The 144,179-nt window shown below is 41.6% G+C and overlaps 1 protein-coding gene across 1 annotated transcript; it reads left to right on the forward strand.

The window, feature by feature from the left end:
* The first annotated feature begins 5,489 nt into the window (after nucleotides 1–5,489).
* On the forward strand, nucleotides 5,490–115,293 carry ENTHD1 (ENTH domain containing 1). Its single transcript, XM_021687689.1, has 6 exons — nucleotides 5,490–5,838; nucleotides 23,396–23,638; nucleotides 43,040–43,158; nucleotides 57,095–57,218; nucleotides 102,940–103,335; nucleotides 114,692–115,293. The coding sequence occupies exons 1-6, from the start codon at nucleotides 5,490–5,492 to the stop codon at nucleotides 115,291–115,293; spliced, it is 1,833 nt and encodes a 610-aa protein (XP_021543364.1).
* Nucleotides 115,294–144,179: the final 28,886 nt, after the last annotated feature.

A 144,179-nucleotide genomic window follows, 5' to 3' on the forward strand; every position in this document is an offset into this window, starting at 1 on the left:
CAGATAAAATCACCTAGCAGCACGGACAAGGTCTTTCATGATCTGACTTTCCTCTGCCACTTCCTCTCCCTCTGCTGTTCCACTAATAGCCTTTGAGACAGCCATAGTAACTACAGTACTTGTAGTTTTACCAGGATAATAGGCTCTCTCAGTTTTCAAGCCTTTACACATGATGTGTCCTTTGCCTCTAATGGCCTCCTCCACTTTGTCTATCCACTGAACCCTGTCATCCTTTAAGATACAGATGGAAAGTCTTCTCTGAAACCTGCCCTTAAATACTCCTTGGCAGAATTAGATGCTCTCTCCTCTCTTATTACAAGATACATATCTTGTCACAATCTTCTGTGACGGTGCCTGTCAGCTCCACTAACCTGTAAACTCATGCAGCATCGGACTCATGCTTTATCTCCGGGTCCTTACAGCTTGGTGGGGGTGCCTGGCACATAGGGGGCGCTCACTGAAGATCAGTTGAATATTTCAACGATGACCTATCACTGGAGCCCGAGGCCCTCCCTGGAGGCACTCCATCACTGCCCATCACACACCCTACTCTTTTCATCCCGAGCAAACTACCATTACCTTCTTTGTCCTTTGAGGAGATCAGCTGCGGGTGCCGTTTCCAGTCAGTTAAAATACATTAGTAACACAAACTGTAAAATTTTTCTTTGAAAAGAGCATGAGAGCAGCACCACAGCCCCAAGGATTGTTAAATGAAGACATGTGCTTTCATTCCATTTGATATCCGCTACCCCCACGGCCCCCCCTTCCCCGGCCCCAAAGCTGGGTCATTTTAAGCCTAACGCCTCGCGTCCCTCTTGCTTGATGCCCTGGGATCAGCGGACACCGGGCCTCGGAGAGGCCGGAAGTGAGGGGCCGGAAGTGAGGAAGCGGAAGTGGGGAAGGGCGTGGGCGCTTGGGCCTGGCTGCAGGAGGCGATCAGACTAGGAACGAGGGTTTTGAATTTGAGCGGGAAAAGGTCCTGACGCTGTGGCTGGACTTTCCCCTCAGGTAGTAGATTCTTGTTTGTGGGTGCAGGAGGGCGTGGAGGGGCCTGCTCGCCGCCTCTTGTCCCAGGCTGGTGCCGTCGCCGACTGGGTGCGGGCGAGAGGGGGCCGAGGTCACTACGGTCTGCATGAGGGAAGGTCCCCATTGTGTGACGCCATCGTGTCACACTCCCTCCTTCTAGAAGCTTCTGTGTGGCCCAGCCTTGTGCTCCAAGTAAACTGCGTGCTTTCCGAGGGGAGTCGGTGGTCGGGCTTATCTGTGTGGCTCTGGGCCTGGCATGGGGACTGCCTTGTACACAGTGGTTGTTCTGAAGAAATGAGATGCTTAAGAATTTGGAACATGAAGGGTGAAGGCTGAAAGAATCAACTTCCTGTAGACAGCGTGTTTCCTAAGCATCCATTTCTTCCTCTCAGCTGTTCTTTCTATGTGGTGATTAGTCCTTATGCTGCAGATGAGGGAACTGAGGCTCAGCGAAGTTGTTGAGCCTTAATTAGGAAATGGCAGAGCAGGACCTCAAGTCCATGCCTTTGGAATCCTAATTAAAGTAATGAGATGAGGTAGGTGAATGCCTCGGTGTGAGCACATTGTGAGCATTCAAAAAAAGAGTAGCCCTTTATTCCAGAGAATGGGGACTGTGGCTTGTGCACCTGTTTCTCCATTTGGTAGAATGGAGTCTGCTGTGTAGTGAACTCTAGAGAACTAATAGTTGAATGAATTAATGAACACACAGGAGGGCTCCAAAAAGTTGATTTCTCGGCCTCTTGTAGTAATCTTCCCATCCAAATAGTAACACCTCCTAATGCCATGGTATTCTCTATAATCATTCTCCCACAACAATCTTGGCCAGAGAGCTTATTTTCTCCTGAGTAAACTTAAGTCTATAGGCAGAAACTGTGCAAAGAGGAAAGCTTCTCTCTACCCTAAATGCATCTTTCCAGATGCCTCTCACACTCAGCCTCTTAGGTGTTGCTGTTATTGTCCTAGGTCTTTGGGTAAAGTCAGTTCAGCTCCTCAATTCCTTATTCTCAGTTCTGATAGCCAAAGAATTTTGAAGACCAGTTTTCCCCCCAACTCATTTGGCAGCAAAACCTGCATTGAAATGAGGCATTTGTTTTTATATATTCCGAATATTTACGAGTTTTTTTTTTGCAGTCACGTTAATGTGTTTGCTTGTTCAGAGCGGCCCCACACCTTACTGTGGGTATCATGTAACATATGGTATAGGCACTGTGTTACCCTTGAGAAGTCTGAAAAAAAAACCCAAAAAACCTTGAGTTTGAATTCCACAATGTCACTTGATAACTTAAATGATTTCCTGTTATGATTAAGGTAAAGTTGGGGGGGAGGAAACAGCCTTTGCCAAAGTATTGTGGAAGTGAGTAAGCCTAAAAAGGAAACCAAGAGACCTTTTCTACCTCATTATGTGTTTATTTTGGAATTATTTAAGGGAGAAAGCTCCTTAATCAAACACTGGTTTTTGGCTCGTGAGGGAGGAGGCCCACCGGGCGCCACCACCAGCCCCCAAACACTGGTTTTTGAATGTCGGAATCATGTTTTATATTTCTTATGTCATCCACAAAGCGGTACAAATGGTAGATACTCAAGAAATATTGATTGATTGATTAATTTGAAAATAATTACTCCAAACTCTAGAATTTTACTTGACAGTTGCAAGGCTGGAATATGTTTTTAAAATGTCATGTTTATAATCCAAAGCTGTAGAATCAATGCAGGTGTATCCTAAGCAGATTCATTCAGTCATTTGGGCATTCACTGAACACCTGTTTCTTGAGTACCTACTATGTTCTAGGTACTTACTAGGCAATAAGATTATACTGCCTTGTAAATAAGATGGTCATGGTCCGTGCTGTCATGGAGTTTCTGGTCTGGTGGTGAAGAAAGCAAATGACAAATGAACAGGTACAGATCATGGTAAGTGCCATGAAGGAAATAAATCGGGGCAGAAAGAGTATGTTGGGAAAATCTAAGTAGCTAGTATGCTCTCTGAAGGCCTCTCAGAGGAGGTGACCCAGATTGGTGACATGGAATATCTTAACTTGCCTCCGTTTCTAAGTATTCTAGGGATTTGGGTAGCCAGACAACCAAGATTCAGGTGTGAAAATTTACTCACTTGGGCACCACTTTTGTTTCAGATGTCACATACTGTAATTACAATCTCAAGTTTCTGATGGTATGAGTAAACAACATTTGTATGTAGTCACATGTCTAAAACACAGAAAACCAACGTATAATTTACAACTAACACCAATCGAACTCCTTGTTAATCTGAAAAGATAACAATAGTAGAATGATGTCTTACATATTCTGTGGTCATGTCACAAAGTACTGTGTATTCGTAAATGGTATTAATTCAGTCATCCAGACTTTGTGCTTCATGGTTTTTCTAATGGTTGGGAATGTATTTAATTTCAGTATGATGTTAAGGACATCCATTTTAAACTACCCTAGTGGATTGAAGCCTATTATTTGATACTTTCCTGGGGTAGAAAATTCATTTAAGAAAACATTTTTTAAATACAAGATAGAGAATATAGGAAAACCTAAAAATTAGGATTTTGTCTCTCCAAATATAGATAGTTAGCTCACCAAAAAAGAAAAAAAAATAGCGTTTTGGTGACTGTTGTTTAATTCCAGCAGGTTATGATCCTAACAGGTTTTTTTTTTCCTAATATTTCCTAATAGACTTGTGAGGAAACAGATCAATATTTATTGCTCTAAGCCAATGTCACAGTGCATCTCTGCATTGCATGAGCTTGGTAGAAGGGAAAAAAGGACAATAGAAAAGGAAAACCCTCATGATTGAAAATTTTAATGGCTTATTGAAACACATGATAAATCTGGTTTTTGCTGCAGGAATGAGTCAGATAAAAATGCCTGTGTTTGAAGTGCAAACAAGAGAGAAAATCAGAAAATTGTAAAAACACACAACTTCTCTTTTTCTTCCTAGTGTTGATGATAGTCTCTTTCTGAAAAATGTTAATTAAACTGATACATTTTCCATCTTGCTCATTTGAGGATGTGTTGTACTTTTACAAAAAAAAAAGGTTAATTACCTCTTCTCTTATTTTTTGAAAAAGAAAGGATAGCTCATTTAGTTTGCTTCTGAAAATTTATGTCTTCCTTAAATACACACACAGAAATTAATCAAACTTGAGCTAGGAATTGCGAAGGTCAAAGAAGAGAAACAAAACTGAAAACAAGACAAATTTGTTATGGATTTTAATGTCTGTCTTTTTTGTGCGTGCAGTTTCTCTAGTAAAATCTGATTATAGATCGTCAAGGCTTCATTGGGCCTGGATGCTTGTCAGGGCTTGAAATCAATTTAGTGCACTCTCTTGGTGGCCATCAGGGGTGAATCACCAGGGAAATTGCAAACTAACTGACCCACCTTAATTCGAAGCAATGAAAAAGAAGGAAGGGAATGGTTTCATATGAACAATGAATTGATCATTCATAAGCATCATTTAAGGTTTGGGGGCTGCAGACCTCCTTTAGGTTTCAGTGTATTTTGTATCAACCTAAATGGGCCTCTCTTTGTGTACACTTGTTTTGGAATGTGACAGATAACATGCTGACTACTCCAGGTTTTAGGGAAATTGTTACCCAATTTGAATCCTGCTATTGACATTGTTTACTCCTTAAACGCATACTTTTCTAAGGCCCAGTAAAGAAAGTAATTTAACCTTTTCCTTGAACTTACTAACCTTACCAGGACTAAAATACTGGCCAAGGGTACCATGACTTAGATGTGGAGTCTGCTGTGGTGCAACTACTTGTGTTATAGTTGACAACCCTCCCTACTTTCAGATTAACAAGAAAGCAGAACGTATTTAGATCTGATTCTAGTGACTTGTAGTTCTAAGAATACAACCTTCGGGTCACTTGATGACTCCAAGACTCAGATGTCACCATCCTAATTACCTTCAGGACATGCTATTTTTATACATGACAACAAATCTTAAGCATGAGATGTCAGAGTACAAGTCCCATTTTCTTCTCCTAACTTGCCCACTGTCCTGTAATGCTTTAAAATTATTTTATTCCTGGCCAAAGAGGTTGAATGTTATTTTCTGCAGAAACTTTTAGGACTAGGAAGACCATCTATATTTATTTAAGTAATATAGGCCAATCCCTTACGAGAGATTTTCCCATACTGATGCTAGGAGAATTTAGATAGTGCCCTCAATTCTGGCTGATGTAAGTGAGGGGCTGAGTTATAAGTAAACCTAGATTTTTCAGACTGACTTGGTCTTCTATAGACATTTCGAAAAGTATTTAACTTACATATATTTTGTGCTTTGCTTTGCAGGAAATTGATGCCTTGTCAAAATGGAGATTAATCATTTGTGTTTGGGAGCAGCAGAACTGGGGATCAATTGCCTCTCAAGAGTTTTATAAACCAATTATATTAACTCCTATTCCATTGCTCTCATCCCCATCTCACCTTCAAACTTGTCTTACCTATGGCATTCAGGAGGCAAGTGAAAAACTTCGTGAAAAATTACTCAGATGCTGAAATAAAAGTCAGAGAAGCAACTTCTAATGACCCTTGGGGTCCTTCTAGTTCTCTGATGTTAGATATCAGTGACCTGACCTTCAACACAATTTCTCTGTCAGAGATTATGAATATGCTATGGCAGAGACTCAATGATCATGGGAAGAACTGGCGCCATGTGTATAAATCCCTTACACTAATGGATTATCTCATCAAGAATGGATCAAAGAAAGTTATTCACCATTGCAGAGAGGGGTTCTGTAACCTTCAAATGCTAAAAGATTTTCAACACATAGATGAAGCTGGAAAAGACCAAGGTAAAAGAAATGCATACAGTGTACCAATAAAGATTAGAGGTTTGGGAGGGGATCATTTTAAACCAGGAGCTGGGGAAAAGTTCTTCTTAAATGTGTTGGCCATCTTTCTTCTGGGACAGCTATAGTTTCCCTTTGTGTTGACTCCTGAGGGCCTTCGAGAACAACTTTTCCCCCCCAAAAGATGTGTAAAACTAACATACCAAGGTTCCTGATAAAATGATACCTCATAGAAAATGAACAAAGTGAATAAAACAGGAGGCATGGCGGCTTGGTATAATAATGTCACTGTAATTCGTAATTATAATTAGACTGGAATTCAGTCGTAAGTGTAAGGAAGTGTTTCCAAAGACTATAGAATCTTCAAAGACTACCTAGACAGAAGTACTTATACGAATACAAGAATTTAGGTCATAAAATAATCTTGTCGGGGGTGGAGGAGGAGGTGAAGTAGGGGAAGGGTGTGTGGAATACTGAACTGAGATGATTTGGTAGTGTCTGAGATCTACAATGCTAAAAGAATCAGTACTTCCTCCTCATCTAATGTAAAATTATAATCTGTGCTTAAAGTGAATAGTCTTATGAATCATGAGAAGAGGATAAAATTCAGTGCAGTCTTTGTGTTAAGTATACATTTTTAGAATAGACTTTTTAAAAAGCAGTTTTAGGTTTACAGAAAAATTACACAGAAAGAACAGAGGTCCCACATAACCCTTCTCTATCCACGCGTTGTTTCTCCTATTAACATCTTGCATTAGTGTGGTGCATTTGTTACAGTTGACAAACCAGTGTTAATACATTAAAATCCTTTGTTTCCCTTAAGGCTCACTCTTTGTGTTCTCCAGTTCTGTGGGTTTTGAAAAATGCTTGTCATGTAGGTACCATTCCAGTATCATACAGAATGGTTTCACTGCCTTGAGAATGCTCTGTGCTCCACCTGTTGGTTTTTTCTCCCCTGCCTAGGACCCTTGGCAACCACGGATCTTTTTATTGTCCTTATTGTTTTGCCTTTTCCAGAATGTTGTATAGTTGGAATCATACAATATGAAGCTTTTTCAGACTCGTTTCTTTCCTTGACAGTATGCATTTAAGATTCTCCCATGTCCTTTTATAGCCCCAGAGTGCCTTTCTTTTTTTTCTTCATGTTTTAAAAATCAAATTTATTGTGATACAATTCAACATACCATACAGTTCACCCATTTAAAGTATACGATCCTGTGGCTTTAGGTATATTATTAATTTTTTAAAATTGTAATAAAATGTAAATAACAAAATTTGTCATTTTAAGTGTGTAGTTCAGTGGCATTGATTCCATTCACAATGTTGCACAACTATCACCACTGTTTCCAAAACTTTTCATCACCCCAGACAGAAACTCCATAACCATTAAGCAATGACTCTCCTGCTAACCTCTTATCTACTTTATGTCTCTGTACATTTGCCTATTCTGGGTACCTCACATAAGTGGAATCATATAGTATTTGCCCTATTCTGTCTGGCTTATTTCACATACCATAATGTCCTCCAGTTCATGTGTTGTAGGATGTATCAAAACGTCATTCCTTTTATAGTTGTACAACATTCCATTGTATAAACATACCACATTTTGTTTATCTATTCATCAGTTGGTGGATTCTTGGGTTGTTTTCACCTTTTGGCTATTGTGAATATTGCTGCAATGAATGAAAACATCCAAGTGTCAGTTTGAGTCTCTGCTTTCAATTCCTTTGGGTGTATATTTAAGAGTGAAATTGCTGGATCAAATGGCAATTCTATGTTTGGGTTTTTGAGGGACCAGTAACTTGTTTTCCTTAGCAGCTGCACCATCTTACATTCTTACCAAGGATGCAAGAGGGTTCCTGTTTTTCCACATCCTTGTTAACACTTGTTATTGTCCATCTTTCTGATTATAGCCATTCTACTGAATGTGAAAAGTAGTATCTCATGTGGTTTCAATTCACATTTCCCTAAAGACTAATGATGTTGAGTATCTTTATATGCCCTTGTTGCCCATTTATAGGTCTTTGGAGAAATGTCTGTAGAAATCCTTTGTCCATTTTTAACTGTTGTTTTTTTTTTTTAATTGTTGAGTTTTAAGAGTTTATATATTCTGGATACAAGACCCCTACCAGATGGGTGATTTGTAAATATCTTCTCCCATTCTATAGGGTGTCTTTTTACTTTCTTATTAAATTTTCATGAAGTCCAATTTATCAATTTTTCCTTTGGTGCTTATGCTTTAAGTGTCATATGTAAGAAATCACTGCCTAATCTAAGTTCATGAAGATTCATACCTATGTTTTTTTTTTTCTTAAGAGTTTTATAGTTTTAGCTCTTCCATATAGATCTTAGATCCATTTTGAGTTAATTTTTGTGTATGGTGTGAAGTAGAGGTCCAACCTCATTCTTTTGCATGTGGATATCCAGTTGTCCCACAACTACTTGCTGAAAAGACTATTCTTTCCCTCATTGAATTATATTGGCAGCCTTATGAAAATCAGTTGACCATAGATGTAAGGGTTTATTTCTGTACTCCCATTTCTGTGCTACTGATCTCTGTGTCTATCCTTATGTTCCACACAATTTTGATTACTGTAGCTTTGTAGTAAATTTCAAAATAAAGTTGAGTCCTCCAGCTTTGTCCTTTTTCAATATTGTTGTGGCCTTTCTGGGTCTCATGCATTTCCATATCCAGTTTAGCATTAGCTTGTCAATTTCTGTAAAAAACACAACTAGAATTTTGATTGAGATTGCATTGAATCTGTAGATCAATTTTGAGAATATTGCCATCTTAACAACATCCGTTCCTCCAATCCAAGAACACAAGATGTCTTCCCTTTTATTTAGGGTCTTCTTTCATTTTTTTCATACATGTTTTGTAGTTTTCAGTGCACAAGTCTTAACATTTCTTTTGGTAAATTTATTTGTAAGTATTTTATTCTCTTTGATGCTATTGAAAGTGGAATTGTTTTCTTAATTCCATTTTCAGATTATTCATTGCTAATGTATAGAAATACAACTGACCAAGTTATTTTTGTATATTGGTCTTGTGTCCTACTACTTGCTGAACTCGTTTCTTTTTTTTAAGATTCCTTAGGATTTCCTACATGCAAGATCATGTCATCTGCAAATAGAGATAAGTTTTACTTTTCCTTTCCAATATGGATGTCTTTTATTTCTCTTTTTGCTTAATTTCCCTGCCTAAAACCTCCTGTACAATGTTGAATAGAAGTGGTGAGAGCAGACATTCTTGTCTTGTTCCTGATCTTAAGAAGAAAGCTTTCAGTCTTTCACCATTAGGTATGATGTTAGGTGTAGGTTTTTATAGATGTTTTTTATCATAAGGTTGTTGGAGTTCTATGCCTAGTTTGTTGAGTGTTTTTATGAGGAAAGGCTGTTGACTTTTGTCAAATGCTTTTTCTGCATCTATTGAGATGATTATGTGTTTCCCCCCTTTATTCTATTAATCTGGTGTATTACATTGATTGATTTCCATATGGGCACCAGCCTTGCATCCCTAGCATAAATCTCACTTGGTCATGATGTATAGCCTCTTTATTTTTGAACTGTTTACTTAAGGTCAGGTTTGAGGTTTAAAGATTTTTATTTTTTTTTTAGAGAGAGAGAGCGTGCATGCGTGAGAGAGCATGAGCAAGGGGGAGGGGCAGAGGGAGAGGCAGAGAATCTCAAGCAGACTCCACACTGAGCGTGGAGCCTGACACAGGGCTTGATATCATGACCCTGAGATCATGACCTGAGCTGAAATCAAGAATCAGTTGCTTAACCGACTGAGCCACCCAGGCGCCCCAGGTTTGAGGTTTAATGATGAAATTGGAGAAAATCTTCTTGGGTTTTGATCATGCTGTGCTTCTTAGTCTAGAAATTGTAAAGGCATCAACCTCCATGAGGATTAAATTTATTATTAAAAATTAAAATAAAATACTAATTAAGATTTTGCATCCCCAAGAATTAGGTTTTAAAAAAAAGGCATAATATTTTGGATGATAGTGAATGGAATATAATCATTTTTTTACTTTACAGAGCAGCTATTTTATCACTGTACTAAGTACTTTGATGATTTTTAAGTGGAAAGAGAGGATCAGCCCCTGCTCTAAAGAGTTTATGAGCTATTTTGAGAGATAAAATAGATAAGTATGAAATTATAAACAAACAAGCTTATTTATGCATTTATACCTTTTATATGTACAAAGTATGGTATATTTGGATATGCTTAAACTCACTATCATAACGGTCTTTCAGATTTCCTAACAGTTGAGCTTAGGATCAAAGAAGTAAGTGCAAGTACACTATCTTGGACTTTGTAAATACTCTTGATGATTTGGTAGCACCAAGAGGACAAGAATAATATTACTTATTTCATTTTTATCTTTTATGCATTTATCTTTTTGTGTTTGTTTTCTAATGAGTGTAACATATTAGAATAGTAGCTCTTGGCATAATTTAATTTATACATAAGCAAATTATATATATATTGGGGGTGGATGCATGCACAAAAATTTGTTACTGATTGGGTATGCGGTCAAAATAATTTGGGAACCACTGGCTTTCAGGTTAAAGTCAGGCTCTTTAGCATATTCCCAATTGTCCTTTCTACTCTTATTTCCTTAGTCTTCAATCTAATACATTACGTCTAGCATTACTAATGTATTATTTGCTTCCACCTCTCTGTGCTGATGCTTAAGATGTTTCTTCTTCCTTATAATAGTCGTTTCTTGCTATATGTTTGTTGAGTTCCTACTTAGTCATCAAATCCTAGCTCAGAGGTCTTTTCCTGTATATCTCCAACTATCTCTTCTTTTCCTCACTGGGCAGAATTAATTGCTGCAGCACTTCATTAATAATATCAGTGTGTGTTTTTTACAGTATATCCATTTGATGTATATGTGTATGTTATATATGTGTGCATGTGTGTGTATACATGTACATATATATGTACAGATATATTCTTGACTAGATTCTGAATGGTTTATGTCATATGATAATCATCTTTTTACCATCGGGCCTTGGTACATACTAGACATCGGTAAATTTTTATTGAGTAGAAGTCATAAAAAAAGCAGGAGGCTTGAGGTAAGAAATGTGATCATTGAAAAACTACTCAATGAGAATGATCTTATTGGATCAGAAGAGAAAAAAAGAGAGTGAAGTTTATACTGAGAAATTAATGAGAGAGAAATTGCAGTGATCCAAGTAATCTATAGCTGGATCCTACCTGAGATACAGGTTATCAAGAAGACACAAAGAAAAAAAAAAAAAGGAAGAAGAGGCAAAGAAAAAAGATAAAAGCATAAGAAATTATAGAAAAAAGATCTTTTTTTTGTTTCCTTGATTGGTTCTTACTCTGCCTAGAGTGCTCATCCCCAGATACCTGCACTGCTTTCTCACATACTTCAGCTCTCTGCTGGGAAAGTCATCTTATTAGTGAGGCCCTTTATATCTACCCTATTTATGAAAAATCAGCCTTACCCCTCTCTTTGCACTGATATACCCTAGCCACCTTCTGCTTTATTTTTCTTCATAGTTTTTCTTCTCTGACATAGGGCATATTTTATTTTATTATTTATTTGTTTTCTATCTCTTCCTACTAGAATGTAAGTTTCATGAGGGCAGGGCTATTTTATGTCTGCTTTGTCCATGTTCTATCTCCAACATTACAACAGTGCCTGCCCAGTAATTAATAGAAGTATTTTAGTAGTCTCCCCTTATCTGTGGTTTTGATTTCCACAATTTCAGTTACCTGTGGTCAACCGTGGTCCAGAAGCAGATGATCCACCTTCTGACATATTGTTCAGAAGGTTGGTAGGGCCTAGTGCCATATCACAATGCCTGCGCCATTCACTTCATTTCATCTCATCACATAGACATTGTATTATCTCACATCATCACATGAAGAAAGGTGAGAAGAGTACAATAAGATATTTTGAGAGAGAGACCCCATTCTATAATAACTTTTATTACGGTATATTGTGATAATTGTTCTATTTTATTGTTGTTAATCTGTTACTGTGCTTAATTCAGAAATTAAACTTCATTGTAGGTATGCGTGTGTAGGGAAAAAACACATATAGGGTTTGATACTATCCGCAGTTTCAGGTATCCACTAGGGGTCTTGGAAAGTATTCCTCACGGCTAAGGGGAGGCAACTGGACTATAGGGGGGAAAGGTTGAGAAAACAATTCGGAAAACTTAGAGAACAGGAGAAACTTGTTTTCAAATAGTTTGTTAGTTAACATTTCAAGTAAGGTTCTCAGTATGCTTTTCTTCAACCTCCAGCCAGCTTTTCAGATAAAGTAAATTTAAAGCAATGAGTCTAATTATTAAACTGAAAAAATTTACAATAAATACATGATTTTCATTGTGTTTCCAGATCTTGGGGACACTCTATTGTATTATAGTTTTGGGTTTTTTTAGGTTGACAATTGAACACATTGCTTTAAATTTAGAGGTACTTTACCTGAAACAGTGTCTAGAATCTATAGAAAAACATTGAACATATTAATTTAAAATGTAACCAACATACTGTTTAAGAATAAGTTTATTCTGTATTCCCCAACTTTTTGGACCCCCTATATTAGCAAACAAATTTATAGCATTTAACTACATGACGAAGACTCTTCTAAACACTTTGCATGTATTAACTCATTTAATCTTCATAATAACCCTTTGAGACAGGTTGCAGTATTGGCCCCATTTTACTGATGAGGAAAGTAAGATACAAAGAGGTTGAATAGCTAGTTCACACAGTTAGTTAGTGGCAGAGCCAAGATTATTAACTAGACGTTTTGACTCTAGAATCCATGTTCTTAATACTGTATTGTTGAATGAATGATTGAATGAATGAATGATGTTATCCCCATCCTGCTCATGCTGTTCTCTCTTCTGCACACTGTCAACGGAGCACATAGGAAGGACCTGAGAACTGAACTAGTTGTGTTCATTAATCTGGGACAGGAACTGAGAAGTTTATCCTTTTTTTCATCTGTTTCAGAGTTATTTTAGGCCAAAGATGGTACAAGAAATGTATACTTAATACTCTTCACTTGCAGCAATCATGGCTTAAAATACCCTTCACTCAAATCTAACTAATTTTGTGGTCTTGGACAAATAGCTAGATGCAGTTGGCATGGCTGGGCCCGTTTCTTTTATCTCAGTTTTAGGGCCCATTACAAATTAGACTCAAACTCATCAGAAAGGGTGCCATGTTCCTACAGGTGATTCAGGGTCTCCAACTGATAGTCCCGAATCTCTTTGACATTCTCTCCCTTATGTGCACAGCATCTGTCAGAACACATTCATATACATGCCTATATCTCTTGCAAAACTGAATTTCTAAAGGGCAAGAACATTATCCCTAGCGCTTACTACATTGCCTGGGAGTAGGATTACTCAATAGGTATTAGATGAATGGATGACTAATACCTTAATACTTTTATACTTTTAGTGGACTTATAGCAATTGACTTTCTTTTAGGAATATGAAAAATATAAATGTCAAAGTTGACTCCTTTAACCATAAAATTTCCATCTCTTTACTATAAATTACTTTTTAAAATAGATTTTTAATGTTAACAGTGCTTTATTGAGATATAGTTTATATACTATAAAATGCACAGATATTAAGTGTACAATTTGATGAATGTTGGTAAGTATAACCAATCACCCATATCAAGATAAAGAACATCTCCATCATCCCAGAAAGTTCCTTTATCCCCCTTTCTAGTCAATTCTCCCTCCTTCCCAGAGGCAACTGCTATTCTAATTTCTTCTGCTGCATAAATTAGTTGTGTTTGTTCTTGAAATTCACACAGATGGAAACATATGTATTCTTTTGCCTCTGGCTCCTTTATCTCCACTAATGAATGATTTTGAGACTCATGTATGTTGTTGCATATATCAGTAGTATCATTCCTATTTATTGGTGAGTCCTATTCCATTATATGAACATCTCACAGTTTGTTTGCCCATCTTCTGTTGATGGGCATTTGGTGTGTGTATAGTTCTTGGCTATATGAATAAAGCTGTTATGAACATTCTTATGTAAGTCTTTTTGTGGCCATACATAATTCAGTTCTGTTGGGCATACGCTTAGGAGTGGCATTTCTGGGTCATAGAGCAGGTGTATATTCATTCTTCTAAAGTGGTTTTTACCATTTTGTACTTCCACCAGCAGTGTTTGAGAGTTTGGTTGCTCCACATCCTTGTTAGTACTTAAATACTGTTATTCTTTTTTTATTTTACCAATCTGATGGGTATATAATGTTGTTTCAATCTCAATTTCCCTGAAGAGTTGTTGAGCATCTTTTTGTATTATTTGTGGACATATGAACATCTTTTCCCTATTCAAGTGTTTTGCCTATTATCAATTTTTTTTTGCTTATTTTTGATTTAATTCATAAGGTTTCTTTATACATTTTGGATATGAGTCCTTTGTCAGATATATGGATTACAAGTATTTTCTCCAAGTTTGTGGCTTGTCTTTCACTTTCTAAATGTCTTTTGATGAAGTGCAGTGTGTTTTTTCCCTTTATGGCTGAACCCTTTTGTATCTTGTCTGAGAAACTTGCCTACCCTGAGGCCGTGAAGGAATTCTCTTATGTTTTCTTCCAGACATCTTACAGTTTTAGCTAGGTCTATGATTGATTTGGAATTAACTTTTGTGTATATTGTGAGGTAGAAGTAAAGTTCATTCTTTTCCATGAGGTATCTAGTTGTTTGAGTTATTAGATTTTAATAATAGCATTTTCATGTTTGTTATCTCATTTGAGCCTTACAGCATCTTAGAGGAAGGAAGGATATGTGTTATCTCTCTTACAGAGATGAGGAGCTAACGCTCAGATAGATTAAATTATTTAGGTAAGGTTGCACAGCTAATTGATGACTGAACATGATTAAAGCTCATATATCTGAATACTGTTTAGTCCTATTCTATTATTATGCTACACAGCCTCTCCTAATTGAGTTTTTAAAAATATCCTAACAAAGTTTCACTGAACTACTAGAGTGAACTTAATTAAAATTGTCTGAAAAATACCCAGTTGAATGTTTCATACCATCAAATTATTTATTTATACAAATTATGGTATTCTTTTTATAAAACCAATTCAGGTTCTTGGAAATGTGTGCATTATAGATTTATGTACTACTTTATTCTCAATTAGGTAAGTCATGAGATTGCAGTTAATTTTGTTTAAATGGGCCATTTTATATGTACATACACTCATATTTAAATTAAAAGTAGATTTTTTTTTTAAAGGTACAAATTTTCAGGCGCCTGGGTGGCTCAGTTGGTTAAGTGACTGCCTTCGGCTCAGGTCATGATCCCAGGGTCATGGGATCGAGCCCCGCATCGGGCTCCCTGCTCAGCGGGAAGCCTGCTTCTCCCTCTCCCCCCTGCTCCTTCTCTCTCTCTTGCTCACGCTCTCTCTCTCAAATAAAGTAAATAAAATCTGTATTAAAAAAGGTTATGTCAAGCAGTTTTACTAGAAGTAACTTAGTACGCACTGGTGACATTACTGCCATTTTAGTTTTCCACCATCATTATCGGTCATCTAATTTGGGGAATTAGATGCTTCACACTTATATCCATGGCTGATTTTGCACAGCCTACCTCTCTGCCTCCAGGATTGGCCCTACCCATTTGCTCACTGAAGTCTGACTGTCTTAGAGTAGGAAGTAAGCCTTGTAAGCCAGAGTTAAGAGATATAAACCAAAATGTAAAAAGCAAAGACTCTGGAAGATGTGATTCATTTATATATTTATATATTTACATTTACAATATAATATACATTTATATATTTACATATATTTTGAGGAGCAGGAGGTTGTTTTTTGAGTGCAGGTTCTCACAGAAGGGGAGGAAACACCAGGAATTTGGGCCCTGAAAGGGTTTAGAGAAAGAGGGAAAGTGGGCAAGTAGGAGAAAAAGAGAATGATCGGAATTTCCCTTTCAAGGTGACTATAATAAATTAAACAGAGCCAAGATATCTGGAAAGAGTGAGTTCAAGAAAAAGAAAATATTTAAAAGTGTAAAAGAGTTGCTTTAGATTTTGGTTAGCTGTGTTAAGACACTAAAAGCTGAATAACTGAAATCTGAGGGTATTCCTTCTTGTACAGGAGGGACAGAATGTGGGGGGGCGGGGGGGCGGTGTGAGGCAGGCAGTTCCCAGGCGTGTGGGGTAGTGGCTAAGCACTGTGGGAAGAATCTAGCTTCCCAGTGCATCAGACTTGATTTTCTCTCTATGGCAGTAGTAGGAATTCTTTAACAGACCCCCCCCACCCCGATGGATGGTGGTGGGTGGATTCATTAGTGCGAGGTAGATGTGCTCATTTTCAGAGAGGTGGGTTAATTAACACAAGGCCACTGAACAAATGTCATCTCCTGTAACAAACATTCTTATAGTTTTGATGAACAAATGAATTTCCTTTAAACAAACACCCAGGCTTTGGGTCATCATAAGCCTGTTCTGTTATTGTTGAAAGTTACTTAAAAGTTATATTATTGTGAGTTCAAACAAAACCTTTATACCTAAAACAGTTGAGTATTTTGGATCACCTTTTGCTCCTTTGAACAAATATAGTCGTTGGTCATCACAACAGCAAGAAACAAACCATGAATCTATTTAAACTTAAATATGCTAGTCCAGCCAGTCTTCCCACGTTTCTCTTTACATATTGTACACACGTGGACAGCAAAGTACAGTAAACAAACAAGGGAGAATAACCAGTTTAGCACTTTGGTGCTGTGTCAACACAATCACTCTCTTCTCAAGGTTCTCATCAAATAAAAAAGCTTACATTTGTATGCTAAATTCAGTCAAAGAAATTAAAGTCTGTATTGTGGTCTTTCTATAGAGCTAGTCTCTACCTTCTAGCTTATTATTAACTTTATGACTTTGGGAAAGTTTTTTACTTCCCCTAAACTTACTTTTCTCTTCTGCAAAATGGACTTAGTGAGGACTGGAGATAATGTCTGAAAGTCAGACACCTAGTAAGTCATCAGTCAGTATTGACTAATACTATTAATCCTTGGCGTATTTTTACTTTTATTACTTTTATTTCCTGCAATGTATGTTCATGTCCAAATAACGCTCAGTGCAACCATTCACTAGGAAGGACTTTGCCCTGTTTCCACAGTTTCCGCTCATCCGATGCACCTTGCCCATGCATCTGTTGAAGCACGCTGCTGTATGACCCAAGTACATGTCAGTCTCCTTCACTGGACTGCAGGGTTTAGAGAGCTGAAGTTACTTTACTGGTATCTCTGTTTCTTCACCTGGTTTGGTGGAGATGCCGAATAAATGTTTGCTGACTGAACAGCTGATTAATGGGCTACTGTAGGTCTGAAGGTGGGCTTGGAAACTTTTTAATTTTTTTTTTCATTGGTAGGTTTTAAGAGCTTCTCATTATCCTAAATGTTCTTCTGTTTTTCTACAGTGTTTCTACATATAGGTTTATTTTTATTTGTCCTGTTTAGTCTTTGGAGATCATTTTTGATGTGAGGATTCATGTCTTTTCTGTAAAATTTCCAGCCCCTTTTGCTCTGAATATTGCTTTTTTGTTATTACCATAATTTTCTTCTTTTGAAACTTCTTCTAAGTGAATACTGGGCCTTGCAATCTGTCCTTTATGACTTTTAATTAATCTTTTTAATCTTGTTGCCTCTCTGTGTTGTATTTTGGAAGAATTCCTTAATACTATTCTTCAACTACCAACTATTCTTCGATTATCTCTCCAACTGTTAAATTCTGTAGTTTATCTTGGATGTGGAGGGTTTTTTTCTTTTTAATCCCACTGACTATAGTTTTCATTTCTAGGATTTTTAATTGGCTCTTTTCATATCCATCTATTTTTATTTCATTTCTGCCTATTTTTGTTTTGTTTCATAATCTCATATTTCTTGTGGATATGATTCCTATATTAATCTCTCTTAATCGCATTTACTTAAAAATCTTTGTTTAGGGAGTGGCTGGGTGGCTCAGGTGGTTAAGCGTATGACTCTTGATTTCAGCTCAGGTTATGATTTCAGGGTCCTGAGATCAAGCGCCACATCGGGCTCACGCTCGGCGTGGTGCCTGCTTGGGATTTTGTCTCTCCTTCTCCCTCTGCCCCCCCACCCCCCCACCCCCGCTTCATGCATGCGTGATCTTTCTCTCTCAAATAAATAAATAAATACACAAATAAATGTATAAATACATAAGAATAAAAATCTTCATTTACAATTTTAAAATCTAACAATATAGAATATTGATTTATAGAAGATCTTACAGAATCCTATAGAACATTGATTTCATTTAGAGTGAAGTAGTGTTTTGATTGCTGCTTTTATCAGCCATCTTTCTTAAGCATTAGATTTTAAAAAAAACTATTTTGGAATGTTAGTTTTCTATCTTGTTTTGACTGGGAGATTCTTCCTCCATCATCTATGTTCACCCTTTTATGTTGGTTTTCAGTTCTTGCCAGCCAGGTCCTTAGAGGCTCCCGTACAGCCCTTACAAAGGCATCTCAGGGCTCATGCCCTGTGATAGAACCAGAGTGTCTTAGATGCAGTCACTGAGGTGGGGGATGGCTCGGTTTAAGCCTGCACACCTGTCTTCTGGCTTCCGGACCCACAGCTACAAATATGTGACAGCCCAGGAAGCAATTAGCAGCTGGTTTTTTCCCTTCTTTTTCTTTTCTTTTCAGCCTTTTCTCACAAACATGGATACCCCCTAACATCAAAGAGTGAGACCAGCTCTGGTTCCCTAACACCTGAGGAGCTGAGCTCCTAGCTGCCAGATCAAGAGCCCAGCAGCCCTGGGGCTTCAGCCCTGCTCATCACCTTTTCATTTCTCATACATTTCTGGTTTGTGGAGGTTTTTATCTTGTTTTTGAGACTGGCAATGTCTATTATTGCTGTGTGTTTGGAGCAGAGCAGAGGGGTACTTTGAAGCATGAACTTACTGTGCCAGCTTGACGGAAGGTTTTTTTTTTAACTTGAAAATAACACTGTTGGGGATACTTCTCCCCTCCCTCCCTACGCCCACACTCACTCTCACCTTCAGAGACATTGTGGAGGATAGAGGGTAAGGGAGACTCGAGGTAAGTAAATAATTCAGAACTCCACAGGCAAGATATGAGCAGGGCCTGAACTAAGGGAGATGGAGAAGAGAGGATGTGTTAGAAGATACTTAGTTGGTACCATCAGTAGACATGGGGTACTGAGTGTGGGGAGGTGAATGTTCATATTTCGGGCTTAGAATGGAGATAAAATTCATTGAGAAAGGAATATAAGAAGAAGAAGAAATTTTGATTGGTTAGTGGGTCAGGTATGGAGGGAGGGGTGTTAGATATTTTATGACCACAGTTTCAAGCCTGATACATGTTTTTCTAGAAGTCTGGTGTGTGTCTTTGCTGCTGGCGCATCTCATTGCCCAACATTTTTGAATTTACCGTATTTCCAGATCCCTTTACATGATGCTCATTTGTGCATTTACAGACACTCCTCCCCTGCATTTGGGACATTTTTCCTCAGCATGTTCCTTCATTTATTTAACAGACATTTCTGAAGTAACTCTTAAGCAAACAGGTATAATTCTGGCCTTCATGGATGTTATGCTGTAATGGAGGAAAAAGACACTTATCAAAATCAATAAGCAATTACAAGCTGTGGAAGTTCTGTAAGAGACAAGTGCAGGTGCCTGAGTGTGGAAACCAGGCCTGAGCACGTATGTGCAGGCCGAGCTGGGAGGGGCTTGCTCTCTCTCAGCAGGAGGCTTCCTGAAGAAGTGAAGTCCAAGCTATTCCCTCTGCCTGGATGTCTGCAGGGCTGGCTTTTTCTTGCTGTTCAAGATGCAGGTGATACGACTTTTCTTCACTGCACCACAACTTGATGTTTAGCACCTCACTGTTCTTTATTTCCTTCAGAGCATTTATTTTTCTGAAATTATCTTGTCTTGGGAATCTCGTCTATTTTTTCCTCACTTGTGCTTCTAGAACAATTCCTGACTCACGTGTTCAAGAAGTGATCAAATGACTGCCTGAGTGAATAAGTGAGTATCTTGGGTATTGGTCTGGCACATAGTTGCTCTGGTGATTTGTATGTCCTTGTCCTTTGTCTGAGTTTGGGATGCCTCTGCAAGTTGGCTTTCTGTTCGTTCATTTTTTTATCCTGTTGACTCTCCCCTCCACTGGGCCTTTCTGATGGGGATTGCTGATGGAAGCATACCACCCTCAGGCCAAGGGGATGGGCATGTGACTTTCAAGCTGGGCCAAGCCAAGTCATTCTCCTGGATTTTTCCAATTTGAATGAAGGAAGAGGGAGGCTTCTCAGGTGGCAGAGTGTGAGGCATGAGCTGTCTGTGGCCATGTCCCCAGTCAGATGGAGGAAGCCAGTCTGCAGGAGGAGAAAATGAAGGTATTACACAAAGGAAAGAGGGCTGGGAGAGGGAAAAGGAGTCCTGGTAGTTCTCCAGTCTCTGCCTCTTTTGTACTTGAGGCCCAGTTTCACAACCCCTGGTTTTCCCATGGCCAGTTCCATTTGAGTTTCTGTCACTTAAAACCCAAAGATTCCTAATTAAAACAGAATATAGCTTTATTTTTACTTTACCCTTCACCTCAATGACAAACTTTACGTCTTGATATATCTTTGGGTATTGATCTGTTTCATAGTTGGATTTCTCATTTCAGAGAATCCATGTTTTCTCCCTCCCTTTGCCTGTCTTTCTCCCTCTCCCTCCCACTTTCTTCCCCCCCCCCTTTTTCTTTCTCTCTTCCAGACACAAAGGGTTACTTCCTACATGTGTTCTATTCCAGTACAATTCTGCTTTAGTAAGGAGGAGATGCCATCTTGTTAGTACTATTGTTATTATTTAACTCATCCTTGAAGCATGTTTATTGGGTTCTTGGATTTTTTTTTCACTTTCAACTTCGATGCTTTAGAACAGCCAGGTTTCTACTCTCCAGCATCTCGAGGGTGGTGGGGAGGTAGCCAGGGCTGTGCACAGCCTGGAGTGAGAAGTAAACCACTGTGGCTTGACCTTCCCCATCTGTCAACCTGCTCCCTCAGGGAGGAGCCGTGATGTTTCAGGGAGAAGTGCTTTGTCATTGTGGCTTTCTGCTTGATGTACCTGCTTGGACCTTTGGACTTTTGTAGCTGCTTTCAAGTCCCACCAATTCATGCAGACTCCAAGTGAAATAATCCACATCTGTCCCATAATTTCTAGTTCTGACCTTTTGTAATTAGGGTGTTGCAAGAAACTCTTTCAGGCCAGGCAACTTTCTCAGGCAGCTACATTGTAAATTGGTATTCAGTATCTTTCATCCATCTGGTTCCATTTGCACTATGTCAAGGAGAAAATGGAGACTTTTGGTAATTTACTCCTTTATCAATTCATTTACACAGTAAAGATTTATTGAGTATCTCCTATGTGCCAATCATTCTTCTGGACACTGGAGATACTGGGTGAATGAGGCTCTCTGCCCTCATGGAACTTGTAGGTGAGGAAATAAACAGTAAACAAATAAACAAATGTATATATAAAAATATTATCATATATTATTATGTATATATACAAGTAAATATACACAAAAATATACATTTATATATACACACACACATGTAGGTAAGAGAATAGAGAGTGATGGGAATGGGGCTATTTTAGAGAGAGTGGGCAGAAGGAAGGCTTCTCTGAGGAGGTGACATTTGAGTAGAGACTTGAATGAATTAGGGACCTAACCATGCAGAGTCCCTGGCGGAAGCAACAGCTAGCACACAGCTTGAAGGAGACACAGAGCCTGGTGTGATTACAGAAGAAGGCAGTCAGAGTGGCTAGGGTAGAGGGAGAGAGAGGAAGCAGAAGGAGATGAGTTTTTGTGAAGTTAGAAATGGAAAAATAAGTTTTTCACCCCTTCCCCAAACCAAGCTATGGCAGTTTTCCAGGGAAAAAGTCGTGTCTGGCATGTTGTCCCCAAGGGCTGACAGTCCCAGCAGGCTTCTATCAGGCGACACTGAGTGGTAACCCAAAACACTGCGGGATTTTTTGTTTATGGACTACAAATTAACTCATAGGAAATTGAGTGTATCAAGAATGATACAGTTCACAGCTGTTATAAAAGAAGTTTGGAAGGAGTAAGTGACTAAAAAATGAGATTAAGAGTAGATAAAATAATCTTGGGAAAGACGGCAACTTGAGCAAAGGTCTCTGCCACTGTCCATAGCAGTCCTTAATGAAATGACTGGCAGAGAACAGGTTGGCCTCTTTTGTCTAAATGCACCCTGCATTTGACCGTTTCTCATTACTTCCACTGCTAGTAAGTTATAGTTGGATGTGTTAACATTTCAATTCATCACGCTTAGAGCCCAAAATGAACATAGTAGTGGATCTTTAGGGACTTTTCATTTCACTTCTGCAAGAAGACTTGGGAAAACATGAGATGTTATAATATGAGTTGGTCCGAAGATGTGGAGAGGGAAGTGGTTTTCCTTTATCATTTTTCATGGGAGGGGATTGAGAATAGTAACAATAATACTATATATTGGAGTGAGTATACTTTTATATCTGTGAATTACACTGAACAGATACGCTTCTACTGGTTTTCACATAGAAAACTCAAGCACAGGGCGCCTGGGTGGCTCAGTTGGTTAAGCGACTGCCTTCGGCTCAGGTCATGATCCTGGAGTCCCGGGATCGAGTCCCGCATCGGGCTCCCCGCTCGGCAGGGAGTCTGCTTCTCCCTCTGACCCTCCTCCCTCTCATGCTCTCTGTCTCTCATTCTCTCTGTCTCAAATAAATAAATAAATAAATAAATCTTAAAAAAAAAAAAAAAAGAAAAGAAAACTCAAGCACAGACAGACCGCCTAACATATCAGAGTCACACAGATGGTTAAGGACGGCATTGTCGTAGGTCTGGTCTTAGACTGTGCTCTGGCACTCTATTAATGGCACCAAGTTGTTTTGATAAGATGTTATGTCAAAGAAAATCTAATCGCCCTCCCTACTCTTGCCCCACCCCAACTGTACTCCTTTAAGGTAGCAGATATTAACATGTGGGGACCCAGCTGGTCGTCTGCCTGCCCATCCATCCATCCATCCATCCACCCACCCATGTACTTCTCTATCAACTTCTCTCTCCTATACATACACAATGATTGATTTTCCTCTGTGCTTTACCAATTTGAATCATACCATGCATATTACTTTAAATCTTTAGCTATATGTCATGGTAATATATCTAGATCTAACTCATTTCTCTTTTATGCCTGTATTGTTTGATTTATTGCAGAGTATATATTGCTTTTAAAAGGAAATAGCATATTTAAAGTGAAAAATTTCATGTCAATATGTGATATGATTTCATCATACATTTATTTTCTTCTTAAAGTGTAAGAAACGGAGTACTTACTGACAATTCCAATGAAACTTAGTTTTCCCTGTACATTTGCTACAGATTTTTTTGCTTTGCTACATTGCTTACATTTTTTTCCCTAATTTTCTTTAGAATAAAAATTAATTGTAACCTCAATGAATATTTTCTTACCTATGCAAATTCAACGTATTTTTCAGGTTATTATATCCGGGAAAAGTCTAAGCAAGTCATAACATTGCTGATGGATGAACAGTTGCTGCATAGAGAGAGGGAAGTAGCATGTCGGACAAGACGGCGCACCTCCTACTCTATGACATTTCCTAAAAGATTACCTGGTACAGCTAACTCACCAACAGCATGTGCTTCTGCCCACACACCAGAAACTCCTGCTTCAGAGAAGAAACGTAAGCTTCTCAAGGTTGCAAGGCTACGTAATAAAAGTACGTATAATGAACACTGTCCTACAGTGTAGTAGGTATCATTTAAGAACAATTAAAAAATATAAAACGTTAGGTTTTAGTACTGAAATATTAATACTGTATGAGTACTCCTATTACTATGTTAGACATTGTACTGTATAAAACAAAGATGAAGAATAATAGTAGAGAATTTTATGACTATTTTCTGAATGCAGTTTATCTGGGTTTCAAATAAAATGGGATTTTTGAGCTTAAATGGTATTAAAGTAGTGACTACTTATTTGGCATCATGATTCATTTTAAGATTTTAATCATAACTGGAATGTGAGACTCAAGGTCTGGGTATCTGTGCATTTTGTGCTGTTTGATCCTACCAATCAAGAAATTAACATTTTCTTAAATGTGCCTCAGAATTCTGAAAGTCTCTAAAACTCCTACAGGACGACAGTGCCTCGTATTTTATAACTCTTTCCTTTGCCTAAAATTTTAAATATGAACTGAACGTTTTTTTAGAAAAGGGATTTTTTTGTAATGTTATAGAAGTCAGTAGGAAAATGCGATTATCTTTTCTACTAAATTTGCTGAAATATAAAAGAATGCCATTGTGCTCTATCTTCTCCAGTACAAACCCTGTTGATAAGTTTTGTATAAGGAATGGCCAGTTTGAGGAAGCAAAAAGCATTAAAGAAATGTGGACTTGACTCACTGTTCCTTGAAAGGAACTAAACTTCGGGTGCTGTAAGTGAGGGACACAGCAGGAGTAACATAGAGTTAAAAGTATTTTCAGAGGCTTGTCTCCTAGCTTTATCATGTAACTCTATTAAGCAAGATCCTGAAAGAACTGCAGGTATTCAGTATGAACAGATGTTCCAAATGTCAGTTAAGTATGGAAATTAAGAATGTTAATAGTAATACCAACATGGAGCAATCCTGCTAAAAATCACTGAAGTACTTCTCTGACTCAGTCAAGAGTTCTCAAATGTTCACTCAGTTTGTGCTTGTGTGGACTGGAGAGATGGAAAGACAGTAAAAGACAGCAAATGCCATCTACATGCTTCTAAAAGTAGTGAAACCTCTTTCTTTAGGGTAGCCATTTTATTTTGAAATAAATCTCCAGGAGTGGTAAGAGATCCATTCCGAAATTTTCTCATGGGAGCTTTCAGTTCAAACTAATACAGAAAAGGAGCTACGGAGTAAAATCACCAATTATAATTCACCCAGAGTTTCTTCACTCCTTTTGCTACTTCTCTGTTGCCTTTCTTGTTCTCCCTCCACTGCTTTTCTCTCTTCCTTTCTCTTTCATTGTAAACTTATATTTATGGAATTTATTTGAAATCTAGATATCGAGCAGAAATTTGGAGCTATAGCAGTGAGGAAAACATAGTCCCTTTCATCATGGAGCAAATATCCTAGTGACAGAGACGGCTACTAACCACACATAAACAAAATAGATATAAAATATTATGTTAGGAACAAGTTCTATAAATAAAAGGAAAGCAGTATTAGGGGACAGAGAGTGACAAGGATGGCTTTACTTTAGGTCAGGGAGTGAGGGAAGGCCTTTTGGAGGAGGTAGAAATTTAGACAGAGACCCAAATGAAGTGAGGGGACAATCCATGTATATCTGGGATGTTCCAGGCAAAGGGAACTCCAGGTGCAAACTGGAGGGAGCTTGGCTTACTTACCTGTAAGCTTAGGAAATGAATCTTTAAATGGCCAAAGAAGTAGCCCAGCCCGGAGCCATTTTTATGATTCATATAAGGAAATCAAGTTTATTGCTTTATAGTCACTGCTTTTTTTTTTTTTTTAACCCCAAATGATATTTGCTAGCTTTATGACACATCTTATTCACTAAACTGAGCTTGGAATGACTTTTAACTATTTTTAAAAAGTCAGTCTACCTTCAAATGAAGTTTTGCTACAATTTTTTTTTCATATCACTAAACATGTATTGACTACTTACTAAATGCCAGACACTGTTCCAGGACTGGTAACCAAATTGGGTGTATTTCTGCTCTCTTGGAAGTTATAGCTAGTGATGGCTTTCAGCCTGTTTAAAAAAAAAGATGTTCAAAAGGAGTTTTGGTGAATGATGGAGTCATCAAAATGAATTTGTAGTAAGAGTACTATTTAAAAGTGAATAGTGAATGTTTGGGTGTAAAAACTTAGTAAATTTGTTAAAAATCTGTTAAATTATTAAAAAACTTCGACTGGAGAGGGAGACAAACCGTAAGAAACTCTTAATCTTAGGAAACAAACTGAGGGTTGCTGGAGTGGTGGGGGGGTGGCAGAGATGGGGGGTTGCTGAGTGATGGACACTGAGGAGGATATGTGCTATGGTGAGCGCTGTGAATTGTGTAAGACTGATGAATCACAGACCTGTACCTCTGAAACAAATAATACATTATGTGTTAAAAAAAAGAAGAAGAAGAAGATAGTAGGAAGGGAAAAATGAAGGGAGGGAAATCAGAGGGGGAGACGAACCATGAGAGACTATGGACTCTGAGAAACAAACTAAGGCTTTTAGAAGGAGGGGGTTGGGGGGTTGGCTTAGCCCGGTGATGAGTATTAAGGAGGGCACATATTGCATGGAGCACCGAGTGTTATACGCAAACAGTGAGTCATGGAACACTACATCAAGAACTAATGATGTAATGTATGGTGACTAACATAACATAATAAAATTTTTAAATATTTTTAAATATTTTTATTTAAATAAAATAAAAACTTCATTTATCCATCACTGTGTATATATACACATATGCATACTAGCTATATAGATGTGTGTGCGTTCAAAAAAGAGTAATTGTATTAAGCTTAGCAATACTAACCGTTTCCATGTAGGCATTGAATCTGAAGCTGTATTTTATTTATTTATTTATTTATTTATTTATTTGTTTATTTTCAAAGATTTATTTATTAGAGAGAGAGAGCGTGTGCGCACAGAGGGGGAGGGACAGAGGGAAAGAATCTTCAAGCAGACTCCCTGCTGAGCTTGGAGCCCAACATGGGGCTAGATCTCACAACCCATGAGATCATGACCTGAGCTGAAACCAAGAGTTGGGTGCTTAGCCGACTAAGCTACCCAGGTACCCCAGAAGCTGTTTTTTTTTTTTAAGATTTTTTATTTAATTTATTTATTTATTTGACAGAGAGAGACACAGTGAGAGAGGGAACACAAGCAGGGGGAGTGGGAGAGGGAGAAGCAGGTTTCCAGCAGAGCAGGGAGCCTGATGCGGGGCTTGATCCCAGGACCCTGGGATCATGACCTGAGCTGAAGGCAGATGCTTCACAACTGAGCCACCCAGGCACCCTCGGAAGTTGTATTTTAAAGGAAGAAAGAAAAATGACAATTTGGTGTGTGGGGGGGGGTTGCTGAGGGAGATAAGAAAATAAATTGGGGGAGCATTCTTAGTGGGACAGAAGTAGCAAATGAAAACTTGGAGAAAGGTGGATCGATTAGAATTAGGTGTTCCCAGAAGTGATGGTAGAAGAGGCCACAAAAATGTTAACAGCTTAAACATAACAGGATTTTTTTCTCTCTTCTAGAAATAATCCAGAACTAGATATTCTAGGACTGATATGGCTCTTCATGATGTCAGGGACCCAGGGGTCTTTCTGTCTTGTCGTTCCACCAGACTCATCATGTAACTTCCACTTCATGATCCAAGATAGCTGTTTGAGCTCCAGCCATCACATCTGACTTCTAGCCAGTAGGAAGAAGACCTTGAAAATATGAATATTCTAGGGGTACCAGTCGGTTAACTCTCTGCCTTCAGCTCAGGTCATGATCCTGGGATCCTAGGATTGAGCCCTGGGTCGGGCTCCCTGCTCAGTGGAGAGTCTGCTTCTCCCTCTGCCCTTCCCTCTGCTTGTGCTCTCTCTCTCTCAGATAAATAAATAAAATCGAAAAAAAAAAATATGAATACTCATTCCCTTTAAAGACACTTATTGAAGTTGCTCATAACATGTTGGCTTGCATATTATTCTTTAGCACTTAGTCACTTGACACTCCTAGCTGCAAGACAGGCTGAAAAATGTAGTCTTTATCCTGGACAGCCATGTGCCCTGATTAAAGTTAGAGTATCTATTGTTAAGGAAGGAGAGGATAAATATACGGGAGAATCAATAGTTCCTACTGTAATGGTAAAGAAAACAAGAAACAAATTAATCATGTTAATGCATCGTTGTCAGACTAAATGGAATAGAAAATATAAATTTGAATATGTCGGAAACTGTAGACAGGTCATTGAGAGTTCATAAAGGACATAATGAGCAGTATTTGGAGATTTCATTTCAGTACCCCTAGCAACTAGGAACCACTGTAGGCCTCGGAGAACAGAAGGGATGTTTAGCTTAGTCACAGAACTTAGCTTTCTTATTACTGAAAACAGCTGTTGATGGAAGATAATTCTTACTGCTTTGTGTAGAAATGAAGGCGATACGAATTGGAGGGAAGCTCTGTAAGAGACAGTTGTTTCAATCCAGCATCTCGCTCTAGGGTTATTGAAATGAGGGAAAGGTAATGTGTAAAGACAGAATATAGAGAGGAAATGGGGTAAGTAGATGATGTATTGGAGAAGAAAGAGAAATTGAAAATGGCTAACATTTCAGTTAGAGAGGCAAGTGATGATATTACGCAGGTGCATTTCCATCAGGCGGTATTTAAAGACATCTCTAAATTATTTAGTTATATTGAAATGTAAAGTTGAATGCATTGCTAGAAATGTGATTCCCAGTCTTTAGGATCTAGAGCTGAAACAGCTGTGCCTAGCTTCTTTGTGGTGAATTAGCAAGGGGAAAATGTACTTTGGAGAAGGTGTTATGCACACATTACTACCTCTACTCCTTTTTTTTTCTATTCCTAGATGTTTTCCCTGAAGTTTTAATTGTGGTAGATGGCTTGGAAAATTTTTGTTTAGGTGATTTTATTGTTTGAAGGAAGAGATGGATTGAATGATAATTGTTGTTTGATGTACATGTACTCTTACTACAAATTCATTTCCATGATGCCTCATTCACCAAAACTCTTTTTGAACATCTTTATTTATTTATTTGTAAATATTTTATTTATTTATTTGACAGAGAAAGACACAGCAAAAGAGGGAACACAAGCAGGGGGACGGGGAGAGGGAGAAGCAGGCTTCCCTTGAGCAGGGAGCCTGATGTGGGGCCCAATCCCAGGACCCTGGGATCGTGACCTGAGCCGAAGGCAGACGCTTAACGACTGAACCACCCAGGCGCCCCTTGAACATCCTTTCTTAAAAACAGACTGAAAGCTATCACTAGATATAACCTCCAAGAGAGCAGAAATACACAAAAACTACATGTGCACAGTTACAACTTGGCTTCTCTGAGCTGTAAGCATCAGTGTCACACCCTTTCCTTGGAGGTGATAATTGTAAAAACCATCACCAGAGATATTGCTTACAACCAGACCAGCAAAGCATTACCTCTGTTGGTCATCCGATCTTCCATAAAGAGCTCTTTAGTGATATTATTCTTTGCAATGGAACTTTACTTGTATTAGAGAAGGATTACTCTGGTCTAGGTTAAATGTAGTAGCACTCTATATCATGGAAATATTTCCCTAAAAATCATGTATGTTTCCTGTTGGACCAAAAGTAAAACTTCAAAGTAGTTGTCATGCTTTTATAAGCACAAACACCAGTGTTGATGTTACTTCCTACGGTGAACCTTGTACTAACAGAGTCGATGTGGAGTCACACTTGGTTGCTGTGTCACACAGAGTCTAGATAGCAGAGCTTATGGTACAAATGGCAGTTCCTACTAAAACATCTGCACTGATGAATGTCAAGCAGTGATTTTTTCAACTTAAACAAATGTACAATAAAGAAAATAACAAAATAACAGTAGCTTCAATCTCTATCACCCTAAACCAACCACCATTAACATCTTAGAATATTCACTTCCAGTCTGGTTCTTTTCCTTCTTTTTTATTTTTATTTTTTTATTTTTAAGTAATCTTTACACTCAGTGGGGGGCCCAAACTCACAACCCCAAGATCAAGAGATCAAGAGTCGCAGGCTTTACCAACTGAGCCAGCCAAGTGCCCCTATTTTCCTTCTTTTATTTTGTTTCAGAAGAAAATTACTCTATTCTTGTAAAAACAATACAGGCGCAAAAACACTAAAGAATCAATCATTTCCAATCTCATCACTCAGAAATAGCCATAATTCATGTCAGATGAGCATAAATTCCAGGCATCTTTCTGTGCATATATACATATAGAAAATGGATAACTAGAGAGAACTTATTTTTATAAAAATGGCATTGTACTGGATGCATTTTTTTTTTTTACTAAAAGATATTTTAGGTCTACTTCTAGTGATAAGACTTACTAGGGGCTCCAAGAAACTCATTTATTGCAGAGTAACCAAAGGCTGTAAATGATGAACCATCACGACATTTCTGGCCTCACTAGGGGCATGGGAAATCTTCAAAGATCTTGCCTTCCAAAAATTTAAATTAATTAATTTAATTTAATCAACAAAATAAGAACAGGACATGTGAGCTAGAGTCAGAGTGACTTGGAGCTGGTGCCTGTTGGAGTTGAATTGTTTAGGGGCACTTGTCAATAGTTTAGAAAATGGTTTGGGGCCTGACTTGAGCATTGGGAAGGAAAGCCTGGGTTTGCTGTGCTGAACCCAGACACTCCACGTGGGACTGAAGTGATTCAAGGTAGTTTTCTCTGGAAGAAAAAAGGTCAGTTCACAAGTTAGGATTCACAAGTTAGGATTCCCACTAATTAAAGTCAGGCAATGAGCTCGCAATCCATATTACCAACCAGGAAAAAATGAGTAGCCCCCAAAGATTGTAGATAGTAGAAAGGTCAGATACATGATGTAGAATAGATATGCATTTAAATATCTAAATAAATAAAGGGTGTAAGCACAGTGTTGATATGGGGAGGTGATGCATGTGTCAGAGAGGGGTATAAGGAAAATCTCTGTACTTCCCTCTCAATTTTGTTGTAAACCTAAAATTGCTCTGAAAAATAAAGTCTTCAAAAGACATACACACAAGCAAAAGCGTCAAAACTGAATTTATCCTTCTCTAAATTAATCTAGCTATTCAAATGTCAGTTATATCTGTCATCGCCTGGCTCCTTGGGCCAAACCAAACTCTAAAAATTAAAACTGTTTTACTTAAAAAAAAAAAAAAAGATTATGGGGAACCTGGGTGGCTCAGTTGGTGAAATGTCTGCCTTTGACTCAGGTCATGATTCCGGGGTCCTAGGATCGAGCCCCACATTGGGCTCCCTGCTCAGCGGCGAGTCTGCTTCTCCCTTGGCTTCTCCCTGCTTGTGCTCTCTCTCTCAAATAAATAAATAAATAAAATCTTTTGAAAAATAGGTTATTAGGCATGCATATATGAATTTGAAAAATGGACACTTACAGAAATGAGAAAAACCATTGAAATCAAAAATTTAATTTGAAATCAAAAACTTAGTTTAGTGAACTAGAAGATCTGTCCAAAGGAAAAGGAAAACACAAAAGCAGTGTTAAGACATGCAGGACACATCTGCAGGAGAATGACAGTTACCCTGCCAGTGACCTCTCCTCTTCAGCTACAGTGGAGGCCAGATGACAGTGATACAGCATTTTCAAAGTGCTGAGAGAAAATAACAGCCTGTGATTATGTACCCAGCAAAACTGTCATTCGGAGATAAGGGTGAAATATTTCACTTACAGATAAATAAAAACCCGAGAGCTTACCACCAAGAGACCTTCATTAAAGGATATACTTCAAAAAGAAGGAAAATTATTCCGGAAGAATGGTTGGAAATGCAAGAGGGAGTGACTAACAAGTAATAAACTTGTATATAAAATAAACACTTTCTGTGTAAAATAGTAATGTCTTACTTTTGAGTTTGAAAAACAACTAAAGTAGTGGGTAGCCATGGTATTTAAGTTGAAAGTGAGTCTACAGAATTCAGTGTTCTAAGATCCTTATATTTTTTGAGAGAAGGGTAAGGATATTATTTGACCCTCAACTTTTATTTTATTTTTATTTTTTTTTTAAAGATTTTATTTATTTGTAAGAGAGACAGAGAGCACAAGCGGGGGAGTGGCAGGCAGAGGGAGAAGCAGGCTTCTCACTGAGCAAGGAGCCCCATGCTGGACTCGATCCCAGGACCCTGGGATCATGACCTGAGCTAAAGGCAGACACATAACCCACTGAGCCACCCAGGTGTCCCAGCCCTCAACCTTTAAAAGTAAATGTGCATCATAAACTTGAAAGGTTTAACCCCCAAAGAAAAGAAGTAGAGTGCATAAATTCCAAAGTAGTGAAAAAATAGAATGAGAAAATAAAAGTTTATAAAGAGCAAGAAGCATAGGGACGCCTGGGTGCCTCAGTGGATTAAGCATCTGCCTTTGACTCAGGTCATGATCTCAGGGTCCTGGGATCAAGCTCCGCATTAGGCTCCCTGCTCTGCAGGGAAGTTGCTTCTCTCTCCCCCTCTGCCTGCTGCTTCCCCTCCTTGTGTGCTCGTTCTCTCTCTCTCTCTCTCTCAGTCAAATAAATAAATAAAACCTTAAAAAAAAAGAGCAAGAAGCATAGATAAAGTGGGATGGATGGAAATAAAAAAGGTAAAAATCATAGAAATAAGTCCAAATATATTGATAATCATGATAAATATTAGTGAATTAAACTCATTTTAAGGCAGAGATTATCAGATTGGGGCAAAAGAAGTCCAGATATATACTGTACACATAAGTTCACATAAAGATTAAAAGCAAATGGGTGGAAAAGGATAAACCAGACATATACTAAAGAAAGCTGATGTAGCTATATTAATATCAGATAAAGTAGAATTTAAAGCCAAAAGCATTATTAAGGACAGTGATAACAGGCTTAAATCCCCAGGAAGACATAACATTTCTAAATGTGAGTATACTGAATAAAATAACTTCAAAGTATATAGAGCAAAAAATGGTAGAACTACAGGAAGAAATTGAAACATATCCCATTATAGTAATGATTTTAAAATCTCTCTCTCAATTATTGATAGATCAAGTAAATAAAACATCTTTTTAAAATATGGATTTTATAATTGATTATATTATAAAGAAAGTCTTAACATTTCAAAGAATCTATATTGCACAGACCACTTTTTCTAGCAAAAATGCAATTAAGTTTGAATTTTAAAAATGTAAATTAAAATGTTCAGACACTTAAATGTGGAAGTATTCCATTGAGAATCAGGTAGAAAAAAATGTTCCCATTCTCCTTGCTTCTGTTCAGCTTTGTACTGTCCCTAGCCACCACAATAAAGTAAGTAAGAGAAATTAAAAGCAAAAATATAGAAATGGAGGAAAAATGTATTTGCAGATGATAGGATCTTCATATAGAAAACTTGAAAGGATCTACAGACATATTAGAAATAGAGTTTTAGCAAGATGGCTGGCTATAAGATCAAAATATGTAAATCAAGTTATATTTTTATGTATCAGCACCAAACAGTAAACATAATTTTTTAAAAATACCATTTATAATAGTAAAAAAATCATTATCTACTTAGGGATAAATCTTTAAAAAAAGATGTACAAGACCTGTACACTGAAAATTATAACACTTAACTGAAATATATTAAAGATGGCCTATATAAATAGAATGATATTCCTGTTTGTTTATAGAAATACTCAGAAATGTAAATATCAATTCTCTCCAAATTGCACAAATTTAGTGGAGGTTTTCCTCAAGCTTGGTAATATTGACATTTTAAGCCAGATAATTCTTTGTTGTGGGGGCTGTCCTGTAAGTGTAGGATATTTAGCATTATCCCTGGCCTCTACCCACCAGATGCTATTAGTACACATCTGTTCCTGTTGTGAGAACCCAAACTGTCTGCAGACATTGTCAGAGGTTTCCAGAGGTCCAAAATTGCCCCCAGTTGAGAACCACTGATTCAGTGCAATTATAATCAAAATCCAAAAAGGATCTTAAAAATTGAATTTGATGGGCTGAATCCCACATTTATCTGGAAGAATCAAAAGGTCAAGAATATCCAAAACATTCCTGAAAAAGAATAAGGTGGAAGGCTTGCCTTTCTGGGTGACATGACTAAAGTAAGAGTCATCACGACAGTGTGGTATGGATGGAGGGATAGGTGCCTAGGCCAATGGAACAAACTGTAGAGCCCAGCAAACAGACTGTGCAACTAGGTTATCTTAGTGTATATGACAGAAGTGGTGTTCCACATTAGTGGGGAGAGGATGAGTTACTTCATAAATAATGCTGGGGCAATTATTTATTCATATTGAAAAAAGTGAAATTAGGTCTCTACCTCATATGCACAAAAACAAATTCTAGAGGAATTAAAGACTTAAAGGAGAAAAAATAGACGTCAGAATGTTTAGAAGAAAATAAAGGAGAAATCTTGTTTTTGCTGGGATAGGGAAGGATTTCTTTCTTTCTTTCTTTTTTTTTAAAGATTTTATTTATTTATTTGAGACAAAGAGAATGAGAGACAGAGAGCAAGAGAGGGAGGAGGGTCAGAGGGAGAAGCAGACTCCCCGCTGAGCAGGGAGCCCGATGCGGGACTCGATCCCGGGACTCCAGGATCATGACCTGAGCCGAAGGCAGTCGCTTAACCAACTGAGCCACCCAGGCACCCCAGGATTTCTTAAACATAACCGAAAAAAGTGCCAACTATTAGAAAAGCATTTGTAAGTTTGACTCTTGTGGTAGGGAGAATTCTGAGAAAAAGTCCCGATGATCCTTGTCTTTATGTAATCCCCTCCCCCTTGAGAGCTGGGCATTACCTGTGAATGGGAAGAGTTCTCACTCCCATGATTATGTTACATTATATGTCAAAACAGCCATCAAAAAGAATGAAATCTTGCCATTTGCAACGACGTGGATGGAACTAGAGGGTATTTTGCTAAACAAAATAAGTCAGTCAGAGAAAGACAAGTGTCATATGATTTCACTCATGTGGATTTTAAGAAACAAAACAGATGAACATGGGGGGAAGGAAAGGAAAAATAAAATAAGATAAAATCAGAGAGGGAGACAAACCATAAGAGACTCTTAACTATAAGAAACAAACTGAGGGTTGCTGGAGGGGAGGTGGGGAGGGGATGGGGTAAGGGGGTGTTGGGCATTAGGAGGGCCCTTGATGTAATGAGCACTGGTGTAATATGGGACTGATGAATCACTAAATTCTGCCTCTGAAACTAATAATACACTATATATTAATTGATTTATTTTAAATAAATAATAAATATAAAAATAATGGATATCCTTTGTTTACTGGTGTAAAATGCTTACCATTTTGTAGTCATTTTCAATTAAACAAACTTTTTAATGAAGTCACTTAACATTCAAAAAAAAAAGGGGAGTATCCAGGTGGGCTTAATCCAATCACACACCCTTTAAAAACAGAGTTTTTGGGGCGCCTGGGTGGCTCCGTCGTTAAGCGTCTGCCTTCAGCTCAGGTCATGATCCCAGGGTCCTGGGATCGTGCCCCACATCGGGCTCCCTGCTCTGCAGGAAGCCTGCTTCTCCCTCTCCCACTCCCCCTGCTTGTGTTCCCTCTCTCACTGTGTCTCTCTCTGTCAAATAAATAAAATCTTTAAAAAAAACAAAACAAAACAAAAACAAAAAACAGAGTTTTCCCCAGCTGGTAGCAGAAGAGGAAGCCACAGATTCCAAGTTGAGAAGGATTTGATGCACCCATACTGGCTTGAAATGGAGTGATAAGGAACACAAGTGGCTTCTAGAAGCTGAGTGATCCCTGGTTGCCAGCCAGCAAGGAAACGGGAACCTCAGTCCTACAACCACAAGGAAACCAAATTCTGCCAACAACCTGAATGATCTTGGAAGTGGATTGCTCCTCAGAGTCTTCAGAGAAGAGTCCAGCTTGGCTGACACTTTGATTTTGGCCTTGTGAGACCCAAAGCAGAGAACCCGGTCAAGCCTGCCTGGACTGCTGAGCTATAGAATGGTGGCATAATAAATGGGCATTGTTTTAATCCACTAAGTTTGTTGTAATTTTTGGCAGCAATAGAAAACTTCTAAAACTATATTAAATTTAAGAATTGTCTGTCAAGGGCGCCTGGGTGGCTCAGTTGGTTGGGCGACTGCCTTCGGCTCAGGTCATGATCCTGGGGTCCCTGGATCGAGTCCCGCATCGGGCTCCCTGCTCGGCGGGGAGCCTGCTTCTCCCTCTCCCGCTCCCCCCTCTTGTGCTCTCTCTCTCTCTCTCTCTCTCTCTCAAATAAATAAATAAAATCTTAAAAAAAAAAAAAAAAAAAAAAAAAAAAAAAAAAAAAAAAAAAAAAAATAAAAAAAAAAAAAAAAAAAAAAAAAAAAAAAAAAAAAAAAAAAAGAATTGTCTGTCAAAAAGCACCCTATAAAAAGTGAAGAAGACAGTCCCAAACTAGGAGAAAAATTTCTAACATATGTAAGTGACAAAGAATTATCCAGAATATATAAAGAATTTCTGCAAATCAGGGAGAAAAGGACAGCCCAATGGAAAAATAGGAAGGAGATATGGAAAGCATTTCCTAAAAAAAGAGGAGGAAACATGTAAGGCCAAGAAACATTTTTTTAAAAATGCTCAACCTTGTATTGTTATATACAGTAGCAACAATTCTAAAATGAAATATATGAAAATATGCAATTTACAATAACTTCCAAAACCATCTAATGCCATATTGTGAGGAACATCCTTCTGTTCCTTGAAGTACATTCTCTTGTACATTTGGAGTCTATTTTTTGCATGCCATCTTCCTCTCTCTCTCTTGCTTCCCCCTCCCTTCCTCCTCCTCTTTTCCTATTTTCCCCCTGGAATGTGTTTAGTTGCCAGGTCTCTTTCCATCTTGCTGATGCTTAGACAGCTCTCACCAGGCAGTGTGTTTTGAAGGCAGTGAAGAGTAAGGGTTAAGCGCTTAGGTCCTGGCACCTTACTGACTGGACTTGAATCCTGATTCAGACTGTGTGGGCTGTGTGCCCTTGGACATGCAAGCCTTTGGTGCCCCAATTTTATCTTCTGTAAATTGGGAATAATATAGTTTCTATTACAGAGTTGTCATAAGTAAAGGAGGTGATACAGGTACAGCACGGTCATATTCGGCAGTTACTGGCTCAGATACACTTAGTGATTTCTTGACTCTTCCCACCATGTCTGAGACCTGTTTGTATTCTTCACCAAGTTGCAGTTTGTGTTCTGTTTCTTATTTTATTCATTTTTCTGCAGCAGTGAGGAATGGGAGCCTTCATGAGGCCATATGCGATCTCGTTTAGAATACCTGGACGCTGCTCTGTCCTCTGAGCCTTTTGTACAGGATCCTGCTCCTCCTGTCTAGCTGGGAAATGTGTCCTGCTGCCCTGGGGCAGGGAGATACTCTTGAACTTCAGATCATCCACCCAATTCATTGTGAGACTGTAGCTTTCACTTCCGTGAAAGTGTTAGCATCTGTATTTACTCACTCTGGTACACCTCTTTTTTTCCCCTTTACCAATTTCCACCTCTTCTCAGTCATAAGGAGTGAGAAAAGCATTGTCCGCTCAGTTCTCCTTGTTCCAGACATGTGGATAGTAATGAGAAATCTCAGAATCTTATCAACTCATCGCTATCACGTTTGGGGAACAGGGGATGCTTTCTTTGGCCACCATTTTCCTTTTAAAAATTTTTAGTTGTACCTGTTTCCGTGTTAGATCGCTGTTGTAAATTTTTTGGGGTTAGTTTTGACTTTTTTTAAACTTCTTAAGTTTTAGGCGATGGAAATGTGTGTTTTGCAGGCAGTAAAGATGTGTTGCAGTTTCAATGTACTGTCAGCCTAGGATCCAGCCCCTGCATCCTTAATCCTGCTTGTGTAGTGACTCTGTGCTCCTTGTCTCTGTGGCTGAGTGCTTAACACAGTCTGTGCGTTTTCCTGTTCCCTGTTGTTCTTAAGTAAGAAGTACTGGCAATGTCTCAAATTCTGTATGCTATCGTTAGCAAAACACAGAAATAAAATTGCCTTAACTCTCTTTTTAAGATTTCCTGCAACAAAAATTTGTCCTTTCTCACTTTTCTTATCTACCGATTTAAAATTTAATTTTTAAAAAACTGCTTAAACATCTCTGCTTTCTTATTCTCTTTTTCTGTTTTCATTGAAAAAAAAAAGGGCTTTTCTCCACTAATCTCAAAATCCACCTTTCAAAAAAGATTTACAGTACTCACACTCTACCTCCAGTCCCTCTGCAGCATTTCTCCAAAGTGAAGAGGAGCATAGAGGTGGGGTCTAATAGTGAACGTTGTGGTGCCCCCGCAGAACCCCTTCTTCGAGAACAAGGCTCTCGTTCCCTCGGCTGCTGGGAGGCTTGGCGTCTGAGGGGTCTCAGCTCAGTCCTTCTCTGGGAATTCCTAACAGGTGAAGAAAACCTCTTCGCCCAAGGTCCCAGACCCTTCCTGAGGGAAACAGCATCCAGTGAGCTGCGGTTATGGCTGGGCTGCTCCCTTGCTCCAAGGCAGGACAACCGGGAAGAGCCATCCCAGCTCCCCAGCTCCTGGCAGGATGAGTCACAGCCTCTGCTGCAGCCACATCAGTTTCTCCCATGGCCCAGTCCTGCCTTCCAGGCTCCTCACGGGTCCTGTTACAGAGAGTACTCCCCAGTGAATCTCCCTCATACAAATATGAGCCTTAGGATCTGTTTCCTGGGGAACCCCACCTATGACAATGGTTTTTTTCAAGGTTTAAAATATAGGAGTATCATAATATGTGTATATCCATGAAGAAAGAGAATTATAAAGCAAATGGAGCAAAATGTTAACAATGGGTAAACCTGGATGAAGTTTATGGGAGTTCTGTGTACTATTCTTTTTTTTTTTTTTAAAGATTTTATTTATTTATTTGACAGAGAGCGCGAGAGCACAAGCAGGGGGAGCGGCAGAGGGAGGGGGAGAAGCAGGCTCCCCACTGAGCAGGGAGCCCGATATGGGGCTCGATCCCAGGACCCTGGGATCATGACCTGAGCCGAAGGCAGCCGCTTAACCAACTGAGCCACCCAGGCATCCCTGTGTACTATTCTTGCAGCAATATTTCCATAAGTTTGAAATGATTACAAAATGGAAGTTTAAAAAATTAGGACAAATATCAATTACTTGAAGATGTTTTAAGTGCAATTATGCTCCAAGACAGTGAAGTTGTTAAGGTTCCAAACTCATGATTCTGCAAAAGTTAGATATAAAGATAATCACTATGAGACTTCCATATCTTATCAGTTCATTAGCCCACAGAGTATTTTCTTTGGTGGATGCATTTTCTTTTTCTTTTTTTTTTTTTTAAGATTTATTTATTTATTTATTTGACAGAAAGAGACACAGCGAGAGAGGGAACACAGCAGGGGGGGTGGGGGAGGGAGAAGCAGGCTTCCCACGGAGCAGGGAGCCCTATGTGGGGCTCGATCCCAGGACTCTGGGATCGTGACCTGAGCTGAAGGCAGATGCTTAAGGACTGAGCCACCCAGGCACCCCACATTTTCTTTTTAAAGCTGATTTTGTTAAGTAAATGCCTTACACCTGAAAGGACACTGTCAATACATAGCAACAATATTTATTAGATACTAAATAATAAGTGGAGCAATTTGGGAATTTACTCAATTTGTGCCACATTTCAATTCCAAAGTGTGCTCTTGCCTTGTTAATGTCTGATGGTTTGAATGTCAGTTTGATATCTCATCTAAGAAATATCACAGGGCCTGCCCGTTTTGCTCTGTGGTATTATCTGAGTTGTACAGGCTCAATGAAATCTACAGCCTCTCTCTCGATGGTTTCCTCCCAGCACCCCCAGCCTTGGTATCTAACCTCTCATCTTCAAATGACCCGATAGCATCACTGCCTCAGCGTCTTCACTTTTCCCTCTGGGGTTTCACATTTGCACACGAGTCCTCCTGGCTTGTGACTTCACCGTCTCAACTGATAAATAGCTTATGATACCAAAGGGACTTCATTTCCACTAAGAAATGAAATGTGTGCTCTCCCCTTCCATCTGCTTGTGAAAATCCCCGAAATAAATCTTGTGTAATCGCCTAATTTAATTAAGCACACCTCACTTCCAGTGTTGGGCTGGTACTAAAATAAAAGTCTCAATGAATTTCCATAGATCACCATGCTCTAACTGCCTTCCTTCTTTCCTCCAGAAGATTATTTAATATAGGTTTAGAATATTTTAGCTATTCTAGCCTAAAATGTGTCTCTAAATAGTCAAGGTATGTTTTTCTTTCACAGTTCTTGCTATCCTTCAGTTTTCCTCACACTTTACTTCAAACTTGACTTCCTGCAATTGTTTTTAATCTACCTCTATGATGTCTAACCCTAAGTCCATATCACTTCAAGGATAATTTTGTTGCTGAATACTCAAAGAGTGATCATAAAGGTAGTTCCTGATGAATCACATGAAAGTACATAGATGATCTAAGCCTCAAACCACTACTGTTTGCCAGTATTCATTATAAAATCTCCAGGCCCCAAAATAAGCTCATTTTAATTATTCATTTTCATGTGACATTAGGAGAAGATGAAAATTTAGAGCCATAATTGCAAAGTTCTTATTCTTTCTTCAGTGTCTTTGGCATATATCATACTCGCTCTTTTTGCCCACATAGTTCCTTCTACTTGGGATAATTTCTCATTCTGCATTCTACATCTCATTCTACATCCTAGCCATCCTTCAAAGCCTTGTTCAAATTTTACTTCCTATTTGAGGCACTTTCTGATTACTCTAGTGCACACCGTTTTTTTCCCTCCTTAGAATGTTTATTCCTAAAGTTAGTTAATTTAAGAAAGTTCGGCATGGTCTTGTTTTCCTCTAATTGTTTCCCATAAGTCTGTGTGTCAATCTTAATCTCCGGAGTCAGGCTATAAACTTTCCGAAGGCGAGGACCACCACATCTTATACCATTGGTTTTCAAGCTGTTTTTCTTGCATAGCCCCTAAAATGATTTTGAAAAATTATGTACCTCCTGATGCGTTTTTAAGTTGACATGTGACTGTATCATAAGTCACTGCAAAGGACATAATTCAAAATATTGACATTAAGGACAAAAGAAAACAAAATGAAACAGTTCCATGAGACTTTTAAGCATATCTAATGGAACCTAAACACTGTGTGACTGCTACCTGCAGCCATTCATTTGAAAAAACACTGTCTTTAACTGTTGGAAGCTTTACATCATGTAATTTCCTTTTCTCCTTGAAGTCATATTTCTACTCCACATGCCTCAAAGGATTTCATCCTAATAGAAAGTATTTTGATGCCTGACAGTCTTCTCTACATCAAACATGTATATGAATTGAAATTATTTTTCTACATTTTCTAGGACCAGAGGCTTTTAAGTGGTAAAATATCTTTCTAGATTGATTTATCATTACAATTACTTTTACCACACAATTGATTAAAACCAAAACTACATAAGTGTATTATAAATTTTTATAAACACTTATTAAACATAAAGAATACCATTTTATTGGAAATATATGTTTCTATGAGATACATGGAACTGCTTGTTTACCCACCTATGAATATTACTTATTGCTGGAAATAAGCAGGGTTCAGCATAAATTCTGTTTCTCTTTTACATTTTTATGGATGTAAATGCTGAAAAGGCTTGTTCACATAAAATTGTAGGTGGGAATAGGAGGTGTTTTATTATAGCAACGTCAGTCAGTTCTATGAATTCCTTTCAAGTAATACTCCAAAATTATATAGTAATTTATTATAAAAATGGTTTTCATCTCTTGTCAGCTGTTGACTTGATTAGGTCTGTCTTCAGTGTTGTTGAAGCAAAGAATTGGAAAAACCCACTTAGAAAAAGATTTGTTGAACAGTCAGTAGGAGTAATAGACTTTCTCAATTTCTGGGAATAATATCAAAAAGACCTTTACTAACATTTATCAGATGATTATTAATTATTGCCAGTTACACTTTAACACAATATACTCAGAAAGTGGGAAAAAGAAAAAGATTCATTGTGGTATATCTGTCAGTATAATAACTTTTGAGATAATTATTTTATTGTTTCTTATGCTTTAAATATGTTTCAGCAACTCTTCAGAACCACAGATTTGGTTCAGTCCATTTTTGGAAAATATTGACTATGTTTACCTAGTTGGCAAAGCCAGCCCTTATTGTCAAAACGGTCTGCCAAATCAGATTTCAACTTTCTTTCAGAAAACCTCTTACTTCGTTCAAATAAACATCACTGTGGTTGCGCTCACATTCCTGAATTCTTTTCCTAGGGGAGATGGCTAAGGCTGGAGCCTTGTCGTAATTCTGTTGCATTGATGAAATAAGCTGCCCTGCCTCCCGTGCTTGTGCTTGTGCTTTCCTTCTGTCCATAAAGGAAGATACGCCATAATAAGATGGGTAGAGGATGGGTCTTTCTTTGTAAAGTGGGAGGAAGTTGATTATGAAAGGGGAAGAGGAAAGAACTAGCCTGATGCTTGCACATAGTCGCATTCTCAGGGAGATCCATTTTTGGAAAGAATATATATGAAAGTGGTACGTCTGGACGTTGATTCCTTTAAAACTATCTATGCCCACCTGGCCCTTGGGAAGTCTTTAAGTATCCCCAGTGGTGTGCAAACACCAGTTTGAAGATTGCTTTCTTACACTTCTTATTTTACCCAATAATATGTTGAGAGATAGTTGGGGCTAATACTTCGTTTACACAGTAATTCAGATAGAAAGAAAGGAGGGGTGCCTGGGTGGCTCAGTCGTTTAAGCGTCTGAGTTTTGATTTTGGCTCAGGTCAAGGTCTCCGGGTCCTGAGATCAAGCCCCACGACGGGCTCCACGCTGAGTGTAGAGCCTGCTTGGGATTCTCTCTCTCCCTCCCCCTTTGCCCCTCCCCTACCCAGGAAAAAAAAAGATAGAAAGGAAAATGGCAACTACAAAATCATTAAATTCAGTACAGACATACAAGCAGAAATCTCTATTTTCACTGGCATATTCTTTTATGTTTAAAATTTTTAAAAATTTTGTTTAAAAGTGCTTTCTCATCATACAACCTATACCTCATATATGTGAACACATGAAATTCCCACTGCAGTAATAAAGTTCTTTTAAATATTAATTAGAATAATTCTAGTTGTCATTGCTAGGGATAATTTTCAGACTAATTTTCTACACTGTATTGTGCCTTATTTTTAAAAAGATGTCTCAAATAATAAAGCACACAATAAAATTGTTGATGGGAAAAAAGGCTAGAATCAAAGTTGTAGTAGTTTTAAATGGGCCTGAATTTGTCAATTATTACAAAGAGATATATTAAAATGACTGTCGGCAGATGATGTATATGTTGCAGACAAAATGGATCTTCAGAAGTAATTAACTTAAAAATTGTGAGCTAATGTAAAAACATTGCTATTTTTTGCCAAAGTAAAATCTTAGCTTTATGTTGTTGACAGAAAACGCTTCCAAGGCAGGATTGAAACAAGAGCAGTGCCAAGACACTCAGCTGCCTAGTGGGACTGTGTTGTCCCAGGAAACACTACCAGTCAAGATTAATGCTTGGAAATCCACAGAGGTAAGTCACTTGTTGCAGTTTCCTGTTGGCTGCTGTAACAAATCACCACCAACCCAGTGCCTTAAATCAGCACAGATGTGTTATTTTCCAGTTCTGTAAGTTAGAAGTCTGACACAGGTCTCACTGGGCTCACAAGGCATCTGCAGGCTGCATTCCTTTCTGGAGGCCCCGAAGGGAGAATTTGTTTCCTTGTCCTTTCCAGATTCAGCTTCATGTGTTCTAAGAGAAATGGTGCTTGTCTTTGTACTCTGTTTTTGTTGTTTTCTGTTATATACAGTTTTAAATAAGAATAAGGTTAGATTATCAAAGTTTTCCTTTATAGCTGATGCTTTTAAAAACATCTTATTTAAGAAATTCTTTTTATCCTAATATAATAAAGATCTCTTACTTTTTCTTCTAAATGAAATCCTTGTGCCCTCTAGAATTTTACTATATAGTGTAAGATAGGGGTTTTATTGTCTTTGCACCCCTGTGGATAAACAATATTTTATTTATTGAACAGTCATCTTTCTCTCCTCATCTAAAAAAAACCTTTTTGGGGCACCTGGGTGGCTCAGTCGTTAAGCGTCTGCCTTCGGCTCAGGTCGTGATCCCAGAGTCCTGGGATCAAGCCCCACATCAGGCTCCCTGCTCATCGGGAAGCCTGCTTCTCCCTCTCCCTTTCCCCCTGCTTGTGTTCCTGCTCTCGCTGTCTCTCTCTCTGTCAAATAAATAAATAAAATATTAAAAAAATAATAAAAAAAATTTAAAAAACCTTTTTATTGTGAAATAAAATTATAGACTTGGAGGAAGCTGCAGAAATAGTACAGAATCCCACGTACCGAGTACTACCCAGCACCCCCCTGCTGGCATCTTCTATGACCGTAGTACAATATCGAAACAAGGAGATGGCCGTCCATATGTTACTTCTGACTGACTACAGACCTTATTCAGCTTCCAAATTTTCAATTCAGTATTCAGTTTTTTAACCTGCATTTATGTGTGTGTGTGTGTGTGTGTCGGGTGGGCGCGGAGCAGTTTCCTATGCAGTTTTATTCCAAGTATAGATTCATGTAACCAGCACCAAAATCAAGATACAGAAATGTTATGTCCACACAAAAGAGGTCTATCGTGCTATCCACCCCATCTCTTCCCCACCCCCAACATCTCATCCCCTGATAACCCTAATCTTTTCTCCATCTCTATAGTTTTATTATTTCTAGAATGTTATGTAAATGGACTCAGACAATATGTAACCTTTTGAGATAGTTTTTTTTTTTTTTCCCACTCAGCATAATACTCTTGAGATCCATTCAGGTTGTGAAGTTTTCATATCTCTGGGATAAATGTCTAAGGGTGTGATTGCTGGGGTGTGTGGTAAATGCATACTAAATTTGGTTAAAAAAAAAAAATTGTCAAACTGTTTTCTAGAGTGGCTATAACATTTTACATTTTCACCAGCAGTGTATGAGAGATCCAGTTTCTCTGCATCATCACCAACTTTTGCCATTACCGTTTTTATTTTAGCTATTCGAATAAGTTTGTGGTGATATCTCATTGTGGTTTTAATTTGTGTTTCCCAAGTGGCTAATGATGTCGAGCATTTTTTCATGTGCTCGTTTGTACCATCATAACTTCTCTTTGGTGAAATATATGTTCAGATCTTTTGCCCATTTTCTAATTGGACTGTTTGTTTATTACCATTTTTGACATTTTGAGAGTTCTTTATATGAAACATACCATTATGTTTCTATTTGTGCTCTCATCCATGAAGATGTTCATCTTGTTTCTGAGCATGGCCTGTGTCTTTAATTTTCACATTTGTATTTTCTCTGTTGTTGCTGTGTGTTTGGGGAAGGATGGTATCCCCAAAGTGTGAACTTATAGAACCATCTTGACTGGAAATCTGTTCTGTTCAAGACTATTTGCAATTATCTCATTCACTCATTTGTTTTTCTGTTTTATGTGTGTTTCTCCTTCTAAGGAAAGCTCCTTGAGAGTAGAGACCATTTTAGTCTTATTCATTATTGAATCTTCATTTGCCAAATATTTGTTAATGAAGAAATGATTGAATAGTAGAAACTCCATATTAACTTCCTTCTCTCCCTTTCTTGTGAAAGAGGCTTGTTTGGTCTCCTGCTTGGAGAGCTTTGTTTAGTGTTCCCTGCCACTGTTCCTATGAGAGTGGCTGGAATTATTTATTGACCTTCTGTTCCCAACCCTTTTCCTGAACCCAGTTAGGTATTGGATTTACGTGATTTTCTAGCAGCTCGGAAAAGTACATAAAATTAAAATTTCACTGTTCCTTAATTGCATAGCAGCCCACAGACTGAAAATATGTAGATTATGATGTGGGAAACAAAAGCAGAAGAAAAATTATTAAATTCCTTGTTACTTACAGCCCATTGACAAGTCCTTGAAACAGGCAGAGTGACCTTCCTCCAGGGACTCAGCTGCCTAGATGTTAATACTTTGCCAAGGGCAAAAGGTCAAAAGGTAATCTTAGCCCAACCTCCAGGACCCTGTGAGTCTACTTTAACATATAAAAATTCCTTTGAAAACTTCCTTTACCTCTACCCACGCCCCCCCTGCCCCTGCCTCAGATACATGTTGGCAATCATCCTCCAAGCATATGACCCACCGATATACATCTGAAGGGTCTCATGACTGAGGGTTTACTAAACGATAATAAATGACCTTTCCCAACAATAGTTAACCCCTCAGGATCCCAGAAACCTTGCTTCCAAAATACCTGGGAGGCTTACACTATCCCTAACCCCCTCCCAACTTGAAAGTCTATAATGGGCCACTCCTCATGACCCCCGTGTGGCTCTTTCTGCCCATGGGTCCCATCCCCATGCTTTCATAAAACCACATTTTTGCACCAAAGATGTCTCAAGATTTCTTTCTTTTTTTTTTTTTTTTAAGATTTTATTTGTTTATTTGACAGAGAGGGATACAGCGAGAGAGGGAACACAAGCAGGGGGAGTGAGAGAGGGAGAAGTAGGCTTCCGGCTGAGCAGAGAGCCCGATGCGGGGCTCAATCCCAGGACCCTGGGATCATGACCTGAGCCGAAGGCAGACGCTTAATGACTGAGCCACCCAGGCGCCCCTCAAGATTTCCTTCTTGGCTGTTGGCTTCAAACCCTAATGTCTTTCCTATATTAGATTATTTTAAAAGATATGACATTAAGTCAAAATGATTTTTAAATTTGAGATCAGTTTTATTGGCTGCTGCTGGCTTATAAGGGGGAAAATAGACTTGAATAATCTTATATGCTTTGGACCCTAACAAAGGCATAAAATGCCACCCAGCTTTTTTGTATCAGTCTTCAAATTCTCATTATTATTGTTTTTTCTTACTTGAGAGAAACCCACTGTAATTGATTTACATCATTCAGCATCTTGTATCAGCAAAAAATGGTATCCTTCTCTCAAAAGAAGTTTAAAGCTGGATTTTCCTTTTTCAGTGCATTACTACTATATTGTGGCACGATTCCATCATTCTATTGACAAGCACCTCCTCTTATTACCGTCAGGAACATTTGATGCAGCCCAATATGTCCTCTTCAGAAATCTGCTTTTGTGGCTGAAGACATCTACCAAGCTGAACAGTAAAATCTAATTGTTGTTGCCAAATGTACTACATCTACATTAAAATTCTCATGTTCTTAATAAGAATGAAATAGAAATGATACTGTTGATTGGTTAGGCAGATGAGGGATGCTTAAAAATATCTTTTAAAAACTTTAAATAGAAACCTCTTTATTCTCTTTCTACAAATGAAAGAATGATCTAAAAGCAGTAAATAAAATTCTTAGCAGAATAGGGCTTTCAAAAGCAGAACAGTGCTTGCCTGTGGTACTTTCAAAATTAAGAAAAGCCTGCAAATGTATGACACTTAGACATGGATATGTTTTCTCTCTGCGTACTGTCCGGAATCTTTATTATTAAATTTGTTAATTAATAAGGTTATATGTAGCTTTTCACCACCTCGAAAGACCTTCCTCTTTTCCTGTTTGAGGAGATTCAACGATAAGTGTTATGATTTTTTTTGGTCACAGTTGTTTCTATAGCAACAGATAGGGATGCTACAAATTGGTTCACACAAAATTAAAGCTGACCGAAGCCTTCAGTCTAGTTGTGAGTTGCTAAATTGCTAGTGATGGAAGATAAATGTTTATTTCCTACTGCCTCTGTTTATTATTTTGCTAAATGAAGAGTAAACAGTTTTTATCCTCGGGCTTATTAGCATATCATTTATTATATTTGCAAAAATTTGAGCTCATCAAAGCTGTTAGGGAAATGGAAATTATACCTATTCTAATCATGCTAATCCATCATCCCTTTACTTTTTTTCTGCATCATTACTTCATGCTTAAAAGTCCTTTTTTATTTTCATGTTTGTATTTTTTTCTTTTTAAGTTGGAAGATAATTACAGGATAAAGTTTAAACAATATGAAAGGGTAAAGAGTGAAAAACAGAAGTTTCTTCTTACTTCCCTATGCATCTTCTTTTCCTTTCCTCAGAGGCATCCATTACTAACTAGGTTCTTAAAGATTTGGGAGGGAAATTTTCTGTGTCCATGCATTTCTTTTACCTAAAGGGTAAAATTCATTATATACTGCTCTACAGCACAGCATGCTTTGAACTAAGCAATACATCTTGGACATCTTTTTATGTAAACAATGCAATCATTTAATGTATATTGTCCCAAATCTTTTTTCACTAAACTGTAGATTATGGATACCTTTCTCTATCAGTACGTATAACTGCTGTATTCTTGATGCAGAAAGGACTCTTCATCTATTTCGCCACCCCCTGTTGGTAATCATTTAGGAATATATATTTTTAAGATTTTATTTATTTATTTGAGAGAGAGAGAATGAGAGAGAGAGAGAGAGCATGAGAGGGGGGAGGGTCAGAGGGAGAAGCAGACTCCCCGCTGAGCAGGGAGCCCGATGCGGGACTCCATCCCGGGACTCAGGATCATGACCTGAGCCGAAGGCAGTCGCTTAACCAACTGAGCCACACAGGAGCCCCATTTAGGAATATTTTTGGGTTTTTTTAGAATCTTTTTTTTTTTTAAGATTTATTTATTCATTAGAGACACAGAGATACAGAGAGAAAGAAAGAATATGAGCAGGGGGAGAAGCAGAGGAAGGGGGAGAAGCAGGCCCCCTGCTGAGCAGGTAGCCCAATGCGGGGCTCGATCCCAGGACCCTGGCATCATGACCTGAGCCGAAGGCAGATGTTTAACCATCTGAGCCACCCAGGCACCCCTATTTTTATGTTTTTATCTATTAAAAGCAATATTGTAATAACAGCTCCTATACGTATTTTATTTTTTTTATTTTTTTATTTTATTATTATTATTTTTTAAAGATTTTATTTATTTATTTGAGACAGAGAGAATGAGAGACAGAGAGCATGAGAGGGAGGAGGGTCAGAGGGAGAAGCAGACTTCCTGCCGAGCAGGGAGCCCGATGCGGGACTCGATCCCGGGACTCCAGGATCATGACCTGAGCCGAAGGCAGTCGCTTAACCAACTGAGCCACCCAGGCGCCCCTCCTATACATATTTTATATGATGCTGTCCTGGAAGTGGGATCACCAAAAGGTTATATTTATTTTTCATTTTGAAAAGTCCTCCTAAATTGTTCTCCCCAAACTTGCACCAATTTATATCCACCAAAAGTGTATCCCTCATCTTCGCAAATACTGAGTGTTATCAAATTGTACATTTTTCTCAGTCTGAGAGATGGGAGAAGTTTGTTTTACTTTGTTCCATGATAATTATAGGTAAGATTAGAACAACTTTTCATGCGTTTTTTTTTAAATTTGTGTTTCTTTTTTATTATTAACTCTATTCCTGTCCTTTGCTCGTTTTTTCTGTTTGGTTTCTCATCTTTTTCTTACCAGTTTCTAAGAGCTATTTGGCTATTAAATGATTAGCGCATTGTCTGCTTCTTTATCTGTCTATTCATTTTCAGTTTTTCATTTGATTTTTGACTTTATTTATGGCTTTTTTTTTTTTTGCCTTTGTGAAGGGAAAACACAACTGCTCTTCCTTTGTCTCTTTTTTCCTCTCACACTGTGGTCACACTTCACTTCTGACAGCAGAGATGTGGGCTTTCCACACACCAAGCTATTCTCTGCTACACCAGCTGGATGTCCTGCCATTTAACTCAATTCTGACACTGTCTACCTGAAGATAGCATCAGATTTCACAGGCTGAGTGCTCAGTCCCCAAAGCTCCCTTTCCCCCACCTCCCATTTCAGATGCCAATTGCAAGTCCCGGGTTGTCTCCTGTACTTCTGACCTACCACTAGAAATTGGGGTTCCCATCACCCCTTCCTTGGGTTTGATCACTCGCTAGAACAGCTTACAGAACTCATGGAAATATTTACTTATAGTTGCTGGTTTATTATATAATAAAGGATATGAGAAAGGATGCAGATGAATTGCCAGATGACGAAATGCACAGGGCAAGGCCCAAAAGTTTCCCATGTGCAAGAGTTTCTGTCCCCATGGAACTGGGCTATATCACTCTCCTGGCATGTATGTGTATTCACCAACCCAAAAGCTCCTTGAACCCCATATATTTGGGATTTTTATGGTGGCTTCATCACATAGGCATGATTGATCATTTACTCCATCTCCAGTATCTCTCCCCTTCCAGGAGGATGTGGTGTGGGGCTGAAAGTTCCAGGCTTCTAATCATGGCTTGGTCTTTCTGGTGACCAGTCCCCATCCTGAAGCTATCTAGGAGCCCACCAAGAGTCACCTCATGGAACAAAAGACACTCTGATCATCCTGAAAATTCGAACGGATTTCAGAGCTCTGTGTCAGGAATGGGGGTCAAAGACCAAATATTAAAACAAAAGATGCTCCTAGTGCTCTTATCACTTAGGAAATTACAAGAGTTTAGGAACTCTGTGCCAGGAATCACGGGCAAAACCCAAGTATATATTTATTATAAATCACAATACCACAGCCTTAAAGAAGTCTTCAATTTTTATTAAAAAGTAATCAAATTTGCCTTTCCATTATGGCTTCTAGATTTTAAGTCATTCTTAGAAAGACTTTCTGTAGTCTAAGATTTTATTAAATAACACCCTGACTTTTTATTTATTTTTTTAAAGATTTATTTATTTATTTTAAAGAGAGAGAGTGGGTGAGAGAGTCCCAAGCGGGCTTGTGCTCGACTCAATCTCATGACCCCGAGGTCAGAACCTGAGTCAAAACCAAGAGTCGGGGGCGCCTGGGTGGCTCAGTTGGTTAAGCGACTGCCTTCGGCTCAGGTCATGATCCTGGAGTCCCGGGATCGAGTCCCGCATCGGGCTCCCTGCTCGGCAGGGAGTCTGCTTCTCCCTCTGACCCTCCTCCCTCTCATGCTCTCTGTATCTCATTCTCTCTGTCTCAAATAAATAAATAAAATCTAAAAAAAAAAAACAAAGAAAACCACCAAGAGTCGGATGCTTAACATCAAGAGTCGGACGCTTAACTGTCCCATACACCCCATGCGTACCACCACCTGCCTTTGCCCCATATGACCTCTCCCACTATTAACAACCACACCAGAGTGGTCATTTGTTATAATCAATGAACCTTAATCAATGTTCATTACCATCCAAAGACCATAGTTTACATTAGGGTTCACTCTTGGTGTTATGTATTCTCTGGGTTTTGACAAATGTATAATGTTATGTATCTACCATTATAGTATCACAGAGAATAATTTCATTGTACTAAAAATCCTCTGTGCTCCATTTATTCATTCCTCTGCCTGCTAACCCCTGGCAACCACTGATCCTTTTACTGTCTCCTTAGTTTTGCCTTTTCCAAAGTCATATGGTTGGAATCATACAGTATGTAGCCTTTTCAAACTGCTTCTTTCATTTAGTAACATACATTTAAGATTCCTCTATGTCTCTTTATGGCTTGATTGTTCATTTCTTTTTAACACTGAATAATATGCCATTGTCTGGATATAAAGATTATTAACCCATTCACCTCCTGAATGACATCTTGATTGCTTCCAACTTTTGGCAATTATAAATAAAGCTACTGTGAACAATTTTGTGTAGGTTTTTCTGTGGACATAAGTTTTCAATTCCTTTGTGTAAATGCCAAGGGGTGCAATTGCTAGGTTGTGTGATAAGCGTGTGTTTAGTTTTGTAAAAAACTACCCTACTTCTTTTATGATTTAATTTAAAATATATATTTAAATGTTATCCATCAAGAATTTATCTGATGAATGGAGAGTGGTAAAGATCCACCTTTTAAATTGTATTTTTACAAATGATATTCCGTTATCTCAATGTCATTTGTTGAGCAATCCATCTTCTCCCCATTGACTTGAATTGTGGTTTCTATTACATAATAAATTCCCATTTATGCTTGGGTCCGTTTTGTATTTTCTATTTGTTTATATTAAAGATGTACCATTTTAAAGATCAGCTATAACACTAAAAATAAAGAAAGAAGAAGAGGTTATTCATAAAGGGAAAGAGGGGAATAAGATGGAGAAGAGAAATAGAAGCTAGATTTCTTTGATTATACCATGTTTTTAGATTTGTAATTGGAATGCTGGAAATATTTTTGCATCATTATAAAACAAGATTATACTAAAGAAAGTAATCCTTTAAAATGTAAAATAAAATTAAACAAATGTTCTTTGCATTCAGTGGTGTTTTTTTCCTAAGATGTTGGTATTTTTGACCCAAGATTTGTGAGTATAATGTGGAATGAATCAAATGAGTAATCATGTAATACTCTTATTTGTATCATCTTTGGTACCCTTGAGAACTGGGATTCTCAGCATGGGGGAAAAGAGATATGAATATAAGATAGAAGAGATTGTCATGACCTAATAGACCTGAATTGGATTGAAAGTATATCAGTATAAACTAATGAGGAATCTTACCTGAAACTTTTTGGAAAATAAACTTCTGAATTATTCATAGGTTAAAGGGGAAGTCTCAGAGAAAGTGTTAAAATGTATAGAACTGAATGAGAGGGGAGCACAACATATCAAAATATATAAGACACAGGTAAAATAGTGGTGAGAGGGAAATTTATAACACTAAATGCTTATATTAGAAAAGAGAAAAGGTGTAAAATCAATAATCTAAGTTTCTTTAAAAAAACTAAGAAAAGCAAAATAAACCTACATGAAACAGAAGAAAGAAAATAATAAAGAACAGAAATTAGTGAAATTGAAAGCAGGAAAACTGTTAACAGAGAAAATGAATGACACAAAAAGCTAGTTCTTTGAAAAATATAAAATTGATAAACCTCCAGCAAGACTGACAAAGAGAGAAGACCTAAATCACCAATATCAGGATGAAAGGGGATATTCCTGCAGTTCCTGTAGCTATAAAAGGATAATAAAGAATTACTGCCAACAACTTTATGCTCATAAATTTGACAATTTAGAAGAACTATAGCAATTTCTCAGAAAGCACAAACTACCAAAATTCAAAGAAGATGAAAAAGAACCTGAATAGTTCTATAACCATTTTTTTTAAAGATTTTATTTATTTATTTGACAGAGAGAGACACGGCGAGAGAGGGAACACAAGCAGGGGGAGTGAGAGAGGGAGAAGCAGGCTTCCTGCTGAGCAGGGAGCCCGATGCGGGGCTTGATCCCAGGACCCTGGGATCATGACCTGAGCCGAAGGCAGATGCTTAACGACTGAGCCACCCAGGCGCCCTATAACCATTTTTTAAAGTGAATTTGTAATATTAGTCTCCTGAAAAAGAAATTTCTAAGCCCAGATGGTTTTACTGGAGAATTCTATCAAACATTTAAATAAGAATTGACCCTATTTTCACACAAACGTCTTTCAGAAAGTAGGAGGGAATACTTCCCACTTCATTGTATGAGGCAAGTATTATTCTGCTACCAAACCCAGAAAAAGACAGTACAAAAATATATATATAATATAGACTATTATCTCTCATGAAATTAGGTGCAAAAATCCTCAAAAAAATTATCCAATTGATTCCAGCAATGTGTTAAAAAAATTACACACCAGGTCAAAGTGGGATTTAATCCAGGTGTGGTTCAACATTTGAAAGCCAATCAATGCAATTCATCATATCAACAAATTAAAGAAGAAAAATCATAGGATTTTGTCAATTAAGGCAGAAAAACATTTATTAACAAAATTCAACACCCATTTATGATAAAAACTCAGCAACTAGAAATAAGGAATTTCCTTAAATTGATAATCTACACCAAACCTACAATAGCATCTTCTTAACAGTGAATGCTTTCCTTTCAAGATCAGGAACAAGGCCAGGACTTATTCAACATAGCACTGGAAGTTCCAACCACTGCGATAAGAAAAGGTATGTAAAGTATAGAGGAAAAAATAAAATTGTCCTTATTTACAGATTGTCTGCATAGAAAATCTCAAAGAGAAGACAAAAACAATCCTCAGGTGCCTGGGTGGCTGAGTTGGTTGAGCATCTGACTCTTGGTTTAGGCTCAGGTCATGATCTTGTGGTCATGGGATCGAGCCCCACGTAGGGCTCTACACTTGGCGCAGGGTCTGCCTCAGATTCTCTATCCCTCTCCCTCTGCTCCTCCCCCTACATGCGTGTACTCTCTCTCAAATAAATAAATAAATCTTCGAAACAACAACAACAAAAAACCTCATAGAACCAGGAAGTGAATTCAGCAGGGTTATAGGATAAAAGATCGACATACATAAATGAGTTGCATTTTTATATACTAATAGTGAACATGTGGAAACTGAAATTAAGACACATGCAATTTACAGTTAATGCTCCAAAATGAAATCCTTAGGTAAATTGTAACAAAACATGTATAGAATCAGTATGCTGAAAATTATAAAATACATAAAATTAATTATAAAATACTGATGAAGGAACCTAAAGACCAGTCAAACATACCATGTTCATGGATCGAAAGACTTGTCATAGTAAAGATACCCCTAATTACTCTATAAGTTTAATGCAATTCCTATCAAAATTCCAGCAGTTTTTTTGATACAGAGATAATAAGGTTATTATAAAATTTATATGGAAAGGCACCAACCCTAGAATAGCTGAAACCATCTTGAAAAAGAAGAATAAAGTGGAACTAATCACTCTGCCTAATATTAAAGCCTACTGCATAGCTACTGTAATGAAGAGGGTGTGATATTGGTGGAGAGATAGATACCTAGGTCAGTGGAACAGGATAGAGAACCAAGAAATAGACCCACACAAATATAGTCAATTGATTTTTAACAGAGGAACAAAAGGAATTCAATGGAGGAAAGATAACCTTTTCAACAAATGGTATTGGAACAATTGGACATTCATAGGCAAAACCATGAACCTCAATTTAAACCTCATAGAAATTCAGTCCACGTGGATCATGGACTTAAATGTAAAATGTAAAACTATAAAACTTTTTAAAAATACTGGAGAAAAATCTTTGGGCTCTAGGGCTGACCAAAAACATGATCCCTAAAAGAAAAAAAGTTAGATTTCATCACACAAGGGTATAAACACAAGTTACAGCCTGGGAGAAAATATTTGCAACCCACATATCCAGCAAAGGACTAATATCTGGAGCATAAAAAAAAAAAAAAAAACCTTTCAGGATTCCTGACTGGCTCAGTTGGTAGAGCATGTGAGTCTTAATCTCAGGGTCGTGAGTTTAAACCCCACTTTAGGTGTGGAGCCTATTTTTTAAAAATTTAAAAATTAAAAAAAACCCTCAAAACCCAACAGTTAAAAACCAAACAATCCAATTAAAAAATGGGCAAATGACAAGAACAGTCACTTCAGCAAATACAGATGGCAAATAAGCACATGAAAAGATGTTCAACATCATTACCTATTAGGAATATGTAATTTAAACAAAAATGAAATACCAAAATGGCTGAAATAAAAAATAATGACAACACCAAATGCTGGCAGACATGTGGAGAAATTGGATCACTCAAATATTACTACTGGAAATGTAAAATTGTATGGCTACTTTGGAAAACGGTTTGGCAGTGTCTTATAAAACTAACCATGCAACTACCATACAACCCAGCAATTGCATTCTTAGGCATCTATCCCAGTGATAGGAAAATTTATTTTCATACAAAAACCTGTACACAGTGTTCACAGCAACTTTATTTATAATAGCCAAAGTCTGGAAACAATCCAGATTTCCTTTGACAGGTTAAACAAACTGATACATCTACACCATGGATACTACAGAGCAATAAAAAGGAACAAGTTATTAATACATGAAACAACTTGGGTGAATTTCCAGGAATTATGCCAGGTGAAACAAGCCAATTCTAAAAGGTTACATCCTGTATGATTCCATTTATATAACATTCTTCAAATGTCAGAATTATAGAAATGGAGAACAGTTTAGTAGTTGTGGGGGGGGCAGGCTATGGTAATAAAGTATCAGGAAGGATCTTTATGGTGATGGGAATGTTCTCTATTTTGACTATCGATGTTAATATCCTGGATAATATTGTACTACAATTTTTAAAATGTTACCTTTAGGGAAAACTGGGTAAAGGATACACAGGATCAGTCTGTACTATTTCTTACAACTGAACATGAATCTACAATGATTTTAAAATAAAAGTTGAAAATATAAAAAGTGGCAAATCATTTGGAAAATGGTTTGGCAGTTTCAATGAAGTTAAAAAATTAACCTATCCTATGACCTAGCCATTCTACTCCTGTGTAAATATCCAGGAGTAATGAGTGCATTTGTCCATAAAAAGATTTGTATAGGAATGTTCTTAGTAGCTTTATTCGTAGTAGCTGAAATTTGGAAACAATCCAAATGTCCATATGGAGGAGAATGGATAAACAAATTGTGGTATATTCATACAATGGAATACTTGTTACGAAAAGAAAAGGAACTGATACACACAAAATATGGATGAATCTCACAATCATTAAGCAATGGGAATTGGATACAAAAGAGCACATAGTATATGATTACATTCAGGAAGCTCAAGAACAGGCAAACTCATTGATTATGGTAGAAGGTAGAACACTGGGTACTGGTAACGGGGGCTGGTATCAACTGGAGAGAAACTTGAGGGAACTTTCTGGAGTGACAGAAATGTGGCTACACAGGTATAGATATAATGTTAAAATTTATTGAGATCTATGCATTCTATGTTAATTATATCTTAAACAAACTTTATTTACTGTAGAACAAATCTCTGTTCATTGGGGCAAAAGACATGTCAACTGATCCCACTGTGTAGACTTTATTTGAATCCTCTCTTAGACAAGCTATAGAGAAACCTATTTATGGCACTTAGGAAAAATTGGAAAGATGAGTTTATAATTGATGACATTAGGGAGTTGTGAAGTTTCTAAGTATAAAATAATAATTATTATGTTAAAGAGTTTTTGTCATTTAGGGAGATATACTGAAAAAAGTGATATAGCTGGGATTTGCTTCACAATAAAACAGATGAGGAGTGGGAGGATATAAATGAAACAAGACTGGCCATGCATTGATTTGTTTAACCTGCACGACTGGATTAGTTATCATCTATTTTTTAACTCCATGATTTAAAAAAGTTTTAAAATATGAATAAAAGTTACACACACGTAGCTTTATTATTACCAGTAAAACAGAAAAATTGGCTTCTGAGATAGTGTGCCCTAGGATGCTCAAGGGCTGATAGGGACAGTTAATGCCTCAAACAGAATCTTGCTTGCCTGCACCAGCTGTCTTCATCAAGGAGTGAGGATCTCCAAGGGTAGAAAACCACCCTATACTCAGTGGACACTGAGTGTATAGCTAACTTATATTTGAGTTCTTTCAATTAAATGTGTTTATGTTAGCACATACAGACACATTATATCTCCATAAATTGTCCACCTACTTTAGCAAAATGAAGCACTGGGATCAATTTTTTTTTTTCAACTTTCATGTGCTCTCCTGTTTTCTCTAAGGACCTGATGTTATTTTATGAGGATGATCCAAAGCCACTTTTGCCGACAATTCCTCCTCCCATTATCTCGTCAACTAAATGGTTATCAGAAGGGCCAGCAGACGTTTGTAACCTCTGGGATGCAGGTAAATTGGTTAAAGAACAGAAAGGTTACTCAGAAACATGAATAAGAAATATTAGGCAGGAATTGCTTTACATCAGATTTTATTTTGTGAAATATGGCAGCAATGGTTTTAATTTAACTTTGATAATGAGGGATGGGGCCAGCATGGATGAATTTAACCCACACATGATCCTGTGATCTTATTTTACCATTTGTTTCAGTGGGGTTTCATTCCCTCTATTTTGCTTTTTTTTTCTTTTTCATTGTTTCAAAAATTATTAACTGCAAACCTCGAATCTCTTATGCATGGTTTAAAATGCAGAAAAATAAGAGTTCTTTTTTTCATTTGTACTAACTTCTCTTTGATAAAGAGTTTAAATTAGACATTTTTCATAAGCAAGCATTAGACCAAAATGTGAAAAGCAAGATGTACAGCATCCCACAAATTTGCTAATCACCTCTTGAGTAACTAACATTAGAGAAAGCACAGTATAAAATGACACAACCTGGCCTCCAATAAATTACACTATCCAATTCCAACTGGGCTCTGCTGCTACTCAAGATCTGATTGATTCACAGTGGAGCCACTCCATACTGTTCCTATTCTTCAGAAACTCTCAATTTTTAATACATTCTTCCTCTTACTTTTCTCAAAAAATAGGACTCAGGACCCTCTGCCAAGAGGAGAATGAAACATTATCATTAGTATCTTTCATCCCTTCATTTATCTTTGCTTTTATATTCATCCAAGCATCCTTTCCCTCACTGCAGAGGTGGCTCCTTATGTTGTATTTCATCTTCTCCCTCATCTTTGGGCCACGTACTGTGATTCTCTCCTTATATAGATCCCCAGTATCCAAAATATAAAAACTGTAGTTGATTAGAATAGATTTATTTTACAGATCCACATTTATATAATTTTCTTATAAACTAGTCATGAGAATGATGATGAGGACATTTCAATAAACACGGAACATGAAGCTGTGGGTTATGGTGATATTTGTAGTACAAGGATGGTATTACTCACATGGATAATTAGTTGTAAGTGGTTACCATTTTTAAGACCGCTTGCTCTGTATTCTTAGAATACACTTGATATAAACTGATCCAGATCCAGAAGCTTGAAAGAAGAATGGTAAGGAAAACGTTTTTGTGATCTAATGTCCCCTCATATCCCCACCCCCCAACCTTTTTGAAGTAGACTTCCACTTTTTAAAGCATTTTTAGCTTCACAGTAAAATTGAATGTAAGGTACAGAGATTTTCCCGCATACCCCTGCTCCCAAGCAAGCACAACTTCCCCCACCAGCACCACCTCACATTTGTTGCGATCAGCAAACCTACATTAACGCTTTATCATCACCCAAGGACCATAGTTTACATTAGGGGTCATTCTTGGTGTTGTGTATTCTTTGGGTTTGGACGAATGTATAAAGACATGTATCCACCACTATAGTATCATATGAGTATTTCACTGCCCTGCAAAACTTCTGTGCTCTGCCTGCCATCCCTCCCTTCCTCCTAACCCCTGGCAACCACTGATATTTTAACTGTCTCCATAGTTTTGCCTTTTCTAGAAAGTCATATAGTTGGACTCATACAGGATATAGCCTTTTCAGACTGTCTTCTTTTATTCAGCAGCGTGCATTTAAGGCTCCTCCATATCTTTTCATGTCTTGATAGCCCATTTCTTTTTAGTGCTGAATAGGATATGCTAGGGTATTTATCCATCCACCTGCTGAAGAACATCTTCGTTGTGTCTAAGTTTGGGCATTTATAAATAAAGCTGCTGTAAATATCCATGTGCACGTTTTTGTGTGGAAATAAGTTTCCCCTGCCAATATTATAATACAAGTGAGATGGAGTATAAATGAGCCTAAGAGGCAGCCCTTAAGAGGAAAAAAGTCACAAAACATGTCAAGTGAGGGATGATTCCACCATGTTACTTGGTTGGAACTCATCATAATTGGAGGAGCTTTTCTTATTTTTGAGTCTTCCTTTTCTCCCGTCTTTACTTCACACCAATCTCAGAGATATCTTGCTCAAGTGCAGTTCTAAGCATTTCCCTTCCCAGCTTAAAAACTTTCCACAGTTTTCCACTGCCAGTAGGATGTCTAATTTTTTTAGACATACGAGACTGTCATAAGAGACTTTTCATGGCCTGGTCCCAGCCAACCTTTGTGACCTCATCACCCAGTACTAACAATATTCACAATGCTCTGCAACGTTCTATTACTTGTATAGTTTCTTCTCCTTTGAAAGTCTTTGTTCCAGTTACTTCGGCTGTGCAACACATTGCTCGAAAACTTTGTGGCATAAAATAACCATTTATTCTGCTCATGGATTCTCTGGGTCAGGAATTAGGACAGGGCACAGTGGGGATGACTTATCTCTGCCCCATGACGTATGTTTGGGCCTCAGCCCGAGAACACAAAGGCTGGGGACGGGAATCATCTGAAGGCGTGTTCACTCATGTGTCTGGTAGTTGGTGCCCACTGTCGGTTGGGGGCCTCAGTTTTTCTCCACATGGGCCTCTTCTTGTGGTCTCTCTACATGGGGTAGTTTGGGCTTTCTCACAGCATGGTGGCTGCGTTCCAAGGGTGAGCATCCTGTAAAAGAAAGGACCAGGCATAAGCTGAATAATCTCAGAAAATCATGCTGTGATACTTCCTTCCCATTCAGTTCATCAAAGCAATCACAAAATCTTGCCCACGTTCAAGGGGAAGGAATGTAGACCCCCACCCTCTTTGGACAAGTGTCAATGTCATATTGAAAGAAAAGCACACAGGATGGTGTGTGTGTTAGTACAGTCATCTTTGGAAAATACAGTCTGCCACAATCCTCCACCAAATTATGGATGCTTGACAAAATCCTATTTAAACAGTGAGGCCCAGCTCAAATGTCACTATGCTATAAAATCTCTACATACCAATTTTTCCTTTCACTGTGTTCCCATGGGACTTTGCCTATAACCTTAGATACGAATTTATAGTTGTGTATCATTTTATAAGTTTTATCTATTTTTATTAGATAAATAATAAGTGAATGTACTCTTATTTTTTAAAATTCAAGCAATATAGAGCCAAAATCCTCCTTGACTGTCCCTTACCCCAACACAGTTCCCTCCCCAGAGTTAACTGTTATTATCAATTTGTTGGTTACTCTCCAGGCCTTTCTCTGTGCATTTATATTTATACCTGTACCTTTAAAAGTATGGAGAACTGACTTTATTTTGATTTAGAATGTTGTTCTGTATTTTTCTGGAACTTTTTAAAGCAATATCACTTGGCGATCCTTCAGTGTATGTCAATATTTAGAGATTTACCACATATTTTTTTAACTCCTACATTGCCTGGATATTATAGTTTATTTCCCTGCTAATAGACAGTTGGTGTTTTATATTTTTCACTATTACAAATGATGCTTCAGTGAATAGCTCTGTGCACATATGTGGGTGTTTCTTTAGGGTGGATTCCTAGAAATGGAATCCCTGGGTCATAATGTATGCCCATTTTCATTTTAGTTAATACTGCCAAATAGCCCCTCAAAATATCAATACCAATTTACACTGGCTTGCAGTTTATAAGAGCACTTATTCACTCATAACCTCACTGGCACTTGATATTTTTCAAGTCTTATATTTTTATCACTTGGAAAAGGTTGCATTGCGTGGTAGGTATAATTTGCATATCTCCATGTATTTCCTCTTCTGTGCATTGCCTGCTTATATCCTTACTCTGTTTTTCTTTTGGATTGTGTGTTGTATTCAATTAAATTAAGTGACTTTGTAACATTTTTATATATGTTGTTAACCTTAAGAATAAAACCTGCCAGTTATTTTACCAGCAAAAGATGGGGTTATTTGGGAATAAAGGAATTGCAGTCCAGGATAAACAAGTGGTGGCAAAACATAGGCAAGTCCAAGGAACAAAGGAGAGGTACACTTTCTTAAGGAGAAAAGGGGTAGTTGGGAAGTCTGTTGTAAGCTAAAAAGTCCATTGGAGTAAACTGAGAGTTACAAGTGTAGGGGCTTCTCATTGGCTGAGCTGTTGTTGGAGGGGAGGGGGATAAGGAAAGCGTCTCTTCCTCCACCTAAATGGTAGAGTAATGTGCACATGCAAGATCAACTCGGACTCTTCTGTTGCACCTGCAACTGACTGGAGTGGTAGGGTGTGAGAGCTCCCTGGGGAAACCTCCAGACTCCGTTTTAGTGAGGGTTCCCCGTTACTAATTTCCAGTTACTAATCCTTTCTGTTATTTATGTTGCAAATATCATCTTCTAGGCTATGAATTGTCTTTCAGATTTCTTTATAGAAGATTTTTGTTTTGTTGTTTTTGTAGAAGTTTTATGTTTTATGTAGTCATATGTATTATTATTTCCCTCCAGAGCTTTTGTTTTTTGTAAATTTATTTTATATTGAAGTATAATTAACATACAGTGTTATATAAGTTTCAGGTGTACAATATAATGATCCAACAATTCTGTACACTACTCAGTAGTGCTCATCACGATAAGTATAGTCCTTCTGTCACCGGACAACATTATTACAATGTTATTGACTATATTTCCTGTGCTGTACTATTCATCTCAGTGACTTATTTGTTTTATAACTAGAGGTCTCTACCTCTTAATGCCCTTTATCTATTCCATCCCCCTACCCACCTCCCCTCTGGAAGCCACCAGTTAGTTCTCTGTATTTAAGAGTCTGTTTTTTGTTTGTTTGTCCCCGTTTCTTTCTTTGTTCCTTTGTTTCATTTCTTAGATTCCACATATGAGTTAAATCATATGGTATTTGTCTTTTTTGGTCTAACTTTCCAAAGAAGGCACACAGATGGCCAACAGACACATGAAAAGATGCTCAACATCAGTAATCATCAGGGAAATGCAAATCAAAATCACAACGAGATATCGCTTCACACCTGTCAGATGACTAGAATAAAAAAGGCAAGAAATAACAAGTGTTGGCAAGGATGTGGAGAAAAAGGAATCCGTGTGCACTGTTGGTGGGAATGTAAATTGGCGCAGCCATTGTGGAAAACAATATGGAGGTTCCTCAAAAAATTAAAAATAGAAATACCATATGATCCAGCAATTCCGCTACTGGTATTTACCCAAAGAGGACAAAAACAGAAATTCAAAAAGACACTTGCACCCCTATGTTTACTGAAGTATTATTTACAATGTCCAAGATATGGAAGCAACCCAAGGGTCCATTAATAAATGAATGGATAAAGAAGATGTGGTATGTGTGTGTACATATATATATATTCATATATATGTTCATATATATATGAATAATATTCCATTGCATATATATATATATACACATATATATATTCCATTGTGTGTATGTGTGTGTGTATGTGTGTGTATACAGTCATAAAAAAGAAAGAGATCTTGCCATTTGCAACAACATGGATAGACCTACAGGGTATAATGCTAAGTGAAATAAGTAGAAGAAGACAAATACCATATTTTGTGTGTGTGTGTGTTTTGTTTTGTTTTGTTTTAGAGAGAGAGAGCATGTGCACATGCATGCAAGTGGCAGGGCAGGGGAGCAGAGGGACAGGGAGAGACTCCTTGAGCAGACACTCTTCTGAGTGGGAAGCCCAACTCGGGGCTCAATCCCAGGACCCTGAGATCATGACCCAAGCTGAAATCAAGAGTTGGACGCCCAACCAACTGGGCTACCCACATGGCCCTTTGTGTGTTTTAAAGAAGGCTTCCCCTACACCAAATTCATAGTACATATTCACCCATTTTTTATTTTGTTTTAGTGCTTTAATCCATCTAGATTTAAAGTATTTGTTATTGGTTCTAGATATGATGGGCAGCCAGTTGTCTCAAGAATATTTATTGACTAGTTCATTTTTCTCTACTGTTTTGAAATGACTCTTTAACCTGTACTAAATAGTATCTGTTTAACAGCTCTGTTCTGTTCTGTTGATCCATTCTTCTGGTCCTTGTCTGTTTAATTTTTTGTAACTACTATAATAATATGCCACGAATGTATTCTGTTTTACTTAACCAATATTACATTAATGGTAACTTAGATTATTTCCATATTTGTACCATTATAAATAATGATGAAATGACATCTTTCTCCCCTCTCAAATAAAGTCGGTTTTTTATTTATTTCATCATTCTTTATTTATATTATTATTTTATTTTTTCACAATTGGATGCAGATTCTAAGATACATTATTCTGAATTTCTGTTGATGAATTCTGTCCAGTTTACAACTTATCCTGTCGTCAAATGGTTCTTTTCATGTTATAATTTTGGCAACTTCAGCCCAAGGCAAAAATAAAGGAGGAGAGGAGCAAGATGGCAGAGGAGTAGGAGACCTAAATTTCATCTGGTCCCAGGAATTCAGCTAGATAGGGATCAAACCATTCTGAAACCTACGAACTCAACAGGAGATTGAAGAAAAGAATAGGAGCAACTCTCTGAACAGAAAAGCGACCACTTTCTGGAAGGTCTTTTCTGATTTGTTTAGTGTATATTTTTCTGGGGTCGTTGTTACCGTGTTAGCATTTTGTTCTCTTATTCATCTCTTCTCCTCTGGACAAAATGACAAGATGGAAAAAATCACCTCAAAAAAAACAAAAACAAAACAAAAAAAACAAGAGGCAGTACTGACTGCCAGGGACCTAATCAATATGGACATTAATAAGATGTCAGAGTAGAGTTCAGAATGATGATTTTAAAGATACTAGCTGGGCTTGAAAAAAGCATGGAAGATATTAGAGAAACCGTTTCTGGAGAAATAAAAGAACTAAAATCTAACTCAGTCAAAATAAAAAAGGCTATTAATGAGGTGCAATAAAAAATGGAGGTGGGCGCCTGGGTGGCTCAGTTGGTTAAGCGACTGCTTTCGGCTCAGGTCATGATCCTGGAGTCCCGGGATCAAGTCCCGCATTGGGCTCCCTGCTCAGCAGGGAGTCTGCTTCTCCCTCTGACCCTCCTCCCTCTCATGCTCTCTGTCTCTCATTCTCTCTCTCGCAAATAAATAAAATCTTTTTAAAAAAAATTTTAAAAAAAATGGACACTCTAACTGCTAGGATAAATGAGGCAGTAGAGAGAATAGTGATATAGAAGACCAAATGATGGAAAATAAAGAAGCTGAGAAAAAGAGAGATAAACAACTACTGGATCACGAGGGCAAAATTCGAGAGATAAATGATACCATAAGATGGAACAACATTAGAATAATTGGGATCCCAGAAGAAGAAGAAAGAGAGGGGCAGAAGGTATATCGGAGCAAATTATAGCAGAGAACTTCCCTAATTTGAGGAAGGAAACAGGCATCAAAATCCAGGAGGCACAGAGAACCCCCCTCAAAATCAATAAAAATAGGTCAACACCCCGACATCTAATAGTAAAACTTACGAGTCTCAGAGACAAAGAGAAAATCCTGAAAGCAGCTCAGGATAAGAGATCTGTAACCTACAATGGTAGAAACATTAGATTGGCAACAGACCTATCCACAGAGACCTGGCAGGCCAGAAAGGACTGGCATGATATATTCAGAGCACTAAATGAGAGAAATATGCAGCCAAGAATACTATATCCAGCTAGGCTGTCATAGCAAATAGAAGGAGAGATAAAAAGCTTCCAGGACAAACAAAAACTAAAGGAATTTGCAAACACGAAACCAGCCCTACAAGAAATATTGAAAGGGGTCCTCTAAGCAAAGAGAGAGCCTAAAAGTAACATAGACCAGAAAGGAACACAGATAATATACAGTAACAGTCACCTTACAGGCAATACAATGGCACCAAATTCGTGTCTTTCAAAAGTTACCCTGAATGTAAATGGGCTAAATGCTCCAATCAAAAGACACAGGGTATCAGATTGGATAAAAAAACAAGACCCATCGATATGCTGTCTGCAAGAGACTCATTTTAGATCCAAAGACACCCCCAGATTGAAAGTGAGGGGGTGGAAAACCATTTACCGTGCTAATGGACACCAAAAGAAAGCTGGGGTGGCAATCCCTATATCAGACAAATTAGATTTTATACCAAAGACTATAATAAGAGATGAGGAAGGACACTATATCATACTTAAAGGGTCTATCCAACAAGAAGATCTAACAATTGTAAGTATCTATGCCCCTAACATGGGAGCAGCCAATTATATAAGCCAATTAACAACAAAAGCAAAGAAACACATCTACAGTAATACAATAATAGTGGGGGAATTTAGCAGCCCCCTCACTGAAATGGACAGATCACCTAAACAAAAGATCAACAAGGAAATAAAAACTTTAAATGACACACTGGACCAAGTGGACTTCACAGATATATTCAGAACATTCCATCTCAAAGCAACAGAATACACATTCTTCTCTAGTGCCCATGAACATTCTCCAGAATAGATCACATCCTAGGTCACAAATCAGGTCTTAACTGGTACCAAAAGATTGGGGTCATTCCCTGAATATTTTCAGACCACAGTGCTTTAAAACTAGAACTCAATCACAAGAGGAAAGTCGGAAAGAACTCAAACACATGGAGGCTAAAGAGCATCCTACTGAAGAATGAATGGGTCAACCAGGAAATTAAAGAAAATTAAATAAATTCATGGAAATAAATGAAAATGAAAACACAACTGTTCAAAATCTTTGGGATGCAGCAAAGGTGGTCCTAAGAGGAAAGTATATAGCAATACAAGCCTTTCTCAAGAAACAAGAAGGGTCTCAAAAACACAACCCAACCCTACACCTAAAGGAGCTAGAGAAAAAACAGCAAATAAAGCCTAAACCCAGCAGGAGAAGAGAAATAATAAAGATCAGAGCAGAAATCAATGAAATAGAAACCAAAAGAACAGTAGAACAGGTCAACGAAACTAGGAGCTGGTTCTTTGAAAGAATTAATAAGATTGATAAACCCCTGGCCAGACTTATCAAAAAGAAAAGAGAAATGACCCAAATAAATAAAATCGTGAATGAAAGAGGAGAGATCACAACCAACACCAAAGAAATACAAACAATTATAGGAACATATTATGAGCAATTATATGCCAGCAAATTAGATAATCTGGAAGAAATGGATGCATTCCTAGAGATGTATCAACTACCAAAACTGAACCAGGAAGAAATAGAAAACCTGAACAGACCTATAACCACTAAGGAAATTGAAGCAGTCATCAAAAATCTCCCAAAAAACAAAAGCCCAGAGCCAGATGGCTTCCCAGGGGAATTCTACCAAACATTTAAAGAAGAATTAATACCTATTCTTCTGAAACTGTTCCAAAAAATAGAAATGGAAGGAAAACTTCCAAACTCGTTTTATGAGGCCACAATTACCTTGATCCCAAAACCAGGCAAAGACCCCATCAAAAAGGAGAATTACAGACCAATATCCTTGATGAACATGGATACAAAAATTCTCACCAAAATACTAGCCAGTAGGATCCAACAGTACATTCAAAGGATTATTCACCACGACCAAGTGGGATTTATCCCTGAGCTGCAAGATTGGTTCAACATCTGCAAATCAATCAATGTGATACAATACATTAATAAAAGAAAGAACAAGAACCATATGATCCTCTCAATAGATGCAGAAAAAGCATCTGACAAAGTACAGCATCCTTTCTCGATCAAAACTCTTCAGAGTATAGGGATAGAGGGTACATACCTCAATATCGTAAAAGCCATCTATGAAAAACCCACAGCGAATATCATTCTCAATGGGGAAAAACTGAGAGCTTTTCCCCTAAGGTCAGGAACACAGCAGGGATGTCCACTATCACCACTGCTATTCAACATAGTATTAGAAGTCCTAGCCACAGCAATCAGACAACAAAAAGAAATAAAAGGCATCCGAATCGGCAAAGAAGAAGTCAAACTCTCACTCTTTGCAGTGATATGATACTTTATGTGGAAAACCCAAAAAACACCACCCCAAAACTGCTAGAACTCATACAGGAATTCAGTAAAGTGGCAGGATATAAAATCAATACACAGAAGTCAGTGCCATTCCTATACACCAACAACAAGACAGAAGAAAGAGAAATTAAGGAGTCGATCCCATTTATAATTGCACCCAAAACCATAAGATACCTAGGAATAAATCTAACCAAAGAGGCAAAGAATCTGTACTCAGAAAACTATAAAATACTCATGAAAGAAATTGAGGAAGACACAAAGAAATGGAAAAACGTTCCATGCTCATGGATTGGAAGAAAAATATTGTGAAGATGTCAATGCTACCTAGAGCAATCTACACATTTAATGCAATCCCTATCAAAATACCATCCACTTTTTTCAAAGAAATGGAACAAATAATCTTAAAATTTGTATGGAACCAGAAAAGACCCCAAATAGCCAGAGGAATGTTGAAAAAGAAAAGCAAAGCTGGTGGCATCACAATTCTGGACTTCAAGCTCTATTACAAAGCTGTAATCATCAAGACAGTATGGTACTAGCACAGAAACAGACACATAGATCAATGGAACAGAATAGAGAGCCCAGAAATGGACCCTCAACTCTATGGTCAACTCATCTTTGACAAAGCAGGAAAGAATGTCCAGTGGAAAAAAGTCAGTCTCTTCAACAAATTGTGTTGGGAAAATTGGACAGCCACATGCAGAAGAATGAAACTGGACCATTTCCTTACACCACACACAAAAATAGACTCAAAATGGTTGAAAGACCTAAATGTGAGACAGGAGTCCATCAAAATCCTAAAGGAGAACACAGGCAGCAACCTCTTAGACCTCAGCCGCAGCAACTTTTTCCTAGAAACATCGCCAAAGGCAAGGGAAGCAAGGGCAAAAATGAACTATTGGGACTTCATCAAGATAAAAAGCTTTTGCACAGCAAAAGAAACAGTCAACAAAACCAAAAGACAACTGACAGAATGGGAGAAGATATTTGCAAATGACATATCAGATAAAGGGCTAGTATCCAAAATCTATAAAGAATTTATCAAACTCAATACCCAAAGAACAAATGATCCAATCAAGAAATGGGCAGAAGACATGAACAGACATTTTCCCAAAGAAGACATCCAAATGGCCAACAGACACATGAAAAAGTGCTCAACATCGCTCAGCATCAGGGAAATCCAAATCGAAACCTCAATGAGATACCACCTCACACCAGTCAGAATGGCTAAAATTAACAAGTCAGGAAACAACAGATGTTGGCGGGGATGTGGAGAAAGGGGAACCTTCCTACACTGTTGGTGGGAATGCAAGCTGGTGCAGCCACTCTGGAAAACAGTATGGCGGTTCCTCAAAAAGTTGAAAATAGAGCTACCATATGACCCAACAATTTACCCCAAAGATACAAATGTAGGGATCTGAAGGGGTATGTGCACCCCGATGTTTATAGCAGCAAGGTCCACAATAGCCAAACTATGGAAAGAGCCAAGATGTCCATCGACAGATGAATGGATAAAGAAGATGTGGTATATATATATATATATATATATATATATATACAATGGAATATTATGCAGCCATCAAAAGGAATGAAATCTTGCCATTTGCAACGACGTGGATGGAACTGGAGGGTATTACGCTGAGCGAAATAAGTCAATCAGAGAAAGACATGTATCATGAGGAATTCTTAATCTCAGGAAACAAACTGAGGGTTGCTGGAGTGGTGGGGGGTGGGAGGGATGGGGTTGCTGGGTGATAGACATGGGGAGGGTATGTGCTATGGTGAGCGCTGTGAATTGTGTAAGATTGTTGAATCACAGACCTGTATCTCTGAAACAAATAACACATTATATGTTAAGAAAAAAAAAGAAGAAGATAGCAGGAAGGGAAAAATGAAGGGGTGGAATTGGAGGGGGAGACGAACCATGAGAGACTACGGACTCTGAGAAACAAACAGAGTTCTAGAGGGGAGGGGGTTGGGAGGATGGGTTAGCCCGGTGATGGGTATTAAAGAGGGCATGTACTGAATGGAGCACTGGGTGTTATACGCAAACAATGAATCATGGAACACTACATCAAAAACTAATGATGTAATGTATGGTGATTAACATAACATAATAAAATTAAAAATTTTTTCAAAAAAAAAAATTAAAGGAGGGAAGTCATTCTGTACAACATCCTCTTCTCCCGTGCCTTCTCCCTCCTTGGGCACACAGTGATCTGCTGTTCACAGGGGCCTGCAGCGTGTGGGAGTACTTACACCCTCACTAGCCCTCCGTCGTAGCCAATCCCATCCCTTTCTCTCACTGCCTGAGTGGCCAATCTTTCGAATTTTGTGCTCATCATTCTTTGCTTTCTTTATAGTTTTACTGCTTACGTTTATTCTCTAAACAATATGTTACTTAGTTTTACAGGCTTTTAAACTTTACCTAAATGGAGTCATTTTGAATTTATTTTTGGTGACTGCCTTTTATCACTCAATAATATGTTCTTGAGATTCATCATTTGTTTTCACAAATGCTGTACAGTATTTCCTGTAGGCATATATTTGAGTGTATTTATCTGCTCCACTATCAGCAGTACCATGTCCAGGTTTTTTGTATTGTGAACATACTTGTATAAGCCTCCTGCTTCTCATGAATAAGAGTTGCTCTAGGGCATACATTTGGAAGTGAGATTGCTGATGGTTCAGTATAAGCATCTTCAAATTTACTAGATAATGCCCAGTTGTTTTCCAAGTTCTAGTTGTCCCATGCCCTCACCCAGCCTTCATATTGTCACTTTTGGAAAAAGAAAAATTGCCAATCTATTGAGTGAGAATTGGTATAGCATTTGTTCTAAAATGTTTTTTTAAATAATTAAATGGAGCATATTTTCATATATGTATGGTTAATTCATGTTTCCTGATCTGTGAAATGTCTGTTCATGTCTTTTGGCCATTTTTCCATTTGGTTGCTTGTCCTTTTCTTAATTGATTTGTAGGAATTCTGTATCTAATCTGAAAGCTAAACATTTCATTTTATAAAGTTTTTCCAGTTTGTGACTTATCTTTTCACTCTGTAAGGAGTCTTTTGAATAATAGAAATTCTCAATTTTAATGAGGTAGAATTTTATTCTTTATGGATTGTACTTTTTGTATCCTGTTATTTTTAAAACTTCTTTCTTGTCTCAAGACCGTATAGCCTACTTCTGTTGAGGCTAAAATTTTCCTAGTTTTGCTTTCCACAGTTAAAATTTTAATGCCACTAGAATTGGTTTTTATGTGTGGTTGAAACAGGAGTCCTGTTTTACTGCTAAATGGATAACCAGCTGTCCCAGCATCATTAATTGAAAAGTTTGCTTTTTCTCCACTGAGCTGCGATGCTATTTATATTCTAAAGCAAGTTTACCCATATGTATGCATTTGTTTCTGGACTCTATTCTATTCCAAAAGTCATATGACTATCCCAGCACCACCAAATAGTTTTAATTACCCTACCTTTATAATAATTCTTGGTGACTTTTCCCTTATCAGGAGTGTTTTTGTCTCTTTTTGGTCCTTTGCTTTCCCACATAAAACCTTGTCAAGTTCTTTGAAAAAAAACCACCTATTAGTTTTGATTGGCACTGCCAATCTGTTACCAGACTGGGTCCTTGGACCCAGCAACGGTAGAAATGAGGCTGAACCCCAAATTTAAAAGCACAGGCAGGGCTTAATTGGGGCAACAGCTGCAGCTGAAGGGAAACAGCCACGACAAAGGAGCCAGAGCTGAACAATAGCCTGGGCAAGTTTTAAAGGACCTGAGACAGACGAGGAGTGACATCTAATCTTGTAGGGGTGGGACAGTACAGAGAATTGAGCGCACAGGCACGGTTGGCAGAACAAACTTCTTCATACGTTGTATGTTTCATTTGCATGTTGAGTCTCCATCTCTGGGTGTGATTTTTAGCATTATAATGAGGGGGAAAGCCAGTGAAAAGTCAAATTTGGTGGCCATTGTGTCTTGGACTAGTTTCAGCCGGTCTAGGCTTGCTCCCTGGCTGGTGCTTTGCTATTCAAGAAAAGTGGTAACAGCCAGCAGGGAGTGTCCCAGGTACAAAGGGACTTGTCCCTCAGGTCCCCTACTGTCTCAGATCTTTAAATCAATTTGGAGAAGTAACATCTTTATAACATCACATCATTCTCTTCATCTAAGTCTTCTTTAATATATTTTATAGTTTTTTCCCACACAAATTTCCTATATCTCTTATCAGATTTAGTCCTAGGTGTTTATGTATTTTTGTTGCTACCGTGATATTTTATAAATTGCATTTTCTAACTGTTGGTGGTGAAAAAGAGTGGAATTAATTTTTGTATATTGATTTTGTAGCCAGCAATCTTGCTTAATTAACTCTCACTAATTTTCCTGAATTTTCTGTAGATTCTTCTGGTTTTTTTATGTTGAAAATCATATCATCTGTGAATGATGGCAAAATTGTTTCTTCACTTATAAACCATAGCCTTTGTATTGTTTTCTTACCACCCCATGCAAAGTAGAACCACTCAGTGTTGAATGAAAGTGTGATCGTGGGCTTCCTATACTTAGTCTGTATCTTAAGAGCATTCTTTCAGCATTTTGCCATTAAGACGGGTTTGCTATATATTTTGCAGATCTCCATTCCTAATTCATTAACAGTTTTCTCATGAGTATATGTTGAATTTTCTCCATTTTTAGCATCTATATTAATGGTTACAGGTTTTTCTCCTTTGAGATATTAATTTGTAAAGTAGTTGATTTCCAAATTTTAAAACCACCTTGAATTCCTGGAATACACTCAATTTGGCCATGCTATACTATCTTATGGATATGTTGCTGGCTTTGATTTGCTGATGTTTTGTTTACGAGTTTTGCTTCTACATCTAGGATGAGTGAAGTTAAATGGGATTATCTTTTCTAATATTCTCTTTGTCACATTTTGATACCAAGATTTCGCTAGACTCATAAAAACAGTTGGAAACATTTGCTCTTTTTTGAATATTCCAGTTTGTGTAGAATTGTTTGTAAGATGATGCCAAAATAGATAAGGTCTTCTGTAAGTTCACTCATGCTGCCACCTGAAGGGCTGCAGGCAGGGTAGGCAAATCTGCACCCAGAATATGTGCATCCTTATATGGGCAAAGTCCTGCTCTCTTTATAGTGGAGAGGTCCAATATAACCAAGCTGACACCAGGTCACTGGAAAGTGGTACCAGCCTAGGGATGTAGCAGTAACCTCTACTTCTTGACAGCTTAGGCATTCAGCAGCTGGGTGGCCAGGTCACCTTGGTCAGGAGGAGTTCTTGTCAGGGAGCCTGTGCATAGCCTCCATCCTGGCCACGTGGTCAAAGCCTATTGGACAGCCACTGGAGTGACCAAGGAAAGAGGATGATTGGCGGCCAGTAAACAGAGTGTCTTGCCCACCCGCTTTGTGAGAGCCTCTTCCACAGGGAATGTCCCATGGCGGGCATTTCTATGGGACATGAATATCTTCATATATACATCCCAAGAGGTCCATCCACACGTTTCTTTGTTACCAGTCTTGTCACCTCTGCATCATCCCTGGGGTCATCTTCAGCCTACAGAAGACAAGCACAACAAAGCTCTTTGGTGACACTGGTGCCCTGTCACAGTACATTCTGAATGCCTAGGTGAAGCAAGTATCCTCCAGGACAATTAGTATGTGTCTGAGCCTGTTGTACATAATAGATCCCTCCCAGCAGTCCCCTCTTATGGAGTCTTGAAGCTTCCTTTCCAGGGTGCCAGAGAAGTACCTTTTGTTCTGAAGACCATTCTTGAGTCCTGTACACGGTGCTCTCTCACTCTCTGGTGCTCTCTTTCTCTCTCTCTCTCTTTTTTTCCAGTCCTGCTGAAATGTTAAGAGTCTTGGGAGGCTTTGCTGAACTTTTGATTAAAAATGACACCTCACCACCACCATTGGCACTCCCTGAGCCTCGTCCCCACTGTCTCTTCAGTAGCACTAATCATCATCTGAAGCATGCATCTGTTTGATTTAGTAAGAGACTAGTCTGATACGGGAGTTCCCCAGATCGCCCGCAGGTATCATAGTGAATCTGGGCTCTGCTCTTTGCCCCTTCTAGGTATATATTATGCTTTTCAAGCAGTTGCATACTGTTTTTCTATGTTGCTCATGAATTGGGTGCATTGTACTGGTGCCTTCCGTTTTGAGGGCAGTTGCTGTATGCTTTCACATTCCTCTGAAAGAGTCTTTGTATCAATCATCAGAGCATTACAAAGCATGCTTTGAATTACGGAAGTGACTATAGAAATTTGAGAGGTTATCAACATAGCAACTGTGTATTATATGGTTGGTATTAAGAAATCCAATTATGTAATGTATGGTAATTAACATAACATAATGAAGTAAAATTTTTTAAAAAATGAAAAAAAAAAAGAAATCCAATTAAAACCTTTTTTAACTTAATTGGTCCCTCTTTTTTACTTCAAAAATATAGGAAAACATGATTCACGCATGAAAAACAGACATAAAACTATTAAAGGCTTCCATTGAAATGAATGAATAGAGCAAAATCACAATCATTTGCAGTAGAAGTCAATTAAATAATTAAAAGGCTGGCAGGATGATGTCCAAACTGGAACCTGAAGGACAGGTAAAATGGCCAACACTTATATTGTGTGTGCTGATTATATTTTCAAACATTTTAATTCATTTCATCCTCATGCCAATCTTATGAGATAGATGAGGAAAACCCAATGTGTTTAAATAACTTGCCCAAGGTCACAGAGCTAGAAGTGTCAGAGTTAGAATTTAGACCAAAATAATCTGATCCCAGAGCCTACACCAATGTATTTCAGACCTTTAGACTGTGATCAAGTCAGAAATGCCATGACCCAGTACACATGGACTCACACACACCTGCAACAGTAGTTTCACAAAACAATAGTTTTGGCAATGTACCCTGATCTAATCTGTTTTATTCTAGACAGTTTGGTTTTTTTTAAGTAGGCTCCACACCCAGCGTGGAGCCCACTGAGGGGCTGAAACACACGACCCTGAAATCAAGACCTGAGCTGAGATCAAGAGTCAGACGTTTAACTGCCTGAGCCTCCCAGATGGCCCCACAGTTTTACTTTTTAAAAAAATATTGGATGTGGGGCGCCTGGGTGGCTCAGTGGTTAAGCGTCTGCCTTCGGCTCAGGTCATGATCCCAGGGTCCTGGGATCGAGCCCCGCATCGGGCTCCCTGCTCCACGGGAAGCCTGCTTCTCCCTCTCCCGCTCCCCCTGCTTGTGTTCCCTCTCTCGCTGTGTCTCTCTCTGTCAAATAAATAAATAAATAAAATCTTAAAAAAAAAAATTGGATGTGACCCACAATTTGATTTCACAACCCACTAATGGGTTTGAAAAACCATTCACTACACTATTTTGCCCACTACGCAGAAGGAACCAGGCCAAGTGAGGAGAAAAGAAAAGAATATCTTAGGCAGAGTGAACACCGTATAAGAGCCCAGTGGTGTGGGGTAAGAGGAAGCTTTGCAGTTTGAACAACAACAGAAATGTAGCAGGGCTGGTGGATTAAGTGGATGGCAGGAGAGGTACCAGATGGACCGAGAAAGACAAATGAAGTTGTATCAGTAAAGGTGACCGTGTAATTTATTGTTCAAACTAGGACACTTTTCTTTTAAGGTTTTATTTATTTGAGAGAGAAAGCGTGAGCCGGGGGGAGGGGCCAAGAGATACGGAGAAGCAGACTCCCTGCTGAGTGGGGAGCCTGACGCAGGGCTCTATTCCAGGACCTTGACCTGGATCATGACCCAAGCAGAAGGCAGACACTTAACTGACTGAGCCACTCAGGAGCCCCCAGACCAGGACACTTCTGAGGTGAAAGGCGGCACGATGAATAATTACACAGGATCACAGATGTAAAGCTGGAGTCCCTAGGCAAAGTGACATTGCTGTGGTCTGGGTGTTTGTGCCCCGCTCCCCAAATTCATATGCTGAAAACTTAATGCCTGAGGTGATGGTACTAGGAGGTGGGGCCTTTGGGAGGTGATTGGGTCATGAGGATTGAGCCCTCATGAATGGAATTAGTGATTTATAAGAGACCCCACAGAGCTGCCTAGCCCTTTCCAGCATGTCAGCCCACAGTAAGAAGTTGGCAGTCTGCTACTGAGAAGACAGCCTTCACCAGAACCTGACTGTGCTGGTGCCCTGATCTTGGACTTCAACCTCCAGAACTGTGAGAAAGAAATTTCTGTTGTTTATAAGCTGCCCAGTCTGTGGTATTTTGTTATTACAACCCTAACAGACTAAGACCGATGTGTGTGCTTCGTCTCCTGATGAACGATGCTAAGGGGTGTCAGGTGTGTCTGAATAACAATGGGGAGCCTCTGAAGTGTTTTAAGCAAGGATATGATATAATCTTGCTTTAGGAAGGCGGCTGTGGAGGTAGTGTAAAGAAAAGATTGGAGGAGGCAAGTTAGAAAGAGCAGTCAGGTCAAAACAGAATTAGAGACTTCATTCCTAAAATGCAAATCTAGTCAGGTCACAACTCTGAGAAGCTCCCCTAGGATGAAGTCCTAACACCTTAGCATGGCAGATAAGCTCCTGGTTTTCTCTCCAGCTTTACCTGTCACCTCCCCCCTCCCCTTCACATGTGATGGTCTAGCTATGGTTGCTGAACTACTTGCCCTAAACGCCATGTTGTCTCCAGTGCTTTGCATATGTCCTTCCTTGGCTGGGAAGCCCCGCCCCCTGCGTGTGAATTCATGTATGTGAATCCTTAAGATTCAGCTAAGATGTTGTTTCTTCCTGGAAGCCTTTCCTGACACACCAAAGTCAGGGGTTACTACTCTTCCTCTGGATTCTCATGGCACTCTGCATGCTCCAGATCCAGTGCCGATTTTCTCTTGTAATTGCCTGGTATTCCTCCCTGCTGTCAAACCAGCTAGACCATGATTTTTTTAATTTAGATATAATTGATGTATAACGTTATATTAGTTTCAGGTGTACAGCATAAGGATTCAATATTTGTGTATATTGTGAAATGATCACCACAGTAAGTCTGGTTAATATCCATCACCAGTACATCGTCACACTTTTTTTTCTTGGGCAAAGAATACAATGATGATCCTCAAGATTTACTCTGTTGGCAACTTTAAAATATACAATACAGTGTTATTAACTAACAGCCCCCATGCCATACATTACATCCTCTTGACTGACTTATTTTATAGCTGAGAGTTTGTACTTTTTAATCCCCTTCATCCATCTTGCCCACCCCCTACCCCCTACCTCTGGCAACTGTCAATCTGTTCTCTATATCCATGAGCTTGTTTTGCTTGGTTGGTTGGTTGGCTGGTTGGCTTTGTTTTGTTTTTTAGATTCTACATATAAGTGAGATCATATGGAATTTGTCTTTCCCTGTCTGACTTATTTCACTTAGTGTAATGTACTCAAGTTCCATCCATGTTGCAAATGGCAATATTTCCTTCTTTTTTATGGCTAAATAATCCTGTGTGTGTGTGTGTGTGTGTGTGTGTGTCCTATTTTCTGTATCCATTCATCCATCAATGGACATTTAGATTAGATTGCTGCCATATCTTAGCTATTGTAAATAATGCTGCAATGAACATGGAGGTGCAGATATCTTTTCGAGTTAGTGTTTTCATTCTCTTCAGTTAAATACCTAGACTTGGAATTGCTGGATCATACAGTATTTCTGTTTTTAATTTTTTGAGAAACCCCCACACTGTTTTCCACAGTGCGATCACCAACTTACATTCCCACGCACAGTGCACAAGATCCCTTTTTCTCCACATCTCCACCAACGCTTGTTATTTCCTGTCTTTTGCTTTTGTTGTCTTTGCTTTTAGTGTCAAATTAAAAAAATCCTCACCAAGACTGATGTCACAGAGCTTGCCACCTATGTTCCCTTTAGGAGTGTCATGGCTTCAGGTCTTACCTTGAAATCTTTGAGCCATTTTGAGTTGATTTGTGTGTATGGTGGAAGATAGTGGTCCAGCTTCATTCTTTTGCATGTGGTGGCTGTCCAGTCTTCCCAGCACCATTTCCTGAAAAGACTGTCCTTTCCCCATTGTACATTCTTGGTTGCTTTGTAGTAAATTAGTTGACCATTATATGAGTGGGTTTATTTCTGGGCTCTCTATTCTGTTCCATTGATTTGACTATGATTTCTTTTTGAGAGAAGGTCTGTGTCTTGTTCATCATTTTATTCTCCACCTCTAAACCAGTGTTTAGCACATAGTAAGAATCAACTAAATACTTGTTGGCTAAATAAGTGTCATTTGAAGTGCCCTTAAATTGAAGACAGTCATCCTCACAGTGCTCCTTCTGTATTTTTTACATATACTTTAAAAGTGTCTTCAGAGAAGAGTTATCATAGTTTCATAAAAGAAGAGCAGCATGAGCAGCACATGGGTGTACTCCAAGTTCACCGATGAGGTTCACTACCAGCAGAGTCGGCTTTTGAAATTTTGTAGAATTTTCGTCATCCCTGGTTGGCACTTGATTGTTAAATTAGCCAAAGGAGAGTCTGTTTAAAAGGAGGAAGTGCTCAAAACACATACAATTTGAAATCATGTTCAAGGATATAAAGAGGGAACACCCATGAGCACTGGTGTTGGTCCAGCTATTATTTATTTAGCTTTTCCTTTCATATCACTTCAAGTCTGGTCTGAAACCAGGATCTGTCTCTGGTGTGGCAAGAGCCCAGAGTGTGGGCGTATGGGTGATTTCTCCTCAGTTTCTGGATGGTGTTACTCAAGGTAGTGGGTTATAGAGGGAGGAAAGTCTGGAAGGCAGAGAGAGAGAGAGCTGAGCAGCTCTTTGTGGGGAAGAGGTGGGGAGGCAAGACCAAGGGCTTTCTGGGAGATGGAAGAGCCCTCTCAAAGGCAGAGATGGGTCTTATTCATCCGTGAGTCATCGGCATGATATTTTCAAGCTATGACCTCCAGTGTGCCAAAAGGGGTAGCTATATTTTTCTACAATTCAAGATAATCTTAAATTTCCTGATGACAGAAAATATAAGCTTATTTTGTTTTCTCAGTCATTTCCCATTTAAACTCAGTCAACTCAGGATTTTCTCCTTCCTCCTCTTGAGGATGGCATCCAAGTTTAGGGACCACCTTAGCATCCTGACTTTGGGGATGGGCATCTCTTCATACTGGCTTCTGCTGAGAGGAAACAGCCCACTGTTCTCTAATTGTCTACATCTCTTTCTGCCAGAGTCCACTAGTATCTTAATAGCACTGCGCTGGTATGAGGTTGGGAGACTGTGCCTTCAGCATCCTCTCTGTCCCACTAGTGAGATCCTCTCACTTCTGCCACTCTCTCTCTCCGCTGATTCTGCAGCCTTCAGGCACTGCTGGATGCTCTCCCACACCTCTTGCACATAGTAGGGGCCTCTGAATGACTACCCGAGATGCTCTGTTCCCAGACCTACCTACCTGTGTTACTGTTCGGCTGCTTCCATTCTGTGCCACTGGCATGAGGTAAAGACAGGTGGGGGAATTCTAAATGTCACTCACTTTTCCAGGCTCCACTTGGGGAACAAGCAGAAATCCTCTTCACCCTCAGAATGAAAGCAGCATGAGGGAAAGAATGTTTTTTCTATTCTCTTCCCTGCTGAATGTTCAGGGCCTAGTAGGATGGCTAGCCAACAATAAGTGCTCAAGAAATACTTGGTGGATAGAGGGATGACTGGCCTCTCCCTGGTCTCCCCAACTCCCACGACTGGGCCCTGGACGGGCTCAGGGCACAAGACCTCCTTGCCAGTATCTAACTCTTGCTTCTTCTGTTTGTCTCCTCCCTCAGAGGATCTTTAGTCTGAGGTGGATGCTTAGAGGGGTAGGACAGGGAGACACAGGCAGAAGCAATATTCTCCCCAAACTCCCTCTGTGACAAGTTAATCTGGCTTTTGTTTTTAATCTAAGTCTTCATCTCTGACCCATCAAGACAGTTCTTCTTGGGCAGCAGTAGCTTGTATTTAGGTGACTGTGCTTGGCGAAGGGCCTTGGGGATTCAGTTTGTGGGGAGGGAGACTCTGTTAGTTCTTCATCCATCATCCTTTTACCTTTGTGGTCCCAGTTCCTAGCACGGTGCCTGGCACAGAGTGGGTTCTCAGTTCATCTTTACTGAATGGAATATTGGATGAGTCAGAAATTGGTGAGATATTGAAGAGAAAAGAGTGGAAGTTTGGTGGGGGGTCGTCAGGGTAAAGATGGAATGAGATCTGGAAGGAATGCTCAGTATTGTCGATTCTTTGTTGAAACAGAATTCTATTCAGCAAAGCTACGTGATTTGTTCATTTTAATACTAATAAGGAGTGTTGCTATAATTCTTACTGATTGTAATGCTAGGTGTTCCCTAGACCCCAACTTAGTAAACTAACTCTAAATTTGAGCCAAAACCCAGAGACTGTCCACCTTTTTATAGCCTAAACTGAAAGCTATCAACAACTAGGTATTGGTGGCTAAACAGGGGTAAAATTCTAGAAGGGAAGATTGAGAAATTCGGTTTTAATACAGTAGGTACTTACAAGTTTCTGTCATGTGTCAGGCACTAGTGATAGGCACGAGGGTATGGCTGTGAGCAGGGTGTCCTTCTGTTCTGGTGAAGATAACCAGTAATAAACAAAATACTACAGATTGTAATGCGTGCTATTAAGGAAATGCACAGGAGCTTCAGAGAGGTGATGGAAGTATGTATGCTTTAGTTAGGGTAGTCAGAGAAAGCCCCTATACGGAGATGGTGTGCTCTGAGATAAGGATGAAGAGGCCTGGAAGGAATATTCCAAGCAGAGGGAACAGCAAGTTCAAAGGCCCAGGGGCAGGAAGAAGAGGTCAGCTTGCTCCTAGAATTGCAAGCAAATGAGGGGACGGTGGTATGAGTGGAAATCAGACAAGAGTAGGCAGGAGCCATGTCACGCAGGACTGTGCAGTCATGGGGAAGGGTTTCAGACTGAACTGTGAGCACAGTGGAAAGATGTGAAGCACAGGAATGCTATCATCTGATTTGTATTTACTTAAATATAAACTAAGGGAGAATGCATTATGGGGGGAGACAGAAGCAGAAAAATGAATGAAAAATGTAGGCAGACTGTCCAAGTGACCATGACTGGGGGCAGGGGCAGTGGCTATGGAGAAAGGTGTATAGAGTGGAGATTCGTTTTGGAGTTCAGCCCTCAGGACTCCTGATGACTGGTGGTTGGAATGAGGACAAGGGTGGAAATGAGGATGAGCCCTAGTGTTCTGCCTTCGGGAAGTAGTGTGTGATGGTGTTACTGAGAAGGGAAAGACAGTGGGGAGAGAACGGGTTTGGGGGATATGTTAAGGGCTGTGGTTTGGATATGTTATGTTTGAGGTACCTGTGAGATATCCATCTAAATCCCTGTATTCTGGAAAGACTGAATATCAGTACACTAAAGTAACTAAATTGGAACTTAGATGATTGTTTTTCCTACTTCTTGAATCAGTCTTTCTTCCCTTGAGACACTTAATTTTTTTAAAATTCTAACTGTGCTTTCAGGATGCTGGTCATATGTCTGCTCTGCATTTCAGAGGTCTGAGCATTCCATTACTATAAAAACAAAAGGCACCACAAACCTCGAATGCAGGTCATCACCAGACATGCCCAATTCCTTAATACAATTCTGAGAGCAATCTAGCAGTTCATCTCTTTGCCCTTTTTATTGATTTCAGTCCAGCATGCCCAACATGTTCAAACCACAGCTTCACTTTCCCTGAAGTTAGCAGTTTTCACAAAATGTAAATAGTGGTACTTGACTTTTCCTCTGCATATTGCTGTCCTCCATACAACAGAGTATGGATGCTTTAGAGGACTGGGCGAAGTAGACAATGAATGACCTACTTCCTGATGGGTTGATGAGACTCCTGCAAATGTCCTTTTCCCCTTTTGAAAGATTTTATAGTGTGTGCGTGCATGCACATGTGTGTGCACATGTGTGTGCGTGAGAGAGACAGAGAGAGATGGTATCACCACTGCACCACAAAGGTGTTCTGGAAGTGCCTCAGAGTTGGACAGCAGGTGTTTCTTTTATACTTTGGATTAGCATGCAGTATGGCCTTGAGACAAGATAGGCACAGGGCTACAGCAGTTACAAATCTTGATAGCTTTGTGTGGTTCATGCCAAGGTCAAAGACTTTGAATAAATATAGATCAAAGGGGCGTTTTGCTTCCTTGCAAGTATTTGATTCATTTAATTTAGAAAAGAAAAACCCAGAAAGGAGTACTTAATGCTTTGCTGATGATAGTGACCAGTTCTTTGCTTAACTTGGGAAAAGCTTAATTATTCAGAAATATTCAATCACTAATTGTGACAGTTCTATGACAATCATATCTTAATTGTCATCTCTGTCCCTACTTTGGGGGCTCTTGTCATCTGTCACCTGCACTATTAGGGTACCTTTGTCAGTGATCTTTGTGCCTGAGCCTCACTCCTATCAGTCACATAATCTTCACAGAGATCTAACACACAAATCTTCAAAGCAGCCTCTAATGGCTTTTCCTTATCTACAGATAAAAACTATACTCCTGACTTCTTACATTTCCAGTAGTGTGGTGGACTAGACGCTCTGAAGAGCCTCCTGCCATGGGGGAAAAAAAAACCCCAACAACCTAGATTCTGGATAAAAGATACCTTTTAATACATTTTTGGGTTCGTGGGAACTAAAGGAAATCTCGAAGGGCAAAATAGAACAAAAACCGTGCTGTGTAAACCTGAGACCTGGAACCTCTTTGGAGCAGGGAGCTGTTGAGTGTGAAGGACTGTAAAGGCAGGCTTCCCTGAAGGCAAATGCTGACATCAGCAGCCCGGAGACGGCATCCCTGAGCCGGCAGCGGGGAAGAAGTGGAGCCTCTGACTTGACCTTCAGTGGAGCACTCAAGGGGGCTGCCCTGGCTTCAGGTGTGTAGTCCCAGCTCTTGACAAAAATACAGATCCTTTCTAGAGGCCCCACTGAGACCCAAGACTCTTACAGATTAACCTCAACCAAACATGATCTCACAGTCCGTGATTGCGAGAAACACATGGAATAAGCCTGCATGCCTGAGAGTCTACAAAGATGCACAAAGATTTAGCCTTCAAGGATTTCAGGTATGAACTATTAGCTACACAATATTAGCTGGCTATGAAATGTTTAATGAAAAAAAAAGGATAGAATCAGTGAGGGACAGATGACTAGATAAATTTGGAAAATAACCAAATAAAACTTTCAGAAAGGAAAAATAAAATTGTTTGAAAGTAAAAACTCAGTGGATGTGGATGGATTCAACACTAGATTTGCTAAAACTGAAGTGAGAATTAGTGAATTGGAATGTGTATCCGAAGAAATTCCCCAGAATGCAGCAAAGAGGCCAAGAAGGTAGAAAATATTTTTTAAAAGCTGAAATACAAATGATAAATGAAGTTTAATATGGCCAATTGGAGGCAATATTTGATGAGATAATAGGAGATCATTTTTCTAGAACTATTGAAAGGCATGCATTCAAAGATACAGGGAGCATAATATATACAAACAGGATAAATAACTACAAAAATTTGCAAACTCACATGTTATAATGAATGTCTACAACACCAGAGATAGAGAGAAAGGCAGATTATCCATCAAAGAATAGCATACTTCTCAACAGCAACATTAGAAGCCAAGAAGACAGGGAATATCATCTGCTTTCTCAGGGAAGATATCTGCCAAACTAAAGTGGGTAGTCATTTAAGAACAAGAGTGAAATTAAGATATTTTCCAAGAGAAGATGCTTCAAATAAACAAAACTGAGTTTATCACCACAGATTCTCAGTAAAGGAACTCGTAAACATTTATTTCAGGAAGAAGAAAATATTCCAGAAGGAAGGTCTGAAGTGCGAGAAGGAATAGCGAACAAAGAAATTGGTAGGAACACCTGGGTGACTTGGTCTGTTGAGCACCCAACTCTTGATTTTTTTTTTTTTAATTTTTTTTTTATTCTTATGTTAATCCCCATACATTACATCATTAGTTTTAGATGAAGTGTTCCATGATTCATTGTTTGTGCATAACACCCAGTGCTCCATGCAGAATGTGCCCTCCTCAATACCCACCACCAGGCTAACCCATCCTCCCACCCCCCTCCCCTCTAGAACCCTGTTTGTTTTTCAGAGTCCATCGTCTCTCATGGTTCGTCTACCCCTCCGATTTCCCCCGCTTCATTCTTCCCCTCCCGCTACCTTCTTCTTCTTCTTCTTTTTTTTTTTTTTCTTAACATATATTGCGTTATTTGTTTCAGAGGTACAGATCTGAGATTCAACAGTCTTGCAAAATTCACAGCGCTTACCAGAGCACATACCCTCCCCAGTGTCTATCACCCAGTCACCCCATCCTTCCCACCCCACCCCCCACTCCAGCAACCCTCAGTTTGTTTCCTGAGATTAAGAATTCCTCATATCAGTGAGATCATATGATACATGTCTTTCTCTGTTTGACTTATTTCACTCAACATAATACCCTCCAGTTCCATCCACATCGTTGCAAATGGCAAGATCTCGTTCCTTTTGATGGCTGCATAATATTCCATTGTATATATATACCAGATCTTCTTTATCCATTCATCTGTTGATGGACATCTTGGCTCTTTCCACAGTTTGGCTATTGTGGACATTGCTGCTATAAACATCGGGGTGCACGTACCCCTTTGGATCCCTACTTTTGTATCTTTGGGGTAAATACCCAGTAGTGCAATTGCTGGATCATATGGTAGCTCTATTTTCAACTTTTTGAGGAACCTCCATACAGTTTTCCAGAGTGGCTGCACCAGCTTGCATTCCCACCAACAGTGTAGGAGGGTTCCCCTTTCTCCGCATCCCCGCCAACATCTGTCATTTCCTGACTTGTTAATTTTAGCCATTCTGACAGGTGTGAGGTGGTATCTCATTGAGGTTTTGATTTGGATTTCCCTGATGCCGAGCGATACTGAGCACTTTTTCATGTGTCTGTTGGCCATTTGGATGTCTTCTTTGGAAAAATGTCTTTTCATGTCTTCTGCCCATTTCTTGATTGGATTCTTTGTTCTTTGGGTATTGAGTTTGATGAGTTCTTTATAGATTTTGGATACTAGCCCTTTATCTGATATGTCATTTGCAAATATCTTCTCCCATTCTGTTGGTTGTCTTTTGGTTTTGTTGACTGTTTCCTTTGCTTTGCAAAAGCTTTTTATCTTGATGAAGTCCCAATAGTTCATTTTTGCCCTTGCCTCCCTTGCCTTTGGCGATGTTTCTAGGAAGAAGTTGCTTCGGCTGAGGTCAAAGAGGTTGCTGCCTGTGTTCTCCTTTAGGATTTTGATGGACTCCTGTCTCACATTGAGGTCTTTCAACCATTTGGAGTCTATTTTTGTGTGTGGTGTAAGGAAATGGTCCAGTTTCATTCTTCTGCATGTGGCTATCCAATTTTCCCAACACCATTTGTTGAAGAGACTGTCTTTGTTCCATTGGACATTCTTTCCTGCTTTGTCAAAGATGAGTTGACCATAGAGTTGAGGGTCCATTTCTGGGCTCTCTATTCTGTTCCATTGATCTATGTGTCTGTTTTTGTGCCAGTACCATGCTGTCTTGATGATGACAGCTTTGTAATAGAGCTGGAAGTCCGGAATTGTGATGCCGCCGGCTTTGCTTTTCTTTTTCAACATTCCTCTGGCTATGCGGGGTCTTTTCTGGTTCCATACAAATTTTAGGATTATTTGTTCCATTTCTTTGAAAAAAGTGGATGGTATTTTGATGGGGATTGCATTGAATGTGTAGATTGCTCTAGGTAGCATTGACATCTTCACAATATTTGTTCTTCCAATCCATGAGCATGGAATGTTTTTCCATTTCTTTGTGTCTTCCTCAATTTCTTTCATGAGTATTTTATAGTTTTCTGAGTACAGATCCTTTGTCTCTTTGGTTAGATTTATTCCTAGGTATCTTATGGTTTTGGGTGCAATTGTAAATGGGATCGACTCCTTAATTTCTCTTTCTTCTGTCTTGTTGTTGGTGTATAGGAATGCCACTGACTTCTGTGCATTGATTTTATATCCTGCCACTTGACTGAATTCCTGTATGAGTTCTAGCAGTTTTGGGGTGGAGTCTTTTGGGTTTTCCACATAAAGTATCATATCATCTGCAAAGAGTGAGAGTTTGACTTCTTCCTTGCCAATTTGGATGCCTTTGATTTCTTTTTGTTGTCTGATTGCTGTGGCTAGGACTTCCAATACTATGTTGAATAGCAGTGGTGATAGTGGACATCCCTGCCGCGTTCCTGACCTTAGGGGGAAAGCTCTCAGTTTTTCCCCATTGAGAATGATATTCGCTGTAGGTTTTTCATAGATGGCTTTTATGATATTGAGGTATGTACCCTCTATGCCTATACTCTGAAGAGTTTTGATCAAGAAAGGATGCTGTACTTTGTCAAATGCTTTTTCTGCATCTATTGAGAGGATCATATGGTTCTTGTTCTTTCTTTTGTTAATGTATTGTATCACATTGATTGATTTGCGGATGTTGAACCAACCTTGCAGCCCAGGGATAAATCCCACTTGGTCATGGTGAATAATCCTTTTAATGTACTGTTGGATCCTATTGGCTAGTATTTTGGTGAGAATTTTTGCATCCATGTTCATCAGGGATATTGGTCTGTAATTCTCCTTTTTGATGGGGTCTTTGTCTGGTTTTGGGATCAAGGTAATGCTGGCCTCATAAAATGAGTTTGGAAGTTTTCCTTCCATTTCTATTTTTTGGAACAGTTTCAGAAGAATAGGTATTAATTCTTCTTGAAATGTTTGGTAGAATTCCCCTGGGAAGCCATCTGGCCCTGGGCTTTTGTTTTTTGGGAGATTTTTGATGACTGCTTCAATTTCCTTAGTGGTTATAGGTCTGTTCAGGTTTTCTATTTCATCCTGGTTCAGTTTTGGTAGTTGGTACATCTCTAGAAATGCATCCATTTCTTCCAGGTTATTTAATTTGCTGGCATAGAGTTGCTCATAATATGTTCTTAAAATTGTTTGTATTTCTTTGGTGTTGGTTGTGATCTCTCCTCTTTCATTCATGATTTTGTTGATGTGGGTCATTTCTCTTCTCTTTTTGATAAGTCTGGCCAGGGGTTTATCAATCTTGTTAATTCTTTCAAAGAACCAGCTCCTAGTTTCGTTGATCTGTTCTACTGTTCTTTTAGTTTCTATTTCATTGATTTCTGCTCTGATCTTGATTATTTCTCTTCTCCTGCTGGGTTTAGGCTTTATTTGCTGTTCTTTCTCCAGCTCCTTTAGGTGTAGGGTTAGGTTGTATACTTGAGACCTTTCTTGCTTCTTGAGAAAGGCTTGTATTGCTATATACTTTCCTCTTAGGACTGCCTTTGCTGCATCCCAAAGATTTTGAATAGTTGTGTTTTCATTTTCATTGGTTTCCATGTATTTTTTTAATTCTTCTTTAATTTCCTGGTTGACCCATTCGTTCTTTAGTAGGATGCTCTTTAGCCTCCATGTATTTGAGTTCTTTCTGACTTTTGTCTTGTGATTGAGCTCTAGTTTCAAAGCATTGTGGTCTGAAAATAGGCAGGGAATGATTCCAATCTTTTGGTACCGGTTGAGACCTGATTTATGACCTAGGATGTGATCTATTCTGGAGAATGTTCCATGGGCACTAGAGAAGAATGTGTATTCCGTTGCTTTGGGGTGGAATGTTCTGAATATGTCTGTAAAGTCCATTTGGTCCAGTGTGTCATTTAAAGTCTTTATTTCCTTGTTGATCTTTTGCTTAGATGATCTGTCCATTTCATTGAGGGGGGTGTTAAAGTCCCCCACTATTATTGTATTGTTGTCGATGTGTTTCTTTGCTTTTGTTATTAATTGGCTTATATAATTGGCTGCTCCCATGTTAGGGGCATAGATATTTACAATTGTTAGATCTTCTTGTTGGATAGATCCTTTAAGTATGATATAGTGTCCTTTCTCATCTCTTATTACAGTCTTTGGTTTAAAATCTAATTTGTCTGATATAAGGATTGCCACCCCAGCTTTCTTTTGGTGTCCATTAGCATGGTAAATGGTTTTCCACCCCCTCACTTTCAATCTGGGGCTGTCTTTGGGTCGAAAATGAGTCTCTTGCAGACAGCATATCGATGGGTCTTGTTTTTTAATCCAGTCTGATAGCCTGTGTCTTTTGATTGGGGCATTGAGCCCATTTACATTCAGGGTAACTATTGAAAGATAGGAATTTAGTGCCATTGTATTGCCTGTAAGGTGACTGTTACCGTATATTGTCTGTGTTCCTTTCTGGTCTATGTTGCTTTTGGGGTCTCTCTTTGCTTAGAGGACTCCTTTCAAGATTTCCTGTAGGGCTGGTTTTGTGTTTGCAAATTCCTTTAGTTTTTGTTTGTCCTGGAAGCTTTTTATCTCTCCTTCAATTTTCAATGACAGCCTAGCTGGATATAGTATTCTTGGCTGCATATTTTTCTCGTTTAGTGCTCTGAATATATCCTGCCAGTCCTTTCTGGCCTGCCAGGTCTCTGTGGATAGGTCTGTTGCCAATCTAATGTTTCTACCCTTGTAGGTTACATATCTCTTCTCCCGAGCTGCTTTCAGGATTTTCTCTTTGTCTATGAGACTCGTAAGTTTTACTATTAGATGTCAGGGTGTTGACCTATTTTTATTGATTTTGAGAGGGGTTCTCTGTGCTTCCTGGATTTTCATGCCTGTTTCCTTCCCCAAATTAGGGAAGTTCTCTGCTATAATTTGCTCCATTATACCTTCTGCCCCTCTCTCTCTTTCTTCTTCTTCTGGGATCCCAATTATTCTAATGTTGTTTCGTCTTATGGTATCGCTTATCTCTCGAATTCTGCCCTCGTGATCCAGTAGTTGTTTATCTCTCTTTTTCTCAGCTTCTTTATTTTCCATCATTTCATCTTCTATATTACTGATTCTCTCTTCTGCCTCATTTATTCTAGCAGTTAGCGCCCCCATTTTTGATTGCACCTCATTAATAGCCTTTTTGATTTCTACTTGGTTGGATTTTAGTTCTTTTACTTCTCCAGAAAGGGTTTCTCTAATAACTTCCATATTTTTTTCAAGCCCAGCTAGTATCTTTAAAGTGATGATTCTGAACTCTAGATCTGACATTGTACTAATGTCCGTATTGAGTAGGTCCCTGGCAGTCGGTACTACCTCTTGTTCTTTTTGTTGAGGTGATTTTTTCCGTCTTGTCATTTTGTGCAGAGGAGAATAGATTAATGAGAGAACAAAATGCTAGCAGAGTAACAACGTCCCCAGAAAATATACTCTAAACAAATCAGAAAAAACCTTCCAGAAAGTGGTCGCTTTTCTGATGAGAGAGTTGTTGCTCTTCTTTTCTTCGACCTCCTGTTGAGTTTGTAGGTGTTCAGAATGGTTTGATCCCTATCCAGCTGAATTCCTGAGAGGAGACGAAATCCAGGTCTCCTACTCCTCCGCCATCTTGCTCCGCCCCCCCCCCAACTCTTGATTTTGGCTCAGATCTTGATCTCAGGGTTGTGAGATCAAGCCCTGCTTTGGGCTCAGAGTTGGGCGTGGAGTCTGCTTGGGATTCTCTCTTTCCCTCTCCCTCTGCCCCTCACCCCCAAAAAGAAATTGGTAAATATGTACGTCAATCTAAACAAATGTAGTCTTTTAAAAATTAATTATAACATCTAATTTGTGGTATTAGAAAAAGAACTAAAATGCTAGTTTTATGGCAATAACATGCAACTGAGAGAGGGTAAGTTAAGAGTTACAGGTTCTAAAGTCTCTGAATACTAATTCAGGAGTTAGGTTACTCTATTAACTTTAGACTCTGCCAGGCTACATATGTGTATTAGAACATTCAGTGGGACTCTCTCTGACTCTCTTTTGCTTCAGGTGCTAATAATAAAATAGATACCAGATATCCAGTCCATGTGTGAAGATTTTTTAAAAAATGGATGAAAACCTGCTCTGTAACTCCTCAGCCCCGCCCTCACCACACACACACACACACACACAGAGAAAGAGAGAGTTTGGAAGATTTAAGGGGACAGTGTGGTGGCACAGGAAGAATCTGGTGAAGACACTTCTGGGGAGGACGGCTGTTGCCAGGCTTTGAGGCTGCGCCCAAACCGCCCCTGGGGGAGCGGGAACCCTTGCTGCTTACACCCAGCCCCAGTGAGAGAGGCTTTGACATCTGCTCCCCGGAATTGGAGGACCAGTGCCCGACTCATGCCAGAGATCATAGTCAGGATCCGACTCTGGCCTGGCAGAGACACAAGCTGCCCTGTAGCATTGGAGGTGAGGCCACAAGGGCTTGGCCTGTGCCTCGCTGTCTGCAGTTATCACTCACACAGGGCCTGCAGTGGTCTCCTCACTTGGGACCTCCCCTCTCCCTGATTCCCCCTTGGCCTTTCTTCACTTAAAAGCCAAAGTGATTTTATTAAAAAGAAGTCATATCATTCCTTTGCTTAAAAACCCTCCAGGGACTTGTCGTTTCACGTAAGAGTAGCTCTGATCTAGCTCCCAGCTTCCTTCCTGACTTCCCCTCTTGTCCCTTCTCCTCCTTGCTCATTCTGCCATGTCCATCTTAGACCCCTGGCTGTTCCGGGGTCGGCCAGGTGCCCTCCTGCCTCTGGGACCTGCAGTGACTCTTCCTTCCGACTGGAACACTGCCCTCCTCTACCTGCCTTTCTCGCCTACCTCCTTCAGCTTTCTGCTCAAGCACCACCTTCACAGTGAGACCTCCCGCCCACCCCCCACTGGCCTGCTCATCCCCTGGCCCTCCCTATGCCCCCAACCACTTCATTGTCCTCCACAGAATTCATCACTGTCTGACGTACTGCGCATGAATCTTTGGTTGTTAACAACGTTTTCCCCTGTAACGCACGTTGTAACTGTGCTCCAGGGCAAAGACTTTGTGATTTTGTTCACGGTTGTATTTTTAGTTCTTAGGAGGGTGTGTGCCACACTGCCTAATAAATATCTTCTGAACGAGAGAGTGTATGAAATGAAGGGGAGCAGAGGGAGGGAGGAGGGACTAATCGAGCTGAAATGACACAGAGACGTCCTGTGACATAGGACTGAAAAATGTTCATTGGAATTAGCAGTGAAAAGGTCAGTGGTCCTCAGAGAGGACAGCTTCAGTCGAGGAGGAGGAATGGAAGCTGGATTGTGGTGGTCTGAGGAGGAGAACAGGAAAGAGGGAAGTGAATTCAAGGGGGGAAACATTTGTTTTTCAGTGTGTTTGAGGGAGGGGAACAGGAGACAGAGAGACCCAGAGAAGTATTTAAAATAAAAAAGATGAGGCACCTCTGTGAGCTGAGAGGAGAAAGCTAACAAAAAAAAGGAGTTGAAGATTAGGAGAGAAGGTGACTTGGGTGGCGTTTCAGTGACACAGATGGCAGGACAGGCCTGAACAGTCATAGGAAGGGTTTTTGACCCTCAAGACTGAAGGGAAGGGAGCGAGGAGTAGTTGTGAATTGTAGCTCACTTGGCTGGCAGGAAGATGAGAAGCTGAAACAAATCCGTTGAAAAGCCTCTCTTTTCTTGAGGAATAGGGAAGATCATCTACTAAAAACGAGAGAGAAAAGGTCTGGTTGACAAGGGTGCTTGAGGAGAGCAGTGAAGGTTTGGAATCGTCTTTGAGAGAAATGGGAGAGTAAAGGACAAGCGAAAGGACTCATGGACAGTCCTGAAGACCCATGGGGCTTGGAGACCATGAACTTACAGTTGTGAATTTTCCCCAGGAGCAGTCAGTCACCCGGTGTTACAGGATTTTTTGTCCGCTTAGTGCCCGCAGCTCTTGGTCACGCCACTTTGAAGAGTGAAGGGGTAGACCAGACGAAGAATGGTAGGCAGCAAAGTTTATTGAGCAATAGTACAAAGCTCCCCGAGAGGGAGGGGGGCCCAAGAGGGTTGCCCTTGGAGTTTCTAAGTTTAGGGCTTTTATGAGCTCTCTTACAGAACTATCTTAAGCAACCAGGCTGTGCTGAGTCATTCCAATCAGGGCTTTGGTCACGTATCTGTCTACCTATTAGGTTTATGTCTACATGCTGATGGTCTTTTTTGGCTGATATCTGGGGGCTTAGGTCTTAACTGCCCCTTGCCTGTGATGGTGACAAATGCTTTGTGGTTAATTGTCTTTTTTTAGGATGTTTTGCAGAAGTCACTTCTGCAAAGGCTGCAAAGCAGAATGTGAGGGCGGGTCCTGTCTAAGCTGCAGAACAGGATGTCAGCGCTGTTTTACCTTAGCTGTCCTGACTCCAAATTTTCTTGTTGGGGACCCTGACCCTGACTACCTAACTGCCCAACTAACTCCTAACACTCGGAGAGGAGAGGAAGAAGGAAGTCAAATGTGTGCCAGGCCCAAGGTGCTAGATGCAAACATTGAAAGTCACGTGGGGATGGTGCAGCAGGGAGGTGGTTGGACCAGACCTGGATGTCCCACATTGGGGAATGGTGGTTAGGGGGCTCCTTGGGGTGTACTGAAGAATTCTCATATTCACTCCACACGAGAGCCAGCATTTGGATGCCTGCTTTTGAGCGGCTGTGGATGTGGCCATATTAGCCAAAGCAGTAGCCACAACCAAGAGATACGTGACTGAAACAGTGGCCAGACGATGAAGAGATAGACACTTGTCTCTTACTCCCCTTACTCTGCTCTGACACTGAATAGAGCTGAGCTCAGAGGAAGGAGTTTTGTCCCTTAAGTAGGTCAAAGTCAACCTCCAGATGAGGGAAGGGAAAGAGGAGTAAAAGCAGGCCAGGGAGGGAGAGCAGCCAGCACAAAAGCCCAGAGGTGTGATAGCACCAGGTGTGTGGGGACTCTTTCTAGTGATTCAGAATGGCTGACGTGTGTTGGGGTGGGTCACTAGAGACCAGAAGGAAGGTTGCACTCTGACTAGACATAGCGTTAGTGTGAACACACTCCATCCACCCTATTGCCTCAACTCACGTCCAGATTTTCTTTCACTTTGATATCTGTGCTGTATTTTTTAATATTTCTTTGTACCTATCTTCCAGTTCCCAGTTTTATTTTCAACTGGAGTTAATCTGCTGTGTAAGTCACCAATTATTTTTTTAATTTCAATTACTTATTTTTAAAATTTTTAGAAGTTCTACTTGGATTTTCTACTTGGTTTTGTTTATATAATCTCTTATTCCTTGCTCATATTTTCAAGCTTTTATTTCTTTAAACATATTAAGTATATCAATGATTATTTTATCCTCTGTGTTTTGTAATTGAAATGAATTACCATGTCGGAGGACTTTTCTGGCTTTTGAACTTTCAGGCACAGTGCATAGTACACGGTCCATCCTCAATATATTTGTTGCAAAAATGAATGAATGAAAATATGTGGAAGGTGCTGGAATAAAAAGAGCAAACGAAACATTAATAGGTAAATTACAGTATAGTGCTGTAAGCCATATTATAAAAATATAAGCAAAGAGCTCTAAGAGCAAGGACTATACACTCACTCTGCCTGGGAAAGAGAAATGGTATGTGTCCTCTTAGGTATTCAGGAAAGTATTTTCCAAAGGGATGTATATTATATGACATAGGAAGTTGTAATAGGTGAGGGGTTTTTTTTTTTCTTGGCTTATTGTGGTAAATCAAGCATTCATACTTCATGAGAAATAACACTTCATCTGAATTGACAATTTAAATGATATTCTCAGGTTTGTTGCAGTGTTGCAGACTTAGACATGACTTTTACGCCATATTGAAGTCAAGGGTAATTACTGTCTGTACATCTAATGAGGAAAATGTTTGAGAATGGTAGGTCTTCATCTCATCATCATCTTTCCGTAGAACATCAGTTCTCTTGGTCTCAAATACCTCCTACTAAGAACATTGGGCCCAAAGGACACATCATGCTTGTGGTCTACATAAACAGGAATTTCCAGCGGGGAAGGGAAAGTACCTGATGCGTGCTGATGCCCATCTGCTTCCAGTCAGGGCCATGGCTGGCTGGGAAAAGTCATTCCCTTCTTCAGACTGCTCCATAATAACCATACCCAGGACCCTGTCGCATTTACTGTGTGCCAGGTACTACTTAAAGCATTTTCTATGTTTAATTCATGTCAGAATTGAAACTCTGACCAGTTTATCTTAATTTTTTATTCTCTTGGGGTGCCCCGTAGGGTTTTATTGGCATGCTGAGGCTTGGTCTGATGGTCACAAACACTTATGCCTTCAGGCACCTGCTCATCTCCTTCATCCTGGAGTATGCTCTGTAAAGCAGGAGACCTTCACATGCCAGAGATTAGTTTCCATTTCAACCCTAACCTAAACAACAGGAAACGTGGCGATAGGTAATGATCACTAGCTTCCCAAGGACATGTTCAGCTTCAGTTTTTATAATGATAATCTATTAAGGGAAATTATAATTTTTATTGTTGGTGGAACCATAACTATGATATAAAATTTAATAATGAGCATTTGGTACCTATTTTATAATCCATTCACTATGATCCATTTTCATGGCCTGAAAGTCTTCAGCTGTCTACTTGAAGAGGTTGTTTTTTGTTTTTTGTTTTAAAGATTTTATTTGTTTATTTGAGAGAGTGAGAGCCAGAGAGCAGGAGTGGGGTGAGAGAGCACAAGCAGGGTGAAGGGCAGAGGGAGAAGTAGACTATCCACTGAGCGGGGAGCCCGATGTGGGGCTCGATCCCAGGACTCTGGGATCATGACTTGAGCCAAAGGCAGACACTTAACCAACTGAGCCACCCAGGCACCCCTTGAAGAGGTTTTTAAAGACCTTTAAATGGGTCCATATCTCTATTTTCTTATGAGAAGTTAAACCATTATCTCAAATTTATACTGAAAGAAGTAGTAAATATACATGCCATATTTCATAGCCATATTTTCCAAATATTTTCTTTTTTTAAAATTTGGATGCAGTATATTCTGCAGTTAAATGTAACACGGATCAGAGGGAGATTATAGCTGTTCTAACTTACTATGATTATTTGGGGTTTCATACATATACTGTAAGAAAAATATATTAAGATTGTCATGTGAAACATGTTATTCAAGTTTCACATTCAGTATCCATTTTATTTATTTATTTATTTTAAAGATTTTATTTATTTATTTGATATATATAGAGAGAGCACAAGTAGGCAGAGAGGCAGACAGAGGGGCTGGCAGAGGCAGAGGAAGAAGCAGGCTCCCCGCTGAGCAGAGAGCCCGACGTGGGGCTCTATGCCAGGACCCTGGGATCATGACCTGAGCCGAAGGCAGACGCTTCACCGACTGAGCCACCCAGGAGCCCCTCAGTATCCATTTTAAATTAGTGGCTTGTCTGTCTACTTTTTTTTTTTTTTTAAGATTTTATTTATTTATTTGAGAGAGAGAGAGAATGAGAGAGAGCACATGAGAGGGGGGAGGGTCAGAGGGAGAAGCAGACTCCCCGCCGAGCAGGGAGCCCGATGCGGGACTCGATCCCTGGACTCCAGGATCATGACCTGAGCCGAAGGCAGTCGCTTAACCAACTGAGCCACCCAGGCGCCCCTTGTCTGTCTACTTTTAACCAGTATATTAATGAGCAATTCAAATCACCCCTCTATATTAATAATTTATAACTGTGGTGTCTTAGCAAAATGGACTTCTTATCGTCAGATCCTATTTCCTTTGATTAACATAATTGCAAAAGTAGAAGCTCCTTCGGTTACACATTTTTAAACTACAGAAAGACATATTTTGGCATCCATCTTTCGTCAGGTTTGCCAGCTCTCTGCTTTGTAGCTGTAATTGGATACAGTGTATCAGACCAACAGAACTGATCACAGCAATAGCTCTGCTGGAATTAACACCCATTATTAGATTCACCACATAATGGAATATAAAATAATATGCAGTGATTATAGTACCTGAAATAAGGCAGCGGAATTATTGGAAAATGAAAAAGAGTTACCAGTATAGAATGTTCCTACTGTAGGCAAAGTCTCTTAACTCCAGAATTAAATCCAATGTTCCCTTTCAAAAATGATTTCATCATCGTCTCCAAATGAGCAAAAACATTTTCAGTACCTTCAACAGCATAGCTCTTCTTTTTTGTCCTTAAGCTCAAAGCATGGAGAGGTATTGGGGTTTGGTTTGTTTGTTTGTTTTGTTTTTTTCCCCTTACTTCAGGCATTTTAGTGATAGTCTGTATTTAAATTTGCAGTTACACAGGAATAAGCTTCTTCCTGAAGATAACTATCAAGAATAATCAAACCAGCTTTACAATGACTGATGTTTCAAGGTCCTATTTTGCATTAATCAAGTATATTGGCAGGTGTAAAGCACTGTAAAATAAAGAGAACTGGGTACAGTCTCATAATTTAATACTGAGCTTCTCATCCAGGAGTCTGCCAGATAGATACTTGAGAACAAAGCTCTTTGACATTCAGGTTTAAATTGAAAGAAAATGAGAAACCAGATAAAGCAAGCCAACCAAATTAATTCACTCTGTAGTCCTCTCTGTTTTTTAGTGGAATTCAGAGAAATTCTCTCCCAGAGAAAGTTGGGAAGCCCTCATGAAACAATTGTTTTAGTGTTTACAGAGTATACATTTATGTATTTTGTGTTCAACCACATAGAAATAATATTTATTGCTATTCTCCAGCAAATCCCCAGGAGTTCCCATGGGCTTCAGAAAATTTTCCATAAATGCTGTGCATTATTTATATGGATCCAAGAAAACATCTACCCCAAAGCCTTTCCTGGGAGGAGACAAATAGGTACAGATATATGGGCCAATTGTGTACTTAACTTGGTACTCCTCCACATGGCCCTGCATCTTTAAAAGTGGCACCAGGGACAAAAGGAGTGACCCCCAAGGTAAACTTCAGTCACTTCACAGTTAGGAACCACTAGAAGAATTGTCAGTGAAGAAGTACTAGGTACAGCTGGTTCTACCACACTTTCAATTTCTTCTTCTATGCCCCTAGTAAAAAGAGCATTGATTTAGAATTCAAGAATCTGAGGTTCTACCCTTCCTGGTCCTGGAAGTCTCAGGTTCTTGTGTATATTGCAAAGGGACTGAATTAGGATGTCCCCCAAGACTTTTTTCTCGAAAGTTGAGTTTATTTTGATGACTAGACCATCCATATAATAATTCGTTGAACTAGACCATCCATATAATGATTCGTTTATCAAATGACTGTCACATACTCTGCTAGTCACTTATGGGTTGAGCAAGTTGGATACGATGTGTGCCCTGAAGTAGTTTGCAGTCTACTGGAGGTGATACATCTATAAACAAGAAATTATAATTGAGTCATAAACAAATTTGTTTACCACTATTACAGAGCTTAGAATAGTGCCTGTCACATCCTTGTACTTAATAAATATTTGTCAAATGTGACTAATATTTGAAATAATGAAATAAGTGAGAAAAATGAATATCCATATTGTATTATGCAAAAACAAAGAAAAGAGAGATTCGTTTTAGCTTGGAGGATAAAGATTTCACAAAAGAGGTAGTATTTCAATTGAGTTTAGACAAATGAAACCATTTTTGATAGAGGAGATAGGGATGAAGGATATTCTAGGCTGAGGGAGCAGCATGAGCAAAAATACAGAGATATGCACATGTATGTCTACCTAATGGACATCACCTTGGAAATTGGAAATCAGATATAAAGAGGGGGAAGAGCATTTCAGGCACAAAAACAGTATGGGTGAAAGCTTGTTAGAAAGAGGAAACATGGTAAATTTGAAGAACTGAAAGAAATTAAGCGTAGTAGGATCAGACTGTTTTAGGAAGAATTGCGCTACAAAATGAGGCAGCAAAGCAGAGGTGTGGTCTGTGGTGTCCCGTCCCCAGTGTCACAAAACTAAGAGACAATAGCTTCATAACCGGCCCAGCCCATCCACTGGCTACTCAGCATCTATCCACACTCTTCTACATATATTGGAATGTCCAGGCAACAAAAACATCTCTCACTGTTTGTCTGAATGAGGATCCTCTCCCCCAAATAATGAGGCACAAAGTCCCCAGCCTTCCAAGGTGCCTCACCCTCCCCTTCCTGAAACTTTCTGGAGCTCTGTGGTAGGAATTGATTTTTTTCACATTGGCTTCCCCTCTCCAGGTGTCTGGGGGTTTACTTCCTTACTCCATCACTGTTCCTTTTCTAACAATTTGTTGACATCTCTCATCTTCTGTTGTCCTCTCTTCTCTCCTGTTCTGTTTGGCCTTCTAGGTTTATACCTCTTCGTTCCATTTCTGCCACTTCAGTGGGTTTTGGGGGAGGAAAGCTGATAAATGAATATATCTTGTACAATGCAGTGAATGCCCCACCCCATAGTCTCTGGGCCTGCCTCTGAGGACCACTGCAGTCCCGGCGACTAGTTCCCATGTACCCCGAGAGTGCCCGTGTCTCCCAGGTCCTCTTCCGGAGCTTCCTCTGGAGCGCAGAGACTTGTTCAGCATAAGCGCGGGACAGCCTAGAAGTGCCACAGATTTATTACTCATGGGGGCAACACTGAACCAGTGAAGGCGAGAGTCTCCTTCCCATTCCTGAAAGGACAGCTCTGCAGCACCCAGCTGGATCGAACCTCATTTGCCCACAATAGTCATCTGGCCATTAATACACTTTATTGACTTTATCTCTTTTTTGTTTGACCTTTCGCACTCCTTCACTTGTGCTCTTGGGATCGCTGGCCAGATCAGCTACCTGCATCCAAGTCTGTTTCTCAGAGTCTGCTTTCGGGGTTTTCGGGGGAACCCAATCTGAACATGTTCAATTTACTGTATTATACAAATGTATTCTTTATGTTCACTCACTTACTGAGAAACTACAATCTCTTAGACATTATGAAACTGAACTGGTAACTTGTATTATTAGTTATTTCTATGTGTTTATCTTACATATACTTTTGTATGTATATACATATGTATATGCAGGTATGTATATATATTCTACCTACCTACCCCTATAAAGTCCACAGTTGATCTTACGTTCAATGACAGTAGGAACTGTGACTTGCATTTATGTATGGCTCCAGAGTCTAATACAGTCCAGTGCAAACAGTAGGTGCTCAGCAAGTGTTTCTTGATTGATTATTATTCCTTTCAGCGTTCACATACAGTGTACATTATTATACACAAAATCAACATACAACATTTATATTAGATAATTTATAAATTATTAAATTTAACAAATATTTGCATACCTCCTACATGCAAAAGCATGGTGGAGGCTCTAAAGTCAGAATGAAGAAACTTAATATGATGTATTATAGGTTCAATAGAGTATATAATTAGTGAAAAAACTGAATTTACCAAAAAAATGAATTTACAGAAACTAATATTTACTATGCAGAGAAGGGAAGGATTAGGTAGACACGATTGGAAATAGTTTCCAGAAGTAGTTGAGATGGGCCTTGAGAAGTTGGTAGGGTTGAAATAGAGAAGGGAGAGGGTATTCCAGTGTTGGAGTGCAGGGTGAGAAATCGATTGTAGTAAAGCTAAAGAACCATGGGGAATGAAGCTAAAGGGACCCTAATGAACATGGGATATGTGAGTGTGGAAGAGATGACCTGACTGGAGGTTAGTTTCCTGTTGAGTAGCAATAGAAAATAAGCAATAGAATAATAATAATGGGAAAAGAAGAAATGGGTGAAGATGATCAAAAGGTACAAACTTCCAGTTATAAAATAAGCCCTCGGGATGTAATGTACAACATGGTGACTAAGGTTAACAATGCTGTGTTGTATATTTGAAAGTTGCTAAGGGAGTAGATCTTACAAGTTCTCATCACAAGAAAAAAATATATAACTGTGGTGGATGTTAATGAGACTTACTGTGGTGATCATTTTACAATATACACACATACCACATCACTATGTGGTACACTTGAAACTAATACAATGTTATATGTCAATTGTAGCTCAATTTTTAAAAAAGAAACAATAAAAAAGTGAAGTTATTGAAAGTTGGAAGGCAGTAGAGGTTTCTAGATAATGTGTATATAAATGGAAGTCAAGTTGAAGGGTCTTCAGTGGATCCTTTGATGAAGAATTAAGCTGTTGTTCAGGGTCATGCTCTCCAGAAACTGGAAGGATTGGCTGGGAGAGTATTTGCAAGCTATAACTCTGCCACCTTCCACTTTGCATTTAGCAGCTAGCCAAACTCTGTGGTATGGCTGACACCCCCATGTAATACCTCCAGACCATGTAGAGCCAGATGCAAGTGGGTCAGACTTCCTTAACTCAGTAAAGGCCTTAGCAGGTATATTAGTTTTCTAGAGTGACTGTAACCAAAAAGAAAAGAAAAGGAAAAACGAATTTAAAAAAAAAGAAGCAGCAATGGAGGGCCTTTAAAACCCAAGGAATTTAGACTTTGTCTCTGAAACAAGAGGGAGTTTTGAAGGATTTGTGAATATTAACTATAAATAAAGTAGTGGTTGGACTTCAGAGGATTTGTTTGGCGTGTCACACAGGAAGAGGGGTGGAGCAAGGAGGCGGCGGAGGCCCCCAGCACAGCTTACTCTCTAGACTCTTCAGGCCTCTTCCACCTTCTAGTTAAGTAAACATTTTCCTCTGTCATCTGCACTGCATTTAAAATCATTATTTTTGAATCTTGTCATGCTTTCTTCTTTAGATCATACTGTTCTATTCATTAAAAAGATTACAGTTTAGGAATGCCTGGGTGGCTCAGTAGGGTAAGCATCTGCCTTCAGCTCAGGCCATGATCCCAGAGTCCTGGGATCGAGCCCCACATCAGGCTCCCTGCTCATCAAGGAGTCTGCTGCTTCCTCTTCCTCTGCCCCTCCCCCCAGCTTATTTTCTCTCTCTCTCTCTGTCTCAAATAAATAAAATCTTAAAAAGAAAAAAAGATGACCAGTTTAAAAAACAAAGTCTAGGGACACCTGGGTGGCTCCGTTGGTTAAGCATCTGCCTTTGGCTCAGGTCATGATCCCAGAGTCCTGGGATCAAGCCCCACATTAGGCTCCTTGCTCAGCGGAGCCTGCTTCTCCCTCTGCCTGCCGCTCCTCTGCTTGTGCTCTCTCCCTCTCTGACAAATAAATGAATTTTTTAAAACAAACAAACAGAAAGTCTAAGCAATTAGAAGACTGCGTTCTGTTCCTCCTGGACAATTGGGAAAGAGGGGGGCTAGACTTCAGTCTGGTTTGTCTCATTGAATTTTTTTTTTTTTTTTGAGAGGGAGATAGAGAAAGAGAGAGCTGAACCTGAGCGGCTGGGGTGGGGGTGGGGGGGGGCAGAGGGAGAGAGAATCCCAAGCAGACTCCAAGCCCAGCCCAACACAGGGCTCGGATTGCACAACCCTGAGATCAGGACCTGAACCAAAATCAAGAGTCAGACACTTAACCTACTAAGCCACCCAGGCGCCCCATCTCATTGAATTTTAAGATAACTTTTTCTTTTATAATTCTAAGCTGTTGTACTAAACATCAACATGATGGCTAGGGGCACCTGGTTGGCTCAGTCACTAGAGCATGCAACTCTTGACCTCGGGGTCATGAGTTGGAGCCCCTTGTTGGGCGTAGAGATTACTTAAAAAAATAATAATAAATAATAAAGTAAAATGATGGCTATACAGATGGGTTTATACATCCCAGTTTTGATTTAGATTGAGTGTTCTTATGAGTATTTCCATCAGAAAGTCATTGTCATTCTGAATTATTTTACTTGACATATTGCTAAATTTTAAGATGATTCTGTTGCTATAGAAAAATGCTTTTCCCCCATTTTTCTCAGATGTAAAATGGAAATCAATGGAGAAATCTTTGACTACGGTTCATTTTTAAGGAATGCTTTTACGTAAATATGGTGATGTACACATGTACTTGGGAATACTGTAAATCTAGCCTTCTACCAGGAATATATTAGTATTTTTAACAGACCCTTTTACCAACTAGATATAACTTGGTCATATGCAAATTAGAGGTATTTTGGAAGTTACTTTCATCTACTGATTTGCTGTTTCTTTTAATTACCATTTAGTAAACTATATTTGATTTAAAAAACCAACGGCGTTACTTTTTCTTTATCCTTGTGCTTCAGTTTGTCCTTTTCCTCAGCAAGCATTTACTGAGCACATCCTAGGACCGCGCTGCTAAGGGGCCCAAACAAGACCCCTTCTAAGGTCTCTTCAGAGGCCTGTTCTCAGGTAGGGGCCAGACTGGTGAGAAATGATAATCCACAGGGCTCCAAACAGGGTGTGGGGAGGAAAGACAAAGAACAGGATAGGGCAAAGAAAGAAGAGGAAAGGATTGGGGCAGGAGAATGTGAAGCTTGAATTGAGTTTGAAAAGATGAGAAAGCTTGCAGCTGAGAGGGTTGGAAAGAACTGGACTTCCTGACAGAGGCAGTGAGGTCTGATGCCGTGGCCTCCCAGCAGCCCTTTTGCCCAGGAGGGCCTCCAACGGTGGGTGAAAAGGGGAGGGAAGGTTTTTAGAGTCAAAGGAGATCTGTTTTTCTTGAATAACTCAGAGCCTGACAGTGATGGTGACGGCCTATAAACGTACTTTGCGAGGTAGGTTATGATATGCATTGTGATATGTCAGCCCTCGATAGCAGATTACACAGTTCCTGTATCCTCTTCTCTTCTGGAAGCTTCAAATGATTTCATCTTCCTTTTGCCCACTCTCACCTCATTATGCCTCTCATTTCATCAACTCTGTCTCTTAAGAGAATTCTCTTTCCTTCCATATCCAACTTCAGGTAAAACTACTTGAGAGCAAGCCCTAGCACTGAGTGTGGATAGCAATTCGCATCTAAAAATTTGGACCAGGTTCATAATTTATAGATTCAATAGATCTTCCTATATCAGACCCACCTTAAATATCTGTTCCTTTCAGTTCTTCCATTTGTAATAAATATTGCTTGTCCATTACATTCCAGGTACTTTGTTATAGTCTATGTACCCTGTGGTGATAGTAATGAATGAAATGGACAAAGATTCCAACCTGATGGAACTTACATTTTGGTAATCATCACAGCGGCTCTGAGAGATTGCTCTCCCACATAGACAAACAGTTTATTAAAATTAGGCTGCTACCTAAGTAGGGTTTTCTTTCATGGGCTTTGCCTAGACACTGGGACAAGAAGACATTTTTTTATTATAGGGGGAATAGACTTTTTTTGTAGCTGGGGGTTCTATAGGGATAGACCAGTATGATGTGGCATATTTTCTCTAGTTTATCTTGTAAAAGATGAATGTTTGAAGGTACTAAAAATATAGTGGTTTCAGAGACAGATTAAGTGGGTGAAGAGAGAAATATTTAAAGACAAGTTATTTGAAGCTTTCCTTGTCTTGTGCTTCAGTGAGGAGAGAGAGAGAAATAGCCACCAAATGACTAATGCATCAGTAATAGCTGAGGTATACTTTATATAGGCAGAAGAGAAACATAGTAAGAAAGTAGAAACAACTAAATAGAGAATCCTGTTATGGCATTAAAAAATCTGATTTATTAAAATTGCAACGGATTTGGGGGTGCCTGACTGGCTCAGTCAATGGAGCATGCAGCTCTTGATCTCAGGGTCACGAATTCGAGCCCCACGTGTGGTGTAGAGTTGACTTTAAAAAAATAAAAATAAAAAATAAATAAAATTGCAACAGACTTGGAATAGAATACTTTCAGCTGTATTTTTTTTTTTTTAAGATTTTATTTATTTATTTGAGACAGAGAGAATGAGAGAGACAGAGAGCACATGAGAGCGGGGAGGGTCAGAGGGAGAAGCAGGCTCCCTGCCGAGCAGGGAGCCCGATGCGGGACTCGATCCCGGGACTCCAGGATCATGACCTGAGCCGAAGGCAGTCGCTTAACCAACTGAGCCACCCAGGCGCCCTCAGCTGTATTTTTTGATCATAGTTTTTATTTGTCATTTTACAGATGCTTTGCCTAGGGGCACAGAAAAGAGCCCATCTCTGCAGACAAATGTGAGTTTGGACAAGAAATCAGACCATACCATTACAAATACTGTAACCGAACGCCCTTTGCAAATGCCTCTAGAAATGCAGTCAGCTGCAAGAACTTTTGAAATGTTGACAGCTTTACCATCATTTTGGTCACCGGATAAAGAAGAGTTTATCAGCCCTAATTTAAGGATGTCAAAGTCCGATTCTACTTTCTGTAATCAAGCCTCTGTAGAGACACTCTATGTCTCTCCCTCATTTAAAACATTTAACCCAGTGAAGGAGATTGTAAGCAATAAGGACTTTCAGAAGCTAACACAATCCAGCATTGCTCAGATGGATGAGGAAAACCTCAAGCCTGTGACCACATGGGGTGAGTCTACACACACACACACACACCCTTCTTTTGAAGCATTCTTCTGTTACTTTTCTGTGCTTTCTGCCTCTGTTTTTGGTTCCCTACTTTCACTCTCCATCCAGTGGTATTAAAATGTCCACACCAGAGAGAAGGACTTCTCAGTTGGGAAAGCACCACTTTTATTAAAGACCTGAGAGGCAGTTCTCCTTTGGGAGCTCCAAGTGCTTGGTTGAAGCACAAGTTTTGAGCAATTCTAATGCCGAACAAATAAGAAAGAATTAGCATTAAATAAGAGCTTCCTGTTAGGCATTTAGGTTACTTATTTAGAGACTGTATAAGAAGAATTAGTTATTATGTATATTGCTGTGTATACACACAATGTGTGTGTGTGTGCGCGCGCACGTGCAACCTTTTTTAAAGGGCTGTGTACCGATTGCAAAACAACAGTGGAGAATCTCTTCCTTTTTCTGTCCTATAAAACATTCAAAGCGTCGCAGTATTCTTGAGCCTGGATGGTAAAGGGAATCCAGGTTGTTGGCTGTCAGTTACCAAATCCTACATTGTATAATTATGCTCTCTTCTTTAAAGTCAATTAGTAAAAGAAGGATTTGTTTGTTCATGCATTTTTCAAAGACTGAGTAGCTTTATTGGTTCTTATGTATAATAATGCTGACGAACTCATATAAATATAGTTTTTAATAAAAATATTTTAAACTGCCTCAAACTCAGGTCAAAAGTGCCATATATGTACAAACAATGGAAGCCAACATGTCGAGGCTAAAGAAACTCACCTCTGTGAATGATAGCAGATTCTCCTTGCTGCCCTTCACAGAACTTGGGGGGGACCGAATAGCCTAAAAATAAACAGAGTCTTAGTTTTGTCACCAAATTAACTCTTCTGCAGAGACTGCCAATGTGGAAGCCACTGAGTACTGGTCGCGGTGAGCGTGGTGGTTTCAGTGCATGGTTGTTCCCCTGGGAAGTTGTTACTTTGATTTCATTTCTTTCCCAAATACCCCCAAAAGGTCATTGAAAATAGTTTTTGGCTGCTGCCTGTGTACCAAGTACACTTAGTTATAAAAATTAGCTGGAAGCTCCTCTAAAGCCAGTTAGCAAGGAAGACTTGCTTCTATTTATAATGAAGTAGATAGTATTGTTCTAACCCTCCCACCAAAAATACTGGTTAAAGCTGGAAAATTATTAAAAGCTGGTTTGAAGTCCTGTAAAACAACCAAGGTAGAAAACACAGAATGGGTCAAGATCCTTCGGAAAAGGACTGTGATGTTGTGATATAATGAGAAATATATATTTGGTCTTCATCCCTGGCTCCTGGCACAGAGCTCCTAAAACCCTTGGAATTTCCTGAGTGATAGGGGTGAGAAGAGTTACATTTTTGTTATTTGTAGTAAGATCCTTCTTCCATATCTGAGTTTATGCTGAGGTAACCCTTGGAGGTTGGGGGCTGGTTGCCAGAGTAACCAATCAGGTGGTTAGAGGCTTGGAACTTTCAGCCCCACCCCTTGACCTCTAGGGTTGTTGAATTAATCACCCATGGCCAGTGATTTGATCAATCATGTCTCTGTAATGGAACCTCCATAAAAAACCTTAGACAGTGGGGTTTAGACAGCTTCCAGGTTGGTGCACACATGAAGTTTCTGGGAGGGTGGCATACCCAGAGAAGGCTTGGAAGCTCTGGGCCCCTTCCCCATACCTTGCCCTATGCATCCTTTCCATTTGGCTGTTCTGAGTTGTATTCTTTATAATAAACCAGTAATAGTAAGTAAAGCACTTTCCTAAGTTCCATGAGCCATTGTAGTGAATTATCAAACCCAAGGAAGGGATCATGGGATCCCTCAATTTATAGCCGGCAGGTCAGAAATACAGGAGGCTTAGACTTTTGATTGGCATCTAAAGTGGAGGGCAGTCCTAAAACTTGAGTCTTGAGATTAAGGGATTGAGCTTTTAATCTCTGGGGTCTGCACTAACTCTGGGTAGTGTCAGAATGGAGTTAAATTATAGGACACCTAGTTGGTGTCACATACAGAGAAAGAGAGAAATCCTTGTATGTAAAACCCAAACATTTGGTGTCAGAAGTGATGTGAATAAAGTAGGAAACTAGTACTTTTAGTTGGTCCCACATTCACCTCAGTTTTCCCACTGTGGATCATTTGCCTGTTAGCAGAGCAGGATATAGAAACCGAGGGAAAGTCAGAGGCCTGGACTCTCCACGGTCTCGCTGAGCTTGGGAGATAGGTTTGGAGTTTAGGGCTTCCCAGGTGGCAGGGACTCCAGGAGTCAATATTCCAGAGGAGAGGAAGTCACAGAGGAGAAAGCCGAAAAGTCTTTGTGTAATTTCCTACTGAAACATCTGCCTCCTGCTAAAGCGGCACACATTCTGGATGTGGTGCCAAGAAACTACATGAGAAGCAGCTTCGAAGGGGCCAACACACCAACCATGAGATTCGAATCATCTCATGGTGCTGGGAGACAGAGGTCAGAGTTCAGGATCTGCCATGTTGTAGTGGCTCTGGTAAGGACTCTACGCTCTCAGCCGGGGCCGCGGACAGGCCCCACCCGAAGCACCAGAACTACCGTCTAGGCAGAAGGGCAAACCAGAACGAGACTAGCCCTCACAAATGCTGCAACCCAGCTCCAGCTAGAGCAAAGTTATTGCTTTGTATCCCATCTGTCTTCTAGAAGACAACGAAATCCTTTCTTAAGAGCTCCTGTCATTTTTTGTGCAAAATTTTTGGCATTTAAAATCCAGGAGAAAAACAGACAGCAGAAACAGACCCACAGATAAGCTAGATACTGATGCTATAAGATAGGTACTTTAAAATAACTGTGATTAATATGATCAAGAGCACAGAGGGAAAGATGGAGAATTTCATCAGAATACTATCATCTGTAAAGAAAGAATGAAATGAGAGTTCCAGAGCTGAAAAATACACTAGCCAACATTAAGACCGGGGGGGGCACACTTCAGTCATATGAGGTATCAAAAGAGAGCTTCAGTACTGGCAAAGGAGCTGGACAGTTCTGCGGGAAATCCCAAAAGGGAGGGAAACTCGGAAGGGGTGAGCCCCACCCCACATTCTGTCTATAAACTCTGCCTGAATCCTTGACTGACTGTTAAACTATTCATGGAGGGGAAGACCCCAGTGCATTTGGTGGGGAGGAAAAACTGAGCACTGGAAATGATAAATATGTGGGTAAATATAAACTTGATTTCTATTCTAATTTTTTAAATGCATATGACTGTTTAAGGCAAAATCTTCATACTGTATTTTGGGTTTTAAAACATGGAGATGGAGTATATATTCCATCATAGCACAGAGAGTGGTGAATTGCAGAGTTGTTAGCGGCTCAGGCTCTGGAGTCACACAGCCGGGGTTCATCATCTCAGCCCAGCCACTGGTTTTGTGACCCGTATGCATCAGTGTCTTCATCTACAGGATGGGAACAGGCTGGCACTGCCACATACAGCTGCTGGAGGGGTTCCATGAATTCACAAACACGAAACAGATCCGAGTAGGATCTGGTACCAGGCAGGTGCCATAGAAAAGTTTGCTATTACTCCAGTGTCCATATTTTTAGTTCCACTTTTTTTTTTTTAAAGATTTTATTTATTTATTTGAGACAGAGAGAATGAGAGAGACAGAGAGCACATGAGAGCGGGGAGGGTCAGAGGGAGAAGCAGGCTCCCTGCCGAGCAGGGAGCCCGATGTGGGACTCGATCCCAGGACTCCAGGATCATGACCTGAGCCGAAGGCAGTCACTTAACCAACTGAGCCACCCAGGCGCCCCTTAGTTCCACTTTCTGAGCTCTGGGCCCCCAGCCCCCTCCTAACCCTCCAGATCCATTCTGGTTATTTCCCAAAAGTACCCAGGAGTTCCTTTCTTATTCTCAGGAATGAGGAGACTCCTATGCTTCCAGAAAGGGCATTCCAGGCTGAGGAAAAATGCACAGTTATGACTGACCAAAGAGATTCTAGGAGCTCCGATTCATTCTCCACAGAACAGCCAGAGGACTTGAGGACTAAATTCCCCCACTGAAACCCCAGACTTCTCACTGTGTTCCTAGAGATCAAATAGCCTTCCATACCCTGCTCGGCCTAGCTTCTGCCTCTCCCAGCAGCCTGTGTTCTTTCTGTTTTGTCAAGTAAACCAAATTGCTTTGCCACCTTTGTACTGTTGTTCCCTCAGACCAGAACACTTCTGATCCACCCCTTCCTCAGTTCACTCCTACTCATCCTTCAGGGGTCAGCTCAGAGAGCACTTCTGCAAGATTTCCTGACCCCCTCTATTATTTCAAATCCCCCTCCCACTATATGTTGTCTTAGTACCTATAAGTATCCTTCTAGCATGTATGGTCTAATTTTAATTCTATTATATAATTCAGTATAATTATGTATGTATTGAATTGTTTAATGTCTCCCCACCCCCAAGTGGAATGCCCCTTCCTGAGGGAGGGGACCGTGTCTGCTTGTTTACTATTGTATTCCCCAGCACCAGGCACGGTGTCTTGGACATAATAGGTACCCAGTATTTAATAAGTGAATTAAAAGCAGCCTAGTAAAGCAGGGATGGAATGTGTGCATGAACAAATAATGGAAGAAAACACTGGAAAATTATGCCAGGACAGATGATGAGGAGCTGTGTGGGCCAGGTTAAGAAGCTTGGACTTTATTTTGAAGAGAATGCAAGTCACTAAAGGTGTTAAACCGGGTAAGTGGCTTTTCAAATGTGTTTAGAAAAATTACTGTGTCAGGGAATATGGAGGATTGTCATGGAGGGGATGAAACTGGAGCAGGGAGCCCGGCAGGGGGGCTGTTGCCTGGAAGGAAATGGGGTGGGAGCTGGGAGACAAGAGCAGGGGAGAGGGAGGGGGGCTAGCCTGAGATGGGGCATGGCCGGGGGCAAGGAGGCTAGAATCCAGAATAGAAAACACCTCATCCTGAGGGCCTGTACGGAAGGAGGGGAAAGGATGTATCAGATGTGAGAGAAGGGTTTTGTGGTTTTTAATAATTAAGATGTGTCGAGCTTTCATGCACTACACATTATATGTCATGGCCTCCATATCTTATTGTCTGAGGTCACCTGCCCAGACCAAGGGGTTTGGAGTGGTAGAAGTCGGTGAAAGGACTGGTACAATTTAGAATAGCCACTCCAGAGAATGGAAGAAGGAGCCGATAAGACACTGATTTGACAAAGGAGCCAGGAGCCGTAATTTGTAGGAATCCTAATTTGCAGGAATCCTAATTTGCAGGATCCTTTTCTTCAATAGTGCTGAGCTGCCTGGGGGTAGGAATGAAAAAGGTAGATACTTGAATTGAAATAGGATTAGGACAGGAACTTGCAAACCATAGCTTTGGGGCCAAATGAGGCCTCTCCCTGTTTTTGTGAATGAAGTTTTACTGGAACAAGCACAGTAATTGGTTTACGTGTCATCTTTGTTTGCTTCTGTGCTGCAAAGCGGAGCGTACTTGCAGTGTACTTGCAGTGTACTTGCAGTAGAGACCGTAGGTCCCATAAGGCCTAAAGTAGTTACAATCTGGTTCTTTACAGGAAAGGTCTGCTGGCTCCCGGATTAGGAATTAGCAGCAGATAAAGCAGAGAACATGGCAGGGGGTGATGGGGGGAATGGAGCAAGAAAGTGGTTCAAGTGATGGATAATGGGATTCTAGACTAGACAAGAGAGGGGAGTCAGGTGGATATTGATGGAATGAGAGAGAATAAAAGGATTATTGGATCTACTGGCTCAATGAGGCCAAAGTGTAGATGCATTAAACGGAACGAGAGGGCTGGAAGTAATCGAGAAGAAGTCATCTTGGAAAGCAAGATTTCAGAGTAGGGCAGTTCTTGAGTGATGACATGTTCTAGGGAGTGCTCAGAGGAATGGCTGAAGGTGACTCATGGTGGAGGAATTCAGGAAACGATGAGGTGGGTTTGATGGCTAGTCTCCCTGGACGCTGGATGATCGAGGCTAGAAAAGACAGCGTCTATTTTCTGTTTTTCTATTTTATTGTTTTAAGAAGTATTTGTGTATATGAAGGGTCCAGGCCTGGTAGTGTAAACTCTTTGGAGATAAAGAGCTGGGTGAATTTAAAAAGATTTACACACTCACAGTGTAGCAGATTTCAGCTGTCAGGGGGCTCTGTCCAAGGCAGCCACCAAATACAGATTAATATTTTCATTCTGATACTTCCACTGAATGACGGATTTGCTGCAGCCACCTCCTTTGACCTCTTGATGCTAAATAACTCTGTTCCTAGAACAGTCCATTCCTTCTCCTCCTCCATTTAAATTTTAAGTTATTTATCTGTAGGTCAAACTATTCCTTTAGGTCATTAGATCGTTTGTCGTGCACACTGAAAAGAAAAAGGGAGCTAATAGATGCACAGAAGCCAAATCACTATATTCATGAGCCACAGTTCGGGTAAGTGTGTCAGACCGCGCTGGACTTTACTTTCTAATTTGGGGAGAGGAAAAAAAATCTATACATGCTCATGCTGGGATAGTGGTGAGCATTCTCACTGGCTCCATCCTTTGTTTATATCTCATTGATTCCATTTTTGTACTCTGGATTTCAGTAGTGGTTGTTCAGTAGAGCTGTTTCTCAGTTCATCTTTGCTAAGGAAAGAAACCAAACATCACACACACACATACACACACACACACACACACACACACACGTCCTTTAACTTTTTGTCTATAAAAGGCTTCAGAGCCAGAATAATGAACATTTCCCAAAAAGAAATGGGGAGAATGGTAGGAAACAGCTCGGCAAACGGTCTTAGCTAACCCTGAGCTCCCCGTCAGGCTGGTTCAGAAGCAGCACGCAGAGTGGAGGGTGAAGGAGTATCATCGGACCCAGCAGGGAAGTCAGAGCGGCACCCCTGCGCTACCCCCGACGCAGTCCCGGCAGTTCTTCTAGCCCTTCAGCTCCGGCCTGCCTTCTTTCAGGCAAAAAGACACACTGATTTGATTTTTTTAAATTCAATGAACCAAATTCATAGTTCATAGGTAAGTGAGAGAAGTCATCATTAATCCAATAATCCAGTCGTCCCAATAACAATTTAGTGTTAGTGATAGGGGTGTACTCATTAGCATTTCTCTCTAATCCTATGTTATTCCTAAATCTGTTTCTTTCATGTAGCTTATTTATAATAATGACATTAAAGTAAATTTTCAAATATTATGTTTTTAAAAACTGAGATCTAATTCATGGACCAGAAAATGGACCCCATGAAAGCGTACAATTTAGTGGGTTTTAGTATATTCCCAGAGGTGTGCAATCACGACTACTAATTCCAGAACATTTTCATCACCCCAAAGAAGTCCTGCATCCATTAGCAGTCACTCCCCATTCCTCCCTACCCCTAGCGCTGCCCCCCCGCCCCGCAACCAGTAATCTACTTTCTCTTTTTGCCTACTCTGGACATCTCATGTTATGGAATCGTACGATATGTGCCTTTTGTGCCTGGCTTCTTTCGCTTCACACAGTGTTTTCAGAGTTCATCCACGTTGTCACATGAATCAGTACTTTACTCTTTCTTATGGCTGAGTAATATTCTGCTGTAGAGAGAAACGCATTTTACTGATCCATTCATCAGTTGATGGATATTTGAGTTGTTTCCACTTTTTAGCTATTATGAATAATTTTGCTATGGACATTTATGTAAAATGTTACTTTCTATATCACAGAACAAAATCAAAATATTTTAATTCATGTGTACTCTTAACCTGACAGTCATTATGTATCAGGAAAACTGAGAGGGAGGAATTGGACAAAGAATTAAAAGTTCCTCTGTTGTACAGTGAGCAGTCTGAAGTGTTTAGTTGACCAAGGATCTGCTGCTAACAGAAAAATTTACATTTACAACTACAGCTGGAGAGAGTTTAAAAATATTTCTAGAAATGCACTTGTAATTATATTTTTGCAATGCAGTTCTTCTAAATGCTTTTTAAGTTTAAAGTTACAATGAGATAATTAACTGGTCTGATGTTTTTCATGAGTATAAAAAGTTAGAGCTAACACATCAGCATTTGGAATAATTTTATCAGTGCTATCTTTAAGCAGGTGCAACATTAATTCGCATACATCTATCACACAGGGAGATTTTTAAATGCAGCAATTTCTTGCTGCTTATCTGCTGCATTTCAGCCCTGGTAGATACACTGTATGAGAAGGATGAATGGGGTTTTTTAATTTTTTATTGTTATGTTAATCACCATACATTACATCATTAATTTTTGATGTAGTGTTCCATGATTCACTGTTTGTGCATAACACCCAGTGCTCCGTGCAGAACGTGCCCTCTTTAACACTTATCACCAGGCTAACCCATCCCCCCACCCCCTTCCCCTCTAGAACCCTCAGTTTGTTTTTCAGAGTCCATCGTCTCTCATGGTTCGTCTCCCCCTCCGATTTCCCCCCCTTCATTCTTCCCCTCCTGCTATCTTCTTTTTTTTTTTCTTAACATATATTGCATTATTGTTTCAGAGGTACAGATCTGTGATTCAACAGTCTTGCACAATTCACAGCGCTCACCATAGCACATACCCTCCCCAGTGTCTATCACCCAGCCACCCCATCCCTCCCACCCCACCCCCCACTCCAGCAACCCTCAGTTTGTTTCCTGAGATTAAGAATTCCTCATATCGGGGCGCCTGGGTGGCTCAGTCATTAAGCGTCTGCCTTCGGCTCAGGTCATGATCTCAGGGTTCTGGGATCGAGCCCCACGTCAGGCTCCCTGCTCAGCGGGAGGCCTGCTTCTCCCTCTCCTAGTCCCCCTGCTTGTGTTCCCTCTCTCACTGTGTTTCTCTCTGTCAAATAGATAAATAAATAAAATCTTTAAAAAAAAAAAAGAATTCCTCATATCAGTGAGGTCATATGATAAATGTCTTTCTCTGATTGACTTATTTCGCTCAGCATAACACCCCCCAGTTCCATCCACGTCGTTGCAAATGGCAAGATCTCATTCCTTTTGATGGCTGCATAATATTCCATTGTATATATGCACCACATCTTCTTTATCCATTCATCTGTCGATAGACATCTTGGCTCTTTCCACAGTTTGGCTACTGTGGACATTGCTGCTATAAACATCGGGGTGCACGTACCCTTTCGGATCCCTACATTTGTAGGGATACCCAGTACTGGATACCTAGTAGTGCAATTGCTGGATCGTATGGTAGCTCTATTTTCAACGGAAAGGATGAATGTTAACAAGATAGTCATATACCTCCTGGAGTGAGCGAGCAGGAGCAGGGTAACTAAATGGGCAGGAGAGGCACCCTGAAGTGCAGCTCAAAGTGTCTGCTACAGCTGTGGTGTGTTTGGAAACAAAAGTAAATTGGTGTGCAGCAATTAGAGATGAAGTGGCTTTTTATGAGCAAAAGCCTGTGAATGGAAGCTACGAAACTGTAAACAATGATAAGCCAGTTAGTTAGCAGTTGTAGCTACAAAGCAAAAGAAAGGCGGACAGAGAGGAGAAAGCAGTGATTCTCAGACTTTGGCAGCCATCAGAAACACCCAGAGGCTTGCTGAACCTCAGTTTCCTGGACACGACCCCAATTTCTGATTTCGTTTAGAGTGATGGGGCCCAAGAACCTCATTTCTAACAAATTCCCGAGTGCTGCTGCCGCGTGTCGGGGGACCACACTTTGAGAACCACTAGCAACAAGTGAAACCAGGTTAAAGTTAACCAGGTTATCTTAATCACATCACGCCCATGTGACTAACATAACTGTGTTATCCTTTTTCAGTGAACTCTTGGAGAATGTGCTACCCCAAAATGGAGGTACACCAAGAAAGAGAGAGATATGGGATATAGAAAACAGGAGAACCAACACAGGAGGATGGGGCAGGGACATGTCAGGTGACAGCTGTGACCCAAACATCGCACACCCAGACTCAGGACACACATGCGTTGAGGCTCTCACCATTAGCATGCCCATCACCATCATGCCCGCTTTTCAGTCCAAGGACAGACGTCAGGATAAGGCTGACCTAGATTCTTCTGTGCACTCCTCTTGCCTCGACCATGTGCCGATGAAGTTCCTGTTTTCCTTTTCGTGTCCTGCTGCTGCATCGACTGAGAATACTCATATCACCCCCGAAATGTCTTGTAATTGGAATTTTTCCTAAAAGCTGGAGATGGGCTTCAGGGAGCTTTGAAGCAGAAAATAGAAGCTGCCTGCCCCAGCCATGTTTTTTTTTTTCACAGGAGATTCAATTTAGTTTAAAGGGAGATGGAGATGTAAAGCAAATAAAATGATATATAAGTCATGTGTGCTAAGGGGTCAGCATTAATTTCCCTGTTCTATGACTTCAGCTTTTTTTTTTTAATTATTATTTTAAAGTAACAACTCTAGTTAGCTGCGATGACATTGGAACCGTGCGTACCACCTAATACAGGCATGAGTGTAAATAGCTATTCCAAGACAAGAAACAGTTCTGTGTCAAGGAAAGTTTGGAAACCACTTGAATAAATTACTGTAGATTTCTCAGAACTTTCAATGTGCTAATGTTCATTGTTAATCTCTTAAAGAGAGGCACAATATGCATTTTCCCAGTCTTCTCTGACTTGACAATCCTGTTTTCACAAAATGTCTTTTAACATCTTAAGGAACACAGTGTTCCTCGGAACACGGGTCGGGAAATAATGATTTGGAGTGAAATGCAAAAAGAAGAGAGTATGATTTTGCCTGAAATGGAGTTAAAATGTTATCAAATTTTTAATTTTATGGAAAACAGGCTTAAAATCCTTTTTATTTTATTTATTGTTTCTTGGTCAAAAAAAATTATATATGTGTACTCAAATGTTCCAGGTCTCAGGTGGTTTGGAGTTCAGTCTCAACTGTATTTGAGCAGTTAGAGAAAGAGATTCGTTTCACAGCTTTTGGGTACTTGTAGTTGGTTGTTCATTTTGCCATAATATTCTTTGTAGAAGAAAAAAAAAAGATGAAGGAATCTAAGTTACAGCTTTCTCACACTGTCTACTTTAAATGCCAACTTTTAAAATGCCACCAGCCAGTAGAATAGGGTGTAATACTTTACTTTTCTGCTCTTTCTGTTAAGTGTAGTGTAAAAATATGTTGGGCACAGTTCAGAGTCAAGGCGAATATTGATACTTCTATGTTAGTTTCATTTCCATGGCGGTATTGGGATATGATACATCTTTAGATTTTCTCCACTTCCTGCTTTGGGTTTATTTAGGCTTATTATGAATATTTAACATATAACATTATAAGTAGTATATTTATGTTGAGACCTTACCCGTAGGACTTTACATTGTAAAATTATTTTAGCTATTACTCTCATTTGTATGTTACATAATCTTTCTCTCCCGTTTATACGTTTTAGTTTCAACCACCTCTGAAGGAGCATCCTCCTTTTCCACTTTATCTGTGTCAACTCCTGATTCAACCTCTCCAGAGAAGTCTGTTCATCTCTTATACCCGATTTTGGCTGGACCTTCCTTCTGGACTCTGTCTCATCAACAGTCTTCTGCCTCCTTTAAGGATGAAGATAAGACAGCCAGGGCTCATCACCCCTTAGCTCTTAGGGGCCTAGTGTCTTCTGATGAAGAGGAAAATGACAACCTCAATCTCCTGGAACATCTTTCAGATAACTCTGAGTCTGCCAGGAAGCAGACAACTCCTGCTTCTGGCAGTAATTGGGCAGAGTTTTCCACCACAAATGTAGACCACTGCACCTCTATGTCCTGTCCGAGTTTTCAGACAACTGAAGGTCTGCCGAAAGAGCCTGAAGGAAACAATTCCATTAAGGTTCTCCTCGGGGAGGTGAAAAATGCCATAGTCAAACTACACGAAGACCTGAGCATGGTGATAAGGGAACTTCATGTCATCAATAGCCATCTGGTGAGCATGAGTGGGAATAGTCTGCAACTAAGCAAATCTTCACCGCTTCCCAAGTCTTCTGAGGGGACCTCAGATCACATCTAATAAGCTCCATAGCCATTTTTGGTAGAACTCCTGTGGTTCCACTTCCCAAAGACTAAGTTAACCTCCTATAGATTCTCATTATTATGGCAAAAATAGGGTGGTGGTTTGATTTTTCCTTGTCAGGGTTATTAACAAATCTCTTTCAAACCGATAAACTCATTTGGTTTATTTTTTAAAGAGAAAAGGTATCACCTTTGATAATATTATCAGACTTAAATATGAACTAATGTTCCTTTGAAACTGAAGAAAATTTCATTCTTCCACGCTTTGGACTTTACCTCCAAATATGTTAAACATTAGTGAAGTTGTGAGAAGACAAACTGCAAATGGTTATTCTAGAGCATTTGGATAAGCAGGCAGTAGGAAGCCCTTCATAGCCTGGGCAGCTGTTTCCTATGGTCTCATGCCAAGTTTCAGATTCCCCAAACCAAGGCCCAGAAATCTTTCCTTTCTTGTGGCTGCCACCATTGGTTAGGGGTTAAGTTGAGACAAGTAGGACACGGAACAGGAGTTTTTATTGTTAATGTATATTGCAAAGTGAATTAAAATGCATACTTTTTTCTTGTATTTGGAAAATAAATTTGATATTTTTCATCTAATATGTATTTTTTTAATTCATTAAGACAGACTTTCAAGTAGAAATATCTCAATTTTTATATTTATGGGAAAATGATCTAGTTTAGGGGTCATAGGCCAGTGCTTCTCAATCCTACTGCACATTAGAATCACCAGAGATGCTTTTATTCCTGATTTATATTAATTTGAAAGGACAGTGCAAGGGCTCCGTGTACCCATCACTCAGTTTCGACAATTACCAACTAAAAGCTAAAATAATTCCTGATTATTTTGAAGAAATATGGGACATTTCAAAAATATTCTAATGCTGGGTGCACTCCCAAGCCAAAACTGATTTTCACCATGCAAACTGGGTTATGAACTAGAGGGAACTGCTAGTGGAACTGTTAGTGGGAAGACTGTGAACTGGGAGGAGGTTTGGCATATTTGAGGAGGGGCAAGGAAGTCACTGTGGCTGGTGTGAAGTGAGGAAAGGGGAGATTAGTAGGAGATTTGAGGTCATGGAGGAAAGAGCAAGGAGTAGTGCCAGATGATACAGGTTTTAGAAGACCATTGTTAGACATTTTGGCCTTTCCTCTATGAAATAAAAATTGTGACAAGGTTTTAGGGTGAAAAATGATCTTAGGGCTCTCAAATGATCATGTTGGCTTTGGGGGAGAGATGGATGCAGGGCCATGGGGTGAGGCAGGTAAGCCAATTAGAAGGCTATTGCAGTTATACAGGTAAGAGCTGATGGTGGATCAAGCCAGGTTAGGCATAGTGTAGGTACATGAGAAGTGATTTGTTTAGGGATTTGCTGATAGGTTGGATAAAATATATGAGAGAGAAGAGTGACCGCCAAACCCACGGTATTGGATGGAGCAGTTGAAATTCAAGATGAACTTGCCATCAACTGGAATGAGGAAGGTTGCAGATAGGGAAAATGTGGAGGCATTCAGTTTTAGACAGGTTAAAATCTCAGATGTCTATTAGATAACCCAAGTGGAGATACCCGGGAAACAATTGGATGTGAGAGTTGAGTCAGAGAGAGAGATCTAGATTGGAATGGAGGCTGGGGGTTAGTAATTTGTGGTTATTTAAAGCTATGAGACTGGATAAAATTGCCAAAGGAGTGAGTGTGACAGTGGAGAGAATCTGAAAGCCTAAGCCCTGAGGCATTCTAACAGAAGAAGATCAAGAAGAAGTTGAGGAATCAATGAATGAGGCTGAGAAGGAGCTACCACTGAAGTAGGAACAAAACAGTAGTGTGTAGTGTTCAGAAGCCCAGGGTGTTTTTCTCTTCTTGGCCCTTTCTTCTTCTATATGCATTTCAGAAGCACCTTTCCAAGTTCTTCCCAAATCCTATTAGATTTTTTTTAAAGTTTTTATTTAAATTCCAGTTACTTAACATGCAGTGTAATACTAGTTTCAGGTGTACAATATAGTGATTCAAAGCTCTATTTGATTTTGATCAAAGTTGCATTAAATTTATTCTTCAATTTAGGGAATTTTTAAAATAAATTTAATCTTCTAATCTAGGGGCATGGTATATCTGTATGTTTCTATGGGTCTTGTCTTATAAACTTTATATTTAGTCTTCCAATCCATGGGCATGGTATATCTCTATGTTCATTTATGTCTTCTCTTAGTGTTCTTCAGTAAACTCATAATCTCCCCCACAGAGGGCTTCTGTTTCTTTTTTAAAGACTTAATATTTTCATGCTTGATATTTTTTTGCTATTGTAAATGCTACCTTTTTGCTAGTTTTTAAATTTTGGAACATAACAGTTGATAGAAATCTAAATCTCCATCAAGATTCACTAATAGTTAACATGTTACAATGTTTGCTTTATCTCCCTCTCTTGCTAAACATGTTTATATCTTTATTATTTAGACAGGTAAATAGGTACACACATGTGTTGCTGAATCATTTGAAAGGAAGATTCAGATATCCTGACACTTCGCCACAGAATACTGCAACATACTTTACTACATGAATCAGGGTGATTATTTTCCAACCTACCTTCAAGTTAGTCAGTTCTCTCTTCAGCTGTGTCTAATCTTTGTTAAATCTTCCCATTAAGTTTTTAATTCAGTTATTCCTCTTTCCATTTCTAGAATTCTACTTGGTTCTTTTTAAATATTTTAAAAGATTCTTTTAAAAAAACTTTTCATAGGTCCATGTTTCTTGCAGATATTTTCAAGCATAACTTTACTAGTAAGAATAATAAGTAAACTAGAGAGTATTCTTACCAGCAAACTATCAAGAATATATGCATTTAAGGCTATAAATTTCCTTTTACTGCAACCCACAAAATTTAAAATTGAGATATAATTCACATACCATAAAATTTACCCTTTTACGGTATTATAATTCAGTGGTTTTAGTATATTCACAGAGTTGCACAACCATCACTACTATCTAATTCGAGAATTGTTTCATCACCACAAAAATACACCCCATACTCATTAAGAGTCATTCCCCATTTTCCCCTCCTTCAAGCCCCTGGCAACCCCTAATCTACTTTCTGTTTCCATGAATTTGCCTATTCTGGATATTTCACATAAATGGAATCATCTGTGGCTTTTTGTGTCTGGTTTCTTTCACTTAGCATAATGTTCTGGAGGTTTAATCATGTTGTAGCACGTATGAGTTCTTCATTCCTTTTTGTCTGAATAATATTGCATTGTATGGCTATACCACATTTTGTTTATTCATCACTTGAGGGACATTTAGGTTGTTTGCATTTCTTGGCTACTATGAATATTTGTGTGAACATATGTTTTCCATTCTCTTGGATATATATCTAGGAGTAGAATTTCTGGGTCATATGGTAACTCTTATGTTTAACTTTCTGAGGAGTTGCCTAACTATTTTCTGAAGTAGCTTCACCATTTTACCACAAGTATTGGTATGTAATATTTTCATTGTCCTTTGGCTCAAAAAATATTCTAATTCCTTCATGAAGAAGTGTAGAAGTATATTTCTTAACTTCCCAGCATTTGAACTGTAATAATTCTAACATCTAAAGTTTTTATATTTCTGTTTTTGTTATCTCTTACCCTGCTGATTTGTGCTCATGACGTTCTATTTCCTTGTGTACCTGATTATCTTTGACTATGTCCTAGTCATGACACTTGAAAATATATTTATATGATTAATACAAGAATTTGTTTTGCTTCTGCCAAGTGCCTGGTGCTATTGCAACACCATACTGGTTAGGTAAAGGAAGGTCATAGCTTGAGTTTTTCTATAATACCCACGTTAATCCCAGGCTTAAATTCCTCATAAAGGATGGTTCATTTCTAATTCACTCTCATTGCATAGCCGTTGGGTTCCACTTTGTTGTAAAGAGCATGTCTTGTTAGACTTCCCACCTGTGTGAGGTGATTTCTGTTCCTATCACCATCAAAAGGAAAGTTGGAATTTGTTGAACTCAACTAATGCACTTAGGGAAAAGTGGCATCTGTGATCATTTACTTATCAGGTCTCTGGGTTTGTGTTTTGTTTTTTTGGGGGTTTTTGTTGTTGTTGTTGTTGTTTTGTTCTTTGTTTTTGAGTACCTATTTCACACAAGACTCTGTTCTGGGCCCTGGGGATTCAGTGGTGAGCAAAACCAGATATTCCTGTCCTCACAGAGAACTGAGTTCTAGAGTTCTGGAGAAATTTGGTAGATTAATCAAATTGTTTTTTTAAAAATTGTAAAAGTCTGTGATTCTGGGAAAGGAAATGTAGGATTTGACCTGGTGAGGGGTTCAGGGAAAGCTTATCTAAGGAAGTCACTTGAGCTGAAATACAAATTCTAGGATTATCGAAGTAAATGCCACTAATGACGTGTGGGGCAAGTCAGCTTCTTTATGAAACAACACAGAGCATAAAGTGAGGATGAAATCTTAGGACATCTTCTGTTGGCTTTCTTCATACGTCTGGGAGACCCACAAATGGATTCTTAAGGGATAGTAGGATATGGTATCTCCTTTTTTTACTGGCTCTAACATTTCTCAGTTGTACACTGCTAAGAGTTGAGAAGAAACAAAGCTCCAGAGATACAGCACTCCACCCTCCCCTTCCCCCATTACCAAAAGGTGTTGCATCAGATATCTTGAAATTCACTCAGAAAAACCCCACAAATAACTAAGGCAACAAAAGCTGTCCCTTTGAGAAGCTACCTTACAAGCACATAGTAACTTCAGATTTCTTTTTTTAAGATTTTATTTATTTGACAGAGAGAGCACAAGCAGAGGGAGAGGGAGAAGCAGGCTCCCCGCTGAGCAGGGAGCCCGATGCGGGGCTCGATCCCAGGACCCTGGGATCATGACCTGAGCCCAAGGCAGACGCTTCACTGCCTGAGCCACCCAGGTGTCCCAGTAACTTCAGATTTTAACTAGGTTTTATGTAGCTCGTATATTTTAATTCAACCATTTTTTAATTAGTGTAATTAACAAGCACTTATTTGAGTTTCTATTTAGCCAACTCCATTAAATTAATAGAACAAACTTGGCTTAAATTAAGAATGGGTATATTCTGATTGACTTTGTAATTATCTCAGATTAAAAATACGTCATTAAATGCTATTAAGTATTTTATTTGAAACTTGAGGATTTTATTATAAGGCAGTTATGAAAATATTTTACAGTTTACCTATTGTCAAATTACTTATGTGTTCATCCTTTAGATATTTATTAAGTGCTCATTATGAGTAGGCAATTTGCTAGACATTGGGGACACAATGGTGAACAAGATGGGGGCAGTCCTGTCTTCAGAGTTGCCATTTCATGGGCAGAGTGTGATATGTAAGTCCTAAGAGTTTAGGAAGCAGGGGACAGTGTGGGAGGGCCTGGTAAAGAGGAACAACCAGCTCTGATTGAGGGTCGGGTCGGGGAGTGCTTCCTGGAGAAAATGAAGTACAAAGTGAATCCTGAAGGATAAGCAGGAGTTCGTCAAGCAAAGACAGGGAAGAGAGAGAATTTTCTAGGCAGAGAGAACAGCAGGTACAAAAGCTGGGAGCAGGAGGGAGCTAAGTGAGACTGAGGACTGGACAAAGCTGGTAGATCAGAGATTTGAGTGCCTTGGTTTCCCTTCATGCAGAGACACGGTGATGGTTACTTAGTATTATGTAGTATTAACCAACTGAGTAGCAGAAAAGGACTGAATGACAAGGAAATGGATCATATTGAAAATGAAGTGTCCTAGAAATTTGGGGGTTTCCAAAATCTATTCACAAACTGATAAAAATAGACTTTATAGGGTTGGGTTTTTTTGTTTTGTTGTTGTTTTTTGAGACCTTGGTGACTCATCTTCCTCACAAATGGGATGGTTGTGACAGTGGTTTGCTCGGGATGTATAAGGAGCTTCCTCTTTGTGTGCCTTCCTTCTGAAGAGAAGGTGAATCCTGAGCACAGCCTGGTGAGGCAGTTAAATGCTCAGATATGGGGGACTGGTTTTCTCGGTCTCACTGTACTTTTAATAGAGGGGATTCTGAGATATGATAAAAGGATTTAGATATGTGGAATTGAGAGATTTTTCTTTCTTGCAGAACAAGTAATTTGAGGAGGCCAAGCATATTATTGTTATGCCAGAATATATATACCACCTCTTATCAGCTGGCAGGCTTAGAAAAGAGTAAATTGGCTCTGAAGAAACCCGGTTTTCAAGATGATTTTGTTTGGTAATTTCAAATTCTGTTTTCTCACTGATGGTGCAGAAAGTTCTCAAAGATATGGTAATTATTGCAGAATTATGGCTTCAGGCGTTTGCAGTCATTCACACAGTGAAATTCCATTATAAAATATCATGATCTGTGTGTTCAGATGCGCTGCATTGAAACTTGTCCCCGATACTATGTACTTTATCATTCCTATAACACAGAACACCAGTAGCAAAATGCAGAAAGTAGACATTCTAGGACTTGCTGATTAATTAAAAACAGGGCGTGAGAGAGCAACGCATCAAGGATGAGCCCCAGAATTCTAGTTTGTTATTATTATTAATAGTAATATAATAACAACACTAATAATGGTTGACATTTATTGAATGCTAACAATGGTCTAAGAACTTTTTAATTCCCTCAACAACCCTTCCAGGAAGGTTCTAGTATTGTCACATTGCATATGAGAAAACAGAGGTTAAGAAAAGGGGTAGGAGGTCTGCAAGGGAGGCTGGGAGGCCTGGCTGCCTGCCTCGGTGGAGCCCCGCGGGGCTGCAGGCGGGTACCAGCGGGCACACTTTTCCGTCCTGGCGGCCGTGACAGAGGCCATGGCTCCAGAAGAGGGGCTGTCAAGAAGCCTGAAACCCAAATGTCCTACATTCAAGAGGCAAGGGGCCCCTGCAGAACACACGTGAGCCACATCAAGATCCGCGTGTGTGCCCACAAAGAAACAGGAGCCTGCGGAGGCCATGGGACCCCGCGGGGAGGGTGGGACAGGGCTGGAGGTGGCCTTCCAGAGCTCCGCTCCTTCCCTGAGCACAGCCGTCCCAGATCCACACCAGCTTACTTGTCTGCTGAGAAGCGCAGCTGAGCGCCTCCCTGCCAACGTGGCTTCTCAATTGTCACCGCTCTTTTGAAGGGGGGACAGTAATGGCAGGCAGCTTAGGAACACAAAGTCTGAAGGTTCTCTCCCCTACCATGTGGGCAGGGATTGGCTGGAAAGCTCACCCTGAGGCCTGTAGTTTTCCTCTTTTAAAGTGTTTTATTTAAGAAGCTGTGCTTCCCAGTTACCTCAGAGGGTTTCCACTGCTCAGTCTGTTCAAATCCCCTTGGCCTTGCGTTTCCTACCATTCACAGTTGGCAAGCCCTTGAACACGTCTCTGTTCACAGTGCTTCCGAGAGCAAGGCAGAGGAGAAATGGGGACCTCAGAGAAGCTGAGTCAGGGCTCAAGGTCGCACTGCGCTGAGCCGCAGGGCTGGGACACCTCCCCCAGGTTTCTGATGCCAGACTCATCCTCCCCGGCCAGCCACGCCACCTTCAGCCTCTTTCCTAAAACACAGGGAAGGTTCAGGATTCTAATCAGCTGCCAAAAACTCAGTATGGAGTTTCTGCCCTTAAAATTGTCTTCTATATTCTTAATCTTATAGATTAGCTTCATTTAAGCCATTAACGTATTTCACCATCTCTAATATATGGAAACTGGTGGCTCATTATCTCATTTTCATGTGGCTCATTAATCTCCACTTCTTCCCCTAAAAAGCCAGTTATTGGAAACAATATCACACAAAGACCAGAACACCTCACATTTCTGAGATGACCTGAAGGAGGAGAGGGTGGCTCTCGCTCTGATTTTGTCTAGACACCTAAATGACGATCGTGAAAAGGGTGAATTTCAATGACTAATGTGCTGAGGTCCACCGGGGTCTTCTTCTGCCGTTTGACATTGGAACATAAGTGGGATCCCCCAGCTACTCAGCCCGTCGCCTTCACCACATGAAAAACTTAAGTAAATGGAGATGTTTGAATGTTAATAAGCAATTGATTCATTAATTAAAATTCTAATTTTGAGATTTTAATAATAATCCGGGGGACGGGACAGGGTTAGGAGTGAGCATGCGCCTTTCTGTGGTCTCTCTTCTGTCCCTACAGCTAGCCTGTGCAGAGCCTGCGGGCCGAGCATCAGTCCACTCCCCCCTTCCCCCCGCACCCCGACAGCACAGCTCCCTCAGGGTGGGGATGAATTCCAGGAGGTATATCAGTGTCACTGTTGTCACCAAAGCCCCGTGACGAAGGTCAAGCTGTTCAAGCGGCAGGGCTTTGGTTTTGCTGAGGAAGTGGCCTGTCTAAGCAGAATGCCCCAACAAGATAGGGGAAGCTGGAGCCACTCCTGGGTCCCTATATTAGTGTCCTAGGGCCGCCAGAACAAAGTACCATGAACTTGCTGGCTTAATATAACAGAAGTGCATCCTCTCACCATTCTGGAAGCCAGAAGTCTGAGCTCAAGGTGTCGGCAGGGCTGGTTCCTTCTGAGGCTGTTCCTCCCAGGCCTCTCTCCCAGCTTCTAGGGGTCCCGGCGGTCCTTGGCATTCCTTAGCTTACAGAGCCTCCTCCAGTCCTCCCCCTCCACTTCCCTGTGTCTCTTCACATGTGTCCACTCCTGCATGTCTGTCTGTGTCCAAATTTCCCCTTTGTGCAAGGACACACATCATATTGGGTTAGGGCCCACTGTCATGACCTTATTTTCATGTGCTCTTATCTCCGCAAAGGCCCTATTTCCAAATAAGGTCACATTCGGAGGTCCTGGGGGTGAAGACTCCAAAGCATATTTTTAGGGGATATAATTCAGCCCACAACAACTTCTTATCTACCCATATGTGAACAAACATCTCAATAAAAGCAGCCCCCTTCCCCAGGCACCCACCTGGCTCAATCCAGTCCCGCCCCAAGAGAACGATGCAGCAGAATGTGCAGCCAGCCCCGTTGTATGACCGTTTAACCATTGGGTGGCTGTGCAAGGTGGTGGGGAGCAGCAGAGTGGGAAACGCAGCTCCAGGGATCAGACAATGCTGATCTGAGTCCAGGCTCTGCCCCTTCTGAGCCCTGCAGCCTAGTCCTGCTACTCAGACTCCCAAGCCTCTATTCCTTCCCTGTCCATGATAGCACCCACCTCGCTCAGTTACTACAAATGGAGATATGTCTACAAGATCCTGGCACATAGTAGATGCTCAGTAAATATTAGCCCATCTCCCCCTTTCCCGTGTATCTCACCGAGTCCTGCGGTTGTCGGTTGACCTGACATTGTTACACAGGCAATTCGGCAGCAACTATGTGCTCCTTGAGCTGAATCTGTGGTTCAGTTAATTGACAAGAAGAAGTATTTCTCAGTGCCTGGATTTTCAGAATTCACCAAGGGGTACCAAGCTGACTGGTGGGCTGCCTTCTTTGAAAAGGATGCAGGTCGAACACCATGCCCAGCATTGATGGATTGTCGCAGCATCTCTCCAGCTCCCATGTCGTGTGGGCCTTTGTGTCTGCCATACAGAAATCAATTGCCCTGTTCCTGGGATCCTGCATCCCGAGGAGCAGCATTCAGAAGAGAACAGGGGCACTGGAGCCTGCCTTTCTCTTTTCAGGGGCTCCAGCTGTCACCCGCTCTTCCACCCCTGCCTTGGGTGGGAGAGGCCGGAGCCTGCTGCAGAATGACACTCGTGGGAGGGCCGCCCCTTGCCGGGGTCACCACCGCCTCGATTTCACAGGTTCAGAAACGCTCACTTTATCAACTTTTGCAGCGGTGCTCAACCCTGAGGAGACCGCTTTTTGTAATAACCCAAATCAAAAGAGACTGTTTTATAAGCCGGATCATTCTTGGGCACCAGACTGCAAGTGTTTATTTATTCATTTGTACATTCGTTCACTCAGCCAACAAACCTCTATGGAGGGCTGGGCACTCTCCCACGTTAGCTCATTTGAGCCTTAAAATAATCCCAGCGGTCCCCTTAACCTCCCTCTTACAGACAGGGAAATCGAGGCTTGGGGAGATGAAATGACTTTCCCAGATGCCTGCTTTCGTGGTGGGCACAGGAAAACAAGACACCAGCGTCCTGGTCTCATAAACCCCTCCCATCTCTTCTTCAAGCCACCTCGAGCTAACCAGAGATGTGCCCTGGTTAGCTAGAGGGAAAGCTTTCCCTTCCTGAAACTTCCACAGCCAGTGTATCGACCAGCACTCACGAAGGTATGCAGTGGTAACACAACCCCAGTTCCCAGCGGCTTACAACCACCACGGGTTATATCTCACTCGGGTTAGACATCAGCGGCCAGCCAGCCGAGGCTGATTCAAGCCATCGTCCTTCTGAGGTCCAACCTGAAGGAACGGGACATGCTCTCGTGGCAGAGGGAAAGAACAATGGTGGATGACTTTTGAAACTCCTGGCGAGGGCTCCTTCCCTTGTAAGCCACCTGGCCAGACCTGCTGTGACTGGGGCAGGGAGGCAGGAACTCTTTCAAGTTAAGGCAGCAAGTAATTGGCAACAGTGATATCATCGACTATGGCAGGCTATCTACACGTACGGACTTCGTTCTCTAGTTTACAGTATGGAAACAATATCAGTTCCCTCCTAACGAGGCGCTTGTGAAGATGAAATGAAATCCAGTATGTCTGGCAGCACAGTAAATTGTCAATTTCCTTACAGTTCCGCAGTGCCCTGCACAGTGCCTGGCATCGAGGGGTGCTCAACAGAGTGGTGGCACTTGATTCAACAATGATTAGTTACTGATCACCTACCATGTGCCAGGAGCCATTACTCTAGGATGGCTTTTAGGATCTAGTGGAGAACAAGACAAGCAAAATTCCTGTTCTCATGGACCTTACATTCCAGTTCGTGAGGCACAGACAATACACAACTAAATAAAAATTTCAGAGAGTGGTCAAGAGCTGTAAAGAAAATAAAGCAGGGCGCCTGGATGGCTCAGTTGTTAAGCATCTGCCTTCGGCTCGGGTCGTGATCCCAGGGTCCTGGGATCGAGTTCCACATCCGGCTCCCTGCTCGGCAGGAGGCCTGCTTCTCCCTCTCCCACTCCCCCTGCTTGTGTTCCTGCTCTCGCTATCTCCCTCTCTGTCAAATAAATAAATAAATAATCTTTAAAAAAAAAAAAAAAGAAAGCAGAATAAATAAGAACAGGATACAGAGTGAGTGAGATTCATCAAGAAAGAGGTAACTTGGCTGGAGAGCTATACGATAAGGAGCCAGTGGTGAAAAGATGAAAGGAATTGGCATCCTGGACAGAAAGAGGATAGCATGTACAAAGGCCCTGAGGCAGGGATGAGTTGGACTGTTTAAGGAACAGAAAAGCCAGTCAGGCCAGGGTGTGCTGAGCACAGTGTGCCCCTGCATGGAAGGAGGCTGGAGAAGAGGCAGGGGCTCCAGAACCTAGCACAGTGCCTGGGGCACAGGAGGGGTCAGGAAACTTCAAGAAAGAAATAGTCATCAGGCTGGGACAATAGCCACACCAGAGATAGAGCTCCCCTCCCCTGGAGGGGCTGAAGATCTGCCCATTCCTTCTTTCTGACTTTCCTTCTTGATTCCTCATTGGCCCCTAGAAACTTCTCACAATGCAGTATCCCTCCATGACATGTTACCATTTCTAAAATTACTGCTGATTTTATATTATATTTCACAGCGGCTGCTTTCTAATGACCTAGAGACATACTTCATTCTTATAAATATGTTCTCATCAAATCACGGTGTGGGACGGGCTAAAGCTAATCCCATCCACTGTACACTGGATTGCTGTCAGCTCGGCTTCCAAACCCTGACAGCCGCTGACCTTGGCCTAGGTTCCAGGGTGACTTTCACTTTGGGGACCTGGATCTCCCTGCCCACAAACAGTGGGGTCATGAAGTATGCGCTCATCTAACGCCACAAGCATATTTCACCCACACCTGCTTGCAGAAGAGAAAAAGAGAGTAATAATGTAAGCAACACGGTGAACTCGAGCCTCAGGACAAGCTGGAATAGGAGACAAGACTCAGAGGTTTCCTCAGGGTCCTGGTGCCTCTTCTGGCTCAAGCACCTTTCCCTCCGGTGATCTGTGAGACCCTAGTGTTTACGATCAGGGGCCCAAAGACACCTGGCCCCTGGAGAGAAACAGCACTTGGTGCCAGCAAGGAGGACGCCTGGGCTGGCCCCCTGGTGCAAGCCAGGACATGAGTCTCAACGAGGCCTTACTGGGAGTCCCGGGTGGGGAGCAGGGTGGGGATGGAGCATGGCCCCTCCTGCCCGAGGTCTCCAGGAAAGGGGTATTAGAAGCAGGCTGGGGGAGATGGGGGACAGGCAGGCCCACACCCCAAGTCTGGATTTCCCGATGATTCAGAGAAGGCTGGGGAGGGGGTCAGGCCCAGGAGGCAGATATTGGAGAAAGCTGGAGGTCCCTGGAGTGAAGGTGAGCCCACTATGCTTCTGAACAATGGCCACGTGGCTCTGTGTCCAAGCCGTAAAAGTGACCGAGAATCCACCAGAGAGGGACCTGGGGAGAGTTCCCTCCATCCCCACAGGTGGGGCCCACGGAGGACCCCGTGTCGGGGACAGGGCTGCACACAGTGGACTAAACATCAACTTGAGGATCATTCGTCGCCCACCTGGTCAGGCTTCTGAATAGAGTCACAGGCAAAAAGCCCAATCCAAAGAGCCAAAGTAATAAAAAGGAATTTTCCTTCACCTTTATATTCTTAAAGCTGATGCAGCATGTATCCTGAGCTGGACTCTTTGGATCTCCTTTTTCCCTCATCCTGCATATACTGCTCCCGGGACGCTCCTTTGCAGAAGCTCCAGCACCGCCCCTCCCCTCCAACGACTCCCCAGCACCAGGTTCTAGCTCATTCCTTCTTCCTCCCTCTTGGGGCTGGATGGAGAAAGGCACTGCCAGGGGACACTGAAAAGGGAGACGGGAGTGAGGCCCTCCCAGCGCTGGGCTGAGCAGGGCCCTGCGGGTGAGCTGCCAGGACAGAGGACAGTGGTGTAGGGAGAGGGAGGGCGGAAAGGCAGAGGTTCCTCGCAGTCACACCAAGCTCTGTGAGCTAAGCATTGCCTTCCCCATGCGGTGGTGAGGAAATCAGGCTCAGAGAGGTTAAGGAATGGCCCGAAGGCAGAAAGAAGACCAGTAAGAGTCCAGGTAGGAATTATAAGTGGGTTGGCCTGAAGCCAAGGGAGCGTGCTTGCAACTGCATTACACTACACATCCTTTCAGAGCAGGGGTGCAAAGAGGAAGAACCTTGGGGGGATGGGTAGGAGAGAGCAATGAGAAAGATTAAAAAGACGTCAGCTGGAAAGGTGGAGGAAGATCTGCATCTGTGTGGAGGGAGAGAATAACCACAATCGCAGACACAAACCTCTTGGACAGACGTTTGGAAACTGTTAGAGGTGGTCAAAATCTTTCTTGACGGTTTTTTCTAAAGCTCTGGTATCCGACCTACGGCATAACTTTGGGACAGGGCCAGGGACAGCAAAACAGAGCCAATTAAAGGGGCACCCCACCACCGGATGTTTTCCCAGAAACTTCTCAATCGCCCTGTGGGGCCCCGAGGCCCCCTGGAGTGGTGTAAATTCCACAGTGTTCATGTCGCAACGCTAAGACCCAGCACTTTCCATCTGTAGCTGTGCGTTATAACGTTTTGCTCTCAGGCTCTGGGGCCCAAGTCTATTAAAATTCTGATGCTTCTGTGGCTGTGGGATTGGATATAGATAGAAACTTCAGCAGGGGAAGGAAAAAAACCTAATGACAGCACTGCAGAAGTCAAATGCAGCGAGCCTGGTCCCAGCCCCCAGGGCTGCTCAGCACCTCCCATCCTGATGGGGATAGAACAGCTCCCAGGACTTGGGGCTGGCAGTCAAGGCTGATTCTTGGATGGTGTGAAAGACAGAGAGGATTTTAAGATTGGTAACAACAACAATAAACATACATTTGTAATTTACATTTGTATTTTACGCATGTAATTTGCGTCTGTAGACAACTTGACGTTTTTCAAAGTGCATCATATACAATTCCCTCTCTCCATCCCAACAACAACCTATGAAGCAAGGTTGTGATAAGCACGGTAAGCAAATATGTCTGGTTCCCCACCTGCCCAGGAGGAGGCAAAACTGCATTTCCTACCCCCCACCCCTAGAGGTGAGGTGTGGCCAAGTCACTTATAACATGGCTGAAGCCTTTCCGTTACAAGTCCATGTTCCCTGCCATGGACTGGCCCCGGTCCCAGAGGAAGGAGACGTGGAACGGAGTCTCAGGCCGGCAGGCCAGACGCATGGAACATGGGTGTGTGTTGGTTGGCTTGCGCTGATGATGTCCCTGCAGCAGAGCCTAGCTGAACTGACTAATAGAGCAATTATCCCCACTTTCAGAATGAGCGAATGAAGACACACACCTACCCAAGGGCCCCTAGATAAAAGCTTGAAGTGAAATATAGATCTTCCTGCCCCTTCCCGCCAGGCCCGGCAAGGATGGAATCCAGCTAGGCTTGTCGGTTACAGCTGATGACCTTGGGCAGGTTCTGTGAGCCCCTGTAAGAATGGTGCTGCTTGTCTGGAAAACAAAGATGGTAACTAACAACCCACAGGGGGGTTGGGAGAACTAAGTTGGTGTCCTTGGAAAGCACGGAGCCATCTTCGGTGCCCGTCGGTGTGTTTTCCCCAGTCCTGCACGCTACTTGCTTTCCCAACGCTGTGTTTCAAAGGAGCCCAGGTAACTTGGGGAAGTTTGGAGATGATAGAGTTCCCCAGACGCCCTTCCTGAATTGCTCTGCCTTCTGCCCTCAGCTAAGTAGGTTTTTTATTCCCGTCTGGCCTCGGAATCTGGAAGGTGTCTCCTTTGTGTCCAATTAGAACATTTTTCATTTCAAAACGTATTGTTGTCCGGGGACAATGTCATGAAGCAGAGTTGAGCTGCTCCTGAGAATAGAAGCAGACGGTGAAAGGCTACCCGAGCGCGAGGCACCTCCGAGTGGCCCCTCTCAGCTCCGCACCGACTGAGCCAGTGCCAGGTGTCAGCGGGAGAGACCCTGTAATTAATTTTTAAATTTGCTATTATCATGCATTTAGGCAGTAGGCTGACGTTCCGCTTGGTTTTGACCTTTAAAAATGTTACAAGCAATATCAGCTTTTCTCCGAAGTGAAGGACACTGACCCAGAGGCTATAAAAACCACAACCTCGTAAGCTGGCAAACTTCCTTTTAAAAGTTTTCTCACTTCCCTTTATTTTACTTTTCATCTGTATAAAAGAAACCCACAGACACACACACCCTTTTTTTTTTTTTTCTGGAAATAAAGTGTATGTTTCCGTCCTTCCTTTTTTACTCCCAAAGTAGCTGTCACACTTTTTTTGTGGGTGTGGTGAAATATACGTAACATAAAATTCACAATTTTAGCCATTTTTAAATGTATAGTTCAGTGGCATTAAGTATATTCATATTGATGCAGGCTGGCTGGGTCCGAGGACCCAGAGGGGGTCCCACAGGACCAGCCAAGAGGGTCTTTGGCTTTGCACAGGATAGAAATTAAATGTGTGCCGAGAGAAAGTGAGAGTAGAGTTAACTGAAGACAGAGAGAGTGCAGATACTGAGTGTCTGGGAGACTCGGAAAGGAAAGAAGAATGAGTCTCGTCTCTGCAAGGGGACTAGGGTTCATACTGAGGACGGTGGTCCAGTGCCCTGTGTTCTCAGGCATCCAGGAACAAAGATGCGTGTTTAGGTGTCCCCATAAGTCACTTACGCCTGGAGCCAGGGGTCTTGGTGAGTCGGCAGTCTTGGAAAACATTCATGACGACCACACCTGGTCACTGCTTGGGTGTTCTCTATTGTGCTGGAAGCCTCCGAGGAAATCATTAAACCCTTGACTTTTACGAGTAGCTGGAAGGCATGTGTGAGGCGGGGGTGCAGGTCCCAGCAAGAAGAGGCAGCAAAAAATGCAGTCTTTCATGGGGTCCCCTCCGTTTCCCTGTGTCAATATTGTGGTGTGACCACCGTTCACCTACAGAGCTTTCCCATCTTCCCAAACCGAAAGTCAGTGCTCATTAAATGAGAATGCCCCACCCCCTCCCCCAGCCCCTGGCGACCGTCATTCTACTTTCTGTCTCTGTGATGTTGATTAGCCCGGAGACCTCCTGTAAGTGAAATCATGCGCTATTTGTCTTTTTCCGATGAGCTTATTTCACTGAGCGCCACGTCCGTCCTCAAGGTTCATCCATGTTGTAGCTCGCATCAGAGTTTCCTTCTTTTTAAGGCTGAATAATATGCTATTGTATGGATATCTCACTCATTTTTTAAACAGTAAGAGACTCTCAGTGTCTAGGAGTTATGCGCTGTTTTTCAGTTTAGAAAAGTGTTTTTTCCGCACGTTATTTCATTTGATCCCCAACAACGTTTGGACATCAGCACAAACACCCCGTGTGGCACGTGGGGCTGCCCTAGGCCACATTCCCGAGTGGAGGAACAGACTCGAGCCCCCCAGAGCCCCGGCCTCCTCCTGCCTCCGCCCCAAGACACCCTGGTCTCCAGTGCTAAACACAGGACTTACTCTTCTGTTCAGGCTGATGTCCACTTTCCATTTTACTTCATTCCCTGCCTATATGCATCCATCAGCTTCCGGCAACGGCTCAGACAAGATCAGGGTAGTGATACAGTCTCATTTCCAAAAAACCCACTTTGAGACAGAGACGGAAAAAAAAAAGCCCACCGCAATCCCAGTCTCCCCACTGTGAAGCAGCAAGTCTGACTCCTTCTGGCCTTTTTATAGGAGATCAGAATGACCGTGAGGGAAACGTGACGGAAGGAAACTTCTTACTTACAAATAAACACTCAGGTGAGATTGCAAAGCTGGAGCAGAAACACATCAGATCTGCACCAGACAAAGCCAGCAAGTGACAGAGGCCTTTTTGGCCCAGCACGTAGGGTGGGCCAGGCCCTCCGCCGGGGCCTTTCTATCCAGCGTTCCCACCGGAAGGGAAAGTCCGCCCCATCTTAAAGGCAGACACACAGGCAGGAAACCGCACGGATGAGTATGGCTGTGAAGTTCCCGTTTTCCCGCCTCAACACACGGCCCCCTCTGCCATCCAGCGGGAGGAGGTGGGACAGAGAAAGGAAGACGAGACCATTCTAGAAGTCCGGCTTCGGGGTGGGGGTCAAGTGCAGCTGGAACCTGTGACAAAGCTCCTTTTACTGCTGCCTCCACGGGAGAGCCTGGGGACCCCTCCTCTGAGACGAGATGCTGAATGGCATCCCACCCCGGGCTCTCTCCTGGACCACTTTCAGGCAGGAACGTATTGACGGTCGTGCCGAGTACAGTGATATGTCTTCACCGAATTGAAATAAACCAGGGACATTTCCTGAGTGCTTCTGCTAAGTGCCAGGCTCAAGGCTCCGCACCAAGGACACCAAGACGAAGGTGACCTGTCTGTGACCTTGAGGCACAAACTGAAGCCAGTTCCTTCCTGATAGCACACGGTGGGCTGCTCTAGAGGCAGCCGTGCCAAGCTGGGGTGGAGTGACTAATTCTGCCAGGGACAGGGGCACGACTCGCAAGTCCCAAGCAGAGCTGCTGTTTTAAGCTGAGTCCTCCAGGCTGGGCTCCACCAGGTGAGACGTGGGGCCGGCCCAGGACGGAGGGCATGGGGGTGCAACTGATGCGCAGAGCGTCTGCAGGAAGGGGCCAGCTGGTGAGTGACAGGAGATGTTCTGGGAAGGCAGGCCCGTGCACCATCTGCAAGACCCTTTAAGACAACAGACTCAGAAGTTTGGACTCCCTCTTGCAGGTACTGGGGAACCAACACCAGTCTGGAATGAGGGGGAGTTAAGGGGTATGTCGGCACCTGCTGGGCAGCCACAGGGGAGTGGGGAAGGAGGTGACATTAGGGGCAGCGGCTGGGAAGGCAGGTCACTCACCCCCATCCCCACCCCCACCGAGGCGGAGAGGGCGGGCGGGCGAGGAGATGGAAGATTGTCACCGAGTGCTTCTGGGGAACAGATGTGTCCTCGGTGGCGGCTTCAGGCCCTCAGCGCAGCGTGTTCGTTAACAACAGCCTTAGCATGCCGGGGCTGCAAAGGCTTGGCGCACTCCAGCTGATTGAGGGCTGGCTTTTTACTGCCCGTAAAATACCAGCCGGGGCTGCACGGTGGGGAATCGGGAGCCTTTCAAATGAAGCAGAAAGGCCTGGCCGGCCGGGCCCAGCCTTGCAGGAGAGCTTCAGGGTGTCACTTGAGGGGTGCGGAGCAATTCTCTGCCTGACCCACCGGCAGGGGAGCTGAAATGTCATCCTGCGAGACTCATTCCTCTGACATTAGGTATTTCCTTTCCAAGCACCAAGCGTTAGAGGTGGCTTTCAACTTGGCCCCCCTCTTGTCCTCCTTAAGCTCTCGGAGCCTCGGTTTTTATAAGGAATTTGCCATTTTCCTTCATAGTGATAAGACCTAGGTCCTCCAAGGTTGGTATCTAAAGGACATTTCTGGGGCAGGGGGGCAGCTCTTTACCACATTTCACCTTGGGGACGGTTGGTTCCCTGATCCTTCCGCCACAGGCTCACTGACCTCAGTGCATTCCCCCTTTTAATGCTCCAGGGAGAGGCGGACACTTGGCCTTTGGCCCAAAGCCTGAGCAGGTGTGACAACTGGGAAATAATGGAAGTATAATGTGTGACGTGCCTCGCACAGACCAGGTTACGCTGTGCAGACTCGTCTCTGGGTTGTAGGCCCTGTTCTATTTGACCGAGTTCCTAAGGAAAAGAGGCTCAGTGACATTCTTCAGCCAATTCATATGGATCCCAAAATCTGGTGGCCTGCATCTCTTTCCAGTTCTGGGTGTAATGACTTCATGTGGGCAGCTTAAATTCGGCCATAAAATTATTAGCACCATGGAAACTGGCCAACACTACAAATCGTGATTTTTTTCCCTCCCCCAAGAGCTTAAGCACATCAAGCTGTGTGTTTAAGACTTGTACACTTTGGGGGCGCCTGGGTGGCTCAGTTGGTTAAGCGACTGCCTTCGGCTCAGGTCATGATCCTGGAGTCCCGGGATCGAGTCCCCCATCGGGCTCCCTGCTCAGCAGGGAGTCTGCTTCTCCCTCTGACCCTCCTCCCTCTCGTGCTCTCTCATTCTCTCTCTCGCAAAAAAAAAAAAAAAGATTTGTACACTTTGTACTTCACACCCCTTACTGTATATTTACTCATCTCAATTAAAAGGTAAAGATCGTGCACGTGCGTGTGTGTGCGCGCGCACCAGGATGTTCTCTCCACCTTCCTAGCTCCCTGCCCATCTCAGCCCACCTCCTAGGAGCTCACACCTTCCTAAAAGTACAGACTCGAGAAAGTCCGCCTCCTAAGCTCCGGCTTTCTAAGGATATACACTGCTCCAGATCATTTGCCTTTAGAAACACCCTCTCCATTCCGGAGACACGGGCTCTCCCCTTCCCTTTATCCAAAAAGGATGAATTCATTCCACAAAGCTCAGTAGGATGCCACTGTCAACACAGGAAGAACAACCACGTGTGGACGCAGGATGCACGGGGAGGGGGGGAGCTTTTTATAGGGATAATCGGCTATGCTAATAAAATTCGAGTTACAAACGGAAACCTGTGTGTAGACGGGCTCTGTGGTCCTTGGTAGGTGCCCAATAAATGTTCATAAAAACCAAGCAAGCAAGCAAGCCCACGCATTTGTCAGGGACTCAGGGGTGCAAGGCCCCATGCCGGGTTGGGACAAGGGTAGCTAGGGACAGGGCACAGGAACGAGCCAGTTCCAGCACCAGTGCCAACGGGGCCTCTTAGCCGTAAGCAGAGAAGCTGACTGCGTTAGTAAGCGAAAACAGTCGTGTTGAAAGGGCGCGGTTGGGAGGGCTGGAGCTTCCAGAAGCACGCCCACGCTACCCCACACCGTGCCATTGGACTGGTCCAACATGGAGCTTGCTGTCAGTGATCCTGAGACCCTGCAGGCACACACGGCCACTTCAGCAGCAAAGACAACTGACAGCAGAGAGAGAAGGGCCCCCAAGTCAAAGTGTGCTCTGCACTCCAGCTGCAAGGGAAGCAGGAAAAGTCAATTTCCAGTTCTTTCAGCTCCTTTAGGGGAGATGGTCTTCTTACCCTCTACTCCGTCGAGACTCAAGAGTGCAGAATACAGGGCACCTGGGTGGCTCAGCTGGTGAAGTGTCTGCCTTCGGCTCAGGTCATGACCCTGGGGTCCTGGGATCGAGCCCCACATCGGGCTCTCTGCTTCAGAGTCTGCTTCTCCCTCTCCCTCTGCCATCCCCACCTCCTTGTGTTTGCTCTCTCACTCGCTCACCCTCTCTCTCAAATAAATAAATAAAAATATTTTTTTTTTAAAAAGTGCAGAATTCTGTAGCCATAGGCCTGGGTTTGGGTGGCCGAAGTGAATGACAGATGTCCACCACACCAGCCCTGTCTTCCTTGGCCTTCAGGCTTGTGGGGGCACCAAGCCCTGCACCACAGTCCCCTGGGGCCAGATTGTGCAAAGGGGGGCTTGTGTTTCTGCTCACTGCTCTCCTCTCCCCACCTTCAAACGCAGGATCTAGGGTGCACAGAATATGAGCTGGCTGCTGAACAAGGATGTTCAATCAAGAAGCTGCCCGGACTGATTCTGGATCCTACGAGGGGGCACCTGCCCCATGGAGAGCCGGGCCAGCCTGCACCAGTCACTTGCACTCATTTGTCCAAAATCCTGGGTGCAGGGCCCTGGAGCTGGGGGATGGGCACTGTTTCTCGAAGTCACAGCAATCGGACTGTGCCCAGAAGGAAGGTGGGATGTGGGGGGAGACAGGCAGACCGAGTGGATGAGGGGGGACAAGAGGGGAGGACTGGATGGTGGCCCAGGGCTGGGGAGACAGAGGCGGTCCTGTCTCCACCAGAAACCAGGTTGGGGACCACCGTCACGTCGGTCTGCCTGCCTCTGGGAGCCTGGGCTTGTGGCTTGCCCTGCTCTGCACACATCAGTCATAACAGTGATGAGGACTCCATGTTCACTGAGTGCTTCTAGGCTGCTGGACGCTGTAAGACCAGTATGTCACCCAGTGATCGGCTCTTCTTACCCATGTTTAATAGATAAGGAAACTGAGGCAGGGGGCTCACCTCACTAGGAAGTACCAGGCTCAGGATCTGAATGTCTTTCTTCCATCCCAAAGCTGGATGCTCTGGGGCGGGCAGGCCTGGCGTGTGCCGTGGAGGTCCAGATGGGTTCTGGGTGTTGGGGGAGAGTGGGGGTGGGGGAGCGTAGAGAGGCTGGCGTGGCAGGACCCCAGCCACAGGACTTCCTAGGCTGCGGTGATGTCTGGGTCAGCTCCCGGGACTCACACGAGAGGAGGCAGTCAAGCCTTGGGAAGAGCTTGTAAAATGGGGATAATGGACTCATAAGCTGCTTCTTCAGTTACAAGAAGCGATTCGTATAAAACGCCTGGCAGAGTTTCAAGATGTATGAAAACACTATAGCTACTTAAGAAATATTAGTTGAATGTGGTAAATCCAACCAAGTCCACCCAACAAAAATAAATAAGTACTGCATATTTCTGCTTAACTATGCCCAAGCCTCTCAGGGCCGTGGGGGTGGCCACGGGCAGGGAGAAGGGGGAGACGGTCCCGCATGTTTGCACGGGTAACTCACTGAAGCCCTGAACAGAATGTTCTCATGTTTATCCTGCTTTGCAGTTACCTTTATTAAAAACCATGAATTCACCAATTTCTTCTGAATAAATCTAGTCCTGCGAGCTCAGGCTCTGACCCCATTCCGTAGCAAATGCCCCGATCAGGTGTGCAGTTCCCAAGCCCACCTCTTCGATCGTGTCTCCTGGACACGGAGGCAAATGGCCATAGCGAGCCCGTAGCCCAGGGTGGGGTGGGGGTAAGAGTTTCCCAGGGAGAGAACTCCAGGCCTTCCCCCCAGGCCCCTCCCTGGCTTCCTTTGGACCCCTCCTTTCTCAAGGGCACCTAGCAGTCAAGTTCATAATGCCCCCCGGCCTCTGCGTGGTAAAGACACATTTAGAGGAAATAGCAAATCTTTTCTGCAAAGCCACCACCTCCCAGGCCACATGCGGTCTGGACAGTCCCTTAGGGCTCAGTGCCCCAGACACAGATGCCACCAAGCAGGCCTCAGCGAGGAGTCACCATTACCATCCCTAACCAGAGCCAGCGTCTAGCTTTAGCATGCCCTGTGCCACCGAGTCACAGAGGGCAGGGTAAGCTGAGGCCGCCACTGGGTGAATCGAATACAAGCTCTGGGTCCCAGCGTCCCCCAGGACCCGTGCGGCCGGCCCTGGGGTCCTGCACCACCCAGGCGCAGAACCAGGGCTAGCCACGGTTCAGGCAGCAGTGGGCTCCGGCCCCCACGGGGGGGGATCAGAGATGAGACACGGCCCGGCCCCAGCTCGCTCGGGGGGGGGGGGGGGGGGGGGAGAGGGGGGCGTAGCGCTCAGCATCTCCGAAAACTAGCACAGACCGGAATCAGACAGTCCCAGGTTCCAAGTCCCCTCTTCTGCTGCTGCCCGTCGTGTCAGGTAAACCCCAGGCTCCACTCCCTCGAGCCTCAGCTTCCTCGTCTGTACAATGGGGATCCTAGCAGGGCTCGTGACCGGCCGCCTTCGGAGGAGTCAGGGAGCTGACGTGTGCACAAGGCGCACGGGGTGCACGGGATTCTATCCTGAATGCTCGCGGTCATGCGATAATTTCTGCGGCCGGCTGGTCCGTGTGCCTGCATGTGCGAGGTCAGCAGCCTGCTCCTTCCCTCCAGAAGGGTACCAAACAAGCTTCGTTTGTTGTTCTATTCCATTTTTAATAACTGCTTTCCAACAGAGGCAGAAATAAAAAGAGGAAAAGCAGGAGGGTTTACAGTAAGAATTTCTTCCCAGCTTCCCAGCCTCTTCCCCACAAATCTCTCTGCACACCCATGTGAGGTCACACCCGCCCCGCCCGCCCCCGCTTTTCCTTACTCAACCTGTTTGTCGTTCACAAAGCAGATGGCAGCCCTCTCCCTCCCAGGGCACAGACCCACTTCATCGTCTCCAAAGGAGCCTGCCCACTCCACCGTGGGAGCGCGCTGCACCCTGTGTAGTGTTTCAATCCCATTGTGATGGAAATTTAGGTGACTTCCACGCTGTAGTAAATAGCTTTGTGTATTTGTGCAAGTAACTCCTTGGAATAAAGTCCTGGAAGTGGAATTGCTGGGTCAAAGGTCATACGGGCTCTCTGCTCCCCGAGAGTCAGCCCACAGCCTGCTGGCCCCGCCCAGCCTGACCACTCTCCTGTCCCCAGGAGCCCCGATGAGGGCCTCACCAGCAAGCCCACCCATGTGCTGATGCTCGTTCATTCATCCATTCATTCATTCATTCGTGATCTCCTCCGTGTTGGTGCCAGGGATTCGTAGAAGGCCTGGTCCGGCCTTCGGGAGCTGCGGTCTTAGGTTAAAACTTCTTCTGTGAAATCCCCTGGGACACACACACACACACACACACACACACACACACACACACACACACACGGCCTCTGCCGCTCCTGGGCTCCCACGATGAACTGTCTGCATGTCTTTTTGTGCCGGAGACGCGCCTACACATCTTCCAAACAGATCTTGTTCTGCGCTTCGTGGCAAAGGCGGTCTTCCCTCCATTCCAGGAGACAAGGCCTTGTCCACCCCGATCACACCGGGGCTACAGGGACTCCCGTCCCGGGAATCTGGAGACAATGAGATGGCAGGCAGCCGGTGCTGGTCCTGGGGTCTAGAGGTGGAGCTGAGAAGCAGAGCCACACGCAAGGCTAAGTCACAGGAGAGCGGAAACGGCATCGTCTGTCGCATGGGCATGGAGCTGGCACGCGGAGAGGGGCAGGGGCTGAGGGCAGATATCCCAGAGAGAGGCCAGGAGAGATGCCCTCTCTCCTTGCAATTAACTCCCAGGATATCCCCCCCGCCCCCCGATCCTGACAACAAACTCTTTTTTTTTTTTAAGATTTTATTTATTTATTTGACAGAGGGAGACACAGAGAGAGAGAGAGGGAACACAAGCAGGGGGAGTGGGAGAGGGAGAAGCAGGCTCCCAAGGAGCAGGGAGCCCGATGCGGGGCTCGATCCCAGGACCCCGGGATCATGACCTGAGCCGAAGGCAGACGCTTAACGACTGAGCCACCCAGGCACCCCAACAAACTCACTTTATTTAAACTGGGTCGAGAGAGGTTTGCTCCTTCCGATCCAACACACTGACTCTGACGCTTCCCTCACCCGGCTGTGGGGTCCTGGGGTGGAGACCAGGCTGTCCCCTTCTGCTCATCCCTCTGGTGCTGACAGCTGTCCCCACAGGAGCATCACCCGGACCCTGTGAGGAAGCGCCAAGCCCATTGTCCCCTGGAAATCAGGACACTGAGGCCAAGAAATGACAGGATCAGGTTTCACTTTGGGTCTTGACTCAGTCCATTGTGGCCAACACCAATGTTACTGACTCGAATCCCGTGTCCCCTCCACTTGTATGGAGTTGCCTCGAAGCCCCAGTCCAACCCCCTGGACGAGGTGTGCACCCTGGTTCCCTCTGTGTCCTAGCAGTGGGGAGGTTCGGGGTTGCACCAGTAGCGTTTCTGAGAAAAGGAAAGAACACAGGAAGGACCACACTGCCGTCCCCTGCTGGGACCTTGAGGCCGAGGGGTAATGAAGAAGAGGCGACCCCCAGCCTCACTGGGGAATGCAGTTTATTATCCTTCTGCGGCTCTGCAGTGTGGGAACAGGGAACAGCGTGTCTTAGAGGGGCACATTGTGGCTGAGGCTATATCAGTTAGAAAATAAACAAGTTTTCTCCCAACGTGATATTTCACAACCTTGTCCCCACCCATCACTGCGACGAGTGCAGGGATACCTCCAGGGAAGATGGGAACATTCAAGGCACATATGTGACCCTTGTGCTCAGGGATGCCATCTGGATCCTTGTCTTCACCGCTCTTGGGCTCTGAGAATTTGGGGGCTACTTGCTCGGGGGTGGGGGTTCCAGATGGATCTGCATCCTGGTGCCCCTGGGGCCTCTCCCAGGCCCCTGATGAGAACATGTGATGAATACTAAGATGATGAGACTCTCAGGAGGGTGCACTGAGGAACAGGGACTCTCAGAGCTGAGTGGTCCTCTCTAGTGGGTAAAAAGATGCCAGCTGAGAGCAGCCATAACCAAGTGGGATCTCGGAGGAAGGGCTGCTAGCCAAGGTGGGCTTCAGTCCCCTTTTCCTTGAGCACAGGGCCTGACACCACCCCCTTATTCCCTCAGGACAGCTGGTCTCCAAGGAGGGAGGCAGCAGAGCAGGTCCCTGGGGGCCCTCTGGAACGTCCACCTTCCTTCAGGGTCCCAGCTGGTGCTGGACAAACCTCTCACGCTGGTTTGGAGGCTCCATCTGGGTGGAAGTCAGGGTCTGTCTGGCAGCAGGGGCCCCGGGAGTTGTGGGGTCAGGGAGCCTCATGGGCTGGGATTTGGGTAGAGCTAGCATTCCTGGGGAGATGCGACACGGGAGACGGATCCAGAACAAGCTATTACAAAACACAGCCGAGAGCTGGTGGAGTTTTGTAGTTTCTGGAGGGCTTCCTGGAGGAGGAAATGCCACAAACACTTCTTGTAAAACTAGTTGGCACTCATCCAGGAAAGCCCAGGAAGTTGGGGAGAGGAGGGCATCCAGGCCGAGGGACCGGCATAAGCAAAGGTGAGAGGAAGAACATGAGCCCACCGTGTGGGGTACTGTGGCTAGCGTGAGTTTTCAAAACGGGGAGCAGAGAGAAGGTTGGACGAATGGGCAGAGGGCAACTGATGTCAGGGAGGAAGGACATCAGAGACATTAAGGGGGCAGGAGGCAAAATTCTCAGGGCTTGAAGCTCAGTTCCCTTTGGCTCAGGATCTGAGCACAGAGAAGTAGAGGTTGGGGCAGGTCCCAGAGGAGAGGTGGGCTTCAGCCTGCAGGTGAAGCAGCACTGAAAGTCAAGGGCAGGAGGCCTGGGGAGAGCAGGTAGGCAGCCAGGCAGGCCATCACACTCAGAGCCTGGGGGAGGGAGAGGCTCCCACTGCTATTAAACCTGGTTACTGATTGAAGAGCATGTAGAACATTCTCTAATGATGGCTACAGGCTGTCCCCAGAGGCCTTGCTTCTGGAAGGTAGGATGCCGCCAGTCAGCGCCGGGTAACAGAAATGCCATTAACATAGAGCCGCAGTCCCAAGAATCTGCTTTCATGTTCCCAAGACAGAAGATAAATGGCCCTTATCATTTTTATGTAGCTGGTGTCACCGACAAAGCAGCACTTGGAACCACCTGAGCTGCTTTTGTACTGTTTATTAGGCACTTCAAGACCTTCCTCCAGGAAGAAGATGAACCTGGGCTGAGAAATGACTCCTCGTTTAACGTGGTCCAACCCCACAGGATCCAGGTGGAGATGCTCTCGGCTCCAGTTAAAACTGCCGGGCAAGTCTGAGCACCGGGCATCGGTGCCCCCGCCTGCAGGAAGCGGCACCCCCGACTCGCTCAGTGGCTCAGCAGGCAGCCAGTTGCTCCCCGGAAGGGAAGGGGCGGGCAGGAGCGGAAGGGGCGCTGGCTGAGAGGAGCAGTCTCACCCGAGGGGCAGGATGATGATCTGATGATGACCACTGTCCAACAGCGGGGACGCGGGACGCCGAGGCCAGGAGAGAAGCCGGGCCCAGCCCTGGCTGCCGCCCCGTTGGCAGACTGGGCCCCTCCACCCAGCACCCTCCCCTCCTTTCCGGAGGCAGGCAGGGGGCAGGTGGGCAGGGGCCTGATCTTGGCTGGGTGAGGCTAATGGGGGGGAATCTTAAAGCCACCCCAAACTGGGCAGAGTGGCTTCGGGCTCAAGCCTGGCGTATTTGGGGACCTCTGCGACTGTCAGGACAGGAGTTGCCAAGCTATTTCCATGTTCCAGACAACTTAATCAGGACGCAATCCATTCTCTTCATTACAGACCTAGGTCCTGGGCCATCGTTCAAACTAATGAGAGATCTTGTTTGGACGTGTTAGGCTTCCCCCGTCCACCCCTCACATTTTTTATTACTTTCCCCCAAAGCCTTGCCTGAATGCAAATCTACCGGGGACGGTGGGGGCGGGGGGCGCTTAGCATGCCCATCAGCTGTGTTGAGTGCTTTACCCGGAGATCCGCTTAGAACTCCGGGGAGCCCAAGCTCGCCCCAGGAACCCAGGGCATCGGTTGTTGATGCTTGTACTTCTTTCTCACTCCCTGTCCCTTGAACACTAATTTTCACGGGCAAATAAAAATCCCCCAAATGAATAGTTCACATTCCAAAGGCTGCTGTCAGCCAGCAAGAAAGTTGCAAAGGTTGTTCTGAAGCAGAAGGCCAGGAAGGGGAGGGGAGGGGGAGAGGAGGGGGGCTGGAGGTGGGGGGGATGCAGGCCCTGGCGGCTGCTCTGGGAGGGGCCTGGAGGCGGGCAGGACCGGAGGCCGGATCAGACTGTCCGGGGAGACAGCAAGTTGTGCCAGGGGCCCATAGAGACCTTCCCGGGAGAGCCGTTTTTGCCTGAGGAGGACATTTGTGTTTTTCAGCCCGGTGGTCCCAGCAGGACCCAGGGAGACAGTCCGTGCCGGTCCTCGGAAGGCACGGGGCATATCTGAGCACCTACTAAGGGCTAAACCGGACCCAGTGTTTGACGTAACTTTAGCTCCCTGGACACGCGGCCATCTCGCTGCAAAATGGGGAGAACGGGTCCCTGCCTCCCGGGGCTTCATGAAGACCAATGAAACCCCAAAGGCCCGGCAAGCTGTTCAGGGAGCTGGCAGGTGGGAGGAGGCCCTGCACGGGGCCCTGCAGCCCGTGCTCCCCAGGCCCCCGCACCTCCTCCCAGGCGTCCCCAGCTAGCACAGCCTGTGCCCACTCGGGCTGGGCACTGAGTCAGAGCCTGAGTCACGGGCTGTTTCGTCCAGCAAGGAAGCTCTCCTTGGCACACGCCGTCCGGTTACTCAGCAAGTGACCCTGCGTGGGGGCAGCAGCTGGTGATTAGCTTAGGGAAGCTCAAACGGGTCACCCAGGACAGCTATGAGTCCCAAGGGGCAGCGCACTTCCCCGGGCTCCGGGGTGCGTCTCGGAGATTTCTGGAAACATGGCAAGGGGGCAAGGTCGGCCTCCCAGTGCTTTCCCCACGGGTCAGTCCATCAGGGACCCTGAACAGCTGGGCTCTGGAGTCAACCTGCTCCATGTTTGAATGGCCGCCCCGCTGTGCACCCGCCGTGGTGCCTGGCTTGCCCCCCACCCCACGGGTGGGGAACAGACACCTGCCCTCAGGGGAGAGGGAGCCCCACGCTGCACTGCAGCTCGCCCTCAGGCAAGTGTCTCTTGTGGGGGCCCCCGGCAGCCCACCGATGCTCAAGAATTAACCCTCCCGGCTCCGGTGGGGATTAGGTGGCCCAGAGAGAGGGGGGCCATTGCACAGCCAATTAGGACTTCAGGGAAATGGTCTGGGGCTGAATCCAAGGAGCCCCCACCTCCCTCCCCGCCAGGGCCGAGCACCTCTCCCACGTGCGCCTCCCACACCCGGTCAGATCCCCCCGCATCCAAGAAAGCAGGCCCATCTCTTCCTGCCAGAGCTGGCTTCCAGCCTCGACAGATTTCCCAGCCAAGGTATCGTTCCTGAAACACAGCTGCTTCAACCCATTACTCCTCATTACTCCCCTGAACTGCGTTCTGCAAAGCTTCTCCTCCTCCACAGTTGTGCCCTTCAGAGGTTGGCAAAGGGACTCATTTCTTGCTCCTATGGGGGTACCGCAGCCAGGAGCCTGGGGGCTGCTTCTCCTGGAACCGGGACGTCTTAGGCTCGTTGGGATCAGTTGCCCATGACGTTCCGCTGAAGTCCCCTGCCTGGCAGCTGCCAGCTTTAGTGGAGAGGA

This window comes from Neomonachus schauinslandi, chromosome 5, assembly GCF_002201575.2.
Source record: "Neomonachus schauinslandi chromosome 5, ASM220157v2, whole genome shotgun sequence".
In the NCBI taxonomy this organism is placed as follows: domain Eukaryota; kingdom Metazoa; phylum Chordata; class Mammalia; order Carnivora; family Phocidae; genus Neomonachus; species Neomonachus schauinslandi.

Excerpts from the sequence above, each read along its gene's own strand:
- ENTHD1 (XM_021687689.1), top strand. The coding sequence starts at position 5,490 with ATGGCATTCAGGAGGCAAGTGAAAAACTTCGTGAAAAATTACTCAGAT. Across the intron at positions 5,839-23,395 it reads TGAAGCTGGAAAAGACCAAG|GTTATTATATCCGGGAAAAG; the intron begins GTAAAAGAAATG and ends CGTATTTTTCAG. Across the intron at positions 57,219-102,939 it reads TTGTAACCTCTGGGATGCAG|ATGCTTTGCCTAGGGGCACA; the intron begins GTAAATTGGTTA and ends GTCATTTTACAG.